The sequence below is a fragment of the Zea mays genome, chromosome 8, assembly GCF_902167145.1.
Source record: "Zea mays cultivar B73 chromosome 8, Zm-B73-REFERENCE-NAM-5.0, whole genome shotgun sequence".
Classification (NCBI taxonomy): Eukaryota; Viridiplantae; Streptophyta; class Magnoliopsida; order Poales; family Poaceae; genus Zea; species Zea mays.
Window position 1 is genome coordinate 149,406,283 of NC_050103.1, and position 144,179 is coordinate 149,550,461.

General features: G+C 44.7%; 7 protein-coding genes and 2 pseudogenes across 8 annotated transcripts in view; 8 read left to right on the forward strand and 1 right to left on the reverse strand.

Moving 5' to 3' along the window:
- LOC100217161 (putative cytochrome P450 superfamily protein) overlaps positions 1–6,938 on the forward strand; it is a 7,216-nt gene extending 278 nt beyond the window's left edge. Inside the window, exons 1-5 of the mRNA NM_001143526.1 lie at positions 1–122; positions 237–457; positions 5,595–5,842; positions 5,979–6,366; positions 6,433–6,938. The exon at positions 1–122 is cut by the window's left edge and continues 278 nt beyond it. Of these exons, the coding sequence (NP_001136998.1) occupies positions 1–122; positions 237–457; positions 5,595–5,842; positions 5,979–6,366; positions 6,433–6,858 (1,405 nt within the window). The 3' untranslated portion in view covers positions 6,859–6,938. The remainder of the gene's footprint in view (positions 123–236; positions 458–5,594; positions 5,843–5,978; positions 6,367–6,432) is intronic.
- A 6,742-nt stretch (positions 6,939–13,680) lies between these two features.
- On the reverse strand, positions 13,681–20,768 carry LOC100384816 (putative cytochrome P450 superfamily protein). Its single transcript, NM_001177258.1, has 5 exons — positions 20,379–20,768; positions 16,377–16,597; positions 16,031–16,275; positions 15,087–15,465; positions 13,681–14,360 (listed from the first exon to the last, which is right to left on the reverse strand). The coding sequence occupies exons 1-5, from the start codon at positions 20,692–20,694 to the stop codon at positions 13,935–13,937; spliced, it is 1,587 nt and encodes a 528-aa protein (NP_001170729.1). The 5' UTR covers positions 20,695–20,768; the 3' UTR covers positions 13,681–13,934.
- A 42,232-nt stretch (positions 20,769–63,000) lies between these two features.
- LOC103636103 (cytochrome P450 72A15) lies at positions 63,001–65,182 on the forward strand. The gene is made up of 4 exons (XM_008658466.4): positions 63,001–63,594; positions 63,699–63,949; positions 64,101–64,467; positions 64,611–65,182. The coding sequence occupies exons 1-4, from the start codon at positions 63,052–63,054 to the stop codon at positions 65,034–65,036; spliced, it is 1,587 nt and encodes a 528-aa protein (XP_008656688.1). The 5' UTR covers positions 63,001–63,051; the 3' UTR covers positions 65,037–65,182.
- Positions 65,183–66,229: 1,047 nt separating this feature from the next.
- On the forward strand, positions 66,230–66,761 carry LOC103637375 (calcium-dependent protein kinase 3-like; annotated as a pseudogene).
- A 1,367-nt stretch (positions 66,762–68,128) lies between these two features.
- Positions 68,129–72,545, forward strand: LOC103637376 (luminal-binding protein 3-like). Its single transcript, XM_020543175.1, has 13 exons — positions 68,129–68,261; positions 68,555–68,636; positions 69,094–69,127; positions 69,677–69,760; positions 69,980–70,078; positions 70,153–70,221; positions 70,347–70,430; positions 70,516–70,624; positions 70,706–70,768; positions 70,858–71,100; positions 71,450–71,929; positions 72,021–72,175; positions 72,441–72,545. Exons 1-13 carry the CDS (start codon positions 68,129–68,131, stop codon positions 72,543–72,545), a joined length of 1,740 nt encoding a protein of 579 aa, XP_020398764.1.
- Positions 72,546–77,188: 4,643 nt separating this feature from the next.
- Positions 77,189–79,488, forward strand: LOC103636104 (cytochrome P450 72A14). Its single transcript, XM_008658467.3, has 4 exons — positions 77,189–77,844; positions 77,926–78,176; positions 78,310–78,727; positions 78,817–79,488. Exons 1-4 carry the CDS (start codon positions 77,302–77,304, stop codon positions 79,243–79,245), a joined length of 1,641 nt encoding a protein of 546 aa, XP_008656689.1. The 5' UTR covers positions 77,189–77,301; the 3' UTR covers positions 79,246–79,488.
- Positions 79,489–109,130: 29,642 nt separating this feature from the next.
- On the forward strand, positions 109,131–109,662 carry LOC103637374 (uncharacterized). Its single transcript, XM_008659585.2, has one exon. The coding sequence runs from the start codon at positions 109,131–109,133 to the stop codon at positions 109,497–109,499; it is 369 nt and encodes a 122-aa protein (XP_008657807.1). The 3' UTR covers positions 109,500–109,662.
- Positions 109,663–114,239: 4,577 nt separating this feature from the next.
- LOC103637373 (uncharacterized) lies at positions 114,240–115,594 on the forward strand. The gene is made up of 5 exons (XM_020543176.1): positions 114,240–114,467; positions 114,576–114,671; positions 114,795–114,847; positions 115,129–115,225; positions 115,412–115,594. Exons 1-5 carry the CDS (start codon positions 114,240–114,242, stop codon positions 115,592–115,594), a joined length of 657 nt encoding a protein of 218 aa, XP_020398765.1.
- Positions 115,595–115,875: 281 nt separating this feature from the next.
- On the forward strand, positions 115,876–116,676 carry LOC103636102 (pyrophosphate--fructose 6-phosphate 1-phosphotransferase subunit alpha pseudogene; annotated as a pseudogene). Its single transcript, XR_002264171.2, has 3 exons — positions 115,876–116,270; positions 116,360–116,416; positions 116,504–116,676. The product of XR_002264171.2 is annotated as a pyrophosphate--fructose 6-phosphate 1-phosphotransferase subunit alpha pseudogene (transcript).
- Positions 116,677–144,179: the final 27,503 nt, after the last annotated feature.

Genomic DNA, 144,179 nt, shown 5'->3' on the forward strand with positions numbered 1-144,179 from the left:
CGACCTCATCGAGGAGCAGCGTCTCCGCGCGGCGGCCCTGGCAAGGCCCGTCCCCGTGGATCGGCCACACGACTTCCTCCCTCGCGTCGCGCCTTTCCTTCACCGCGTCCTCCAAGAGCACGGTAGGTACGACGAGCCTGCCTGGATGTATACAAACCAAGAAGAGCACGGTACTGAGACTTTTGCTCCCGGGTGTGTGCCTCTCTGTTTCGTCAATTTCCGCCATGAAAATGCAGGCAAGCTCTCGTTTACATGGTTTGGGCCGACCCCAAGAGTTCTAATCACCGATCCCGAGCTTGCCCGGGAAGTGCTGTCGAATAAGTGTGGCGACTTCGTGAAGTCGCTGCTCTCTCCCCTGTCAACGCTGCTGGTTGCTGGGCTCGTCGTCCTTGACGGTGAAAAGTGGGTCAAACATCGAAGGATTCTGAATCCGGCATTCCACGCGGAGAAGCTGAAGGTACTTTATTATACTACTGTTTAGACAAGTATATTAGCCTCGATTCAAGTTAATTATGTGATGCGTAACATAATTGCATTCAGTTTTCGGATGCAAAGTCAAATGCGAGTCATGAATATTGTTCATTTCCCATTTCTTACCACTTGTGTCCTTTCTCAGTTCCAAAATAAGAGTTGTGTTAATTAAAATTATTTTAAGTTCAATTAAATTTATAGAAAGGACACAGGTATTATTTATAAGATCATATAAGTGTCACGAGATCAGTATGAAATGTATTTTCACAACCTCCAAGCACTGGTTTCATATATGAGAATACTAGAAATTGAGAGAGTAGATATTTTATTTTATAGATCATGTGTCTGCGTCATTGGACGCCTGCACCTGCCCATCCGGCCTCTCCGTATGCGTTGACCATGCGGCAGCTGCTGTTTAGTTACCTGCTTACACGACGCCAAGACTGCACCTACAGCTGCAGCTCAAGCCAAAAACATCTCTCCTGATTGCATGCGTAGATATGTAAGGAACGTTTCGTTTCCAGCGGACTAGGCTCGCATGAGCCAGGCCACACTTACACACCGAACCAATCAGACGGTATGTGTGAATTAAGGTGCTGGGATAGCCAACAATGATGGGCAATGAATGTTACAATGGCCTATAAGGTTTGTTAGAATTTGATTTTGATTACTATTTTGAAATTTAGAAATATTAGGTGTAGGCATTGGACTTTATGGACTGATTATATAAAGTATATATCACAAACATCTTACATAGGCAAATAATATTGTACTATTTCTATTTAATCTAACACCCCCTAGTCACGGTGAGAGCATCGTAGACGGTGAGACTAGAGATGGAGTTCACAAGCTAAAGTCCTTCAGAGTCATAATTGGTTATGTGTCTCGTATGTTGTGGCCGGAGAAAAGGCTGACTATCCTCACGCAAGGCAGTAGCCCTTTGTCCGATGTCAAGATATCCAAGCGTGAGGGTGGAGGAGTCGTGGTCGAGCATGCCATGTTGGAGATAGCCATGGTCAATATAGCAGTCGAGATATTCGCACATGAAGCCACGTGCACAAAGAAGCACCATTGTGATTATGAAGACATGTTGAGGCAGTTGTCATGGAAGGGGCGATGCTAAGGTCAACATAATCAGGGTTGTCGATGGCATAGACAGAAGGCGACGATGCAATTGAGATAGATGGGGTGGGGATGCCAAAGTTTGCTTGAACCAAGATGTGGACTAAGTTTGCTAGACCCAACAACATGTCAAGGATGAAACGACATGTTAGTGTTGCTAATACTAGGTGTACAAGATAGAGGGACCCAACCATCATGTGAGATACTAGCAAAGAACGAAGTTCTTAATGATGGTTATGGTACATAAACGATAGAGTAGAATGTGTCGACACGGCCCATGGTTATTGGAGTAGACGAAGAAGGTGGAGAAGAAACAACAGCGTTTAAGATGTGGTTGTGCTGGATGATGAAGAAGCTATGTGGAGGTGGAAATGTCTAACTCGAAGGTGAGAAGTCTACACATAAATATCTGCCCAACGACACGACACACGAGTTTAGAAGCAAGGTATGATGACGACAGTAGTGCTTGATGTCAACAATATAGATCTCTAATAGTTTGATAATGACCTTATGTAGATGGATAGCGCAATAAAGATTGTGCAACACAATCATCAATGCATAGAGCACAACAATGTCAATACAACGTCAAAGTGGATACATATGTGGCGGTGTTTGCGATCTGACAAGGTGGCACAACAATAGCCATGTTGCTTGGATAATATGCACATAATACTTGGTGATGTACATCAAAAGGCGACGAGAAGATCACACATAGATAGTTGTACGGGCTAAGTATGCATGAGGTGGAGTGACAACGAAAGGAGTTTGTAGAGGCATCCTGATCATTGATGGGGATGATGAACCGACAATGCAGATGTATAGACAGGGTAACCGATAAGTAACATGGGAAGGCGATCCCTCGGCATCACATATCCGACCTGGTCGCACAATCAAAGACATAGATTTTGGTTTAGTTGATGCTGAAGTAGGTATGCTCGAGGTCTATGGGTGGTGGGTGACTCAATCCTAACCAATGATCTAGCAAACCAAAGGAAGATACAAGCAACAACAGACTATAACCAGTTATAGTGAAGGTCAATGGGATAGCCTAACGAGAGGTGTCCTTTGGTGTTGCACGCGAATCCATGCATAAATTAGATGAATATCAATGGTGCAGGAGGAAGAGGTGGTGCATAGATGACGTGTGTCGAAAATGGGATAGATTAGTGGCAAAGGAGGAATGTATATGGACATGGTTGGGGTGTGACCTAGTCCAACTGCGACGACATCGGCGTAGGGATAATTCACAGCCAGGCCCAGCTGCCACCACGATAACACGAGGATGAGGCACAATTCAACAGTGGAGATGTGGACAAATGCTACTAGAGGATAGGAGGTAGGCGCTTTTGCTAGGACCCATGCTAGAGCAATGGTGAGGGCAATAGATTAAAAGGATGCAATGCCTAAACAGTGGTGCTGCTCCCTGTAGAGATTGATCTCACCCTAAAGGAACAAGTTGTGGAAGCTACAATGGCAAGGGTTAGAAACTAGGCCTACACTCATGATAGCATGTAGGAGAACATAATTGGTGGAATATTGGTTATATTGCATTGGACCTCATGTGCTCATTATATAGTGTACATAGGATTAATGTATCACACGAGAAGACAATATGGTACTATTCCTGTTTACCCTGGCACTAGGTAGGTAAAACATGAAATATAAAAGTCAATTTCAAGGTAATAGCTCTTATCCACTGGATGGTTGGATATGAGGCAACGAATGGCAGCAATGTTGGTGGCCTTAGAGTGGCAGGGGCGGTTACCCTTTTAAATTTCTAGGAGTAAGTTATTAAAAACCGTTGGAGAAATGTGTCATCTCATAATGACATTAGGGTATTGTAGGTACCCGAGAGAGAGAGAGAGAGAGAGAGAGAGTTGAACAATAAAGCAAGGGGTGTAGGTTGGAGGAACATTGATCCTAGGTGTTGTCTAGTTACCGTCGTGCAAGAGATTGATGATGCATATTAGCCTATGTCATCTTTATATATGGTGGATTGATGATAACAGAAGTAAAGAACATTACAAGCTCAAATATCAATTGAGCCACATGACCACAAAGCATTCCCTTTAGTTTTTTGTTTTGGTGAAAGTTCTAGACTAACTGGTTCCTAGATCACATTTTTTTATTTCCTACATCAAAAGTGAATGATTGATTCATGTCAAATCTACTAAATTCAACTCATCTCTACGTACTATGCTACTCTACCCTTAGTTTTATAGCTCAAGGGAGGAGAGAGTGATATATGCCTGCTAGATATTGGACCTTGCCTAGTAGAGGCTCAACTACTCCTATCTTATCCCAAACGTGGAGTCGTACGTGATGGTTGAGCCATTGTGTTGAGCTTGTCATGTGGTAGTGGTTGATATATGTCGTCATTGTGGCAGTTACTAAAGCCCACACTATCTAGCACCGCATAGTTGGTAAATGGTACAAGTTCTTGTACTTTTTAATGCTTGTTGGTGTATGTTTAGACGTGGCAATATGGATAGTGGCACGAACTATATAGTGTATCAGGTATGCTTGTTGCCCATTGTTGTGGCTACAGGCATGGTGACACGCATTACATAGTGACTATTAGTAAGCGTGATATCCGACATGGTTATGTACATCTACTTGATCGCAATACCATCCATCACATTTAATATGATTGACTAAAGCCTTATATTGATTACCCAGTACTAGGTGGTGATTCTATGTAGGGGCATACATGGTACCAAGGATGTCCTACCCTTGGGGCTTCTACTTTTAGGGTTGTTTTGCACTAGGGACATTTCGAAGCATGCCCAAGGGTCTAGTTATAGATAGGTCTTTTGTGGGTGGGTGGGTGGGGGGGATAACCTTGGGCAAGCAGAAAGGTTTGTTGTTGAACTATAGGGACAGGGTGACATGCATTGCATAGTGGTCTCTGATGGCCATACTACACCTCCTTGACCTCAATATTGTCCATCACAACTGATATGATAGATGAAATTGCTTATCATGTCTGCCTAGTATCAAGTGATCGTACTATGTAGAAGCATACATGGTACAAGGGCCATACCATCTGGGGTTGTCCTGCTCTAGGAGGCATAACCACCAGGCGTCGTCCTGCCTTGAGGGCGTATACTTTCGAGGCTGCTTTGCCCCAGAGATATTTTGAAGGATGCCTGAGAAGTCTACTTATAGACATATCTTGTTGTGAGGGGTCTAGATTTGAACGAGCATGTAGGTTAGCTCCTGACATGTAGGGATCCGAGTGACTTGAAGAGCCTTGTACTCTGAGAGGGCTCTAGGATCTAGTTTTCCGATGTAGAGGGTACCGAAGGCGGAAGAGCTCCGGAGACCGAGAGGGCCCTTGGCCCTAGTCCCTCGGTGTGGGGTCCTTTGATTGAGTTGGAGCCAAGCATGGCCCTCAAGACAGGACATGTGGCTACCATGAGTCAGATGTTCTTAATTTTTTGTGTGTTGATGGATTCTTCGAAAGGTGTATTGTTAGTATTTCGCGGTATAGCGTCTCTCGGACGCTCAGACAATGGGCCTGTTTAGTTCAGTTTTTTTTTCTGAGGAGCTTTTCTGAGAATTTGATGGTGGGAAGAATTTGGCTATGGAGAGAATCTGATTATCATATAGATTACATGTAGAGGAAGATAAAAGAGTCCATAGAGTTTAAGATGTAAAAAATGATGGTTTCCTTCTATCGCAACAACTCGGCCGATTCTATATTAATGTTGATTTTGGATGGTTTTGACTAAAGTGATACTCGTAGAAGCGGACTAAAAAGCTGGGCGTATGACAGTCTGCAACAGCTTCTGGTGGCCAGAAGCTGAAAAAAGCTGAAACAAAAGGAGTCAATATGCAACATATAAGCTCTTTTTTTCTACTTCAAAGATTTGTTAATTTGCCGAGTCTTCTTTTTAGATATAACCGTTGGATATATTCTTAGCTCGTAAAAGCAGGACAATACAAGATAACGCTGAAACAAGCTTGAATGCTAACCCTTCACTTGGAAATGGCTGTAGGGAATGCTGCCGGCGTTCTTAGCATGTTGCAACGAACTGGTTGACAGATGGGAGAAACAGATCTCTGCTTCCGCTGAACCAACTGAGCTGGATGTCTGGCCAGAGTTCCAAAACTTATCGGGAGATGTGATTTCAAGAGCTGCGTTCGGTGTTAGCTATGAAGAAGGCAGAAGAATTTTCCTACTTCAGGCGGAGCAAGCTGAACGCCTTGTTCAATCTTTCAAGACAAATTACATCCCTGGCTTCTCGTACGGTTCCAGCCCTCCTACAATTTATCTGCTGTCCAATTCTGTACCATTGTTTTATAAAGTTTCTTGTTTCACAAAAGAAAACCATGTCTATTCTTAAGTTAGCTCATGGTTTTTACTACATACTGCTCTTCAGTCTCCTGCCAACAGAAAACAACAGAAGGATGAATGAAATCGACAGGGAGGTGAAGACGATCCTGAGGGGCATAATAGAGAAGAGACAGAAGGCAGCCAAGAACGGTGAAGCAACCAAGGACGACGACCTGCTGGGCTTGCTACTGGAGTCGAACATGAATTACAGCGACTCGGACGGCAAATCCAGCAAGGGGATTACGGTGGAGGAGGTGATCGGCGAGTGCAAGGTGTTCTACTTCGCAGGGATGGAGACCACCGCCGTGCTGCTCACTTGGACAGTGGCCGTGCTAAGCATGCACCCGGAGTGGCAGGACCGTGCCAGGGAGGAGGTCCTGCAGGTCTTTGGTGAAAACAAGCCGGACTTCAATGGTGTGGCACGCCTAAAAGTGGTAAGTCGACCTCGCCGCACAATCGCTTGATAGCATGATTGATAGCCATTCTGGGTAACATAACAGGTCACCATGGTGCTCTACGAGGTGCTGCGCCTGTACCCTCCGGTGGCGGCCATCAACCGCCGGACACGCCAGCCGACAAAGCTCGGAGGCGTCACGTACCCGGCGGGGGTCATGCTTACGACGCCCGTCATGTTCATCCACCGGGACCCTGCCCTGTGGGGGTCCGACGCCGACGAGTTCAACCCGGGGAGGTTCGCCGACGGCGTGTCCAAGGCGTGCAGGGACCCCGGCGCCTTCGCCCCCTTCAGCTGGGGCCCGCGCGTCTGCATCGGCCAGAACTTCGCTCTCCTGGAGGCCAAGCTGGCCGTCAGCATGATCCTGCAGCGCTTCGCGTTCGAGGTGTCGCCGGCGTACGTCCACGCGCCCTACACCGTGCTGACGCTGCACCCGCAGCACGGCGCTCCGGTCAGGCTGCGCAGGCTATGAATACACGATCGGTGCTTCCGTTAAGCAATCTCTCTCCAATACCCGAAGACTCTGTTTATTCATTTCAAAGTTACGACTACAAAACATAATGCAAAATCTCAAACCTATATATACCAGAGCATGTAAAAGCTAGCAAAAGCTATATTGTGATAACGAACCAACAATATATTACTCCTATATATAACAACAAGTCAAATCTTGCTTTCAAACACAATAACTTTAAGAATTATATTATATATAAAGAAAGTCAAGGATCAAACGACTGAACTTGAGCATATAAATATAGAGCAAATGTTTGTTGATCTGTTCATCGCAAGTCTTTTACCCAACGTGTTCAGACAACATGTAGCCAACATATGTTTAATGGAATATTTATGATTATGCATTAAGGGGTCATCAATGGAACCATCTCTCTCAAGAGTAAGTTCTCTAACTTTGAAATATAAAGGTGTGTTATAGTTAGAGTTAAGTAGGGCTTGACTAGCCTTGGTCTTGGTGCACTAGTCTATTAAGGAGTGGGAATTATAAGTTAAAATTAAGGAGATGTGAAATTAATTTCAAGCATAAGCAAGTAAGTATTAGACTAAGGAGGAGAATATTGGTTGATCTCATCCGACTCAGTCTAAGGACCGAGTCGGACACCTCCTGCATCCTGATCAGGAGCACAACAACATTATAGTTGTAGCCACTTTCAATCTGCCTCAGTTGACCCTCGGTTGACCGATGTCCTCTCATCTCCTTTTCAAAAAAAATTGACAACAATATTGAAATGTTTGCGGAGTTGGAGTGATAAGAAAATTGGGGATGTTAGAATTCAGCTTGAAATGGCAAGAGAACTTTTACAGCATTTGGGAGATGGCTCAAGATAATCGTGTTTTATCTCCTGCTAAAGTTTGGCTCGGGAATTCTCTCAAGAAACATTCCATAGCCTTATATTCTCTCTCAGGGACTACAGACCGGTTGAGATCAAGAATTGCATGGCTAAAAGACGGAGATGTTAATACTTCCTTATTTCATGCCTAAGAAAGATTCAGAAAGAGAAAAAATTATATCAGCTATCAATGATAGGGAGGGACGTCTCTTGACTACTCATGAGGATAAGGCTGCTGCTTTTTTCGAATTTTTATTAGGGGTAGCTTGGTTTTGATGAAGGCGGAGAGGCTATGATGGACCTTAATGCACTTGGGGTTCCTACTCATGATTTGAATGCTTTGTACGTCTCCTTTTTCAGATGAAGAAGTGTTAGAAACAATCAAAACCCTCTCATCTGACAAATCCCCGAGTCCTGATGGATTCACTGACAGGTTCTATAAAGCTTGTTGGCCCATCATCAAGACAAACCTTTTGGCAGCTTTATCTTGTGTTTGTGCCCAAAAGTTTAGGAACATGGGGTTTGCTTAATTCAGTCTATATTACTCTGCAACCTAAAGTGGAGAATGCTTCCCATATCAAGGATTTTCGTCCAATCAGTCTTGTGCATAGTTTTGCTAATATTGTGATCAAGTTGTTAGCTAATAGGCTAGCAAGCTAGTTACAATTTATGGTCTCCCCAAAACTAGACCGCTTTCATTAAAAATGGTTCATACTTGATAATTTCATGCTAGTTCTGCAGACGACTAGATTCCTGCACCAACAGCTAGAGGATAGTATCCTATTCAAAATAGACATTTCTAAGGTGTTCGACTCTATGTCTTAGGCCTTCCTTCTCAAAGTTTTGAGGAAATTGGGAATTGGTCAGACATGGTATGTCATAATTAGTGGGTTGTTAAAAACATCTTTAACAAAATTGCTCATAAACGGGCTACCAGGTTAGGGTTTTAGACTTCAAAGGGCCGTGAGGCAAGGCGACCTCGTATCCCCTATACTCTTTATTCTAGTCATGGATGTGCTGAACTAGCTAATTCAGAGAGCTTCGTTGGAAGGGCTACTGCAACCCCTATCATTACGATCTCTCCAGCACATGATTTTCTTATATGTTGATGACATCGTTATGTTCCTAAGGTTTATTGATTTTGATATTAATTTGGTCCTTGATATCATCATGTTGTTTGGTAATGCCTTAGGCTTAAAGACAAATGTCCAAAAAGTAGTGTTATCCTATTCGTTTTGGTGATGAGGACTCGAATTGTGTGCCAAATTTGCTCCCTTGCCCCATCTTGGTATTTCCATGTAAGTATTTTGGACTACCACTATCTATGAGAAAGCTATCAAGGGTACATTTTCAAGTTATAGTGGACCAGGTGGCTAGTCTTCTGCCAAGTTGGATGGTAGAGTTGATGGCAAGGGATGGTAGAGCAATATATGTGCAGTTTGTGATGACAACAAAAATGATTTATGCCTCTTTTGCGTTAGATCTCCTAGCTTGGACCATTAAGGAGTTTGACAATTTGCGAAAAGGGTTCCTTTAGAGAGGAAGGAAGGAGGCCAAGGGAGGTCTTTGTCTTCTAGCTTAGGTTACTAGGCCCAAAGATCTAGGTGGTCTTGGGATTAGTGACCTCTAGAACCTTAGCTAGGCTCTGCAAGCACAGTGGCCATGGTTACAAAAAACTGATAATAGCAAACCATGGTCTTATTTCCCATTCATGGGTGCCTATAAGTGAAATCTCTTGTGGGAGTAGCAGTTGTGACACAGCTTGGGGATGACTCTAACACTCTTTTTTTGGAAAGATCGTTGGTTGAACGACAATTGTATCCAAGACATTGCACCTACGTTGTTGGGGTTGGTTCCTAGATGTCTGATTGATTCCTTGAAGGTCCAAGATGCTATGATAGGGTTTTAGTGGATTGCAAGCTTGAGAGGTGCTCTTTTAGTAAGAGTTGGTACTGAGTTTCTTGACCTTTGTGAAGCTTTAGAATGTAGGGTGCTACAGACGGGGGTACAAGACCAACATATCTAGAAGTTTGTTTCTTTAGGTTCCTTTTCTACAGGTTTGGCATATAGGGCTCTCTTCCAAGAATCTATGGAGTTTGGACTGACTGAAAGGGTATGGAAGTCCTAGGCTCCTAGAAAGTGCAAATTTTCCATCTGGTTAGTTGAGTATCATAAATGTTGGATAGTTGATAGACTTGCCTAGCAAGGTCTTGACCATCCAGAGAGGTGCTTGTTGTGTGATCAGGTTGCAGAATCAATCAATCATTTTCTAGTCAGTTGCATCTTTGCCAAACAATTTTGGTTTGATCCCTTGAAGATTAGATGCTGGCAAGGCCTTTGTCCCAAATAGGATGACCTTTTCTTCGAGTCATGGTGGATGAGTTTGCAGTTCTAGAGTGATTGAGGCAGCAATGAAACACTTCAACTCTTTGGTTATTTTAGGAGCTTGGACTATCCGAAAGCATAGGGACAAGTGTGTGTTTGATGGCTATAGCCCGAGTCAGGTTGCAACCCTTTAGGTAGCTAGGGAGGAAGCTATCCTTTGGTCTCTAACAACGATCAAGCTTTGTATTTCCTTCAGATCGATGAGCTTCGAGTCTAACTATGTGGTAGAGTTTTAGGCCTAGCTAGTGATGAGTTGTTTGTAGAGTTCTTCTTTGATGCGCGTGTTTGTGTTTCTATATTCAAAATTGTGGTCTACATGAGGAGGTTTCTTTGTACTTTGTCCATTTTGGACCTATTTTATCTCCTTATTAATATTATTGATGTGAAGCTCTCCCATGTATTCCAAAAAAAAGTTGTAGCCCCTTTCACACTGTGTACAAAAATAGGAAATGGATCAACACGCTAAGGATGGATCCACATACTTACTTGGATGTTAAATTTTTTATCTTCTTTCTTCGATTGTGAACAAATAACATATAGAATTTTCTATGTAAATTTATATTCTTGTTTTTAGCATTGAGCCTATTAATATTCCTAAAACGTAAACCTCAAATTCGTTGTAAATCTTTTGAAATAATTAATATAAAATTCAGATACACACACAAATTCAGATGTTTTTTCACCTTGTTGTAGGGAGAAAATAATGCACACACAAAATTATACAAATTTTTGTTCTTGTACTTAATAATATTCTTAATAACATGACTAAAAATTAGCATCAAATTCTATGCATATCTATGTTAAAATATTAGCTTTGTCATATATTTGGATGTTTTAGGAACATCCCTACAACACGCAAACCAATGTTTGGAGTTACCCCTATTCCAAACACAAAATCGAGGGTTCTGGTATATCCCTACACGGTTAGTGGAGGAAGGGCCATCTATCACGCCATTTTCATGTCGACTATCATCACCCTAATGGCGTCGCTAGCAAACAACTTAGGTATAAGCCCCAATCTAAACACATCTAGTGGTTAGGGTTCGTGAACAAAGTCCTATTAGACCTAACACTACTCACATATTGGGTGGGCAACAGACTCCTATTAACTCACTTACAATTTCGTCCTTTTGTTTCATGTAAAAGAGTTATCATGAGGTTGGTGACATTGATTCTAGAAGTATTATGGATTTGATTGGTTGCCTATATACTAGCTTATATCTACATTTGTGCAGTGTGGTAGTCTCCATAGGCTCTAATCCATGTGTTGGCTTCGATTTAGGGCCAAACACTAGGGGTGTACCACCTAGCGATGCCCTTTGCGAGAGCGCGGACGGTACACGACTCTAGGCTGGACAGTCCTCGATGTGAAACCAAGTGTTTTGCAAAACCAAGTGTTTTTTACTTAGAAGTTAGAAAAATGGCTTTGATTGTAAAATCCAAAACAAGTGGTGCCTAAGTGATCCAAATATGTCAAATCATTCAAACACTTGTTAAGGTTGAGGTTGAACTTCGATTTGTCGCTTTTGACTCATATTGGTTTAAGTTAGTCTTTCTTGAGTTGCTTTAGGTGTGTTGGCATGAATCGCCAAAAAAAGGGGAGATTGAAAGGGAAATGTGCTATATATCCATTTTTACCTATTTTGGTGATTAAGTGTACAACACACCACATTGAACTAACTTTCTTGATGTGAGTATGAGCACAAGTTCAAATGAAGGCAAGTTGATGTCACTAAGTTCAAATGAGCAAATCTGGAGGCCAAAAGTGCAACTTTTGATAAAACAACATAAACATGAGGTTTAAGTCTTTGAATAAGTTGCACATACCATATACTATGTTTCTAGCACTTCTATTTGGCTACTAACTCATTTTGCAAGAAAAATGCATTTTGGACTTGATTTTGGGCATATTACAAATCCTAGAGAAACTATGAGAAAGAGGTAAGTTTCCCACACTTAGTTAATAGGATTATGTGCTAATTATGTTTGTTTAAGTCATAGGTAAGCTACCAAAGACAATCGAAAATGATTGAAGGACTTAGTCTCAAAAGGGCCTAAGTTGTATTGGTTTGGGTCTCACTGGACCGGTCTAGTGGTGCGCTGGACCGAGTCCATGGGGGCCTAGACTTAGGCGCCAGGCAGGCTGGCGCACCAGACCGGTCTAGGGTGCACCAAACCGCCTACGTATGTGAACAGTGCACTCTCGAGAATTTAATTATAAAATTCACTGGACCACTACTGTTCACGGTCCGGTGCGCTGTCGGACCGTCTCCAACGGTCGGGCACCGGCGGGCGCCAGCGCGCAACGACTAGCTGACGTGGCCCCCGGCCCAAAGGCGCACCGGACCGGTCCGATGCCACACAACTAAGTAGACTAACCAATCAGATCCCAGACTGGGGCCCCGTGGACCTGGTCCGGTGGTGCAATAGACTGGTCTAGTGCCCCACAGTGAGCAGATTTTTGGTAGTTTTTATAAGAAAGGAGGCAACGACTCTTGGACCATTTCGGGCTATAAATGGAGCCCTATGGCGCTTCCATTCAGTATACAAGCTTCTCAAGGGACTCTCTACGTTCCGACACTCGGCCATAACTCATCCGTGTGATTCTAGCTAGATCAAAGTGTCGTCTTAGTGTTGATCTTCACATTTGGTGTATTGTGCGCTTGTGTTTCTCTCTTTTGTGTTGAGTTGCTGGTTTTGATCTCTTGTGCTTGTACTCTCTCCCTCCCTTACTCTGATTTGTGACTCTAATCTTGTGTAAGGCTGCAAGCGACTCCAACTTGTGGAGATTCCTTGTGAACGGGAACAATTTTGATAAAAGGAAGAAATGTGGTACTCAAGTTCGATCTTTGGATCACTTGAGAGGGGTTGAGTGCAACCTTTGTCCACTGGGACACCACAACGTGGAGTAGACATTAGACAAGCATTTTAGACTTGACCGAACCACAGGAAAAATTACCATGTCTTGTGCGATTATTTGCTTGTGATTTTCTCCCTTTCTAGGTCTCTCGTATTCACTTGTAATATTGCTCTCAATCCATTCTATACATTGAAAGAGCAATCAAGTGAAGAGGACTCACTTTCTTTTTCTTTCTCCTCAAACTTAGTTTTAGTTTGCACTGACTTCATTTTTAGACCAAGTTTGTATTAATTCCGCAGGATCATCTATTCACCCCATCTAAGTGCTTTCACTATCAAGAGGATCAAATTTGTTTTGTATTTGGGTCATCTACAGGTCACCCATCCCTATCTCCATATTCAAACTCCACTCTGAAAATAATGTAGTCTATAGTGTAAAGCATTGTTTTGGGTGACCATATGAGTGAACTGCTAGACACAATCTAATATCATTTGTGAGTTCTAACAAATGCATTACTAACGGAGCCTAAACATGTTAATACAATATATCGATTCGCCAACCTCTCCATTCTAAAGATGTAGATGATATGTATATTATCCGTTCGTATTTGAATTCGATCCGTGGTTGAGATCAGATCCACATTCGACTCCAAATATTCATTATCCAATCCAAATCTAATTTATATCTATATATGATACTCAAAGTTGGATATTTAAGATATCAATATCTATTCAAATCTTATCCGACACAACTTGATGTTATCTGAATCCAAACAGAAAATATGAAACAAATATGGTACAAGCAATATCCGTTCGTATCCGATCCGATTACACCCCTACTCCATTCATACACACTTGGTTCTCATTATTCATATCAAAGCTAAATTTAAACCTGCATACATGAACAATCACAATATGTTACTAGGAGTGCATGTTTTGGCATTCAGTATGACCATCATGGTCAAAGCTTCTTCAACCTGATTTGAGCACCATGCTGAGGATGCAAAGTTATCACGGTGTATGGCGCATGAGTGTAGGATGATGAGAGCTCAAAGGAGAAGCGTTGGAGGATGGTACTCAGTGCCATCTTTGCTTCCAGCAACGCGAAGTTCTGGCCTATGCAGATCCTGGGACCCCATCCAAATGGAAAGAAGGCGGCCTGATGCTTGGTCGCATTGGAAATGCCATCCTCGAACCTCTGTGGATTGAACTCGCTTGCGTCTTTTCCCCAGATGTTGGGATCATGGTGAATGAAGATGATGGGCAGTAGAAGGCTCACGCCTGAAGGATATTTGATGCCACCGAGCTCCATTTCCTTGTAGGTTCTTCTGGATAGGAAAACTACTGGTGGGTACAACCTAAGGACCTCATATAAAATCATGGTTACCTGCAGAACCAAAACAAGGGGGCCAAGATCATTAATCCTGATACACAATAGAAAAAAATAGATATCCTGGTTTTTCCTCAGAAAAGTTTTTGTTTCACAGTCATTGGGGTGTTTCTCACACATAAACAGTCAAACTTCCTGGGGCAGTCTAAAACTGCAATTACCAAAAAGAATGCCGGGGGCTGTCTTACCCCCCGCAGGTCGAGTTTTTTTTAAAACTGCAATTACCAAAAAGAATGCAAGATGTAAATATTTAGGTCCCCTCAACACTAAGTTTAGCTCATCTCCAGCATGCTTCTACAAGATATTAATGTTAACAACGACAAAATGTAAGGCACCACAGTTCTAGAAGCAAACCAGCAGCTTCTCCACCAGAATGACATGCAGACAACTATCAGCAGAACTCAGTTGTCTGGAAATTAAAATCCTCAAAAGTAGCAATTTTTGATGAATTGTTTAGTATTTTGTTAATCTAATTCTGACAAAGTGATGAAAACTTAATATGGGCATTTGTAATTTTTTCACTGGTTTTATTGTTATTATTATTTATTGCAGGAATGCCAACAAAATGACAGTGTTAGTAGTATTTATGCAATTTCCTGCTGGCAAGCTTGCAACAGCGTTCAAAGTGGTGGCAAAGTTACAATTGATCCCAATTAATAATGTCTTCAATATCTAGTAATTTCTGCATTTGATTGAACAAAAGAACAACGATTTCAGACTTACAATCTTCAGGCGGTTCAAGTTATCAAAGTCTGGTGTACCCATTCCAAAGTGGTTTAAAACTTCTTCTCTTGCCTGCTCTTGCCATTCAGGGTGCATGCTTAGCAGAATTAACGTCCATGTAAGCAGGACTGATGTTGTCTCCATACCTGCAAAGTAAAATAACTTGCATTCCTCGATTATATCTTCGGTAGTCATTCCGAGTTTTGCATTCCCATTTGATTCCCTCATGTTTGACTCAACCAATAAGCCTAACAAGTCATCATTAGTTCCTTCACTATCTATAAAAGCCCTCTCTCTTTTCCTGATTATTCCATGCAGAATTTTACGGATCTCCCGATCAATTTCTTTCATCCTTCTGTTATTTTTGGTGGGCAAGAGCCTGCATATGTTCAACAGTGTTATAACAAAACAGATTCTTGATTCCTGCCGCAGAACTTCCCTAGTCTTTATCCCCCGACTCAGCTTCGACAACTGAAGTAGAAGTAAAATGTAGATGGTGTTCAAAATTTTATTGGATGTGGAGAAGTCTTTTTGTATCTCATCCTTTACTAGAAATGATAAAAAAAACTCGGCCGGGGAGGGAAAGACCATTCTCCCTGTATTATATTAAGAAGAGACCGAAACATGGTCCCAGCCGAGAAAATCTTCGAACCCTGGCCCCCATCACTAGCGGGCCGTCACCGGAGGGTGGCGCGCAGGACGTAACCCGGGAGCGGGTGGGGCACAACGAGATGATTTTTTTAACCAAGCCAGAAATTCGCCCCTTTGAGAGATCGAACCTAGGTGCTGGAGGTGTTATTCGAAAGCCTTAACCATTACGTTAGAGACCCTTTCGCCTTTACTAAAAATGATATCAAGTCATTATTAAAACATGGATACGTAAATATTCCTACGCAACGAGTCTCATGAACAAATTGCTACTATTTATAAGGAAAAGAACAAACCAGTAGCCTGGGATAAATATTGTTTGAAAAGATTGTATAAGGCGTTCAGCCTGCTCTCCTTGTAGCTGGAAGATGTTCCTGCCCTCCTGATAGTTGCTACCAAAAGCAGTTCTTGAGATAACATCTCCAGTAAGATTTTGGAACTCAGGCCAGACGTCCATCTCAGAAGGTTCCTTGGAAGACATTGAATTTTCCCATCTGTTAATCATATCGGCACAACAGGTAGCAAATACAGGCAGCATCCGCTGTGAATGAAAAAACAATGTTAGTTCAGTTAGGCTGTTTCAATATGTAAAATTCGAACCAATAAAAATAGTCCATGGGAACAAATTTAGTAAACAATGACCTTTATTTTCTCATGGTGGAATGCAGGGTTGAGAATTCTCCTGTGTTTTGCCCATTTCTCGCCTTCATGATTAGCGAGCCCATTGGCTAGTAACTTGCCAACACGGCTAAACAGTGGTTTGCCAAAGTGGCCAAACTTGTTAGACAAAACCTCTCTCATTAATTCCGGGTCTGGAATTATCACCCTCGGAATCGGGCCAAACCAAGTGAATGAATTTGTCCCTGCATTTGAGATTAGAATCCTGTAAGTAGACTGCAGGAGGACTAGAAGACTGCAACCAAACTGTTCTGTGCGGATTTTGGCAGTCACAAAACATGATTCAGAACTGGGAAAATAAACTGACTGTCATGGGATATCTAGCTCACAATAAGGAATATAATTGTAAAAATCAGCTTATTAACATATCAATCCCAGTTGTCAACATATTGAAGAACCCATGTATAGCTCATATGCCAACTTAACCATACACCATGAAAATGGCACCTAGCAAGCAAGATATTGAGCAATCAAAATGTATGGTAAGAATGTAAGATAAATACGGAATCACAAGTAGACACCAACATTTACATGGAAACCCCTTGCAGGGAAAAACCATAAGCAGCGATGAGCAAGAATCCAGTATAAAGATGAAGATATATGGTGGGAGCCAACAAATAGAGGAGAGGCTCTAAATCCCCTCAAAATCTGCGCTAGGGCACTCTCTATTTAGCGGATCTAGATGGGAAAATACAGTTCTCTCACTCGCTCAACTGCTCCCTAAACCTAGCTCTCGAGGTGGAAGAACAAACCCCTTATTTGGGGAAGAAACTCCTATTTTCCAGTAGAAGCCAGGCTGCTGGTTTAGATGGCCACAACACCCCCTGAATCACATGTGGGATGTACAAAATGCTACTCAGTAACTGAGTAGTTACAAAAATAGTTTTTGGATGTACCATGAAACATAGAATGGGATGTGAGTTGATCAAGATGAATCTGTCCCTCCTACATAACTGGAGAGATACCTCTGACCCATCGATGTGATCGAATTAAAAAAAATGTGCATGTCCATGCAGATGTGATTAAGAGTTAACTATGATGTGACTAAAGAGTTAATCACAAGTTGTAATCCACTACAAGATCAAGTGAAGTGTCGAGCTGTTACACGGGTGGCATAAATCTCACCATGAGTTCAACACATATATGTGACAAAAGAATCAAGACATGTATATGAATGTTTGGCTGACATATTCTTTATGTCTATGGTACAAGATTCAATATGTGTTCTAGGCGTCTCTATTGACTAATGGCTCGAAAATGGTTTTAAAAATGACCGTCTGCACAAGAACCTAACTGGTCACACACTTAAGGGGTTGGAACAGCTGCATACGTGATTAACTTTAATGCATGTGGGAGAATATTGCATGTATGCCCAAGAGGCAATCATGATCTATGAGAACACAAAGGGACCTTTAGAGTAAAAGCCCATTAGCAAGGGTCTATATATACGAAGGGGCTGGCGTGCTAGGACAGGGAGACTAATTATAGCCGCCACCATCGCTCTTTATGCGGTTGCGGGTGTCAAAGATGCCAGTCGTTTCTCTCGCTGCATGTGTGATGCTAGCACATCGGTGTCGTGTCGTTTCACCCCCACACGTGTGAATACCGTAGAGATGTTGTTGCTGCTGCGGTGTTGAACTGTTGATCAATAATAGATGTGAGGAGCAATGGTCCATGTGCTGCTGGTGGTACACGAGTACGTACGACTACTTCCTACATTATCGCGTTCTTCTTTCGCTGTGCTATGCGTCTAGTGGTAACGATCCATAATTTTTTACTCGCATTTTATCTTTGTTGAACATGGTAGATATACTATTGAGTAATTCCTGACCCTTCTTTTCTGTTTGGCTTTCAGCATTTCTGCCATGCAACTAGAGGTTTCATCTTAGCTTTAGATTCATAACCTCTCCATAGACAGTGATGTCAGCTCTGTCAATGCATTCAATGACGGCGTGATTGGTTGCTTTCTCGAAGCAGCCTGGCCGCTCAGAGACGGAAACGAATCACGTTTCCCGCGGGCCTGGCTCGTAGCGTTCCGCTGCATCTCTCAGGCCAAATCAGCACACCTAGCCACCAACCAAACAAATGTACTTGGATATGTAGATGCAGTAGATGCATGTGCGGACAACCAAACAACCGCAAAGTACAAAGCTGCTGCATATGGGGATACATGCGCCCGCTCAGACAGTCTACCAATCATGCCCTAAGTGAGTGGAGAAGAAACTACTGAGTTAACAATCTGTAGCCTTGATGCATGGGTCAGAAAATTAGAGGTTGCAGCAAGTTTCCTCTCTATTTTGCTCATGATGGGTCCACAATGTTCAACTATAGGCTTTGTTGTACCCAAAAAAAACCTCGATCTGAAGGGGTAAGAGGCAGTCGGGGGCCGGACCTTAGACTTGTACTTTGACGTGGGGCAAACAAGAGGATTTTTTTACCCCAATCTGAAATTTGCTCCTAAGGGGAGTCAAACTTAGGACCTAAGAAGTGCTACTCAGACTACCTAACTAACTCAGCTAGAGACCCTTTCGCTCTTTGTTGTACTATGTACTCAAGGGTAATCCAAGATATGTGAAGGGTGGAGATTAAATTTTGCAGCCAAAAACTCCTGCAAGCAGCTGGGCATTCGCCAATGAAATGTCCAAAGAAACCAAACAAGACTTTTGATTCTTAAACCAGTAGACAGAGAATGATTCCACTAAGCCTGATGGGGTGAAAAGTTCTCTTTGTAAAGCTCTCATGATTATAATAGTGTTGCCAGCATATTGTACAATAGGAAACTGATCTAGCTCATCAGTTGGAATGGGCAACTCAAAAAGGCTTTGCTGATAAGCTTTGTTGACAATGCACTGAAGCAAATCCGCAGCAAGCACAAAGAGAAGGGGAGACAGGGGGTCACCTTGTGACCTTGTCTGACTCCACGACAACAGTGGAAATGACTGCCAGGAACCCCGTTCAAAAGGATTGACGATGAACCAGTAGCAAGAATCCTCTCAATCCATACAATGCAAGTTTCAGAAAACCGCAGGCTCTTCATCATTAGCAAGATTCTAATGTGCTCAATTGAAGCGGGGGATGTAACTGGATAATTGTGTTAATTTTTTCATCCATCAGCATACAATCATACTTGTTGCATGTGATTGGACAATTGTATTGTTAAAGCTATAAAAGGTACCCAAGCTAATTTTGAACCAAACATTACGAACTTCTGTTTCAACTCCTGTATAATCTTACCCCGTGTACTTCTGAGCTAGTGCTAGGAATATAGGCCGGGCTTTTCGGGCCAGCACGAGCACGGCCCGAAAATAGGAGCCCAAAGCACGGCCCGATACGAAATAATATGGGCCGGGCTAGCACGCCCCGAAGACAGGCTTGGGTCGGGCCTCAATTTCCGACCCGTCGGGCCCCCGACACGGCCCACATACATGGACCGGGCTTGGGCCAACACGGCCCAATTAAGCCCAATCTGTTTAATTTCTTTAATTTAGTAAGATATCGACTTTATATTGTTGTTATATTTAGAGTTTATGTGGTCAAATGATGCTAAAATTATTTAATATCTTTAATTTAGTAAACTATGAACTTTATATGGTTGTAATATTTTGATTTTATGTGGTCAAATATACGGCCCGGGCTTGGGCCGGTACGGCCCAAAGAAGGCACGACGTGGTTTAGGGCCGGGCTGGGCCACTGTTTACACTTCAGTCTGGCACGGCACGGCCAAAAAATCTTTTGGGTTTTACTGGCCCGAACCCGTTTGGCACGAAGCACGATGGGCTTGGGCCGGGCTGGCCCGACCCAATTCCCAGCACTATTCTGAGCGTTCACGGAGTAAATATGATAAAAATAGCATGGAATAGGCTCATAAAATAAAAAAATATCGCAACAAATGATTTCCCTTCAATAATTTGAAACAGAAGGAATAAATTTTGGATGTTGGGAATGATCTGAACACAAAGAAATTACCATTCTCCTTCACCGCGTTGTGGAACATGGGTAGCACGCGTGGGATGATGTCGTGACTCCCAAGCGGCAGTGGCTTCGTGCGGGCTTCTCGGTTGAGCCGAGCGTTCTCCCTCACGTCGCCGGTGAGGAGGCGGTACCTGGTGCCCTTGAGGCCCTGGGCCCGTAGGGCTCTGTCTAGCCGCCGTGGCGTCCACCACGCCCACTCAAGCGTCCAGGCCGCTAGCCACACCAGCACCACGGCGGCCGTCGCCGCGCCTGCACGGGCCCACGGAGAGGCCTCCCATAGCAGGTGCAGGAGCAGAGGTAGAGTCGCCATTGGCTTTGGCTTCTTGGTGCACCTAGTGAACGTCAAGCAAAGCAAGTCTCTGCGGCAGAGCTATTGAGCTAGAGTATCCTCTTGATTTCCTTTCCATGGAAAAGTCAAAGTAAGACATCCAGCTCAGCGTGTATATAGACAACAGTATAGACTGCGATGTTTACTAAATGTAGTTTATAGAAGTGAGATAAGCGACTTATTCGGCAATGTAGTCTAGTTCATATTTGCAGCCATAGTGGTTGCCGCGGTGCTAAAAATTGAGGCCAGCTGAACAACTTAAAGAATAGAATAGAAAGACTGCCGGAGATAATCTAACTATCTAACCCTCTTAACTTTAGATAGCAATTTATTTTACCCCTTCACCTATAAAACCAATTGTTTAACCCTTCAACTCTAGAAAATCGGACAAATAACACACTGGACCGTTTCAGTGAGCAGTTTTGATGATGTGGCATTGCAACAAGGACACTAATTTTATCTATTCCAGTTATGTGATCTAGCAGTATCAAAAAATATATAATTCTGCACACAAGTTATTAATCAGGTATTTTATTTTCCCTAATTTGTTTTGGAGTTTTAAGATTAACATATTAATTACTAAAAATAAAAAACTACATGAAAAAGTTAATCTTTTTTATCTCAGATTCATTTCTTATACGCTAAACCTTTTACTATATGTAACTAATACAATTACTAAACTACTAAAATTTTGATTGATTTTATTAAGCAATTTAAGTGGCCTTTCTTTTGATTGCTAAATAAATCAATTTTACGTTTGTTTTTTAACACTTAGCAAATAGTAATAAAAACATCTCAAACTTTTACACAACCCTCGTCTTCTAAATTAACTTATACAAATACTTCTAAAATTTCTAAAGACTTTAAATATGGAGCCATAACTTACACAAATATTTCTAAGGACTTATATGATTCCACATTTAAAGTCCTCGGGAAATTCTGAAAAATATTTGTATAAGTTATTTGAGCTGAGAGGATGGTTAAGGAAAAACCAGATATTGTTTATTATTGTTTGGTAAGTGTTTTAAAAAATAAATGTAAAATTGATTTAGTTAATGATCGATAAAAGGCCATTTAAATTGCATAATAAAATCAACCAAAATTTAATAGTTTAGTAATTGTATTAGTTACCTCGTTTCGTAATTAAACTGCTACTCCTAAAATTCTATAAAAAATAGTGCATATATAATATCTAACTACCAACTTGTGTGTAAAATTATATAAACTTTGTATAATGACATTTTACGGAACTGAAATAGATAAAACTAGTGCCATAGATGTCATGTCAGCAGCCAACACACCACTAGTAGCATCTACAACCACGCCGCTTAGGGGTTATTTTCTTGGTTTTGTAAAGTTGAGTAGGGTTAAACAACTAGTTTTGAAGATAAGAGGATGAAGTAGACTATTTTCTAAAAGTGGGGGGATTATGTAGACTTTTTCTGTTTTTATAAAGATAGAAGATAAAAAAAATGGGATGCATATATCTATTTTATTTCAGTCATAGTGGGTCGATCGTCACTTGATTTTTCCCCATAGATCTAAAATAGGGACTTATGACCAAATCTCTCTCCATCTTATATTCTTTCTTCATTATTCACTCGCACGAACATATAAGTAGTGACCCCAAATCTCCAATGCACCACTCGTCCTTCAACCTCTACCTCTCCACTCGGTTTTCAACCACTCCTAGGTCTTAGATCTAGGGTTCGAAAATATGTTTGAATCTCGTAATCCTACTAGAGCTCTGCGAAGCTGCTTATAAACCTCGAGCGAGCCAAGCTAGTTTTTAAACTCGTTGGTACAGCGAACCAGCTCGAGTTAGCTCGTTTCGGCTCGTGGGCTATGCAAATTAATTAATCTTTAGAATAATGATGGATATTAAATTATTTTGTAGATATTTAGCTTGTTTCTTAGCCTTTGATAATGGATATATGATAATTCATAATTTAGATTACTTGTAATGTTGAATAATGATTCTATATTCCACATTTGCATACTATTAATTCACTATATAATGCAAAAATATGCATTAGGGTGCAGCTCACGAGTCGAGTCGAGCCTCATTCTTTAGCTTGTTGAGTGGACGAGCCAAGCCAATCTCGGACAGCCACCGAGCCGCACCGAGCTGAGCCGCGACTCTTTTCTTGCCCTACATGGATTTATTGTTATCCACTATAGTTAGGCCCTAAAGTCCATCAAATATGATTATTGCTCCTCATCGTCTTTATCTTCAACCAACTCCCACGTCGCCATAGCCTCCCATCTAGCTCTAACGATGCTATGTAATCACCATTGTTGACTCTATGGACACAGTCTAGCTATTACTGTCGTGTCCCATTCTCGTCTCATGTCGCCACTATCCATCACCACCTACAGGCTAGCCTTCTCCCTTGACAATCAATCCATCCAAATCCTCTAAGATTCATGTAAGCTCCAAAGTCCCTAGAATCCTAATCATAAAGTTACTAGAGTTAGAGATAAAGACTATGTGGTATACTTAGAATATTGTGGGGAACATATATTATGGATATCACATGACGCGGGTTAAGGATGAATAACAAACCTCTAATCACCTAGGCTCTCTCAATCCTCGACCACGAAGGGTTAGGGACTCGAGCATCTTCGTCTTGAGTTTTGGCTAACCTTTGCCTACATTCCGCCTTGCCCAACCCCTGACCATGAAGGGGTCAGGGACTCAGTCATCTCTGTCTTAAGCTCTTCCTGTCTCAACCCCGAGGGTGAGAACCCAGAGACTTCACCCGACCACCCGAGCGCGGGATTCCCATGCTCATACCGACTCAACCACTACGAACATGGGACGTGTGAGTCAACCTCTGACACGATGCAGAACTAGAATGATAGCATGGGAGTAGGCGTGTCAGAATGGATACACCACTTCTCATGACGTGGAGACTAACACCAACTCAACCACTCCCGCATAGCAAAGTCAAAAGTGACCACTGACTAGCCCAATGTGTGATGTGACAGAACATAACACTCGACGATAGGATGACTCTCGCATGGTTGCAGTGCTAGGATGGACAGAGGTAGACAACATCCATAGTGTCACTTGATCAATAGAAATCTCAACGGGTGATAAAGTATACAATGTCGCCTGGCCACTACCTGTTTCACCCAACCCTAGCCTCTTGTAACAAGGCTCGCACCCACTTTAACCTATATAAAAGGATGTGAGAGGCTCATGCTCAATTCACCAATCTTGTTATAACAATCATCACTCCCTTCCATTGCACCAAAGCCTAACCCTAGTCACCAATTCTCCTCCTGAAGTGACTGGCCATCATGCCCAACTAGGGCTCACTACTATACACCTAGCTCAAGACTAATCGAAGGTATGTGTTTGCTTTCTCAGTATGAGTCATGTTGTGTATGCGGGACTTTAGCTCTTATTGCAAACCCTCATAGAGTGCATACTGAGTAGGTTCAGGTGCACTCACTAAGCCATCCTTCTCAAGTGAGGCTATCCATGCGTTCTTATCTCCTAGCTTAGTCTGCAAACTTGGACAAGTCAAACGCATCGAACAAACTAGATCTAGATTGTAACTCATCACACTCATATAGCAGGTGTAACACCCTGAATTTCGAGTATCAAAATTCCATTCTTGATACCCATGTAAATTCAGGTGTTACCTTCTATTTTCCTTTTTCTCTTTAGTCTTTTCTTGAAATAATAGAGTTATATATATATATAAGTTGGAAAAATAAACCCTAGATGAGTTATGGTTGATGCATCAAGCTAGAGCACATATATATCTTTTTGATTGATGAGTGATTTTGTGGTGTATTCATTTAATTCGTAATTTGTGCTCGAGATTGAATTTAAATAGACAGAAAAGAGAAAGATATAAAAGACGCCTAATGGGGTGGATACTACTGCCAGTTTGCCCGTGGTTAGTAGCCTTCCTCTTCAATTCGCCTAACTCAACACGCCTGTGTTCCAAAGCTATAGCCTTATCAAGAAGTCTCTAGAAATGTGGAAAGGAGTGGGACATCAGCTGATACTAGAGTAGCCCAATAAGTCCTTCTAGAAATAACTCTTGCTTCTTCTCATTATCGATGACCAATGCAGGAGCATATCTAGATAGCTGGATGAACTTGTCTCTGTATTCGCTCACAGACATCCCTCCCTGCTTGAGGGAAAGAAACTCCTTCTTTATGTTCATCAAACCGGCAGGAATGTGGAAATTTCTGAAGCTTGCCAAGAATTCGCCCCAAGTGATGGTATCGGCAGCAGCATGTGCTGTAGAATAAGCGTCCCACCAATCAACAGCTGGGCCAGTGAGGTGACCCTATGCATAAAGGACTTTCTCCCGATTGGTGCACTATGTGATATTAAGCATCTTTTCCACCAATTTAAGCCAGTCATCAACTTGTAGTGGATTTGGGGAGCTGGAGAATGTGGGAGGCTTGTGGCTCATAAATTCTTTGTGCTTGTCTCTAGGAGGTGGCTAGTGTGGGTGATGTTGATTATTATTGAGTCGATCTTGCATATTGGCTATTCGCTGCAGTAATTGTGTCTAGGCTACGAAGAATGCTTCTGACCCAGCAGGTGGAGGGTTTGAGGTTTCATCTGTGACTCCGAGTTAATCATTGTCCTTCTTTATCGTATGCGTGCAGGTTGATCAACACCTCCTCATGTCATGGTATTCACCATCTGGGGTTAGGGCACATTGTTAAGATAGATTTGTAGGTAAAATAGTTTAGTAGGTAAAACAAATGGCTTAATAGGTGGCTTTATGCTAAATGAGATTGGGCAGAATCTGATTTTGTTGTTTTGTTTCTAGATTGGTTAGATAGATTATGTAACCTATCACATAGATCAAGTTGTTGTTCATGGCCGATAGTCTAGGGCACCAATTTTAGGGTGGAGTATATTAGGTTAGAAGGGAATCTTTTTTTGGAGTAGACTCCAATTTACCTAATTGAATCAGCTGGGGTAAGATACTCATATTAGTCTAGGTGGGATTGGATCTAATTAGTTTAGATTAGATTAGTCTATTAAGTGTCATTAGATTAGACCATATTGGATTAGATTGATTAGATGAATTTGCTAGGATAAGATAAATCCTTTAAGATAAGATTGATCTATTAGGATAAGATAAAATCTTTTAAGATGAGATGGATCTATTAAGCCAGATATATATTTTAATGGGGATAATCTAAGTTGTCTAGTTATCTTATAAACATAATTAACTTTAATAATATTTTTATGCATATATATATATATGCAGATGCAACTGCGGACACTCCATAGCTCATCACACTCAATTAAAGAACCAAATCTAACAGGTATCATAAGAACAAACATTCAAGTGCATAGTGATAGTCGCCTAGAGGGGGGGTGAATAGGGCGAAACTGAAATTTACAAATATAAACACAACTACAAGCCGGGTTAGCGTTAGAAATAAAAACGAGTCCGCGAGAGAGGGTGCAAAACAAATCTCAAGCAAATGAGGAGTGTGACACAAGGATTTGATTTATCGAGGTTCGGTTCTCGCAAACCTACTCCCCGTTGAGGTGGTCACAAAGACCGGGTCTCTTTCAACCCTTTCCCTCCCTCAAACGGTCCCACTGACCGAGTGAGCTTCTCTTCTCAAATCAAAACCGGGAACAAAACTTCCCCGCAAGGGCCACCACACAATTGGTGCCTCTCGCCTTGATTACAATGGAGTTTTGATCACAAGAACAAGTGAGAAAGAAAAGAAGCGATCCAAGCGCAAGAGCTCAAAAGAACACGACAAATCTCTCTCGCTAATCACTAAAGCCTTGTGTGGAATTGGAGAGGATTTGATCTCTTTGGTGTGTCTAGAATTGAATGCCTAGCTCTTGTAAGTGGTTGAGAAGTGGAAAACTTGGATGCAATGAATGGTGGGTGGTTGGGGGTATTTATAGCCCCAACCACCAAACTAGCCGTTTGGTGGGGCTGACTGTCGTATGGTGCACCGGACAGTCCGGTGTGCACCGGACATGTCCGGTGCGCCAGCCATGTCACCAAAGCCGTTGGGATTCGACCGTTGGAGTACTGTCTTCTGGGCCCGCCTGGATGTCCGGTGGCGCACCGGACATGTACTGTAGAGTGTCCGGTGCGCCAGCATGGGCGTGCCTGACTTCTGCGCGCGCTGGCGCGCAATAAATGCGCTGCAGGTAGCCGTTGGCGCCGAAATAGCCGTTGCCCCGCAGTTACACCGGACAGTCCGGTGTACACCGGACATGTCCGGTGAATTATAGCGGAGCAGCCGCTCTGGTTTCCCGAAGCAGGCGAGTTCCTGAGGCCGCTCTTCCTTGGAGCACCGGACAGTCCGGTGAATTATAGCGGAGCGCCTCTGGAAATTCCCGAAGGTGACGAGTTTGAGTTGGGTCCTCTGGTGCACCGGACACTGTCCGGTGTACAACGGACAGTCCGGTGCCCCAGACCAGAGGTGCCTTCGGTTGTCCCTTTGCTCCTTTGTTGAATCCAATACTTGATCTTTTTATTGGCTAAGTGTGAACCTTTTACACCTGTATAACTTATACACTAGAGCAAACTAGTTAGTCCAATTATTTGTGTTGGGCAATTCAACCACCAAAATTAATTAGGAAAATAGGTGTAAGCCTAATTCCCTTTCAATCTCCCCCTTTTTGGTGATTGATGCCAACACAAACCAAAGCAAGTATAGAAATGCAAAATTGAACTAGTTTGCATAATGTAAGTGTAAAGTTTGCTTGGAATTGAGCCAATATAAATTCTTACAAGATATGCATGGATTGTTTCTTTGTTTTAACATTTTGGACCACGCTTGCACCACATGTTTTGTTTTTGCAAACTCTTTTGTAAATCCTTTTCAAAGTTCTTTTGCAAATAGTCAAAGGTAAATGAATAAGATTTTGCAAAGCATTTTCAAGATTTGAAATTTTCTCCCCCTGTTTCAAATGCTTTTCCTTTGACTAAACAAAGCTCCCCCTAAATGAGGTCCTCTTCTTAGTGTTCAAGAGGGTTTTGATATACCATTTTTGAATTACTACTTTCTCCCCCCTTTTGAACACAATAAGATACCAATTTGAAAATACTCTTTTGAAAAACTAAATTTTTGAAATTGGTGGTGGTGCGGTCCTTTTGCTTTGGGCTCATACTTTCTCCCCCTTTGGCATGAATCGCCAAAAATGGAATCATTAGAGCCCTTGAATTACTCTCTCCTTTTGGTCATACATAAATGAGTGAAGAATATACCAAAGACGAAGTCCTTTTGCTCTCTCCCCCAAAGATGGAGAGTGGCGCGGAGCGACGGCGAAGGATGAGTTACGGAGTGGAAGCCTTTGTCTTCGCCGAAGACTCTGATTCCCTTTCAATATTCCTATGACTTGGTTTGAAATAGACTTGAAAACACATTAGTCATAGCACATGAAAGAGACATGATCAAAGGTATATAAATGAGCTATGTGTGCAAATCAACAAAAGAAGTTCCTAGAATCAAGAATATTTAGCTCATGCCTAAGTTTGTTAAAAGTTTGTTCATCTAGTGGCTTGGTAAAGATATCGGCTAATTGATCTTTAGTGTTAATGTAAGAAATCTTGATATCTCCCTTTTGTTGGTGATCCCTAAGAAAATGATACCGAATGGCTATGTGTTTAGTGTGGCTGTGCTCGACGGGATTATCCGCCATCTTGATTGCACTCTCATTATCACATAGCAAAGGGACTTTGGTTAATTTGTAACCGTAGTCCCGCAGGGTTTGCCTCATCCAAAGCAATTGCGCGCAACAATGGCCTGCGGCAATGTACTCGGCTTCGGCGGTGGAAAGAGCGACCGAATTTTGCTTCTTTGAGGCCCAAGACACCAAGGATCTTCCCAAGAACTGGCAAGTCCCCGATGTGCTCTTCCTATTGATTTTACACCCCGCCCAATCGGCATCCGAATAACCAATCAAATCAAAAGTGGATCCCCTAGGATACCAAAGCCCAAACTTAGGAGTATAAGCCAAATATCTCAAGATTTGTTTTACGGCCGTAAGGTGAGCTTCCTTAGGGTCGGCTTGGAATCTTGCACACATGCATACGGAAAGCATAATATCCGGTCGAGATGCACATAAATAGAGTAAAGAACCTATCATCGACCGGTATACCTTTTGATCCACGGACTTACCTCCCGTGTCGAGGTCGAGATGCCCATTAGTTCCCATGGGTGTCTTGATGGGCTTGGCATCCTTCATCCCAAACTTGTTTAGGATGTCTTGAGTATACTTTGTTTGGCTAATGAAGGTGCCCTCTTGGAGTTGCTTCACTTGAAATCCTAAGAAATACTTCAACTCCCCCATCATAGACATCTCGAATTTTTGTGTCATGATCCTACTAAACTCTTCACATGTAGATTCGTTAGTAGACCCAAATATAATATCATCAACATAAATTTGGCATACAAACAAATCATTCTCAAGTGTTTTGGTAAAGAGCGTAGGATCGGCCTTTCTGACTTTGAATCCATTAGTGATAAGAAAATCCCTAAGGCATTCATACCATGCTCTTGGGGCTTGCTTGAGCCCATAAAGCGCCTTAGAGAGTTTATACACATGGTTAGGGTACTCACTATCCTCAAAGCCGGGAGGTTGCTCAACATAGACCTCTTCCTTGATTGGTCCATTGAGGAAGGCACTCTTCACGTCCATTTGGTAAAGCTTGAAGCCATGGTAAGTAGCATAGGCTAATAATATTCGAATTGACTCAAGCCTAGCTACGGGTGCATAGGTTTCACCGAAATCCAAACCTTCGACTTGGGAGTATTCCTTGGCCACAAGTCGGGCTTTGTTCCTTGTCACCACACCATGCTCGTCTTGCTTGTTGCGGAAGACCCATTTGGTTCCTACAACATTTTGATTAGGACGTGGAACTAAATGTCATACCTCATTCCTTGTGAAGTTGTTGAGCTCCTCTTGCATCGCCACCACCCAATCCGAATCTTGGAGTGCTTCCTCTACCCTGTGTGGCTCAATAGAGGAAACAAAAGAGTAATGCTCACAAAAATGTGCAACACGAGATCTAGTAGTTACCCCCTTATGAATGTCGCCGAGGATGGTGTCGACGGGGTGATCTCGTTGGATTGCTTGGTGGACTCTTGGGTGTGGCGGCCTTTGTTCTTCGTCCTCCTTGTCTTGATCATTTGCATCTCCCCCTTGATCATTGTCGTTATCTTGAGGTGGCTCATTTGCTTGATCTTCTACTTCATCAACTTGAGCTTCATCCTCATTTTGAGTTGGTGGAGATGCTTGCGTGGAGGAGGACGGTTGATCTTGTGCATTTGGAGGCTCTTCGGATTCCTTAGGACACACATCCCCAATGGACATGTTCCTTAGCGCGATGCATGGAGCCTCTTCAATACCTATCTCATCAAGATCAACTTGCTCTACTTGAGAGCCGTTAGTCTCATCAAACACAACATCACAAGAAACTTCAACTTGTCCAATGGACTTGTTAAAGACTCTATATGCCCTTGTGTTTGAATCATATCCTAGTAAAAAGCCTTCTACAGTCTTAGGAGCAAATTTAGATTTTCTACCTCTTTTAACAAGAATAAAGCATTTGCTACCAAAGACTCAAAAATATGAAATATTGGGCTTTTTACCGGTAAGGAGTTCATATGATGTCTTCTTGAGGATTCGGTGTAGATACAACCGGTTGATGGCGTAGCAAGCGGTGTTGATCGCCTCGGCCCAAAACCGATCCGATGTCTTGTACTCATCAAGCATGGTTCTTGCCATGTCCAATAGAGTTCTATTCTTCCTCTCCACTACACCATTTTGTTGTGGAGTGTAGGGAGAAGAGAACTCATGCTTGATGCCCTCTTCCTCAAGGAAGCCTTCGATTTGAGAATTCTTGAACTCCGTCCCGTTGTCGCTCCTAATTTTCTTGATCCTTAAGCCGAACTCATTTTGAGCCCGTCTCAAGAATCCCTTTAAGGTCTCTTGGGTTTGAGATTTTTCCTGTAAAAAGAACACCCAAGTGAAGCGAGAATAATCATCCACTATTACAAGACAATACTTACTCCTGTCGATGCTTATGTAAGCAATCGGGCCGAATAGATCCATGTGGAGTAGCTCAAGAGGCCTGTTGGTCGTCATGATGTTTTTGTGTGGATGATGGGTACCAACTTGCTTTCCTGCTTGGCATGCGCTACAAATCCTGTCTTTCTCAAAATGAACATTTGTTAGTCCTAAAATGTGTTCTCCTTTAGAAGTTTGTGAAGATTCTTCATCCCAACATGGGCTAGTCGGCGGTGCCAGAGCCAACCCATGTTAGTCTTAGCAATTAAGCATGTGTCGAGTTCAGCTCTATCAAAATCTACTAAGTATAGCTGACCCTCTAACACACCCTTAAAGGCTATTGAATCATCACTTCTTGTAAAGACAGTCACACCTACATTAGTAAAAAGACAGTTGTAACCCATTTTGCATAATTGAGATACGGAAAGCAAATTGTAATCTAATGAATCTACAAGAAAAACATTGGAAATATAATGGTCAGGAGATATAGCAATTTTACCCAATCCTTTGACCAAACCTTAATTTCCATCCCCGAATGTGATAGCTCATTGGGGATCCTGGTTTTTCTCGTAGGAGAACATCTTTTTCTCCCCTGTCATGTGGTTTGTGCATCCGCTATCGATGATCCAACTTGAGCCACCGGATGCATAAACCTACAAAACAAGTTTAGTTCTTGACTTTAGGTACCCAAATGGTTTTGGGTCCTTTGGCATTAGATACAAGAACTTTGGGTACCCAAACACAAGTTTTTGACCCCTTGTGCTTGCCCCCAACATATTTGGCAACTATCTTGCCGGATTTGTTAGTTAACACATATGATGCATCAAAAGTTTTAAATGAAAAGCTATGTTCATTTGATGCACTAGGAGTTTTCCTTTTAGGCAACTTAGCACGGGTTGGTTGCCTAGAGCTAGATGTCTCACCCTTATACATGAAAGCATGGTTAGGGCCAGAGTGAGACTTCCTAGAATGAATTCTCCTAATTTTGTCCTCGGGATAACCGGCAGGGTATAAAATGTAACCCTCGTTATCCTGAGGTATGGGAGCCTTGCCCTTAACAAAGTTAGACAATTTTTTAGGAGGGGCACTAAGTTTGACATTGTCTCCCCTTTGGAAGCCAATGCCATCATTGATGCCAGGGCGTCTCCCACTATAGAGCATACTTCTAGCAAATTTAAATTTTTCATTTTCTAAGTTATGCTCGGCAATTTTAGCATCTAATTTTGCTATATGATCATTTTGTTGTTTAATTAAAGCCATGTGATCATGAATAGCATTAACATCAACATCTCTACATCTAGTACAAATAGAAGTGTGCTCAACGGTAGATGTAGAGGGTTTGCAAGATTTTAATTCTACAACCTTAGCATGCAATATATCATTTTTAGTTCTAAGGTCGGAAATAGTAGCATTGCAAACATCTAATTCTTTAGCCTTAGCAAGCAATTTTTCATTTTCAATCCTAAGGCTAGTAAGAGACATGTTTAATTCTTCAATCTTAGCAAGCAAATCATCATTATCATTTCTAAGATTGGGAATTGAAACATTACAAGCAATAGAATCAACCTTAGCTAATAAATTAGAATTCTCATTTCTAAGGTTGTCTATAGTCTCATGGCAAGTGCTTAGCTCACTAGATAATTTTTCACATTTTTCAACTTCTAGAGCATAAGCATTTTTAATTTTAACATGCTTTTTGTTTTCCTTGATTAGGAAGTCCTCTTGAGAGTCCAAGAGATCATCCTTCTCATGGATGGCACTAATTAATTCATTTAATTTCTCTTTTTGTTGCATGTTTAAGTTGGCAAAAAGAGTACACAAATTATCTTCCTCATCACTAGCATTATCGTCACTAGAGGACTCATATCTAGTGGAGGATTTAGATTTAACCTTCTTCTTTTTGCCGTCCTTTGCCATGAGGCACTTGTGGCCGACGTTGGGGAAGAGAAGTCCCTTGGTGACGGCGATGTTGGCGGCGTCCTCATCGTCGGAGGAGTCGCTAGAGCTTTCGTCGGAGTCCCACTCCCGACAAACATGGGCATCACCGCCCTTCTTTGTCACACCCGGATTTCGGGGCACTAAGACCCGGGCGCGAACATAATCACCAGGTGTGCTGGGACCAAGTCTCACACATATGATGAATCATGGCACAGGATCGAATGTCACATCTTTACTAAATAACAAGAGTTCTATACAAAATAAATAAATAATTACATTATAAGGAGACAACGGTCCAGCAACCCCAAAGTTGACTGGGAGACGACGGCCTAGACCTCTCACGAACACATCGCAGCATCCTCCATGCGCCTCATCCTGCGGTACCTGTTCTTGACCTGTGGGGGGGTGTGAGACAGCAAGAGTGAGCTCACATACGTTCATCGCTCAACAAGTTGTGGGGAATAATGTGAATGAACTCGCCAAAGATGGGAGCTCACGTGAAGTGTAAGGCTTACCAAAGAGGATGGTTAGAGCTGAGCATTGCTTTTAAAGTTGGTCAAAATTTTATTAGCAGTTACTAAGTACAAGTAAATACCAACCCAATTAAATAGTAGAACAAAAGTAACAACCTCACCTGTAATGCAATGCATATGACAAATTGAATTTAGTTCCATAATTTAATCATGTGAGGGTCCGAGCTGCTCATGACCATGAGCACGGCTAGTATACCAGTTTTACACTCTGCAGAGGTTGCGCATCTTTACCCACAAGTCATGTTACCCATCTGCCAAGGGATCGCGACTTCCCATACACCTCTACCGAGGAGGCGAGGCAGGGTAACACTACGAGGCCTTTACAAAGTTCCACTAGCTTCAGAAAACCCGCTACAGTTTATAGGAAGCTCCAATGCAGGAATGTGTAATGCGGGAGGTGAATTAAATAATGAGTAGGACAGAGATAGGTCAAAGGACACTTGCCTCCACCAACCGACTGCTGCTCAGGGGCTTCTCCTGCGAGTTCCTCGGGCTCTTCAACCGGGTCGTTCTCTATGCGAGCGTAAACACACATACATCCACACATTTAATACAAAAGAACAGTACACCATACAATAGAATGCAGTAAGTAAACAGACGTTCCACGCGGGCTCACAGTTACAGTTAAGAGAGAAAGAGAACAAGACAGTCGAGAAACGGTCACGTTACATGATTATAAATTAACCACTCGCTTAATGGAAGGAAATTTAATGTAGACACTATGTTTAGCGTAAAGTAAAGTCATGTTTCATGTCTAATTATTATAAGCAGGTGGAGATAAATAAAAGGATAGTCGCACGGCGAGACGCGCGACAAAGCTCTCTAAAACAAATTAAGAAGTTAACGACTCGTCGCGCGACCGAACACGCAACGAGACACTTCGCCTTAGTTATGAGGAGACGTTAAGCGTCGCGCGACGAAGCGCACGACGGCATACGTCGACTAAACTGAGTCCAAAGTGGAACGTCGCGTGAATACACACGCGGCGTTACACCTTAAACAACCTGAAACAAAAATGGATCGTCGCGCGATGAAGCGCACGACGCAACACACAGATAGAATCTGAAATTAGACAAATCCGTCGCGCGGCGAAGCGCGCGACGCAACACGCTAATTAACAAATAATCACCGCGAGCGCGGGCGAGCGGGGACACGGTCGGGCGAGGCCGGGACGGGGGAACGGGCGGCCGAGCCGGGGCCGGGGCGGTTGAACCGGCCAGGGGGGCGGTTGAACCGGCCAGGGGCGGCCGAGCTCGCCGGGAGGCGGGCGGCCGAGCCGGGGGCGGGCGCGCGCGGGCGAGCGGGGCTCGCCGCGCCGCGGGAGGGCGCCGGGCCACCACGGCCGGCCGAGCCGAGGGGCGGGGCGGGCGAGCGCCACGCGCAGGGGCCGGGGCAGGGGCGAGCGCCGCCACGGGGCCGGGACGGGGCGGGCGCCGCCGCGCGCAGGGGCCGGGGCGGGCGAGCGCCGCCGCGCGGGGAAGGGGCAGGGGGAGGGCGCTGCCGCGCCGGGGAGGGGCGGGGATGGGCGGGCGCCGCCGCGGGCCGGGGTGGGGGCGGGCGCCGCCACCGCGCGCGAGGGGGAGGGGCGGGCGCCGCCGCCGCGCGCGAGGGGAGGGAGGCCGGGGGGGCGAGCGCCGCCGGGGAGGCCGGGACGGGGCCGAGCGCCGCCGGGGAGGGAGGGGGAGGGGCCGAGCGCCGCCGCGCGGGACCGGGGAGGGGCGGGCAGGGGCGCCGCCGCGGGCCGGGGAAGAGGGAGGGCGCGCGCGGGGGGAAGAAGAGGAGGGAGAGAGAGAGAGAGGAGAAGGGGAGGGGAGGGGAGCTCACCTCGGGGTCCAAAATCCGGTGATCGCCGTCTCCAAATCCTAGGGCACCACGGGGAGAGAGAGGTGGAAGAGGGAGAGGAGAGGTTGTTGCGCGGGAGATCCAAATGAGAGAGAGAGAGGGGAGGGGGGCGCATGGGGGGGTTTGGGCGCCAGGGGCGCGCAGGCCGGGGCGGGCCGGGCCGGCTGGGCTGGGCTGGACTAGGTTGGGCTGGGCCGGGCCACTTCGCGGATCGAAAACCCACGACGAGCGCGGACCACTAAACGGAATTAAATCGCGAACCGAAATCCGGAACGGAACGAGACGAACACTCAACATCAGACAAAGAAAAGCGCTTCGGCATGATGCAACACCCATGACACTTAGGTTTTGGTTTATACATGACACGGACACCTGCCGCTATACTGGTTTGAAATTGGGGAGAAGGAGCAAACGGGGAAATAGAAAAGAGAGTAACGCCCGAATTTGGTGAGAGAAAAGAAGAAAAAATTCTACCCCCAAATTCAGGGCATTACAAACCTATCCCCCTTAAAAGAATCTCGCCCTCGAGATTCAGGGTTGGCTAGCAAAGAGCTCAGGGTATTTAGCCATCAGATCATCTTCACGCTCCTAGGTTGCTTCTTCCTCAGAGTGATGATTCCATCTGACTTTGCACATTCTGATGGTCTTCCTTCGGGTGACTCTGTCTGCAACCTCAAGAATTTGCACTGGCTTCTCAACGTAGGTCAAGTCCTCCTGGACCTCAAGACCTTCCACTGGCAACTGCTCTTCTGGCACACGCAAGCACTTCTTCAACTGAGACACATGAAAGACATCATGCACAGCAGACAAACTCTCGGGCAAACTGAGCTGATAGGCCACTTCTCCACGTCTTGCAAGAATCTGATACGGACCAATGTAGCGGGGTGCTAGCTTGCCTTTCACTCCGAATCTTCTGACTCCTCTGATCGGTGACACTTTCAGATAGACAAAGTCTCCGACTTCGAAACTCAGCTCTCTTCTTCTTGTGTCTGCATAGCTTCGCTGTCTTGATTGCGCTATCTTCAGATTCTCTCGGACCATCTTGATGTTTTCTTCAGCTTCAAGCAAAATGTCTGGCCCAAACACTTGCTTTTCTCCAGGCTGATCCCATTGCAACGGAGTTCTGCAACTCCTTCCATAGAGCGCCTGAAATGGTGACATCTTCAAACTGGCCTGATAACTGTTGTTATAGGAAAACTCTGCATAAGGCAATCTCTTATCCCATCCGGACTGATCTTGCAACGCAGAGGCTCTCAACATATCTTCAAGAATTTGATTGGTCCTTTCGGTCTGGCCATCTGTCTGCGGATGATAAGCTGAACTGAAATTCATATGCGTGCCCAAAGCTTCATGCAACTGCTGCCAGAAATGAGAGGTGAACTACGTTCCTCTGTCTGACACTATCTTCTTTGGCACACCATGAAGACAAACGATCCGAGACATATACAATTCTGCCAATACGACACTGCTATAGTTGGTCTTGACAGGTATGAAGTGGGCTGACTTGGTCAAACGGTCCACCACTACCCAAATGGAATCGTAGCCGGCTCGAGTGCGAGGCAATCCGACTATGAAATCCATACCAATTTCATCCCATTTCCACTGAGGGATCTGCAACGGTTGCAACAATCCAGCAGGTCTCTGGTGCTCTGCCTTAATTCTTCGGCAACTATCGCACATAGCCACATGCTCTGCGATTTCTCTCTTCATTCTGTACCACCAGAATTTCTTCTTCAGATCCTGATACATCTTCTCACTGCCAGGGTGAATCGAATAGGCTGTCTCATGAGCTTCCTTGAGAATCAACTCCCGAATGGACTGGACATTGGGAACACACAAGCGGTCTTTGAACCATATCACGCCTTCTGTATCTTCTCGAAATTCTTTGCCTCTGCCTTCTAGAATCAGTCACCGGATCTCACTGATTTTCTCATCATTCTTCTGCGCTTCTTTGATTTCGCGCTCTAAGGTAGGTTCCAACTCAACTGTGACTCCTCGCGAGTTGTTCAGAAATCCGAGACTCAACCTGTCGAACTCTTTGGCCAACTCATAAGGCATCGGACGAGCGACCATCAGATTGACTTGACTCTTTCTGCTCAAAGCATCTGCCACTACGTTTGCTTTGCCTGGATGGTAATGAATCTCCAATTCATAATCTTTGATCAACTCTAACCATCTTCGTTGCCTCATATTCAACTCTGACTGAGTGAATATATACTTCAGACTCTTGTGGTCTGTGTAAACATCGCATTTCTGTCCATACAGATAGTGCCTCCATGTCTTCAGTGCGAGAACCACTGCTGCCAACTCTAGATCATGGATTGGGTAATTCTTCTCATGAACCTTCAGCTGTCGGGACGAGTAAGCCACAACTCTTCCCTCTTGCATCAACACGCATCCCAAACCTGTGTAACAAGCATCACAATACACCGAGAAGGGCTTGTGCACATCAGGCAAGACTAGGACAGGCGCTGTAGTCAACTTCTCTTTCAGCGCTTCAAAGGCCTCTTGGCATTTCTGGGTCCACTTGAACTCAACCTTGTTGCCTAGCAACGCTGTCATTGGTTTCGCAATCTTCGAAAACCCTTCAATGAATCGCCGATAATATCCGGCCAGTCCAATGAAGCTTTTGATTCCTCGGGCATCTGTTGGCGCTTTCCAGTTCAGAATGTCTGCCACTTTCTTCGGATCCACAGCCAATCCTTCTTTGTTGATTATGTGACCCAAGAACAGGACTTCACTGATCCAGAACTCACACTTGCTCAACTTTGCATACAACTGGTGCTCTCGCAATCTCTGCAATACCATCCTCAAATGATCTGCGTGCTCTTCTTCGCTTTGAGAATAAACCAGAATGTCATCAATGAATACCACCACAAACTTATCAAGGTAATCCATGAATACACTGTTCATCAAGTTCATGAAGAACGCTGGCGCATTGGTCAAACCAAAAGACATCACCGTGAACTCATACAAAACCATACTTGGAAATGAATGTCGTCTTCGGAATGTCCGAAGGTCGGATCCTGAGCTTGAAAGGGAAATGTGCCTTTGGGCCATTTCTAAGTATTTTGGTGATTAAGTACCAACACAAGTGCTTAAATGTGAATCTATGCCCATGGATGAACAAAGTGCAAATCACAAGTAAAGGTATGTTTCTAAGCCTTAGTACATTGGTTTTGTGTACTAATATATTTGTCTAAGTGTTAGAAACAGAGAGAAGAAGAAAAGGAGAATGTTGGCTGTGTACAGCCAACAGGCTGTTTCGGTCTGGGGCACCGGACTGTCCGGTGGTGCACCGGACAGTGTCCGGTGCGCTAGGCTGCCTCGACCTGAAGACGCCGCTCTCGGGAATTTGCCGACGGCGTACGGCTAAAATTCACCGGACTGTCCGGTGTGCACCGGACTGTCCGGTGAGCCAACGGTCGGCCGAGCCAACGGTCGGCCGCGGAATCTGCGCGCGACACGTGTTCTGGCCAACGGTCGGAAGAAGGCACCGGACTGTCCGGTGTGCACCGGACTGTCCGGTGCGCCAGATCTGCAACGGTCAGCAACGGTCGGCTGCGCCTGTTAAGGAAAGAAATCGGGCACCGGACAGTGTCCGGTGTGCACCGGACTGTCCGGTGCGCCCGACGACAGAAGGCAAGGATGGCCTTCCAGATTTGTTTTCAACGGCTCCTAGCTGCCTTGGGGCTATAAAAGGGACCCCTAGGCGCATGGAGGAAAACACCAAGCATTCCTTGAGCACTCTTGATCACTCACACATCAATCTTGCGCACTTGTTCGACATTTTAGTGATTTGAGCTCCGTTCTAGTGTGCTAGTCTCTTGAGCTCAAGTCTGGGTCTTGTGTGTGCGTATTCGCTGTGATCTTTGTGTTGTGTGTGAGTTGCTAATCCCTCCCTTGCTCCGTGATTCTCTGTGAACATCTTTTGTAAGGGCGAGAGGCTCCAAGTTGTGGAGATTCCTCGCAAACGGGATTGAGAAAAGAAAAGCAAGAACACCGTGGTATTCAAGTTGATCATTGGATCACTTGAGAGGAGTTGAGTGCAACTCTCGTCCGTTGGGACGCCACAACGTGGAGTAGGCAAGTTTTGTACTTGGCCGAACCACGGGATAACCACCGTGTCATCTCTGTGATTGATTTCTTGTGGTTATTGTGTTTTGACTCCTCTCTAGCCACTTGGCCATAATTGTGCTAACACTTAATGAGTTCTTGTGGCTTAAGTTTTGAAGTTTTACAGGATCACCTATTCACCCCCCCCCCCTCTAGGTGCTCTCAATTGGTATCAAAGCCGTTCTCTTCAAGAAAGGGACTAACCGCCCGAAGAGATGGATCCTAAGGGGAAGGGAATCGTGATCAACGACAAGGAGAAGGAGTCCTTCGTCAACGAGCCAAAGGATGATAAGTCCAACGACTCGGTCTCGGGCCATAGACGAAAAGATGGGAAGAAGAAGAAGACAAGGCGCATCAAGGAGATTGTCTACTACGACAGCGATGAATCTTCCTCTTCCCAAAAGGACGACGACCACAACGACTACGAGCAAAGGAAACCGGTTAATTCTAACTTTTCTTTTGACTACTCTCGTATTCCGCAAAGTTCAAATCCACATTTGCTTTCCATTCCACTCGGCAAGCCCCCACACTTTGATGGGGAGGACTACGGATTTTGGAGCCACAAAATGCGTAGTCACCTATTCTCTCTCCATCCTAGTATATGGGAGATTGTAGATAGTGGAATGCACTTTAATAGTTCGGATAGTCCTATATTCATTAATGAGCAAATCCATAAGAATGCACAAGCTACTACTGTTCTTCTAGCTTCATTGTGCAGGGATGAATATAACAAAGTGAGTGGCTTGGATAACGCCAAGCAAATCTGGGATACCCTCAAGATCTCTCATGAGGGAAATGACGCTACCTTGCTCACCAAAATGGAGTTGGTGGAGGGCGAGCTTGGACGATTCGCGATGATAAGGGGCGAGGAGCCAACTCAAACATACAACCGGCTCAAGACCCTTATCAACAAAATAAGGAGCTACGGAAGCACGCGATGGACGGACCACGACGTCGTCCGACTAATGCTAAGGTCCTTTACCGTTCTTGATCCTCATTTGGTGAATAATATTCGTGAGAATCCCAGGTACACCAAAATGTCGCCCGAAGAAGTCTTAGGAAAATTCGTCAGCGGGCGAATGATGATCAAGGAGGCAAGGTACGTGGACGAAGCCTTGAATGGACCGATCAACGAACCACAACCTTTTGCTCTCAAAGCAACAAGAAGCAAGGAGGCGCTACCTAGCAAGGTGGCACAAATTGAGGCGGCCGGACTTAATGATGAAGAGATGGCTCTCATCATTAAACGCTTCAAGACGGTACTAAAGGGTCACAAGGGGCAGCCAAGCAGGACCAAGACAAAGGAGAAGCGCTCATGCTTCAAGTGCGGAAAGATTGGTCATTTTATCGCTAACTGCCCCGATAATGATAGTGACCAGGAAAAGGGAAACAAGAGGGAAAACAAGAAGCATTACAAGAAGGCAAAGGGCGAGGCGCATCTAGGCAAGGAGTGGGACTCGGATTGCTCCTCTTCCGACTCCGACAATGAAGGACTCGCCGCCACCGCCTTCAACAAATCAATCCTCTTCCCCAACGAGCGTCACACATGCCTTATGGCAAGGGAGAAGAAGGTATGTACTCGCAACTCTACCTATACTTCTTCAAGTGAGGACGAATCTAGTGATGAGGATGAAGTAGATTATTCATGTTTATTCAAGGGCTTAGATAGATCTAAGATAGACAAAATTAATGAATTAATTGATGCCTTGAATGAAAAGAATATACTTTTAGAAAAGCAAGAGGATTTGTTGTATGAAGAACATGATAAGTTTGTAGAGGCTCAAAAATCCCTTGCATTAGAAATTAAGAGGAATGAAATGCTTTCTTGTGAATTATCTTCTTGCCATGATACAATTTCTAAATTAAGGAGCATTAATGATGATTTGAATGCTAAGTTAGAGATTGCTAGTAAATCCACTTCTTGTGTAGAAAATGTTGTAGCGTGTAATAGGTGTAAAGATATTAACATTGATGCTTGTAGTGAACACCTAGCTTGCATTTCTAAATTAAATGAAGAGGTAGCTAGTCTTAATGCCCAACTTAATACTAGCAAAAGTGACTTTGAGAAACTAAAATTTGCTAGGGATGCCTACACGGTTGGTAGACACCCCTCAATTAAGGATGGGCTTGGCTTCAAGAGGGAAGCCAAGAACTTAACAAGCCATAAGGCTCCCATCTCCGCCAAGGAGAAAGGGAAGGCCCCTATGGCAAGTAGCCCTAAAAGGAATCATGCCTTTATATATCATGATAGGAGACAAACTAGAAATGCTTATAGGAGTTATAATGCTTATGATGATTTTAACTCACATGCCATGTTTGCCTCTAGTTCTTCCTTTATGCATGATAGAAATATGTCTAGGAAAAATGCTACGCCTAGAAAGAATATTATTCATGCTCCTAGGAAAGTAGTGAATGAACCTTCTACAATTTATTGTGCTTTAAATGCTTCCTTTGCTATTTGTAGAAAGGATAAGAAAATTGTTGCTAGGAAGTTAGGGGCAAAATGCAAGGGAGACAAAACTTGCATTTGGGTCCCTAAGGAAATTTGCACTAACCTTGTAGGACCCAACATGAGTTGGGTACCTAAGTCCCAAGCCTAAATTTGCCTTGCAGGTTTATGCATCCGGGGGTTCAAGCTGGATTATCGACAGCGGATGCACAAACCATATGACGGGGGAGAAGAAGATGTTCACCTCCTACGTCAAGAATAAGGATTCCCAAAATTCAATTGTATTCGGTGATGGGAATCAAGGCAAGGTAAAAGGGTTAGGTAAAATTGCAATTTCTAATGAGCACTCTATATCAAATGTGTTTTTAGTAGAGTCTCTTGGTTATAATTTGCTATCTATTAGTCAATTATGCAACATGGGGTATAACTGCCTATTTACAAATGTAGATGTGTCTGTCTTTAGAAGAAGTGATGGTTCACTAGCTTTTAAGGGAGTATTAGACGGCAAACTTTACCTAGTTGATTTTGCAAAAGAAGAGGCCGGTCTAGATGCATGCTTAATAGCTAAGACTAGCATGGGCTGGCTGTGGCATCGCCGCTTAGCACATGTGGGGATGAAGAACCTTCACAAGCTTCTAAAGGGAGAACACGTGATAGGTTTGACTAACGTACAATTCGAAAAGGATAGACCTTGTGCAGCTTGTCAAGCAGGTAAACAAGTGGGAGGAGCACATCACAGCAAGAATGTGATGACCACTTCAAGACCCCTGGAGCTGCTGCATATGGACCTCTTCGGACCCGTCGCCTATCTGAGCATAGGAGGGAGTAAGTATGGTCTAGTTATTGTAGATGATTTTTCCCGCTTCACTTGGGTGTTCTTTTTGCAGGATAAGTCTGAAACCCAAGGGACCCTCAAGCGCTTCCTCAGGAGAGCTCAAAATGAGTTTGAGCTCAAGGTGAAGAAGATAAGGAGCGACAACGGATCCGAGTTCAAGAACCTTCAAGTGGAGGAGTTCCTTGAAGAGGAAGGGATCAAGCACGAGTTCTCCGCTCCCTACACACCACAGCAAAATGGTGTGGTAGAGAGGAAGAACAGGACGCTCATCGACATGGCGAGGACGATGCTAGGAGAGTTCAAGACCCCCGAGTGCTTTTGGACGGAAGCCGTGAACACGGCTTGCCACGCCATCAACAGGGTCTACCTTCATCGCCTCCTCAAGAAGACGTCGTATGAGCTACTAACCGGTAACAAACCCAATGTATCTTACTTTCGTGTATTTGGGAGCAAGTGCTACATTCTAGTGAAGAAGGGTAGAAATTCTAAGTTTACTCCCAAAGCAGTAGAAGGGTTTTTATTAGGTTATGACTCAAATACAAAGGCGTATAGAGTCTTCAACAAATCATCGGGTTTGGTTGAAGTCTCTAGCGACGTTGTATTTGATGAGACTAATGGCTCTCCAAGAGAGCAAGTTGTTGATCTTGATGATGTAGATGAAGAAGATGTTCCAACGGCCGCTATGCGCACCATGGCGATCGGTGATGTGCGACCACAGGAATACTTGGAGCAAGATCAACCTTCTTCCTCAACTATGGTGCATCCCCCAACTCAAGACGATGAACAGGTTCATCAACAGGAGGCATGTGATCAAGGGGGAGCACAAGATGATCATGTGATGGAGGAAGAAGCGCAACCGGCACCTCCAACCCAAGTTCGAGCGATGATTCAAAGGGATCATCCCGTCGACCAAATTCTGGGTGACATTAGCAAGGGAGTAACTACTCGATCTCGATTAGTTAATTTTTGTGAACATTACTCCTTTGTCTCTTCTATTGAGCCTTTCAGGGTAGAAGAGGCCTTGCTAGATCCAGACTGGGTGTTGGCCATGCAAGAGGAGCTCAACAACTTCAAGAGGAATGAAGTTTGGACGCTGGTGCCTCGTCCGAAGCAAAATGTTGTGGGAACCAAGTGGGTGTTCCGCAACAAACAGGACGAACACGGGGTGGTGACGAGAAACAAGGCTCGACTTGTGGCAAAAGGTTATGCCCAAGTCGCAGGTTTGGATTTCGAGGAGACTTTTGCTCCTGTGGCTAGGCTAGAATCAATTCGTATCTTGCTAGCATATGTCGCTCATCACTCTTTCAGGTTGTACCAAATGGATGTGAAGAGCGCTTTCCTCAACGGGCCAATCAAGGAGGAGGTGTACGTGGAGCAACCCCCTGGCTTCGAGGATGAACGGTACCCCGACCATGTGTGTAAGCTCTCTAAGGCGCTCTATGGACTTAAGCAAGCCCCAAGAGCATGGTATGAATGCCTTAGAGACTTTCTAATTATTAATGCTTTCAAGGTTGGGAAAGCCGATCCAACTCTTTTTACAAAGACATGTGATGGTGATTTGTTTGTGTGCCAAATTTATGTCGATGACATAATATTTGGTTCTACTAACCAAAAGTCTTGTGAAGAGTTTAGCAGGGTAATGACGCAGAAATTCGAGATGTCGATGATGGGCGAGTTGAACTACTTCCTTGGGTTCCAAGTGAAGCAACTCAAGGAAGGCACCTTCATCTCCCAAACGAAGTATACGCAAGATCTGCTAAAGCGGTTTGGGATGAAGGACGCCAAGCCTGCAAAGACGTCGATGGGAACCGACGGACACACCGACCTCAACAAAGGAGGTAAGTCCGTTGATCAAAAAGCATACCGGTCAATGATAGGATCTTTGCTTTATTTATGTGCTAGTAGACCGGATATTATGCTTAGTGTATGCATGTGTGCTAGATTTCAATCCGATCCTAAGGAATGTCACTTAGTGGCGGTGAAGCGAATCCTTAGATATTTAGTTGCTACGCCTTGCTTCGGGCTCTGGTATCCAAAGGGGTCTACCTTTGACTTGGTTGGATACTCAGACTCCGACTATGCTGGATGTAAGGTCGATAGGAAGAGCACATCGGGGACGTGCCAATTCTTAGGAAGGTCCCTGGTGTCGTGGAACTCTAAGAAACAAACTTCCGTTGCCCTATCCACCGCCGAGGCCGAGTATGTTGCCGCAGGACAGTGTTGCGCGCAACTACTTTGGATGAGGCAAACCCTCAGGGACTTTGGCTACAATCTGAGCAAAGTCCCACTCCTATGTGATAATGAGAGTGCTATCCGCATGACAGAAAATCCTGTTGAACACAGCCGCACAAAGCACATAGACATCCGGCATCACTTTTTGAGAGACCACCAGCAAAAGGGGGATATCGAAGTGTTTCATGTTAGCACCGAGAACCAGCTAGCCGATATCTTTACCAAGCCTCTAGATGAGAAGACCTTTTGCAGGCTGCGTAGTGAGCTAAATGTCTTAGATTCGCGGAACTTGGATTGAATTGTAGCATACATGTGTTTATGTCTTTGATCATGTTCATTCTGTATTTTGTTGCTTATTATGGTGCTCAAGTTGTACAAACACTCCCTGGACCTCACAAGTCCGTTGCAAAGTGATGCACATGCTTAGGGGGAGATGTGTTACAACTTGACCCTTTGAGACTAACCATATGCTTGAGTTATGCTTGATTTAGTCTCGAAGGAGAATTGAAAGGGAAAAGGTGGATTTGGACCATGAAAGACTTCCGCTGCACTCCGATGAGAGGGTAACTTATTCCAAGTCCATCTCGTGAACACTTATTGTCATTTGCTCTTATTGAAGATTTTGGTGAGGCAATGGGGTTAAAGGGCCAAGATTGATCCCGTTTTGGTGCTTGATGCCAAAGGGGGAGAAAATAAAGGCCAAAGCAATAAATGGATCAGCTACCACTTGAGAGATTTGAAAATAGTAGAGTAGAGCTTTTGTTTTGTCAAAACTCTCTTATTGTCTCTTTTGTCAAAAGTTGGTTTCTTGTGGGTCTTTTGTCAAAAGTTGGTTTCTTGTGGGGAGAAGTAATGATTATGGGAAATAGGGGGAGTTTTTGAAATCTTTGATCAATCTCTTTTGGAATGACTCTCTTTATGCGTCAACATGTGTGTTTGACTTAGAGATAGAGATTTGAGTTTGATTTGCAAAAACAAACCAAGTGGTGGCAAAGGATGATCCATATATGCCAAAAATGAATCAAAATAGATTTGAGTTCTATTTGAAGTGATTTCGCACTTGTTCTAGTTGCTTTATGTTGTGTTGGCATAAATCACCAAAAAGGGGGAGATTGAAAGGGAAATGTGCCTTTGGGCCATTTCTAAGTATTTTGGTGATTAAGTACCAACACAAGTGCTTAAATGTGAATCTATGCCCATGGATGAACAAAGTGCAAATCACAAGTAAAGGTATGTTTCTAAGCCTTAGTACATTGGTTTTGTGTACTAATATATTTGTCTAAGTGTTAGAAACAGAGAGAAGAAGAAAAGGAGAATGTTGGCTGTGTACAGCCAACAGGCTGTTTCGGTCTGGGGCACCGGACTGTCCGGTGGTGCACCGGACAGTGTCCGGTGCGCCAGGCTGCCTCGACCTGAAGACGCCGCTCTCGGGAATTTGCCGACGGCGTACGGCTAAAATTCACCGGACTGTCCGGTGTGCACCGGACTGTCCGGTGAGCCAACGGTCGGCCGAGCCAACGGTCGGCCGCGGAATCTGCGCGCGACACGTGTTCTGGCCAACGGTCGGAAGAAGGCACCGGACTGTCCGGTGTGCACCGGACTGTCCGGTGCGCCAGATCTGCAACGGTCAGCAACGGTCGGCTGCGCCTGTTAAGGAAAGAAATCGGGCACCGGACAGTGTCCGGTGTGCACCGGACTGTCCGGTGCGCCCGACGATAGAAGGCAAGGATGGCCTTCCAGATTTGTTTTCAACGGCTCCTAGCTGCCTTGGGGCTATAAAAGGGACCCCTAGGCGCATGGAGGAAAACACCAAGCATTCCTTGAGCACTCTTGATCACTCACACATCAATCTTGCGCACTTGTTCGACATTTTAGTGATTTGAGCTCCGTTCTAGTGTGCTAGTCTCTTGAGCTCAAGTCTGGGTCTTGTGTGTGCGTATTCGCTGTGATCTTTGTGTTGTGTGTGAGTTGCTAATCCCTCCCTTGCTCCGTGATTCTCTGTGAACATCTTTTGTAAGGGCGAGAGGCTCCAAGTTGTGGAGATTCCTCGCAAACGGGATTGAGAAAAGAAAAGCAAGAACACCGTGGTATTCAAGTTGATCATTGGATCACTTGAGAGGAGTTGAGTGCAACTCTCGTCCGTTGGGACGCCACAACGTGGAGTAGGCAAGTTTTGTACTTGGCCGAACCACGGGATAACCACCGTGTCATCTCTGTGATTGATTTCTTGTGGTTATTGTGTTTTGACTCCTCTCTAGCCACTTGGCCATAATTGTGCTAACACTTAACGAGTTCTTGTGGCTTAAGTTTTGAAGTTTTACAGGATCACCTATTCACCCCCCCCCCTCTAGGTGCTCTCAGAGCTGATGATAACCTGATCTTAGATCAATCTTGGAGAACACACTGGCTCCTCTCAACTGGTCGAACAGATCTTCTATTCTGGGCAAGGGATACTTGTTCTTGATCGTGACCTCATTCAAAGCTCGATAATCGATACACATCCTCTTGGTGCCATCTTTCTTTTCCACGAACAAGACAGGGGCGGCCCAAGGCGAGGTGCTTGGCCGAATGTAACCTTTCTCTGACAGCTCATCAATTTGCTTCTTAAGCTCAACCAACTCTGGTCCAGATATTCTGTAAGCTCTCTTAAAGATAGGGGCGGTTCCGGGAAGAAGCTCTATGGCAAATTCAACTTTCCGCTCTGGCGGCATACCCGGTAAGTCCTTTGGAAACACATCTGGGAACTCGGACACAACCTTGATCCTCTCAATTGGGTCTGCTTCACTGCTATCAACAGCTATCTGATAACAACTTCCTTTCTTTGGCTCAGGCGGGACTAACTCGGTCACCACTTCCTCTCCTAGTGGGGACACCAACTTGATGGTCCTTTTATCACAACTGATAACTGCCTGATACTTATCTAGCCAATTCATCCCTAGGATGACATCTATTCCCTGAGTACCCATTACTATAAGGTTGGCGGGAAACGCTATCCCCCTTATTTCCACACTTATATTCAAACAAATGTTGTCGGCTCGAATTCTACCACCGGCTGAGTCAATTTGAATGGGGGTTGACATGGTAGTAATTGGAAGATTATGTGCTTCTACCCATGATGTAGTAATGAAAGAATGTGTTGCTCCAGTATCAAATAACACTTCTGCAATATGGAAGTCGACTGGGAACATACCTACTATCATGCCGGGGGTCTCCTGAACTGCTTCAGCCTCCAAGTGATTCAGTCTTCCATGATTATAGCGCGGCTGAGAGCGATTGCCTGCTCCAGGCTGAGACACATTCTGCTTTGCTGGGGCATTGGGGCCTGACTGCTGCTGGGCTGCCTTCTTCGGACATTGCATCACCCAGTGGCCTTGCTCTCCACAGTGGAAACATGCTCTGTTTCCAACCTGAGCTGGTGCTGTCTGATTGTTCTGCTGATTTGCTGGGGCAGGAAGACGAGGTGCCTGCTGATTCTGCCTCTGAAACTGACCTCCTGACTGATTGCTCTGACGGTTCTGGTACTGGTGCTGAGGATACTGCCTTTGGAACTGCTGATGCTGCTGAGGTGGACGCTGGTTCTGCCTGAACTGCTGAGGTTGATTGCCTGAGAAACGAGGACGATTGCTGCTTCCAGGCTGGGGTCCACTGATCTTGCGCTTACGATCTTCCATCTCCTTACGCTTCCTCTCTGTCATGATTGCTCTGTCAATCAGGTGCTGGAATGTCGGGAAGGTGTGATTCATCAGTTGGTACTGCAGAGGGTCAACCAAACCTCTCAGGAAATGGTATTGTCTCTTGGCGTCGGTGTTGACATCTTCAGGAGCATAGCGAGACAATTGCAGAAACCTGTCCCGGTACTCACTGACAGACAATGGCCCTTGCTTGAGGGCCAGGAACTCCTCCTTCTTCACTGTCATCAGACCTGCAGGGACATGGTACTGACGAAAGCTACTTCTGAACTCTTCCCAGGTGATGGCGTCAGGGTGGGCATGGGTGGCGAGGTAAGACTCCCACCATGACTGGGCTGCTCCTCTCAACAGACGGGGACCATACAGGACTTTCTCCCTGTCATCGCACTGAGCGGTATGCAACTCCCGCTCCACAGTGCGCAGCCAGTCTTCAGCATCCATGGGGTCAGAAGAGTGAGCGAACGTTGGTGGATGACCTCTCATGAATTCAGCACGCTTGTCTCTGGGCATCTGAGGCATCTGAGGCTGAGGTGGGGCCTGCTGCTGCTGCTGCTGAATGGCGGCCAAAGTCTGACCGATGGCTTGAACTGCCTGAGTCTGCATCAGAAACATCTGCTCGATCGACATCGGGGGCGGGGGCGGCAGGTGCTGCTGCTGGGGCACCTCATCCTGTTGAGCGGCTCGCTCCTGCTGAGCACGCCTTCCTCCTCTGCGCCTGTTCTCTGACATCTGCAGAATGCAACCACACATCAGAACTGATCTGGCAAATCTTGCAGCATAAGGAAAGAGAATAGAATTCCTCAACAGCACTGAACAGATGAGCATCTTCACTGATCTCCAACACAGACCACACAGCTTATCAGATAAAGAGGAAAGTGGAATAAAAGGTTTCCCAACTATATAACTAACTCCATTAACATAATAGGTAAACCAAAATGCAGGGGATACCCACACTCTGGTGACAGTCATTACAAAGATCCAAACCAAACATAGTTCATCATGACAAACATAAATGCACAGGATATAGCAAACTACCATGTCTAACTAAGACTAACTAAAGCGAGACTAACGCTAAGACTGTAGCTTCTATGTATATATTTCGTATTAATTACAAGATCCAACTCTAACGATCTATGGTTCTAGAGTTATCTTGGTCTTGCAGTCGGGATTGCCATAAGACTGGTGTCCACGCTGAGGTGAGCGGTACGGGTGCTGAGTCCCGACGGGAGCGGGGGAACCACCATCCAGGTGATGACGTTCCGCGCGCTCAGCCCGCAGCAGGGCGATCTCAGCACGAGCCCTACTCAGCTCGTCTAATGCATGGTCTAGCTCCGTGTTTAGCACGGCGGCTAGGTTGACTGTGCTGCTCAACCTAGGATTGCCCTCACCGACAGGTGAGACAATCACGCCTCCTGTGCTGCCAGATGGACGGCGGGGATAATACTTCAGGTCAAGACCGTCAGCTGCCCCACCGAAAACCGAGCAGTAGTGCGAAAGCGCACGCCGTGCAGCATCTTGCATGGCTGCCTCAGCTGAGTCCCGCTCAGAGATAGAATAGTGCTCTGAGCAGGCCTCTGCACCCTGGAGATTGTTCTCCGGACAGCGCACCAAGCAGGTTGCCTCCCAGCGGTCCGGGTAGACCCCGCGACTGTGCTGGTAGACCACACAGCGATACTCGATGGACCAAGTATGCCGGTTAAATGCCCGACGTAGCAGGGTGTCGAGCGCATCGTGGAAGTGACACCCGCGAGCAGCGTCGCGAGTGATGGGTCGAGCAACCCATCCTTCCGGCTCAGGGTTAGCAGAGAAGTCGGTGTCGTGGCTCGAGCTGTCGTCGCCACCTCCGTCGTCTGGGCCTCCTCCAGCAGCTACTCCGGAGGCTGGGGCGCCCAATGGTGGTGCAGGGGGCGCCTCCAGAGGAAGCACAGGGGAGCAGCTCCTCACAGACTCTATCTCCTGGTGGAGCGAGAAAGAAGAGCCCTGCTGCTCCTGTCGTCGACGTTCCTACTCCTCATGCAAGCGGTGGTGCAGTCTCTCCAAGTGGCTGGACTGTCCGGCCACGGGACGGCGAAGCGGACGCTCAGCAAGGCGGGAGGGTAAGAAGGGGATGACTGACTTTCGTGCAGTGTGTCTAAGTCGAGCCATCTACAAAAGACATCGCAAGCAAAAGGGTGAGGACAGAATTAATATGACCAACAAATGATGAATCATAAGTAAATGAAGGATTAGAATAAAACATAATTTTCAGCAAGGTATATTATATAGTAGAACATAGGTTTGGTCGGTATGACCAACTTTTGAAGGGATATCAAAGTCAAGGCCGGGACAGAGGTCTATAGTCCTTAGAACGACCATTCTACTCTAGGTTAGCGATCCTACAGTCAGCACGGCTTTGATACCACTTATGTCACACCCGGTTTTAGAAGGCAAACCGAATGCGAACCATGTACGTGCCAGGATCAGTTATTCACGTACACAGCAGTTACATAACATGGACATCATCACACAGTGCTCGAAATAGTATTAAGAAAGGAAATAGTCGATTACATCATACGTCTGAGACGTCCATATAGTCCTTACAATAAATCAAAGTGCGGAAAAGAAACGTAGATAACCGCGGCCTTCACAGGCAGCCGACTGGGGGTTGCCGCTAACCCACACCTAGAACTCGTCGTAGTCTTGGAACTCCTGGAAGTCTCCTTCCACGGCTTCATCTTCTCCTGAGCAGGGGTTGCAATGCTGACAACCTGGGGATGGGGGGGGGGTTTGGTGTGTAGAGCAAGGGTGAGTACACATCAACATACTCAGCAAGTATCCTGTTTGGCTGTAGTGGACTAGCTGTATGTGGGGATAAGTCAAGCAGTTGCTTTTAGTTGGTCAGATTATTATTTACTAATAGAAAGCCAAGTTTTAGCATTAACCCAAGTTGTTAACCCGATGTACCCTTTCCAAACGGAAAGAATACCACTTACCAGCACCATAGTCATAACCAAAACCATCGATCTCATAGCCACCTGTACCAAAGTATCTCTGATCAAGTACCACTAATCACTGGAGCTCCCTTGGCCGCTCATAACCGCGAGCACGGCTGATATATCAGTTTTCAAACACTCTGCAGAGGTTGTGCACTTTACCCACAAGCCGTGATTCCCATTCTGCCCGGAGATCATGACTCTCCATTGATCACTACCAAGGTGACCCAGCAGGGCATCACTACGTAGCCTTTACAAAGATTCCCCGGGGCTGTAGCCACCCGTTAGGTTTCCTAAATGCACTGCACTCCTCCCCAAGGGGCGAACCCAAACTTGGCAGAGCGAGCCGCATACACCGAGCCCCATTGACGGCACGACGGCTAAGTGAACTACACCCCGGATCCTCTAATTATTCAGCTAAGGGCATCCCATTCCACCCTCATGGTTGCACTGTTTTCTCGGGCGGTCATCCATAGAACAGGTCCTTACGAAGAGGCACTCGAGAAACCGCTCGAGCCCCCTTGAAGACCACAAGTATAACATCATAATAAGAGAAGGGGAAAACAGCGTATCATAGATAATCTCATCATGTTCATTGATTAGAGTTTGAGCAATAGCATAAGGCTAAACAATAATAATCCAACCCAAATAGGTAAACAAGGACATGGATAACAAAAGCTAGTCAATCCTTAGGCATAAATGTGTAATGCGGGAGGTGAATTAAATAATGAGTAGGACAGAGATAGGTCAAGGGACACTTGCCTCCACCAACCGACTGCTGCTCAGGGGCTTCTCCTGCGAGTTCCTCGGGCTCTTCAACCGGATCGTTCTCTATGCGAGCGCAAACACACATACATCCACACATTTAATACAAAAGAACAGTACACCATACAATAGAATGCAGTAAGTAAACAGACGTTCCACGCGGGCTCGCAGTTACAGTTAAGAGAGAAAGAGAACAAGACAGTCGAGAAACGGTCACGTTACATGATTATAAATTAACCACTCGCTTAATGGAAGGAAATTTAATGTAGACACTATGTTTAGCGTAAAGTAAAGTCATGTTTCATGTCTAATTATTATAAGCAGGTGGAGATAAATAAAAGGATAGTCGCACGGCGAGACGCGCGACAAAGCTCTCTAAAACAAATTAAGAAGTTAACGACTCGTCGCGCGACCGAACACGCAACGAGACACTTCGCCTTAGTTATGAGGAGACGTTAAGCGTCGCGCGACGAAGCGCACGACGGCATACGTCGACTAAACTGAGTCCAAAGTGGAACGTCGCGTGAATACACACGCGGCGTTACACCTTAAACAACCTGAAACAAAAATGAATCGTCGCGCGACGAAGCGCACGACGCAACACACAGATAGAATCTGAAATTAGACAAATCCGTCGCGCGGCGAAGCGCGCGACGCAACACGCTAATTAACAAATAATCACCGCGAGCGCGGGCGAGCGGGGACACGGTCGGGCGAGGCCGGGACGGGGGAACGGGCGGCTGAGCCGGGGCCGGGGCGGTTGAACCGGCCAGGGGCGGCCGAGCTCGCCGGGAGGCGGGCGGCCGAGCCGGGGGCGGGCGCGCGCGGGCGAGCGGGGCTCGCCGCGCCGCGGGAGGGCGCCGGGCGACCACGGCCGGCCGAGCCGAGGGGCGGGGCGGGCGAGCGCCACGCGCAGGGGCCGGGGCAGGGGCGAGCGCCGCCACGGGGCCGGGACGGGGCGGGCGCCACCGCGCGCAGGGGCCGGGGCGGGCGAGCGCCGCCGCGCGGGGAAGGGGCAGGGGGCGGGCGCTGCCGCGCCGGGGAGGGGCGGGGATGGGCGGGCGTCGCCGCGGGTCGGGGTGGGGGCGGGCGCCGCCACCGCGCGCGAGGGGGAGGGGCGGGCGCCGCCGCCGCGCGCGAGGGGAGGGAGGCCGGGCGGGGGGGGGGGCCGAGCGCCGCCGGGGAGGCCGGGACGGGGCCGAGCGCCGCCGGGGAGGGAGGGGGAGGGGCCGAGTGCCGCCGCGCGGGACCGGGGAGGGGCGGGCAGGGGCGCCGCCGCGGGCCGGGGAAGAGGGAGGGCGCGCGCGGGGGGAAGAAGAGGAGGGAGAGAGAGAGAGAGAGAGAGAGAGAGGAGAAGGGGAGGGGAGGGGAGCTCACCTCGGGGTCCAAAATCCGGTGATCGCCGTCTCCAAATCCTAGGGCACCACGGGGAGAGAGAGGTGGAAGAGGGAGAGGAGAGGTTGTTGCGCGGGAGATCCAAATGAGAGAGAGAGAGGGGAGGGGGGGCGCATGGGGGGGTTTGGGCGCCAGGGGCGCGCAGGCCGGGGCGGGCCGGGCCGGCTGGGCTGGGCTGGACTAGGTTGGGCTGGGCCGGGCCACTTCGCGGATCGAAAACCCACGACGAGCGCGGACCACTAAACGGAATTAAATCGCGAACCGAAATCCGGAACGGAACGAGACGAACACTCAACATCAGACAAAGAAAAGCGCTTCGGCATGATGCAACACCCATGACACTTAGGTTTTGGTTTATACATGACACGGACACCTGCCGCTATACTGGTTTGAAATTGGGGAGAAGGAGCAAACGGGGAAAGAGAAAAGAGAGTAACGCCCGAATTTGGTGAGAGAAAAGAAGAAAAAATTCTACCCCCAAATTCAGGGCGTTACAAATACCAACCCAATTAAATAGTAGAACAAAAGTAACAACCTCACCTGTAATGCAATGCATATGACAAATTGAATTTAGTTCCATAATTTAATCATGTGAGGGTTCGAGCTGCTCATGACCGTGAGCACGGCTAGTATACCAGTTTTACACTCTGCAGAGGTTGCGCATCTTTACCCACAAGTCATGTTACCCATCTGCCAAGGGATCGCGACTTCCCATACACCTCTACCGAGGAGGCGAGGCAGGGTAACACTACGAGGCCTTTACAAAGTTCCACTAGCTTCAGAAAACCCGCTACAGTTTATAGGAAGCTCCAATGCAGGAATCCCTTGCATGACCGCCATCGCAGCAAAATCATCCCGAGGGCCTCCCTACACTGACCACTCCCCTACTGCCCTTGCCCCTTTCGGGTAAGGTAGTCCTCCACTAGCTTTCCTAATTAATCAGCCAAGGGCGTCCCATTATACCCTTGTGGTAGCACTGTTTTCCCGGGTGGTCGCTCCATGTTCCAATTAACATAATCATCTTATCATGAACGATAAATAACAACGGATAACAAAAGTATAATCATGAGTAATGTATCTTCATACCCAAAACCACATAAAGCACTAGCAAGTACTACCCAAAAAGTTCAGTGGTAAACAAGGTATAAAGATAGACAAACTAGGGTAACCTATTGGGTCCCATCAAAATTAACCTATGCAGATCATTATGATTAATCAGAACATGAGTAGGTAAAAAGAAGTGATCAAGGGCACAACTTGCCTGGGACTTGAGATTCCAGGTACCAACTTGCTCTTCAGATGACTCGTGATCTCGCTCTAGTCGTATCAATACAAACAAACATGGTATAGGCAAAATTAACATTACATCAAACATAAGAACAAACTGTATAATAATAATCTACGCGTTGCTACGAGATCGTGGGAAGAAGAATCATTAAATTCGGAGTTACGGTTACCAAGTTATGGATTTCTGAAGTTATTTAGCACCTAGAATAGATTAATTCAAATGAACAATTTTAATTCAAGTTTTATGGCTAAACAGTGTTACTAGTTGATAGACAATATTAAAACAAAATTATAGAAACTGGAATGAATTAATTTGGAGTAGAATGAATTAAATATGATTTATACAAGTTTCTAGAATTTTTTTTGTATTAAAATTCGATTTCTAATATTAATTATCTGGTTTTCTCTGTTGTCTGGACTGGGCGCCAATAGCAGAGAAACCCAGGGGCTAACTCGCAATTTCTCCCAAGACTCAGTCAACCCTTAAGTGGACGGCGGCTTAATTTCTACTAAGTGCAGGGGCTCTTCTGCAATAATTACACGGCGAAGGGGTATCCATAAATTCTATCCGTTGGATGCAATTCTGAGGGCCACGATTAGATCCAACCCAGCCAACCCACTTGAGCCACTGGATCAATAACTGACGCGTTGGATTTTAAATTGCCTAGGTTGATCCGCAAGCGCCCAATCATGATCCGAGGGTCAAGATCCAACCGGTATACACGCTCTGATCGTGGCCGCCGATCCAAACACGTGTGGCCCAGATCTATTCCCGAACGGATATGAGTAGGAGCTAATCTTAACCGTTGATCAGCGAACCAACGGTATCGAGTTCATCACCCACCCGGATCTAATCGCGCGCGCCCAACATGGATCTAACGGCTGGCATGCCATCACCCACCTTCAGCCGAGATGGACGGAACCGGGCGGCGGCGCCATTGGCCGGTGATGAGTTTTCTGGCCGACTGAGGCCCAAACTGCACACCAGAAGCCCCTACCCGAGGAGGAGGATCAGGCAAACCCTATGGTTAGTGGCTCACCTCCCATCGGTAGCCAGGGCGAGCTGCTCACGATACGCGGCGACAGTGCGGCGGAGCACCTGCTCCGACGAAGAATTCCGGTGGCCAGGAGCACGATTCCGCCCAGGCGAAGCCGCGATGAGCATCCGTGTGCGCTGGGCTTCCTCCCAAGTCGATCTCCGAGGGCTGGACGTGGTTCCATGGCGGACCGACGAGTTTCCCCGCGAGCTTGGTTTATGGGGGGGGTTCACCCGCGATGACGATGGCTAGGGGCAAAGCGGGGCCGGATTTTTTATATCGAGGTAGAGTCCGCGTTCAAGGAGTCCATGAGAATCTAGCCGACTCCGTTGCCCGAGATCCCTGGCGGCTCTACCGGGTTCGGTTGTAACGAACCGAGCTGGGAGATGGTTCTTACGAGTCGGTCCCACACGACAGTGCCTGAGGGAAGCGCGTGCTTGAGGTGGCTGAGGGGCTGGACAGTGGGGCCGAGTCGTCAGTGCCAGAGCAACGGCGGGCTGGCGAGGTAAGGAAAGAGTGGGCCGAGAAATGGGCCAAAATGAGGTAATTGAGCCCATCCGTGTTACAACCCTTTTTCTTTTCTATTTCTAATTTGAAATACTTAAACCAAATTCAATTTCCTGTTTTGAATTTCAGATTCCAAACTTCAAAAAAAATCTCAATAAAAATAACGCCTATTGTTTATTTGTTTATAATATATTTTATTTTATTTTTAGTGTATACTATTTTCCTATTTATTTCCAAATTCAATTATTCAAACACAAATTTGCACTCCTATTTTAAATTTCAAATTTTCCAACTGTCTTATTTGAAATCCAAATGTGAATATCAACCATATTATTTTTAAATATTACTATTTTATCCTCCTCATATTTGACTCTAACCATAGTTGTCTTTATTACAAATTTCCTTTCTCATTACAATCCTAAGTTTGATTCTGAATTTCAAGCATATATTTGATGCATCAAACAGAAATCCCAGCATGACAATGCAAGTATAAATTATATATTTATTTTATTTATTCATTTATTTATTATCCTACATAAGAAAATGTTTTTGGATATGTAGCACACATATAATTATTTTAAGACAAATAGTTTCTATTATATGATTACTTATTAGAAGATGTTCTTATACATTTCCACAAAAGATAATTTATAGAAGAATCTTTTATTGAATCTTTATTATAAAATTTTTATTTTAGGAGATGTGACTTCAAAAGTTATGGAAAAAATTCTAATTCAAGATCTTTGGAAAAATTTTACCTAATTCTCAAAATGAGATTTTGAGGTGTTACATTCTTCTTGTAGTACCTCTTCTTCTCCTTTCTTCTCCCCTTCTTGTCATCACCCCTGTCACTGTCACTAGAGATAGGACATTTAGCTATAAAGTGACCGGGCTTACCACATTTATAACAAACCTTCTTGGAGCGGGGCTTGTAATCTTTCCCCCTCCTTTGTTTGAGGATTTGGCGGAAGCTCTTGATGACGAGCGCCATTTCCTCATTGTCGAGCTTGGAGGCGTCGATTGGTTGTCTACTTGATGTAGGCTCCTCCTTCTTCTCCTCCGTCGCCTTAAATGCGACCGGTTGTGCTTCGGACGTGGAGGGGCCGTCAAGCTCGTTGATCTTTCGTGAGCCCTTAATCATAAATTCAAAGCTCACAAAATTCCCGATTACTTCCTCGGGAGTCATTAGTGTATATCTTGGATTACCACAAATTAATTGAACTTGAGTAGGGTTAAGGAAAATAAGTGATCTTAAAATAACCTTAACCACCCCGTGGTCATCCCATTTCTTGCTCCCGAGGTTGCGCACTTGGTTCACCAAGGTTTTGAGCCGGTTGTACATATCTTGTGGCTCCTCCCCTTGGCGAAGACGAAAGCGGCCGAGCTCCCCCTCGATCGTTTCCCTCTTGGTGATCTTGGTGAGTTCATCACCCTTGTGCGCCGTCTTGAGCACGTCCCAAACTTCCTTGGCGCTTTTTAGTCCTTGCACCTTGTTGTACTCCTCCCTACTAAGAGAGGCGAGGAGTATTGTTGTGGCTTGGGAGTTGAAGTGCTCGATTTGGGCTACTTCGTCCTCATCATAATCCTCATCCCCTACGGATGGTACCTGTGCTCCAAACTCAACAACATTCCATATACTTTTGTGGAGTGAGGTTAGATGAAATTTCATTAAATCACTCCACCTAGCATAATCTTCACCGTCAAAAGTTGGCGGTTTGCCTAATGGAACGAAAAGTAATGGAGTATGTCTAGAAGTATGAGGATAATGTAAGGGATCTTACTAAACTTCTTACGCTCATGGTGCTTCGAAGTTATGGAGGGCGCGTCGGAGCCGGAGGTAGAAGGTGATGAAGTGTCGGTCTCGTAGTAGACCACCTTCCTCATCTTCTTAATTTTGTCGCCACTCCGATGCGACTTGTGGGAAGAAGTCTTCTTTTCCTTCTTCTTCTCCTTCCTCTTCTCCTTGTTGCGGGACTCTCCCGATAGAGCTTTCTCGTTGCTTGTAGTGGGCTTTTCGCCGGTCTCCATTTCCTTCTTGGCGTGATCTCCCGACATCACTTCGAGCGGTTAGGCTCTAATGAAGCACCGGGCTCTGATACCAATTGATAGTCGCCTAGAGGGGGGGTGAATAGGGCGAAACTGAAATTTACAAATATAAACACAACTACAAGCCGGGTTAGCGTTAGAAATAAAAACGAGTCCGCGAGAGAGGGTGCAAAACAAATCTCAAGCAAATGAGGAGTGTGACACAAGGATTTGTTTTACCGAGGTTCGGTTCTCGCAAACCTACTCCCCGTTGAGGTGGTCACAAAGACCGGGTCTCTTTCAACCCTTTCCCTCCCTCAAACGGTCCCACTGACCGAGTGAGCTTCTCTTCTCAAATCAAAACCAGGAACAAAACTTCCTCGCAAGGGCCACCACACAATTGGTGCCTCTCGCCTTGATTACAATGGAGTTTTGATCACAAGAACAAGTGAGAAAGAAAAGAAGCAATCCAAGCGCAAGAGCTCAAAAGAACACGACAAATCTCTCTCGCTATTCACTAAAGCCTTGTGTGGAATTGGAGAGGATTTGATCTCTTTGGTGTGTCTAGAATTGAATGCCTAGCTCTTGTAAGTGGTTGAGAAGTGGAAAACTTGGATGCAATGAATGGTGGGTGGTTGGGGGTATTTATAGCCCCAACCACCAAACTAGCCGTTTGGTGGGGCTGACTGTCGTATGGTGCACCGGACAGTCCGGTGTGCACCGGACATGTCCGGTGCACCAGCCACGTCACCAAAGCCGTTGGGATTCGACCGTTGGAGTACTGTCTTCTGGGCCCGCCTGGATGTCCGGTGGCGCACCGGACATATACTGTAGAGTGTCCGGTGCGCCAGCATGGGCGTGCTTGACTTCTGCGCGCGCTGGCGCGCAATAAATGCGCTGCAGGTAGCCGTTGGCACCGAAATAGTCGTTGCCCCGCAGTTACACCGGACAGTCCGGTGTACACCGGACAGTCCGGTGTACACCGGACATGTCCGGTGAATTATAGCGGAGCAGCCGCTCTGGTTTCCCGAAGCAGGCGAGTTCCTGAGGCCGCTCTTCCTTGGAGCACCGGACAGTCCGGTGAATTATAGCGGAGCGCCTCTGGAAATTCCCGAAGGTGACGAGTTTGAGTTGGGGTCCTCTGGTGCACCGGACAGTCCGGTGCCCCAGACCAGAGGTGCCTTCGGTTGTCCCTTTGCTCCTTTGTTGAATCCAATACTTGATCTTTTTATTGGCTAAGTGTGAACCTTTTACACCTGTATAACTTATACACTAGAGCAAACTAGTTAGTCCAATTATTTGTGTTGGGCAATTCAACCACCAAAATTAATTAGGAAAATAGGTGTAAGCCTAATTCCCTTTAACATAGATACCTACAAAAATAAATTTTCTCCTAGTATTAGGTGTCCTATTCATAAGGGTCACTTTAAGTACAGGATTCCAATGTGTTAAATCCTCTTTTGTCTTTAAAAGTAAAAGGTAAGAATAATCGGAGTAAAGCATCATTAGTTGAGAAAAGATTAAGAAAAGTTTAGAAACAATCAGTGTCGCATAGGAAAGTAGGTAAGAGTTTGACCAGGTCTATATAGGTTACTTCCTACAGTCAACATTGCTCTGGTGCCACTTTTGTCACACCCGGATTTAAGGACAAATATAGATGCATCTCAAATGTGTGCTAAGATCAAGTCTCGCACATATGATGGCTCAGGGTATATAAATCAATTTTGCATCTTTATTAATTAATACAATTTATGTACAAAATTACTAAAAATATTAAACCATATTACGACAACGATCCTCCACAAACATAGTTAAATGGGAGAAGACGACCTAGACTTCTCCGAACTCATCACAACATCCTTCATGCTCCTTTGGCGGTACATATTCTTGACCAGATGTGATTGTAGAAAGGGTGAGCTCCCATACGGTCATCACTCAACAAGTGTGGGAAAAAGTGTGTATGAGCTCACTTACGGTGGGGGCTCATGTGTAGTGTAAGGCTTACCAAGGATAATGGTTAAGGTTGAGCATTGCTTTTAATTTTGTTGGTAAAATTTTTATTAGCAATTACTAAGTATAAGTAGATACCAACCCAGTTAAATAAGATACCACAAAAAATAATTCCCACAATGCAATGCATGACAGGTTAAGTTTAATTTCATAAATTACTCATGTGAGGGTCCGAGCTGCTCATAACCGTGAGCACGACTGATATATCAGTTTTACTCTCTACAACATATTTACCCACAAGTCATTATCCCTTATTTGCCTTGGGTTGCGTAGACTCGTAAACACTATCAAGGTGAGTAGGCAAGGGCTCACTACGATGCATTTACAAAGTTCCACTAGCATGAGAGAAGCCGCTACGGTTTTAGGCAGAAGGGGCGATATAGGAGTCTCTCGTCCGAAAAGCTATCGCTGATAGATCGACCTAAGAATCTCCCTATACCGGTAGTTTTCCATACCCCGCTTGCCCCTTTCGGGAAAGGATTAACTCGCACTAGCTTTCCTAATTAATTGGCCAAGCGTGACTCATTCCAACCTTGTGGTAGCATTGTTTTCTCGAGTGGTTCTCTATGTTCCAATTAACAAAGTAATCTTATCATGCACAATAATTAAGCCAACAATAATGCTAAAGCATGATCATAATTCAGATATAATATTAAATCCAAAACTAGGTAGAGCAATAGCAAGACTACACAATAATTCATTTGTATGCAAGGTATAGGGTGATCAAAACTAGGTAACCTATTAGGTCCCATCAATTTAACCTAAGCAAGCCATGGTGATTATAAGAAATGTAAACATTATTAGGTCAAAGAATGTGGTCAATAACACAACTTGCATTTTATTTGTGATTCCAGGTACTACATAGAGTTGGGCTTCGGATTCCTCGTCACCTCGCCTTCCTATCACGACAATATATACAAATAGACAAGTAATAGATAAAAATAGCATTACACCAAAGATGAAAACAAACCACACAATAATATTCTACGCGTCTCTACGAGATCGTAGGTTCGAGAACCACTAAATTCGGAGTTAAAACAGAAGATATATGAATTTTCTAAGTTTATTGAATTAATTTTATACTAAAAACCATTTTCTATTCTTATTCATCATTTACTGGTATTTCTTTGGACTGTGGGTTATGTATTGTAAACTCTAGGGTCGGCTCCGTAAAATATTAGACTTATTTGCAATGATTCTTGAACTGACGTGGATGGCGAGTAAATTCACAGATTCTACGGTGGCTCTTTAGCAAATTGGCCGAGCCGAAGGGGTTGTTGGCATCGATCTGGACAGCGCCAATCACTATGTGTGTACCGCCTGGCGGCGCAGGCGTTCCGCGGCTCTGGGTCGAACGGTCCGCTACCTGGGCGCAGGAGTGACGCCTCCCGTGCGTCGCACCGGACGGTTCGCACACAGGGCCGGACGGTCCGTGATGGCGCAGAGTCGTCTTCGTTCTCGCTGGAATCTAGATCTCGCCCACTGGGGGAGAGATCTTAGAGCGGTCTAGGTCGACAGGTCACCCGGGGCGTCCACGGACGACATGGAGTCGACTAGGAATTAAGAGATAGTCGAAATAGAGTATTTTGAATGGACAACTAGATCTTGCCCCTGGGAGGGGTAAGATCTTATGGTCGTCTTGGGATCGACAGGTCATCCAAGACGGATCTAGACGACGTAGAGTCGAATAGTGGTGGAGGTGGATATGCAAAAAAACTATAATTAGATTATGCTACATCTACCCCTAGAGCAGGAATGATAAAGAAAGTAATTGATTCGATTGGAATGTGTTTGGGGTTCTCAATCGGCCGTATCCCTGCAAATATATGGGAGGATGTCTGGACCCGTTCTTAGATGATAGCTAACAAATCACACATGATTAGATGGATAAACACGTCACGAGATAAAGATAATTGTCCGAGTTAATCTGATCGCGGGGTGCAGACCATCTAGACCCTATGGTCGGACCGTCTGCCACTTTTAGTCCGGGCCGTAAGGTCGAACCGTCCGCCACTTTTGATGTTGAACAGAGGTATTGATCTCGGTCGTCGTTCGATATACACAGGCCCGGCGGTCCAGATGATGTCGGTCGTTTGATATAAACGGGCCCGACGGTCCATATTATATCAATCTTACCACGAACCGGTACACGCTGATGTCCGCCCGATCTAGATTCAATGGCTCCAAGTTTAAAATGGCTCCAAGTTTAAAATGTCGTAATCTAATGTACGCGAACCGGTAAGCTAGTTAGAGGTAGAAACGGGGATAAATTGCCCCTTGGTGACGCTCCCTACCAGGTCGGGTATGACCGTATGAGCTGCGCTCTCTGCTCTGCCCTGCTTCCAAAGTCAAAGTCTGAGCTCACAGCAACACGAGGAAGCAGCGAGGAAAGGGCCGGTGGTGCGCGCGCGGCCCGAGCGTCATTGCCTCCTCACGAATCCAATGATTTTCATATATTTGCATGGCAATAGCTTCTGCACCAAGTACCTTTGCAACAAGGCAAGATGTACCAGATCGCCATCAGACTCACTCACCTTAATTAACAAATGGGCACAAGAGACTAGTGCAGCCAAAGTGAAAGTGGCACCTCTATTTAACCTGGCGCCGTAGCCGTACCGTACCCATCTCAAGTCAACTCCACTCGCACCAGCAGACAATTGCCGTCAAAGCAATGGTAGTCCTCGAAGTGTCGTTTGCCGCTGCAGCCTCATCAGTAGTGCGATGGATCCTCATGCTCGGGGGCCTGATGGCGGCGGCGGCGCTCCTGTGGCAGGCCGGGCGTCTGCTGCGCCTGCTGTGGTGGCAGCCCCGGCGGCTGGAGCGGGCGCTGCGCGCGCAGGGCGTCCGCGGCACGTCGTACCGCTTCCCCGCCGGCGACCTCAAGGAGTACGGCCGGCTGGCGAAGGAGGCCTGGTCGAAGCCCCTGCCGCTGCGGTGCCACGACACCGCGCCGCGAGTCGCGCCGTTCCTGCACCGGCTGGTCCTGGAGCACGGGAGGACGAGCATGTCCTGGTTCGGCCCCAGCCCCAAGGTGACCATCGTCGACCCGGAGCTGGCCAAGGACGTGCTGTCCAACAAGTTCGGCCACTTCGAGAAGCTCAAGGTCCCGGCGCTGTCCAAGATGCTGGGCTCCGGCGTGGCCAGCCACGAGGGCGAGAAGTGGGTCAAGCACCGGAGGATCCTCAACCCTGCGTTCCATCTTGAGAAGCTCAAGGTACATATATGCTCTGATGTTCCACTTTCTTTCTTTTCCAGTACGTATATATTAGACCCTATATATTATTGCATACAATTATGGAATTATCTGGCAATGTGCAGCGCATGCTGCCGGCGTTTTCTGCGTGCTGCGAGGAGCTGGTGAACAGGTGGGCGGCGGAGTCCCTTGGCTCCGACGGCTCGTGCGAGCTGGACGTCTGGCCGGAGCTGCAGAACCTGACGGGAGACGTCATTTCTCGCACCGCTTTCAGCAGCAGCTACCGCGAAGGGAGAAGGATCTTCCAGCTACAGGCCGAGCAAGCTTCGCTTGTCATGACCAACATTCGGAAGATCATGATGATCCCCGGTTACATGTGAGTTAGTAGTCAGTACTACCTTGCTCACTTGCTGTGTGCTCAGTACTGATGGTTAAACAGCAGTTAACAGTGTGTTCAGTACTGATTAAACAGTATCCTACAACAAAATGTTCACGGAACGTACGGGGCCATGCCATGCCTTGATCAGGTACTTGCCTACCGCGAACAACAGGAAGATGCGCAGGAACAACAGGGAGGTGGAGTCAATCCTGCGAGAGATAATCGGGAAGAGAATCCAGGCGATGGAACGAGGCGAGGGCACCAAAGACGACATGCTGGGTCTACTGCTGGAGACAAACATGAGAGACGACATGGGGATGACGATCGAAGACGTGATCGAGGAGTGCAAGGTGTTCTACTTCGCGGGGATGGAGACCACGTCGGTGCTGCTCACGTGGACGATGGTGGTGCTCAGCATGCACCCGGAGTGGCAGGACCGCGCGAGGGAGGAGGTGACGGCTCTGTTCGGCAGGGACGACAAGCCCGAGTACGACGGCCTAAGCCGCCTCAAAGTCGTGAGTACTGCTGACTACTTCTTCCGGCCGTTCATTCAGATTACTCTTGTTCCTTTTGTGTCGTCGTCCGTGCGCGTGCGTGCAGAACGACCGATGGATGAGTGAAACGGCAACGCATGCGTACGTATATATATATGCTGCAGGTGACCATGGTGCTCTACGAGGTGCTCCGGCTGTACCCGCCGGCCACGTCCGTTGTCCGGCAAACGTACAAGGAGATGGAGGTCGGAGGCGTCACCTACCCCGCCGGCGTGATCCTGGAGCTGCCCGTGCTGCTCATCCACCACGACCCGGACATCTGGGGAGGCGACGCGCGCGAGTTCAGGCCCGACAGGTTCTCCGACGGCGTGTCCAGGGCCTCCAAGGACCCCGGCGCGTTCCTCCCATTCGGCTGGGGCCCGCGCATCTGCATCGGCCAGAACTTCGCGCTGCTAGAGGCCAAGATGGCGCTCTGCATGATCCTCCAGCGCTTCGAGTTTAGGCTCGCGCCGTCGTACACTCATGCGCCGCATACTGTGATAACCTTGCATCCTATGCACGGTGCACAGCTTAAGCTCAGAGCAATATGATCTCGACATGATGTCCCATCGTGTCGATGCCAGTGTTACGTACATGTATATGTATAACCTTACAATTCAGATAGGCATTCGGCCTTGTTAATGCCTGAAATAAATATCTTCGTGTTGGCATTTTGTGATGTGCTTTTCACGTACCATTGGTGCTTTATTGCCTTTTGTTCTTCACTCGTTCTTATATATAAACATGTGCATATATGTAACTCATACATTACACAAACAAACACAGACACACCAGAGCTAGAGCTATATATAGGGTGGAGCTGTAAATCGTGGTTCTACTTTTGTACACAAAACTGGCTCCACATGTTCTTCCAATCCCGCAGGTCAGCTTCTCCGGCTCTATTACCAACAGAGCTAGTAAGAGGAGCGCCACCAAACAAACCCTGAGGGCTGATTTGGTGGTCAGAAAAGTAAAGTGGATAGTCACAAATCAACCATCAGTGGATGTCTTATCCATAGCTAAAGTTTTTTTAAAGGAAGCGGCAAAAGACTTGCCTCTTCATTGTATTAGATTAGGAAAAAATAAGATAATCCACAGGACCGAAACACACCGGAAAAGAAAATACAAAATACAAAAAAAGGCCACCATCCACTGATCTATCTAAGATACACTAAAAGGTTCTCAACCTGATATTTCACCAGTTGTGCAACTTAGACCGTAGATCTCTGTTGTCCCTGGAAAACTTTTACCATTCTTGATGTTGTGCAGTGACTCAAACCTTACTTGTAATAAGACTTCTAGTTGTCTCATACAAGGCTTCTAAGGATCAATTAGAAGCGCTCAAGAGGTACACTACAAGAAACTGATAAATGTTCGTGAGTTTTGTTAAGAACGTGGGTACCGACGTTCTTATATCAGTTAAGTTCATGGGTTTTTTTAAGAACGTGGGTACCCACGTTCTTAAATTAAGTTCGTGGGCCCTAGCCAAAACCGTCAAACTTAATCTAATAGGAACGTGGGTACCCACGTTCTTAAATTAAGTTCGTGGGCCAACTCAAAACCGTCGAACTTAACCCAAAATACCTAGATCCCTATCCCGCGCCGCGAGTCACTTTCACCATCTCTCACTCTTATCCGCCCGTGCGCCCACCGCTGCGCGCCGCCCACCCACCGCGCCCACCCCAGCGCCCCAAATGCCGCTCCAACCCTAGCCTCCCGCCACGCCTTTGGGTCTCGGGCGGCAATGGGCAACTGCTGCCGCTCGCCAGCCGCCGTCGTGCGGGAGGACGTTAGCTCCTCGCACTTCCCCGCATCCAACGCGAAGAAGCCGCACCAAGCGTCGTGTCCCTGCAGGAGGCGTGCGAAGACGAGGGCGTCGTCCACCTCGTCATGGAGCTCTACGAGGGTGGCAAGCTCTTTGACCGCATCGTCGCGCGGGGGCACTACACCGAGCGCGCCGCCGCCAATGTCACCCGCACCATCGTCGAGGTCGTCCAGCTCTGCCAGCGGCACGGTGTCATCCACCGCGACCTCAAGCCGGAGAACTTCCTCTTCGCCAATAAGGATAACTCGCCGCTCAAGGCCATCACTTCGGTCTCTCCATCTTCTTCAAGCCTGGTGAGTCACACCAACCGAGATCGTTTCCCAATTTCGGACGATTTTCTGCGCACTTCCGTGATTTCTGGTTTTAGTGGGAGGAAACTTGACGGTAGAGCTCAGAGTAGCAAAATGTACTTCTTTTTCCTGCAATCCATAAAAAATGTGGTTATTACTAGCTCTGCAACCCGGAAACAACTTGGTGGTTCTTTCATAGGCAACTGGCTATTACTAGCTGCAAGATAGTATCTGGTAGTGATCCGGTAGATACTGTTAATCTCCTTTTTTCAGGATAATATCTAGTGGTACTGACGATAATTTTCAGGACATCGGTTCAGCCGGGCTCTTTCTTCCCTATTACAAAGCATTTTGGTTTGATGAAGAATGAAAATATATTGTGTTGGGCTTTGCCTGGTTGGTACATCAAAGTATTAGGATGTTTGTGGTGTGGTACACACTTTTGTCATGAAATACTGTTGTAGATTTATATGAAAGCTTACACTTAAATATTGATTATTTTATGAAATACTGTGTACACAACACGAGGACAGTCCACTCTGACTTAACTTACTGAGTCACTTGAGTATTCAGCTCATGGAGCAGATTTATATGTCACCGTGCAGACTTTGTTTTAAGGAAAAATGGTCTTATACTGCTGGAAACTTGTCGCTTAAGTTATATGCCGTAGAAAGAAATTGGTACACTCAAATACCATCCAAAGTCTGCTCGGTTATACTTTATTACTCACGTCAATTTAGTCCTGGATGGTGGTAATACTGATGGTTTGCCCTTCCATGCGGCCATTCTATCTTAACATGATATCTCCCTCCCCCTAATCCCTCCGACAGTTTTACTTTTTATAGTCCCTTGTTGTGGCCTATATGAGGCACTAATTATGGTAACCTTATAGCATTCAAATTTTGTTCTCAAATGCTTGACATTCTCACTTCCTAATGCACATTTTTCTTTTCCCAATACACCTTTCTCTTTGTCCAATCCATCTTTATGTCTACTCCTTAAGGTTCATTTTGGTCTTTTGGCTTCACCGTTGGTTTCTGTGCGAGATCCTAAAATGTCATCTAATACAGGACAGAAGTAGGTGTTTTCTGTTTCATGGGTCAAGAAAACTTGTATTCTAATTTCTAAAGATTCCGAGTTGGCACATTGTGCTTTCAGGGTCCGATTAAGACCTTTTGTCAGTTATTATGCATTGGTAGCTGACTAGCTGTGGATATTGGGTGCATGACTCACTTATTTAAGGGATTCAGACGGACTGCTTTAATCTTGCCAGACATGCAGTCTGCCTAACTTATATAATAGCAAGAACGATCTTCAGTAATTGGAGTTATTAAAACTCCACCCAGTTTGGGTGCCTCCCCGCAATTCATGGGCTCGGGCCACGTGCGTGTCGACGTGTGCCCGTGCTTCGGACGCGAAATTTTCTTTGATTCAATGAGACCTTCGTCATGTCCACGGTCTGCCCTTCCCTGTCCAACTCGGACCCACGACCATCACCCATCCAGATTCATGTGTCGTCCATCCCTTCATGTCGCTGCCTCCTCCTCCTGACCTCAACGCCGAGTGCTGGGTCGGGTTCGCGCTCGCCATCGCCTCCACAAGCTGTTGTGGGAGCAAAATTAAACGAATTTCAACAGCTCTTTGCTTCACTCACAGTGCAAGTCAGGGCATAGCTCCTGCAAACTATTCTATCTTTGTATCAAAACAATCTATTGTGTCCAGCACCATTTTTCTTATATACAGCTTGTGTTTAGTAACTTGTATTCTGCGGTGGTTTTTGACAATCGAGGTTTTCCCTGGTAAAAGTGCATTTCCTGTGGTTTGAGTTGAACTTATTCCTGATAATTGCTTCTTTTCTTATTAATGATTTTTTTCTTGTCAGGAACATCTCTGGTTATCTGGAGTTGGCGGTGGCCTTTTCATTCCTGGTTGCCTGCACTCATTCGGGTTGTAGCAATATCGGTCTCCAGGTGTGTGGGGGAGGAGATGGATGTTACTATTAGGGAAGAGGTGTTTAGCAGGCATGTTAATTTCAGGTATATTTTCAACAGCGACATGTTATACAATGTATAAGTTCTAGCAACTACCACTGCAAATGAAGATTTCTTTTAATTCCAGTTTGGTATGCACCATTATAGATGTGGTCACTCTAGGGGTAGTTGCAATTCTCAAATAGTTTGCTTAAAATGTGTGGCCAGGGCTAGGTCACTCTCAAATAGTATTTTACATTAACTCTAGCTGCAAGAATGGTACTTTATACATCCATTAGTTCGCCTAAAATGTGTGGGCATTATGTAGAGATGTGCCAATATATAAAATAAACTTTTAAGCTCAAATAACCCCTTTGATTGATGTGCCACTGCTGATGTAGTAGCGTTATTGTGCCTAATGGATACATGAGGATTAGGATGTTAATCCAAAGCAGGTGCACCCCATGATTAAGCTCCTATGTCCAGATATGTATATTACCTATCAACAAATCTTGGCATCCAGGTTTAAACTCCTCCCGCTGCTCGCCGATGTAAAGGTACGCACCTGTTGTCGAACTATGGCTCTAACTGATATAGCTTTTAGGCCCAACAACATCTACCACTGCTTATCATGCCATTAAATTGTTTGATGAAGTACCAATATAATATAGTAATGTGTCATATATCAGTTCAGTTTGAGTTGTAGTTGTAACTTGAGAACATATATTTTGTGTCTAATAAGTTATGAATTTTCGTTGTTGTTCTTCCCTTATGCAAAACTTCAGATCTCCTACCTCTGCGATTCTAAAAAGAAGATTCAGGTCCCATTTGCCATAGTGGATCCGTTTCCACTGTAGCTATTGTTTTTGTTTGTTCTCTAGCAAAAAAACTTAGCAAATGCTTATAGGAATAATGAGTTATCTTGGAAGATGATTACTTAGATAGGTGCATGTTTATTTCAGAGCTTATTTCAACCAATTAACTATGTGTCCAACCATTTTGGGCTGGTAACTTCTTTATTGAACCAGTATTTTGTCATTAAATTTACTCTACATCAGAAAACTGACAATGATCATTTGTCTGTTGAGGTGTATGTGTTTGAATAGGTCATTGCTGATCATTTGTCTGCTGAGGAAGTTGAGGATATAAAGGATATGTTCAAGACTATGGATACTGCCAATGATGGAATTGTATCTTATGAAGAACTGAAGACTGGAATAGCAGAACTCTGAGAACAACTTCTAGGCTGGATCAAGGAGGAGCTATGCCAAGTAGGTTCACTTGTTCCTAGGATTGAGAAGGCTTTGAATGTTAGTTGTGACTTTCACTCCCTATTTTTTTGGACAAAAACTTTCAGCCCCTAAAAAACTTCTTGTGAAACATTTTTGAACTTATAGTCGATTTGACAGGACAAGTCTTCTACCTCCAACCTAAAGATTGAAGCACTTGTATTAACAAGGCTTGTTATGGTTTCACATTCGCCATCTGTGTTTCATCCATACATCAAGGTATTGTATTCTATCAATGTTGAGTAGAATTTGGAGACTATAGGAGTGGCTACTGATTGAAATCAAATTTCCAGACACTTTCTGCACCTATATTGTCTGCTATCAGAGATAGATATTATAAAGTCACTGTTGAGGCTTTGCGGGTGTGTGGAGAACTAGTCCGTGTCCTTCGTCCAAATCTCGAGGTCATATTGTATTCCATGCCTTGCGGACATGAAGTACCCTGTTATCTTTTTTATTTTTTTATTTTTGTTATTTTGTGGTGCAGACAACCGCAGTTGATTTTAAGCCATACATTGGTCCAATCTATAATGCGATATTGGGACGTTTGGCCAATCAAGATCAGGATCAGGTTTGGCAAAGTTCTCTTTTCTCACTCCCTCTCTTGTGTGCTTGCAGTGCACTCTCATTTATCATGAAAATTTGTGTTCTCCCAGGAGGTAAAAGAATGCGCCATATCTTGCATGAGTTTGGTGGTCTCTACTTTTGGTGATGGTCTTGAAAGAGAATTACCAGCATGCCTTCCCATACTCGTTGACAGGATGGGTAATGAAATTACAAGACTTACAGTTGTCAAGGTAAGTTTTTGACTGCTTGTGTTTGATACCAATGCTTAATTGGGGGTTTTAAAGGATACTGCTGAGGCGTACCTTGGCAAGAAGATCAACGATGCTGTCGTCACTGTCCCTGGTTAGTAACTGAACCATTCTGCTGGTTACCTCTAGTAGTTGTTAAGTAAAAATGTGGTGGCTTACTTCCTTATGTTTTGTTTTTTGCAGCATACTTCAATGATGCGCAGAGGCAGGCAACCAAGGATGCTGGTGTCATTGCCGGCCTCAATGTTGCTAGGATCATCAATGAGCCAACTGCTGCTGCTATTGCCTATGGTTTGGACAAGAAGGGTGGCGAGAAGAACATCCTTGTCTTTGACCTTGGTGGTGGTACTTTTGATGTCAGTATCTTGACCATTGATAACGGTGTGTTTGAGGTGCTGGCCACCAATGGTGACACCCATCTTGGAGGTAAGAGAATTTTCCGATTAATAGCTATCCTATGCACTACGACAATAAAATACTTCTGATCACTGTACTGTTATATTATTTTCAGATGCTTGTGTTTGATATATTAAAACTCATGATGTTGCCATGTATTCATAGGATTTATTGATCTGAATCTGAATGGTTAATGTTGCTAGATATATTGATATAATTATAAAGGCTATCTGCATTCAAAGTTTATGATGCATGCATACCTTGAATCTGCACTGTGTATTTAGAAGTTACATGGACACACTTGCTTTTACTGTTGAGCACATTTCCTGTGAGCTTGCATATCTATTTCTGACTTGAACTGTATCACCTCTTCATTCAGGTGAGGATTTTGACCAGAGGATCATGGAATACTTCATCAAGTTGATCAAGAAGAAGTACAACAAGGACATCAACAAGGACAACCGTGCTCTTGGGAAGCTGAGGAGGGAAGCTGAGCGTGCCAAGAGAGCCCTGAGCAACCAGCACCAGGTCCGAGTTGAGATCGAGTCCCTCTTTGACGGGACCGATTTCTCGGAGCCGCTGACCCATGCCAGGTTTGAGGAGCTGAACAACGATCTGTTCCGCAAGACTATGGGCCCTGCCAAGAAGGCCATGGAGGACGCTGGCCTTGAGAAGAGCCAGATCCACGAGATCGTCCTGGTTGGTGGAAGCACCAGGATTCCCAAGGTCCAGCAGCTCCTGAAGGACTACTTTAATGGCAAGGAGCCCAACAAGGGTGTGAACCATGATGAGGTTGTTGCCTTTGGTGCCGCGGTGCAGGGAAGCATCTTGAGCGGCGAGGGTGGTGACGAGACAAAAGGTTCGGTGCTCTTTCACTAGTGCTATAGCTGGGGTTTTTTTCTTGTAAGTGGCCATCCTGCTTACATAAGTGTGATTTTTCCTTGATGCAGATATCCTCCTCCTTGATGTGGCTCCTCTCACCCTGGGTATTGAGACCGTTGGTGGAGTCATGACCAAGTTGATCCCGAGGAACACTGTCATCCCGACCAAGAAGTCGCAGGTGTTCACCACCTACCAGGACCAGCAGACCATTGTCTCCATCCAGGTAAGGACGCGCATCCTGCCCCTGTCTTCTCTGCATTGTCAGCTGCTTGCTTGGTAGTAATGACCTGTTTGTTTTGTCTCGTGCAATGCTTGTTTATGGCATATTTAATATTAAAGAACAAATACTGAAACACTTGATTAAGGATATCTAATATTGCATAATTTAGTCATACCAATTTCTGTCTGCTTATGCATGAGAATATGTTGTCTAATTTTTGTTTATTTCTTATTTTCTTCTGTGGTACCTAAACTATTTCACTTGACAGGCATTTTCAGTTATTGCGAATTCACCTCTACGTATTGATCTCTCGTGTGTCCTGGATCATGTTGTTTCTGAGCTCACAGCTTTCCTTCGTAAGGTACTTGCATAGTCCAGTTGATGTTTAATGTGCCTGAACTGCAGTTGCAGTCATAAAGCTCAAACAATCTTGAGCATTTGGTTTTACATTATATTCTCTGGTTTCTGTTTTTGTGATTTATGCTCTGATGATGCAAACACTTCCATGCGTAATACACTAGTATAATATAATTGCTAGAGCTGGCTGCAGTTTATATATCGACCAATGCAAAAATGAATATATATAGGTTGTAGATGATCTTCTTGGTTCAGCTGTTCTTGCACGCATAATTAATATCTTTGTGTACATGTGATTTAATGCCAGTTGTATATTTATGAGAATTTTGGTTTATTTTGTAGGATTCCAGTTCTTATCAAGTGACTCCTCCCCCTCACGATGACTTTGCGGACAGATGTCTCAATTCTAATGGTGGAGCTACGAACAACAATCTGATGTCCTGATCGAGAGCGATGGAGCTAATGTTTGAACTTGTGTGTTTGAACTTGTGAACTACAAATGTGAACTATGGATGTGAACTTGTGAACTTATGTATTTGGACTTATGTGAATTTGTGAACTTATATATTTGGACTTGTGTGAATTTGTGATATGAACATATATCAATGTGTTTGAAATCTGTATTGTATGTGATATTCTGTGTTGCATGTGATATTATGTGTGTCTAATTTTTCATTTATGTATTTTTTATTTTTTCTGGAAAAGGGTTAAGAACGTGGGTACCCATATTCTTAAGGTTAAGAACGTGGGTACCATCAAACTTATTGTGCACTCCTCGTAGACCCACGCAGGACACATAAGTTCGACGACCACGTGGCCCCGTCGAACTTAACCGTAAGAACGTGGGTGCCGTCGAACTTATGGGAAAAAATTCGACGGCCCCGTCGAACTTAAAAACACACGTTCTTAATGTTAAGTTCGACGGTACCCACGTTCTTAATGTTAAGTTCGACGGGGTCGTCGAACTTACTTCTCTAAGTTCGTCCAAAAATCACCGTCGGTTATATTCGTCGGTAAACCCACGTTCTTACGGTAAGTTCGACGGCTTATTACATTAAGTTCGACGGTTTTTCACCCAAGTTCTTTAACCAGTTTCCTGTAGTGGTAGTAGATCTATCGCACTATATTATTGTACACATAGGGCAAGGATCTTTTGATCCTAAACAATCAACTAGCATTGTGAGAGCAACAACCACTTGTTGTACTCTTTTGGGTTGTGCTAATAGAAATTATGGTCAGTGCTGCCAAATCCAAACATCTTGTTGTGGTTTCTTCAACATCGTTATTTAGGGTTTTCTACATGATCCGACTAAATCGTTCGTGATACGGTGCAAGCGTGTGTCATACTCGCAACATTCTTTCAAAGACTTGAGGATCAATGTGCATAGTTAGGGGTATTATATTGTAATATGTAGTATCAGATCCAAGGTTGGATTAATTTGATTTTGTGAGAAGGTTGACAGATCTAGAAAGCATTAAATTAAGACAATGTCGGTTGTGTGAAATCAAGTTGAAAAAATGACGGCGAAGAGAATTTTAGCATGTGGCAATGTATGGTACCAAATGTGGTTGTCGAACAAGGGTTGATTAGTTCTCTTGAGGACACCAAGCTAGACAAGACAACTTACGAAGAACAGAAGATGATGGAGTGGAAGAATGTTAACAATTTTCACTACATTTCTTTGATAAGGTAAGTACTCATGATCAAAGAAAATTCACTAAAGAAATTATGAAGAGCCTAGAAGAGTTGCATATGGTGAAGTCACTAACAAATCGATGGGTATAGAAGTGTCAACTATTTAGGTTATGCATAGAAGAAGGTACATGTTTTGTCGACCATCTAAATGTCTTTAATAAACTTATCACGCACCTAATTTGTGAGGACGAGAAATTTGAGGAGAATGATAAGGTTGCCATATTGGCTTCATCCTTAGCACCATCATGGGAGCAATTGGTGATGAATATTCTTGTCGAGAAAACTACGTTCAACTTCAATTAGGCAATTACTTACATGTTTAGTGTTTGCATGTGTGCTCGGTTTCAAGCTTCTCCTAGAGAAGCTCATTTGAAAGCCACAAAAGAATTCTAAGATATTTGAAACATACCACCAATATTAGGTTATGATATCCTAAGGGTGATCAATTTAAATTGATTGGATATTCGAATTCCGACTATGTCGGATACAAAGTTGATAGAAGGAGCACCTCCGGTTGTTGTCAAATTCTTGGGAGATCTCTAGTCTCATGGTCTTCTAAGAACCATAATCTAGTCGCTCTATCTACCACCGAGGCAGAATATATATCGGCTAGTAATTGTTGTGCTCAATTATTGTGGATGAAGCAAACTTTATTGGATTATGAGATTTCTTTTAAGAATGTGCCTCTCATGTGTGATAATGAGACTGCGGTGAAATGGACTACAAATCCAATTCACACTCAAGAACGAAGCATATTGATATAAGGCATCATTTCTAGAGGGATCACATTGGTAAAGGGGATACCTTTTTATGCTCTATTGGGACGACGATCAATTAGCGAACATATTCACAAAACCTCGGACCATCTAGCAGGGACGACGGACCTTCCGGACCTGCCTTTTCTAACAAGCTCTGATAGGTTTTCAAATGGGAAAGTAGTCATTATTGGTACGGTAGACCGTCCGGCCAGAGGGCACGGACTGTCCGTGTTTGCGCAGAAAGTGGGCAACTTGTCCGTAACGGCTAGTATTGGTTGGAGTGCTATAAATAGAAGTGGTACTCATGTGTAACAACTTTCTTGGCCATTCCTAGCACACATTAAGCACATTTGTGATCCTCCAACTCTCTCACTCACACACATTGCTTGAGATTGCATCTTAGTGGGTGATTGAGTGTTAATAATGCATTTGCATCATTTAGTGATCTTGAGGCACTATGTGGCACACTGAGCAAGCGTCGTTGGCTTGTTACTCTTGGAGGTTGCCGCACTCCTAGACAGCTTGGTGGTGTCTCCGTTGAGCTCTCCGTGAAGATTGTGGAGGAGTCGCAGTGGTGATTGTGAGGGGTTCGCGTCTACCTCGTCGGAGCGGCAAGGGCAACACTAGTGGAATCGAGGTATTGAGTGTTTCCTTGTCTGCTTGGCTCAAGATCAAGACGTGTCTTTATAAAGAAGCAAGTGAGAGCTTAGAATCCACCTCAACGTAGATTAGAAGTGATTGGCAAATCATTGAGACCACAAGAAAAAATTGGTGTCTCTCTTTATTCTCCTCTCGCTTACTTGCGATAGCTTGTGATTAGTAAACTTTTCTACGTTGCTAGTATTGCTATTGTTATTTCCTTTAAATTGCTTACTTGTAGCTAGAGAATTTATATCCCTTGTCATATGATTAAATTTCTCTAATGACTTTGATTTTAGTTAAAACTGTCTATTCATCCCCTCTAGTTAGTGTCCTAGATCCTACACATGGCTGCTTGGATCCTAGCTTGTCGCCGCCTCCAACGAAACGCGCCGCTTCGACGATACTGCTTCGAGGAACAAACTCGCCATGGAACGGGGAACTGTAGTAGCGGACACTTCACCGTGGCGAGAGGATGATCCATCACCCGGATAGCAGAGGCTCGGGAGAAGCCACATTTAGCGTGCCACGGACGAGCGCTATATTTTATTGGCTCCTTTACCAGGTGCTGCTGGACGCGTAGGGGAGGCCGCGACACCCTACGTTTAGCGTTCAGGACCATATATCTACCCTTGCTGGAGACAACCCGAGGGAGCAAGATGGGGAACCGTTCAAGGGATTGAGGGCGTATTTACACCGATATGGCGGGAGAGGGAGGGGGCATTCACTAATTCACCGATATGGCGGGAGTAAAGATGTATAGGAAGCTCGAAAGCCTGGCCCGAAGCCCGTTTTTGTGCCCCGGTTTGAGCCCGGCTCGACACGAATAAGTGGGTTAGGCCTGGACAGAAAACTGAGCCCGTCGGGCTAGCCCAACCTGGTCGTTTAGCGTTAGGCCCGTTTTTTACCAAACCGTGCTTACCAACCCGCTTTTCTCGTGCATACCGAGTTACCGGGACAGCCCGACCTGTTTAGGCCCGCTGTGGGCGAAAAATTTGCTATTTTAGCCTTTTTAACGTTAGCTAAATGCTATTATGTGACCCTCTGTCTATGACTTGTGGGACCATCTGTGTCTATGATTTGTGGACCTGGGTCTAAAATAGAGAAGTTCACAACTAAGTGTGACAAAATAGCAAATTTCCCCGCTGTGGGCTGGACCTGTACAGCGAAACAAAACCGCTGGTTTGATATGTCCGACCGGTTTACTAACTGTGTCTGACGGGTTGGACCTAAACTGGGACGGGCTTCACCGGGCCCGTCGAGCGGAACATTTGGACATCTATAGGCTAGAGGGGGCATTCATGGAACGTTGGAGCAGGCCTTAACAGTATCGCCGATAACATAAAGAAGATATACAGTTCAACTATAGCTGCGAGCATTAATTAAAACCTTATCAATCGAGGTCAACCATCATATCGATCATTTGATGTTGGAGTCTAGGCTATACCAGGGGATAGCACAAAACTATATCTGTCCGAATTAATTTCTTGTCCGCCAAGTTCGTAGCGTGTGCTGCGGCCCGCTCGACTGAACCCAAAAAAAAATGCAGAGCAAGTCTTACACTCCAAGTCTTACAATGCAACAGGTGACACCGGCGCCCTATTATTTAACCTCAGTCCGAGTGCCGTACGATATGCAGCACATCCAGTGAAAGTCCACTTGGCAAATTGTCTGCAGCAATGTTTCTGGGAGCTCTGTTCGCCGCGGTGACCACGTCGGCACCAGCAGCACGCAGCCTGCTGGTGTACGGTGTCCCTGGCCTCGTCCTGCTTTGGCAGGGCGGGCGGCTGCTGAGCAGGCTATGGCGGGAGCCTCGGCGGCTGGAGCGGGCTCTGCGCGCGCAGGGTCTCCGCGGCACCTCGTACCGCTTCCTGACGGGCGATCTGAGGGAGTTCGGCCGCCTCAACAAGGAGGCTTGGGCCAGGCCGCCGCTGCCCCTGGGGTGCCACGACATCGTGCCCCGCGTCACGCCGTTCCTCTGCGGCAACGTCCGGGAGCACGGCAAGACGTGCTTCTCTTGGTTCGGGCCGATCCCCAACGTGACCATCACCGACCCGGCGCTGGTCAGGGACGTGCTCTCCAACAAGTTCGGCCACTTCGGGAAGCCCCAGTTCCCGGCCCTGACGAAGCTGCTCTCCGACGGGCTCACCAGCCACGAGGGCGAGAAATGGGTTAGGCACAGGAGGATCCTCAACCCTGCGTTCCATCTCGAGAAGCTCAGGGTACGTGGTCTGTACAATTTGGTCTGTGGTTGATCGCTGGCTAGAGTGTGTATGTGACCTTTGCATTGCATTGCATTGCAGCTCATGCTGCCTACGTTCTCTGCATGCTGCGAAGAGCTTGTCGGCAGATGGGCGGCGCGGTGCCTGGGTCCCGACGGCGGCTCGTGCGAGCTGGACGTCTGGCCGGAGCTCCAGGCCCTCACGGGGGATGTCATCTCCCGCACCGCGTTCGGCAGCAGCTACCTCGAAGGAAGAAGGATCTTCGAGCTCCAGTCCGAGCAAGCCGAGCGCTTCGTGGGTGCCATTCAGAAGATCGTGATCCCAGGCTACATGTGAGTTGCTGCTCTGCACGCATGCTACATTGCTATGACGACCGCTCATTGCAAATCCTCTCTTCTTTGATAGGAGGGCTGGACGGCTGGTGGTCAGTGCTGACTATATATTAAATTAAATTAACGGCTGCAGGTACTTGCCGACAAAAAACAACAGAAGGATGCGGCAGATCAACAAGGAGGTGAACTCGATTCTGCGAGGGGTGGTCGGGAAGAGGATGCGGGCTATGGCTATGAGAGAAGGCGGCGAAAGCACCACCGGCGCCGACGATCTCCTGGGCCTGCTGCTGGAGTCCAACAACACGAGGCACGAAGGCGAGACCGGCCACGGCCAGCAGTCCGCCCTTGGGATGACGATCGAAGATGTCATCGAGGAGTGCAAGCTGTTCTACTTCGCAGGGATGGAGACAACGTCGGTGCTGCTGACATGGGCCATGGTCCTGCTGAGCATGCACCGCGAGTGGCAGGACCGTGCGAGGGAGGAAGTGACTGGCCTGTTCGGGAGAGACGACAACAAGCCAGAGTACGAGGGACTGAGCCGCCTCAAAACAGTGAGTTTGTTGTTCTTCTCGATCGCTAGATGTACCAGGCAGGCAGGCACCAACTGTTTTGTGCTCTATATATATCCATGTGTTTCCAGGTGAATATGATCCTCTACGAGACTCTCCGGCTATACCCGCCGGCCGTGGTGTTCAGCCGGAAGGCCTACAAGGAGATGAAGGTCGGAGGCGTGACGTTGCCGGCCGGCGCGATCATTGAGATCCCCGTCCTGTTCATCCACCACGACCCCGACACCTGGGGAGACGACGCGCACGAGTTCAAGCCGGAGAGGTTCGCCGAGGGGGTCTCCAGGGCGTGCAACGGCGCCTCGGGCGCGTTCATCCCGTTCGGCTGGGGCCCTCGCACGTGCATCGGCCAGAGCTTCGCGCTTCTCGAGGCCAAGATGGCGCTGTGCGTCATCCTTCAGCGGTTTGAGATGGAGCTCGCGCCGTCGTATACCCACGCGCCGCATACCGTCATGACGCTGCATCCGATGCACGGTGCGCAGATCAAGCTCACGGCGATCTGATCATACATACGATCGATGCGACTGCCGTATACTTGTTTATATTATTACTAAGCTATACCAGTTGTTGGCCGGGTCTTGGAAATAAATACGTACGTACCTTTGTATTGGTCAGCCATGTATCAAGTTAACCTTGATCAATGTATAGGATTATTGTTGTTGACGCGCGCCCATTTAGGTCACGCGCATACCATCAAGCGCTAGCACATTCAACCCCTTCCATCAAGGCGTTTGCATGTTCCACTACGACTGTCAGATGCCTGTCGAGCCAATATGTTAGTTTTACTATTTTCATACGTTGGAATGCGTCAAATAGAAAATTTGATAAAAGAAGGGATAATATCAGGACATATATCAAGATACATATTGAGTGACCCCTCTACACATTAAAACTCACCAGCACCTATACCACCAACCAGTGGCGGAGGACGCCAAAAATTTTAGGTGTTTCTAACGCAACGAAAAATAAAAAATTATGACACAGTTTAAAGCAACTTGTAATTACAAAATAAGTAATAGATATCGAAAAATCTATTGGATTAGGCATGTTGTTTACCTCTCTGATGACACCAGCACTGAGAAGCCTTTTCACTTCATTCCGAGCACCTTTGGCTTTATCATCAGACATTTTCACTTCATTCCGAGCACCTTCGGCTTTATCATCAAACATTTTTCGAAGTCTTTGCTTTCTTGGCCTGAAGGATGGGTCCACATTGAGTGAATGTTCAATGACATCTCTGTTGACACCGCAGAGATTATTGGCTGACCAAGCAAAGACATCTTTGTTGTTGAATAAAAATCTTATCAAAGTTTTCTCTTGCTCTTCAGATAGCTCAGACCCCAGCAGCACTTTTTACTCTACTATGTCTTCACATAGAAGCATAGGCTTCGGCTGATCCGCCGAAGCAGCCTTCTCTCTTTTGTATTTGTACTGTTCACAGACTTCAGCTCCATCTATATTGTGAATTGCTTTTGAGTCTGTCCAATTTCCTTTGGCTTTTCTGGCAGCTTCTTGACTCCCATGAACAGCAATGGGCTCTTGTTCCGAAGGTATCTTCATGCATAGATATGCTGGATGAAGTATTGCTTCAAAGGCATTCAGTGTTCCACGACCAATGATTGCATTGTAAGGATATTCCATGTCAACAATGTCAAAGACGACCTGTTCGGTTCTTGTGTTATGAACAAAGCCGAAGGTAACTGGCATTGTGATTTTACCGAGTGTTGTAATCTGTCTTCCTCCGAAGCCACATAAAGGATGTGTAGCATCATGAATCTTGTCTTCTGGCTCTTGCATTTGTCTGAAGGCCTTAGCAAATATGATATCCGTTGTGCTGCCTGTATCAACTAGAACATTATGGACTAGAAAACCCTTGATGACACAAGATATGACCATAGCATCATTGTGAGGATAATTTTTGAGCTGAAGGTCCTCCTGGGAGAAGGTAATTGGGATGTGGGACCATTTTGATTTGATAAAGGGTCCCTGCACCCCAACATGTTATACCCTTGTCTGTGCTTCCTTCTTCTGCTTCTTGTTAGCCGACTCTGAACCTGAACCGCCTGTTATCGGAAGCACCAGCAGCTTCGTAGCCGAAGATACTTCAGCTTGGTTGTTGAACGAAGCCATCAGCTCAATCAGTGGAAGTGAGTTCACCGGAGGTGGGCGCCAATGTTGGGGACTTGTTCTCAATTGCTATGAATTAAGAACAAGGCAACACAAAAATGGGTTAAAGGTTAATACCATTCGTCCTTCGAAACATTATTTCCCTGAGGATATAACTATCTTCGGACGAAGGTCATGAAGGACATACCTTCATCATCATAGTATACTTAGATGAAAGACGAAGTATATGAAACATTAGAAACAACATGAATAATTGAATGATGTTATAATATACATTTACTACTATTTAATCATGAATGAATATAAACAATATTGGATTACATTCTATACCTTTGCCTTGACAGAAGGTGAAAGTACAAGCGCGACGTAAGAATGAATACCAGTCAGCGTGAACAGTACAGGGATACTGTTCATCTATTTATAGGCATAGGACGCAGCCTGTGTGGATTTACATTCATGTCCTTTATAACTGATTACAATCATGACACAAATTATCATGGGCCAATCGGTCTTTACATCTTTAAGTCGGTGCCACCCTTCGTCTCAAGGCATGTCACTATGCCGAAACTCCCCGGATGGTAGCTTCGGCTTTGCTTCTGTGTTGATCTTCCGAAGGTGTTTCTTCTTACAGGACCTTCGGCGATGAAGTAGACCCCCAACAGTAGCCCCTTCACGGTGCCAGATCGTTTTTCGTAACGAGCTCAACCCGTGAAAATTTCTCTTAGGCTTTGGAATGCCGAAGGTCCGAAAAACACCTTCCCTGAGCTCGTTGTCGAGAAACGATTAAATATTCCGAGTGCGAGGTGGTCCCACCATACGACGGGTACGCGCGATCTGGTGATTCACCTTCTCGCGCACTGTGGTCCACCGTTCAGTGGGTGCAGGCGACTGTTCAGCAGGTGCGAGCGTCTTGACGATTCACCTTCCCACCTGCAGCACTATATAAACAGACGGGTAGGTGTGAAGTTACCACAACATTTATTACTATTGCACTGTTATGCTGCTGAAAAATTTGACCATAGCCGAAGCTTATTCATCGTATTCTCAATCAGAGCATCGTCTTGGTTTAGCTTCGTCATAAGAGGGAGTTTCAGCAAAATTGCAAAAAGTCATCAACTTCGTCAAAACCGTAAGAAATTCAGTATCAAATGGCCAGAGTGTGTTCAACTGCTAGAGTCACACGACGGAGAGGAGGCCAAAGCTGCCGAGACTGCCCCAATCTCCGAAGTAATGAAGCAATCGAGACTGGTTGTGACAAAGGGTTCTTCTGACGAAGGTGCACCTGCTATCGAAGTTGAACAGGCTGACATTGAAGAGGGTAATGCTGATGAAGAAGAGGTAGATTATAACACCGTCATACCATCCAAACCTAGCCACTTGGACTTTGGAAAGTCTAATGTCTCTGAGGCTGATATGCCCATGATGATAAAGTTAGGCTACTTCAGAGAAGCCGAGAAGAGGCTGATTCGTTTTGGTGGGGAAGAAACCACTCCGAAGCCAGAAAATGATGAGGTGGTAGTTTTCAGAAGTTTCTTCAAAGCAGGATTGATGTTTCCTTTGCATGAAATGATTGGGGATGTTTTGGAAGATTTCGAAATTTATCTTCATCAGCTGAATCCTAACGCTATCGTTAGGCTCAGCGTCTTTATCTGTGTGATACCCAGTTTGCAAAGAAGAGAAGTTGGAGTTTATTCTTTCTTGTTTTTTTTGCTTCTCGTTTGGGTAGTGCACTTTTGGAGTTTGGAATTGTTGGGTAGCATTCGCTAGTAAAACAATAGAATTTTGGTTAGACTTGTGCGCCGGGGTCGGGAGTTGACGCGTGAGCGAGTTGGGCCGTGGTTCTTGATCCGGCCCACTAACCCCCCTAACCCTAGCCGCCCCTTCCCCTAATTCCCTTCCCCTTGTGCAGCCGCCCCCCCCTCTCTAGCCTTTGGCCGCCATCCCCTCCCCCCCCCCTAATTCCCTCTCTCTTGTGCAGCAGCCCCCATCCCCTCAACCCTAGCCGCCACCCCCTCCCATCTCCTCCTCTCCAAGTGATGTCCTTCCTCGCCGGATCTTCTTCGTGTGGGTGCAAGTTCCGATTGGAGAATTGGTGGGAGGAAGGAAGGAGGAAAGGAGGAACCCAAGGTGATTTTGTGATTAACTCTTGTTTATTTGTGCTGCAATTCAATCGATTAGATGTTTACGTATGCGAATTGGTAGAGGCGCTGTCCAGAAATTTTGTGGGTGCGCGAACAGCAGTAGTTCTAGCAGATTCTGGGAATTTTTCGTGGGTAATTAGTGGGAATCAGTGGGAGAATCATGTAGAGCTTTTTCATACCTTTCCAACGAGTACTTATGCGCTCGATTCGGAGTTATATTTTAGGAGATATCGCTGTTTGAATCCGGGTATGTTGCTGTCCAAAAAAACAGATTTTGCAGGTGGGCAAACAACAGTAGTATTAGCAGTTTCTGGGGATTTTTCGTGGGAACTTAGTGATAATCAATATGAGAATCATTTAGAGCTTTGTCAAACCTTTCCAACGAGTACTTATGCACTCGATTCGGAGTTATATTTTAGGAGATATTGCTGTTTGAATCCGGGTATGTTGCTGTCCAAAAAAAAACAGATTTATGCAGGTGGGCGAACAACAGTAGTATTAGCAGTTTCTGGGAATTTTTCGTGGGAAATTGGTGATAATCAATATGAGAATCATGTAGAGCCTTGTCATACCTTTCCAACGAGTACTTATGCGTTCGATTCGGAGTTATAATTTAGGAGATATCGCTGTTTGAATCCGGTTATGTTGCTGTCCAAAAACAGATTGCAGGGTGTATCTTGTAGACGAGTTTGGGCTAATTAGATGCTGGAATTTAATTATCATTTGAATATAAAACTTGTGGGAAATTTTATGTAGATGCTTCCGTAGTTTTTGATTGATATCACTGCTGTTATAATTTTAAAGTTATGAAATTATCAAGCAGCACCGCTGCAGTTTGGTGGTGATGGGGAGAGTTGTCGCTCGCAACGGGTTGGAATTGTGCGTAGGTGCGGCGTTGTTTATTAGCGTTTGTTATGTTGATTTGTACACTAAGGTGTGTGTCAAAAACAGGTGGTGGACTTCCGGATCGTACTTAGTACCATTCCAAATTCCCGGTGAAGGCAAGTAAATACAGTGGTGGTTGCTACCGTTTGGTTTGCATCCTATGCCTTGTCATTGAGTATGCATAAGTATTAAATGTGTTAATCATTGAATTCTATGATGAAGTTTATTTGTTCGAAAGAATTAATTCTCAATTGTCTAATATTGAGGATGATCATGATTTGGGAATGATATATGTGGTTGATTCCCATCTTGGATGAAGTTGAAGTATCTTTTTGAATCATGTTGTATGAAGTGTTGTAGCCATGTCATGCACATCGCATCATCCATATTGCATTTTGAAGTTATGTCGTGATCTTATGGTCCGACCGTACCGGTACACTTTTAGCATCGTACGTTGCCCGAGGAGGGGTACGATGTGGCTTCATATCCTTAGAGGTATGAAGGCAGAAGTCATCCTTGCATTTGCAGACATTTGCACTCATGAGGTATATATGAAGTGTGACATTACTATGTTACTATTGTGGTTTCTACCTGCGAGGTGTGGTAACTAGGTGTGTTGTACGTTGTATTCGTGCTGCACCTTCGTAATAAGAAGGTTGCGAAATCAAATAGTGGTAAAACAATGTTCTTATGTGGTTAAACAGTTTGTTATTATTTTACTTGCTGAGATGTGTCATCTCACTCTTGCATTACTCAATGCAGGTACTTGATATATGTTGGGAATGAGGGGAGTAGCAGCACGTCCACTTTCACTCTCATATTAAGGCTGCCCAAGCGCATCCATGATTTAATTAGAAACTTGATGTCAAAGGATGTTTGTTTTTTTACTAGTCATGCGCACTGGTTAATTCAGTTCATGTCGTATGTTTAACTTTCCTTTGCTAGCCGTTTAATAATACTTAGTATGTTTTTTTGTCATGATACATGTTTATACACTGTTGCCCCCTCCTTTATGCTATTTTGCAAAGGAGATGCTGTCGAAATTTTATATACGGATGTCAGAAGTGTAGTTCAGTAGCATTCCGGGGTGTTTGTGGATTCCGGGATGTTACAGTTGGTATCAAAGCATAGGCTTTAGATTCTACGCAATTTGAAGATAAATTTGACACACTTGCACATATAGGAAGGGTATGAGTTCGTATATCTTTCATATTAGTATTTTATTGTATAGATGACTAGAATTCCCTTACTCCAAATCCCTTTATGGTTTGATGGGATATGTCGTTAATGACTTAATGCTTGATATGATATGTTACTTCTATTTAATATTGGTTTCTTGATGTGGTTGTTGCTGAAGTTATTATGCAAGTGAAGCTACTAATGTACTTGTTTTGTATACATATCGTCATGATGTTTTTTATGCGATGTTTTTCAAATCTCTGAGCTATTACTATCATATATTTCTATATGCTTGACTGTGGATGTTTTTTATGGATTTCTTTGGGTTCTAGTACTTGTAGGACCGATTGTTTATTGAGTTTGTGTATAGTGGGTCTAATCCGGCTTGGTGTGGTGTGAAAACACGATATAATGTAGTTTTATCATGTGGTTGAGTCTGATTGAATGTTGGGTTACAACCCAACTTATCAATGTAATATTTCCATGGATTCAATGCTTTGTGCCTCACCCCTTTGGGCTAATATGGCTACTTGCCAACTTGATCTTAGAGTACAAGAGGTTTGTCTCCATAGAGCAAAGGCAATGTTGTAATGTTTATGAAACCTTGAGACTGGTAGAACTCAAGTGAATTTGTAAGATGACGTGGATAGATAAGTTCAACCATGTTTACATGATAGGTTTTCTTATTGTGTGCAACCTTAGCAATAAATAGGGTGATTTCAAGTGGATTTTATGTCTATATTATAGTTGAAGAGGCATGCATGTTTTCCTTCCATGGTTTGTTTCTATAGCCATAAAGGTTATGCATATTTTTTTAGTTGTTGGAGGCTAGTCATGTGGACGATATGGACAACCCATTTTATATATATTTGTAATCGCCGACGATATATGGTAGTTTTATTTTTTGATCTGTTCTCTATGCATGCTTGTTGAATTATTATTTGGACCGCTTTATCTTAAACAAAGTCAATGCTTAACTAGAAGTTGCTTATGTTTGTTAGTCATCTATCCCTATAATGATGTGGTTGTTGCATCAGATGGAGATTTTTTTTATATGAATGATGGTTTGATAGATCATGTATGTCTACTACTTTGAATTCATCCTATGACATCACGAGGTAGAAATTGTTCAAGTGCAATAATAGGAGGTATTGTTGTATGTGAGGTTAATCAAGGTAGTTTGATTAGGTGGATTGTCTTATTGAAGTCCAATTACTCCTGTTGAGCATAGTATCGTGTTATTATTTTAGTGTTGAAAGTAATATTTATGAAGCTTTTGCATGAGTCTGTATCAAGAAGATCATTAGTTTTTCTTGTTGTTATCCCTCCATTGCTTTATGAGTGTTGCACATTTTATCTCTTTTGAGAGGAGAAAAAAAAGATGTTATATGTCATGAGCACCATTTGCTTCACGTCAACAAAATAGTTTTGGAGATTTCTATTAGTTGGATTCTAGTGTAATAACAACCATGTTTTATAGTGCTTGAGATGGGTATGTCAGGTGTTCCATACATTGTCGATACATGGATGTTTGACCTTAGTGGCATTAACAAACGAGGATGTTGAATTTGTTGATTGTCGTGCTTAGTGTTCTAACCTATTTGGTAGAGTTTTATTTAAAGACTTTGTGGAGTTGCATCCCAATTTGGTAGTGGAAAATCCTAGTGTTGATTGCACCTGCCAGTGCCTTGGGTTTCATTTTATATTGTTTTTTTTATTGTTGTTAATGTGTTGTTTGGTTTTGGGAGGCATTTTAAATTAGTTGGATGCTGAATCAGGCTTCACTTGTCTAGAATGTTTTGTAGTATGTTTTTTCATCTTTCCATAGGATGCTTAATCACCCGGTTTGGTCCAAACATTTGAGAGTTATGGGTTTCCTAAAACATCCTTATTGGTGTCTCTGGCAGAATGAGTCTTTAATTTTGAACGGAAGAGTAGACATTGAAGACAATATAATTTGGTCTTTGTTGGATTATGAAAGTTTTAGCAATTTTATGATCTTTCCAACGAGTATTGGTTTGTAATTCTCATTGCATATAATTGGAGTTAGGTTGCTCTGAAGTTGTTGCACCGTTGTGTCCGAACTTTAGTTGTCGTTATAACCACCAATAAATCGACCACGTTTTGATAGTTTCATAGCCCAAAGTTGGGAATTCTCTTTAAGCAAAACTTTTAGTTCTTCTCAGTACCTTTTAAATGGGCATTTACTTGTAATTGTCTGTTAAATAGATTGGGAGAGGTGGTTGTCCGATTATAAGTCGAATCTCTAATGTGCAGTATCTCAGGCTGAGTTTAGCTGTAGGTCATGCATAGTTGAGGGCTATAAAGATAAATTTGGGTGCAACTTTATTGCAAAAGTCGTGGACAATTTTCAAAACTTTTCCAACGCGTGTTCGTTGTAGTTTAAGTTGAGTATAGCAGGAGTTATAGGTTTTTGAATTTTAGTTGTCCATTGTTTCAATCCTATCAGTTTTGCAACAAAAGTGTTGCATTGTTTTATCGGTTTGGAAACCAAATTCGAGACACTCATTATAATAAAAGTTTTAGGGAATGTTATAATCTTTTCAATTAGTTTATATTTGCAAAATTTTGTTAGCTGTAGGGAGTTATGATATAGTGTATAGAATGTGCTTGGATAAATATGTGGGCAGGCATAACATGCTTAAATTGATTCTTGTTTGCATGATGTGAGATTAGGCTTAAATGATTTAAAAAGTTATCATATTGCTTCTATACTTATATTTGTCCTAAGTGTCTCGTAATGAAGAACCTAAAGTTATTAGTCTTTCGATGAACGCTTTATCTTAGAAGAGTAATGAACCTCATAAAATCTATTGCTTGTTGTTGGGACTGCATGACCAGTTTTAGTTATGCAGCTAGTTCAATGAAGTAAACCATCTTTTCTGTAGAGATGTTATATATAAAAGTTGTAGCCAACTTCTTTATCTTATTTGTGTAAAAATTTCATGACCATAGGTCTAGTAGTTTGGGAGTTATGATTTTCTCAAGTCCAGTCTTGGAATCTGTCCAGATTTTGTACAGACTTCGAAACTGACCTCGTTTGCCCAATTTAAACTTCGAATAAGTTCTTATAAATTATAAATAAGTTGTAGTACTTTTCTTAATCTTCTCAACAAATTTTGGATCACTTTTTTTGGAGATCTATAAGTTAAGTTACAGCTGTTTTAAGTGTGATCTTTGAATCTGTCCAAATTTGGACAGCAGAGCCTTTCTCATGTCTTTTGACCTTGATATGCATTGAATTAACATGATATGTTATAAATGAATTATAGATAATTCTATTAGATTTCTAAAAAGTCTAGGAGCACCTGAATTGGATGACTGAGACTCCAATTAGGGATTTTTTTGAATTGAGTAGTTGAATTCTGTCTAAGTCTGGACAGAATTTACGTTTAGCATTGTTTGACCTTTCTATGAGTCAAATCTTGTTGTGATGATAATACCAAGGGTATAGTGGACTTTATAAGATTTCCATAAAGTCCTAGTCTACTATTTTGGATGCATATTTTGTGAGTTATGAGCAAAACAATTAACCGCTGTGCTGCTGTCCAGAAATATGCAAGCATTAAGTTGCTCTCTTGAAGTTGCTCTTGTTTGGCTAAGTTTGGTTTAGGCTATAGGAACACTATATGCATTGCATTCATATATACATTTCTTGAAGTACTTGCATATGTCAATGTTGATTTGGTGTCAGGAAAGCTTTGTCCGAGGTATATAGGACTGTCTACTATCTTAGCCGAGTTGGCAGCTAGGCTTAGCACATACAATTGTCGGAATCTATAATCATAGTACACCATGTATTCCATGTCTTTATGTTGAGGAAGTATTTGAGGAATCCAGACCATCAAATCGAGCTAGAGTCGATTCCCTGTGTAGCAAGACCAGACTCTAGAGTGTCGTCTGCTGCGTATCTTAGAATACTAGGAGCTTGAGGAGCTGATGTGGCAGAAGTACCCGAACTTTTCATTATGTGTGAGTTTTGTTGATTCATTAATCTTGCTTTTGTCGTTCCGATAAAAGCGTCAGAATTCGAGGTCGAATTCTTTTTAAGGGGGGTAGAGTGTGATACCCAGTTTGCAAAGAAGAGAAGTTGGAGTTTATTCTTTCTTGTTTTTTTTGCTTCTCGTTTGGGTAGTGCACTTTTGGAGTTTGGAATTGTTGGGTAGCATTCGCTAGTAAAACAATAGAATTTTGGTTAGACTTGTGCGCCGGGGTCGGGAGTTGACACGTGAGCGAGTTGGGCCGTGGTTCTTGATCCGGCCCACTAACCCCCCTAACCCTAGCCGCCCCTTCCCCTAATTCCCTTCCCCTTGTGCAGCCGCCCCCCCTCTCTAGCCTTTGGCCGCCATCCCCTCCCCCCCCTAATTCCCTCTCTCTTGTGCAGCAGCCCCCATCCCCTCAACCCTAGCCGCCACCCCCCTCCCATCTCCTCCTCTCCAAGTGATGTCCTTCCTCGCCGGATCTTCTTCGTGTGGGTGCAAGTTCCGATTGGAGAATTGGTGGGAGGAAGGAAGGAGGAAAGGAGGAACCCAAGGTGATTTTGTGATTAACTCTTGTTTATTTGTTCTGCAATTCAATCGATTAGATGTTTACGTATGCGAATTGGTAGAGGCGCTGTCCAGAAATTTTGTGGGTGCGCGAACAGCAGTAGTTCTAGCAGATTCTGGGAATTTTTCGTGGGTAATTAGTGGGAATCAGTGGGAGAATCATGTAGAGCTTTTTCATACCTTTCCAACGAGTACTTATGCGCTCGATTCGGAGTTATATTTTAGGAGATATCGCTGTTTGAATCCGGGTATGTTGCTGTCAAAAAAACAGATTTTGCAGGTGGGCAAACAGCAGTAGTATTAGCAGTTTCTGGGGATTTTTCGTGGGAACTTAGTGATAATCAATATGAGAATCATTTAGAGCTTTGTCAAACCTTTCCAACGAGTACTTATGCACTCGATTCGGAGTTATATTTTAGGAGATATTGCTGTTTGAATCCGGGTATGTTGCTGTCCAAAAAAAACAGATTTATGCAGGTGGGCGAACAACAGTAGTATTAGCAGTTTCTGGGAATTTTTCGTGGGAAATTGGTGATAATCAATATGAGAATCATGTAGAGCCTTGTCATACCTTTCCAACGAGTACTTATGCGTTCGATTCGGAGTTATAATTTAGGAGATATCGCTGTTTGAATCCGGTTATGTTGCTGTCCAAAAACAGATTGCAGGGTGTATCTTGTAGACGAGTTTGGGCTAATTAGATGCTGGAATTTAATTATCATTTGAATATAAAACTTGTGGGAAATTTTATGTAGATGCTTCCGTAGTTTTTGATTGATATCACTGCTGTTATAATTTTAAAGTTATGAAATTATCAAGCAGCACCGCTGCAGTTTGGTGGTGATGGGGAGAGTTGTCGCTCGCAACGGGTTGGAATTGTGCGTAGGTGCGGCGTTGTTTATTAGCGTTTGTTATGTTGATTTGTACACTAAGGTGTGTGTCAAAAACAGGTGGTGGACTTCCGGATCGTACTTAGTACCATTCCAAATTCCCGGTGAAGGCAAGTAAATACAGTGGTGGTTGCTACCGTTTGGTTTGCATCCTATGCCTTGTCATTGAGTATGCATAAGTATTAAATGTGTTAATCATTGAATTCTATGATGAAGTTTATTTGTTCGAAAGAATTAATTCTCAATTGTCTAATATTGAGGATGATCATGATTTGGGAATGATATATGTGGTTGATTCCCATCTTGGATGAAGTTGAAGTATCTTTTTGAATCATGTTGTATGAAGTGTTGTAGGCATGTCATGCACATCGCATCATCCATATTGCATTTTGAAGTTATGTCGTGATCTTATGGTCCGACCGTACCGGTACACTTTTAGCATCGTACGTTGCCCGAGGAGGGGTACGATGCGGCTTCATATCCTTAGAGGTATGAAGGCAGAAGTCATCCTTGCATTTGCAGACATTTGCACTCATGAGGTATATATGAAGTGTGACATTACTATGTTACTATTGTGGTTTCTACCTGCGAGGTGTGGTAACTAGGTGTGTTGTACGTTGTATTCGTGCTGCACCTTCGTAATAAGAAGGTTGCGAAATCAAATAGTGGTAAAACAATGTTCTTATGTGGTTAAACAGTTTGTTATTATTTTACTTGCTAGATGTGTCATCTCACTCTTGCATTACTCAATGCAGGTACTTGATATATGTTGGGAATGAGGGGAGTAGCAGCACGTCCACTTTCACTCTCATATTAAGGCTGCCCAAGCGCATCCATGATTTAATTAGAAACTTGATGTCAAAGGATGTTTGTTTTTTTACTAGTCATGCGCACTGGTTAATTCAGTTCATGTCGTATGTTTAACTTTCCTTTGCTAGCCGTTTAATAATACTTAGTATGTTTTTTTGTCATGATACATGTTTATACACTGTTGCCCCCTCCTTTATGCTATTTTGCAAAGGAGATGCTGTCGAAATTTTATATACGGATGTCAGAAGTGTAGTTCAGTAGCATTCCGGGGTGTTTGTGGATTCCGGGATGTTACAATCTGGGCTCTTCGAAGCCAAGGAGTGGACCCGCTTGCCAAAACTTTCTACCGGGTGCACGAGCTTCATTATCAGACGAAGGCTAGAGAAGATGGGCTACACGAGAATTTCGGCTGTTACAACTTTGCTTACTACAAAGATATGAAGATTCCGGTGATCAACTATCGCACCGAATGGCCAACCGGTTGGAAAAAATGAGTGGTTCTATGTTAAGGTTGATGAGAAAAAGGAGAAGATAATTCAGAGCCCACTGGACCTAACCTTCGGATTAACTAGGCCCCTGTGCGACATGCTGCAAGGGTCACCATGCCGAGAAGCTGTGGGTGAATTTCGTGTTGTGTCTGAGCATATCGGTACTAGAGATTTGGTGCAGGAATACTTAGCCAATAGAGTATTTCTGACGTTAAAGGAATGGAATATGCCGAAGCTTAAAGGAGAAAAGAAAAAGAATGAACTTGTTCGACTGCCCTATCACTTCAAGTTCAAGAAACATTTCAAAGAGCCTTGCTAAGAATGGTTGGAAATGATTGAAGCTATGTGCAATGAAATTTTGGGCAACTATACTAAGAAAGAAGATCAATTGATGACCGCGGCCTTCGGCACCCGACCAAAACGAAGGCTGAACCGAGTAATGGATGCCCTAAAATTTGAATACCCTGACTATGAACAGTTAAGCAAGGGTGCCGAAGGGCCAAAGCGAAAAAGAGTTGTCAGTGTTATGAAGAGGCAAGCTGCTAGAATGATAGAAGAAGATGAGAAAGCTTTGAAAAAGAAAAAATCCAGCCCTGAGCCAAAGGTGGTTGTTCTGAAGAAAAGAAAAGTTGCGGTTGCGAAGCCAAAAACAACTGATTTAGAGGAAGAAATCACTTCAACGCCTCCTGCTATTGACGTGGAGGAAGTTTTAAAGGTATTGACCGAATCTTTACCTCTCAAGCTAAGTCCACTAGGGCCACAATTGATGAAGCTTTTACAAAAGAAGGAGGAGCCTGTGGCAATCAAGAAGCCTGCTGAAAAAAGGCGAAGGATTATTACTGTTATTGATGCTATTGAAGAAACGCCACCGTCAGCTTCAGCGTCAAAAACACCAGCTGCCGAAGCTGCTCCCACCGAAGCTACAACTGTCGAAGCTGCGGCGGCTAAAGCCACAAATCTTGAGGGCGCATTTTCTGATATTGATAAGATGATTTTGGATATGGCCATGGAAGAAACTATTGCAACTACCGAGGAAACCCTGGCCACAGTGCCTGGAAAAGGGGAGAAGGTGTTTATCAAAAAGAAGAAGATTACCGAAGATATTTCGGAGGAAGGGGACTTCAATTTTCAAAACATGATTGGTCAAGAGTTATCCAAGACTGAAAAAGAGGAGATAATAGATTATGCTATATCTTGCGGCTACCAGCCAGGAGCGTTGCTCTTCGGTGGCGTTGACGAAGAGAGCTTAGGATGCCTTCGGGACCGAACTGGAGCGAAGGTTGTCAGCACTCTATCGAAGAGTGTTGGCTTTCCGAAGCTTGACGCCGACCTCAGCAGATACCGGCGGTAACATATCGCCGGTAGCTTGTTTTATTCTAATTTAAGGTAAAGTTCTTACCTTAACTTTTATTGTTTTCGAGATGAAGGTTACTTCTGATGAAGGTTATTTTTTCAGAGTCTACTACTAAGTAAAACCTTGAGGATGCAGCAAGACCTCGAGGACAAGAAAAATGAAATCATAATTGAAGGCTTAGAGGGCAAAATTAAAGATCACGAAGCTGCTTTGGAGAAGAAGGATTTCGTGCTTCAAACAATGGAGGGTTCGCTGGCAGATGCCCAAGCCGAGATTGCTAGATTAAACAGTGAACTCTCCACGAAATCAAAAAGCTTCGAACAAGAAAAGAAGGATTTTGATGCAAAGCTTGAACCTGAAGTTGCAAAGAGTTCGAACTTGCAAAAGTCATTGAAGGAACTTCAAGATAAATGTCTGAACTTTGGCAACTGGTGCGTGCAACGACTGAAGCAGGTCTTCGACTCAGTTGGAGCCAGTTCTGAAAAATTTAAACCTTCAGCTGAAGACCTACCAGGCATCTTCGATCATATTGAAGGCAAAGTTGATGCTCTTGATGAAGTCATAGCCAAGCATGGTGACTCCTGCGCTCTGCTAGCTTCTCATGGCACAACTGTTGCTTTTATGAAGGTTGGTTGCACGCACGGGAATATTGTAAACAGGCCAAACTTCAGCTTGTCACCAGCGGACTTGAATGACATCCCCGGCCTGGCCCGAAGCATTGGGAACAGATTCGTAACTCAAATTTGGGTGAAGGGTGGACGAAACTTAGCTGGTGATGAAGCTCGAAGTCACCTCAAGCCGATAATAACCTTATGCCTGCTGCTTTACCTTCTCCTTGAAATTTGTGCTTTCCTTATACTACTTTATTATGTACAGGATGATGAAGCCGAAGATCAATGAACTGAAGCTTGTTGGGAAATGACGAAGCTACTGCAAAAAAAGTTCTAGAGAAAATTTTGAGTTAACTTTGTAGAAAATATTGTAATCTATGAATTAAACATTATTCTGTAAATTTTTCAATACCTTGTAATATATTTTACCTTCTCATCCATGAATGCATTGCTTTGATGTGGACAAAACTTGTACTTTTTGAGCTGAAGGCGAAAAACACCTTCCATTCTTTTCGTACACAACGAAGCATAAATCTGCTTCTTTTGTATTCGCCGAAGCCTTGTCATTAAAACCGAAGCAACTGTCTGTGCTCTATGATATGATGATGATGATCCTATGAATGTCTAAATGAATGTATATGAATGCAACGAATGATGTGATGTAATGTGTGTTGGGGCGAAGGCGAAGACGCCACCCTCCGCTCGAGGCCTTCGCCGTGGTCGTCGTTCCAACAGAGACAAAACAACGGGCGAAGGCACCCTTCGCCCCATACGACATCAGACGAAGACCTGCGACGAGGTCACCCCACCGTGCGGCCTCGCCCAGCACAGAGGCCCACGTGTGATCCGGCCCATTGTAACGAGCCCTGCGCGGCCGCTGCATGTTACAGGCCTAATTTGTAAAGGCATCCCTGTAATTACAGTCTGTAACCCTGCTTTATGGGAATATTCTGGGGATAACCTAGGTGTCTGAGGGCACATGCGTCCTTAACACAGGACGCTGGGCACTCAGATACCTATAAATACCCCCGCACAGTGCCCGTGAGAGGCTAGGTTAACAGAGCTATTGCCATCTCGCGCGAGAACCCTGTTTACGTCACTACTCCCCCCGTTGGATCCCCTTGCAGCAGAGAGCAAGTTCCAACATTTGGCGCCCACCGTTCGTGCTACGAAAAAACCACCCGCGATGGCACCCAAGAAAGCTAACCCGAAGGCTGACGAGGCTGCGAAGGCAGCGCTACTTGTCGCAAGAAAGGGCAAGGCCCTCGTCCTCACCCAATCCACCCACCAAGAAGCCACTGAAGACGACACTCGCCACACCTGCGAAGACGACACTCTCCGCACCTGCGGCCCTGAAGGACAATCGCAGCCACCCACAGGCTTCGCCCCAATGGAGGGCGCGGACCTCACCGAGGACGGTGAAGTCCTCGGTGTCTCAGCGGAAGAACAGCTACAGCTGCGCGCCCTGCGCCTCAAGAACCGCAATCTCCAGAGGCAGAAAGAGATACTGGAGGCCAAGCGCCAACGCGTGTCCGCACTAGCCAAGGTGCGGCAAATGATACGCGACGAAGAGCAGAAGGCCCAGGACCTCGAACGGGAGATCGCGCTGATGCAGCGCGAAGGCCATCTTGGCCTGCAGCACGGGCCACCCCTACAGCAGCGCGCACAACTGGAAGACACTCGCGAAGGCCACCTCAGCCCGCAGCAAGGGCCACCCCTGCAACAGCGCGCACGACCGGAAGACCCGCGTTTCCCCCAGCGCGACCACACCTTCCCGCACGCCGCGCCATTCCAAGGGGTCAACTACCTCGACGAGCGAAGTCCCCTGGCGCCACACCTGCAAGTGATGCCTTGGCCCGCTAACTTCCGGGCAGGGACCTATCCCAAGTACAACGGTAGCACCGACCCAGCGCAATACATAATGAGTTATCAGGTTGTCGTTGCATCTTCCGGAGGGGACGACGCCACAATGGCCAAGTCTTTCATCATCGCCCTCGAAGGCCCAGCTCTCACCTGGTTCACCAGGTTGCCTCCGCTGTCCATTGATTCCTGGAGAAGTCTCCGGGACAAGTTCCTGCTCAACTTCCAAGGGTACCGCCCAGACACCGACGCCTTGGCTGAACTCTCGCTCTGCAAGCAGCTGGAAAAAGAGACTCTGCGGGAATATTACCGCAAGTTTCTAACACTCAAGTCACAGCTGCCCTCAGTTGATGACCAGATCGCCATTCACTACGCCATCAGTGGCCTTCGCGCCGGCGTCCTTTACAGTCATTGCATCAGGGACCCGCCCAAGAACCTTCAGGAGTTATATCAACTATTTGAAAAATACGCCAAATCCGAAGAGCTCCACCAGCGCAAGGTTGAGTCCCAGAGAAAGCTCAAAGATGCTCCACAGTCCAGCCGCACGTGGACGAGGACTCCGCAGCCAGACTCTGGCCGAGAAGGCCGCAACCAGCAGCAGGTGCACAACATCGCCAACCAGCACCCCGCTGGTGATGCCCCTCGCCGCCAGGAGTATCCCCCCCAGGGCCGCGGAGGTGGAACTCGCGGTAGGGGCCGGGGACGCGCGCAGCCGCCGCGCCGATTCTACTGTCTCTTCCACGGCGAAGACTGCGCCCACCAAACCAAAGATTGCCCAGAAACGAAGGCCACCAAAGACAGGATGGCACGGGCGCAGCCAACCGACAACCCCAGAGTTGTCGCACACACTTACCAGCAACCCCCTCCACCATATATCCACGCCCCCGCCCCGCATCCACCGCACCACGCTTACCAACACCATCTGGAAGTACAAATCGTACCTCCCCCACCCCCACCACCACACCAGCAACATCAAAGCATCCCCCACGCTCCAAAGCAGGAAGACTTCGCCGATCAGCCGTATCGCGGAGTCATTCACATGATAACTGGGGGGTCCAGCACTGACTTCGACACAAAGCGGAAGAAGCGGGACCACTACCGTAGCATCAACCACGTCGGCGTCACTGGCCCAGTCGTGCAGACAAGGTGGTCCCACATACCGCTAACCTTCGACGCACGAGACGTCGACCTGCGCAGCGCCCCCCACAGCGACGCCATGGTTATCAATTGCAGCGTGGCAGGCTGGGACCTGCATAAAGTCCTAGTCGACAATGGCAGTCAGGCGGACATCATCTTCCTCCACGCCTTCGATCGCATGGGCATAAGCCACAGCCTGCTCAAGCCTTCGGACAACCCGTTGTATGGTTTCGACGGCAAGGGCACCTTTCCTATCGGCAAAATAGAGCTGTCTCTCTCCTTCGGTGTAGCACCCAATGCCCGAAGCGAGCAAGTAACATTTGATATTGTGGATATGGTATATCCATACAATGCCATCATGGGTCGGGGCTCCATCAATAAGTTCGAAGCAGCCATTCACGGACTGTACCTATGTATGAAGATACTAGGTCCGTTAGGCGTTATTACGGTCTACGGCAATCAACAGACTGCGCGCAACATAGAGCGAGACTTCGTGCCCGGTCAGAGAAACGTGCACTGCCTCATGGCCCAGCGCGAGGTCCCCGCACCCGCCAGCCCAACCGATAAATAGCACGACAAGGCACAGCTGCAGAGCAACGACGGGACCAAGACTGTCCCCCTCGACCAGGCCACGCCCAAGCAGACAGTCACTATCAGCGAAGACCTCACTTCGCATGAAGAGGAGAAGCTCCTCTGCTGCCTGTCCAAGAACAAAGATGTCTTCGCCTGGTCAGCCCTCGACCTGGTCGGGGTCAGCCGATCCATAATTGAGCACAGCTTGGGAATCGACCCTTCGGTGAGGCCGAAAAAACAGCAGCTTCGCAAGATGTCCGACGAGAAGACAGAGGCCGCTAAGGCAGAAGTGCACCGCCTCCTGGAAGCCAAATTCATCGAGCCGGTGGCTTACCCCACGTGGCTCTCCAATGTTGTGATGGTGCAGAAAAAGAGCGGGAAGTGGCGAATGTGCATCGACTTCACCAGTCTCAATAAGGCCTGCCCAAAGGATAACTTCCCGTTGCCGCGGATCGACCAAATAGCCGATAGCGCGGCCGGATGCGAAGTCATGTCACTCCTCGACTGCTTCTTCGGTTACCACCAGATATACATGAGGGAGGAAGACAAGGCTAGCACCAGCTTCATAACGCCCTTCGGCACATATTGCTTCATCAGAATGCCGGAGGGACTCAAGAACGCCGAGTCCACCTTTTCCAGGCTTACCAAGACAGTGCTCGACAGGCAGGTTGGCAGAAATATATTCACATATGTGGACGACATCGTCGTCGCCAGCAAGAGCAAAGAGGACCACCTCGCAGACCTCGCCGAGACATTCGCGAACATGCAAGACGCACGACTTCGCCTGAACCCCGAGAAGTGCGTCTTCGGTGTTCGCCAGGGGAAAATATTGGGTTATCTGGTATCACACCGCGGCATCGAGGCCAACCCAACCAAAATCCAGGCCATTATTAACATGACGCCCCCGCAGTCATCCAGAGAGGTCCAGCGTCTGACGGGCAGATTGGCCGCCCTCAACAGGTTCATTTCCAAATCCGCTGAACGAAGTCTTCCCTTCCTCAAAACACTCCGCGGCGCAAAAGACTTCGTTTGGGGACCAGAGCAGGCGGCGGCCTTCGCCTCACTAAAACAGTACCTGATGGAATTGGCCGTTCTTACGAGCCCCGACTCTTCGCTACCACTGTTGCTTTACGTCGCGGCTTCGCCGCACGCGGTCAGTGCGGCACTGGTTCAGGAGCAGACAGTAGAGGGCTTGATCAGGCAGTGCCCGGTATATTATGTCTCCGAGGTGCTCACACCGTCAAAGTGTAACATGACGGAGCTCGAAAAGATTGCATATGCAGTTGTCATGTCTTCGCGCAAATTGCGCCACTATTTTGAAGCATTCAAGGTCCGCGTCACCTCAGATAGGGGACTCGGCGAATTATTCAGAAACCCGGAGGCATCGGTGCGGATCGCCAAATGGGCGACCGAGCTCTCTGGCTACCACATCACTTTCGAGCCAAGGACAACGATCAAGTCACAAGTTCTAGCAGACTTCGTCGTCGACTAGACCGGGCCAATAACACAGCCGGAGCCGTCCGCAGAGAAGGTTTGGACAATCCACTGCGACGGCGCTTGGTGCCATGCGGGGGCAGGCGCTGCTGCGGTCATCACCTCACCCGCTGGGGTCAAGCACAGATACGCGGCACGCTTAAGCTTCGCTCTGGAATCTGACAGATGCACAAACAACATCGCAGAATACGAAGCTGTCATCCTCGGCCTCCGCAAATTAAGAGCCCTCGGCGTCACCACCTGCATAGTCCGAACAGACTCCAAGGTAGTCGCCGGCCAAGTCAAGAAAGACTATGCAGCAAAGGACCCCGCACTTATGCAGTACCTCGCGGCCATCCGAAGCCTCGAGAAACAATTCAAGGGATTCACTTTGCAGCATGTGGACCGGGCCAAGAATGAAGAAGCTGACGCATTGGCCAAGGCAGCCGCCAGGGGCAAAGGCCTACCCTCCGACGTGTTCTATCACGTCAACGGCACGCCAGCCGTCCTCAGTCCCGAAGGGCTCCAAATAACCAACGACAGAGAGGGCCAATGCATGATCAACCTTATCATGACCGAGGACTGGCGGGCGCCAATAACCCTGTACCTCCAAGGGTACTATCATCCAGTCGACAGCAACGAGGCCAAGCGCCTCCACCACCGAAGCCGAGACTTTGCATTGATCAAGGGCCAACTATACAAAAAGGGGGTCAGCCAGCCGATGCTTAAGTGCGTCACCGAGACCGAAGGCATTCAAATCCTGCGCGAAGTCCACAGGGGGACCTGCGGCTCCCACGCAGGCCCCAGGGCCCTAGCGGCAAAGGTGATACGCCAAGGTTTCTACTGGCCCGCCATTATCTGTGCCGCAAATCGGGTTGTCAGATCCTGCGAAGCCTGTCAGAAATTTTCCCCACGATCGGGACGCCCCTCGTAGTTCACGAAGCTAATCGCCTACACGTGGCCCCTTCAGCGCTGGGGCCTAGACATCGTCGGGCCCCTGCCCACGGCTCAGGGGAACCTCAAGTTCACCTTTGTAGCCGTTGAATACTTCACCAAATGGATTGAAGCGAGGGCAGTCTCCACCATTACATCAAAGACGGCCCAGAAATTTTTCTGGCAAAATATTGTTTGCCGCTTCGGAGTACCATCCGAACTCACGGTCGACAACGGCAAGCAGTTCGACAACCAAGATTTCAAAGACTTATGCTCCTCCATCGGCACTAAGCTTGCCTTCGCCTCCGTGTACCATCCCCAGTCCAACGGAGTCGTGGAGCGCGCCAACGGCAAAATTTTCACAGCTGTCAAGAAAATGCTCCTCGACGACAAAAAAGGCAAGTGGCCCGACCTGTTACCCGAAGTGGTCTGGGCACTGAATACAACTGAGTGCAGGGCGACTGGGTTTACCCCCTTCCGCCTATTATACGGATCGGAGGCCATGACTCTGCAAGAAATACAGCACGGGTCGCCTCGGACAGCCGCGTCGGCCGTCCCGGACGTAGATGAGCCAATTTCGAAGGATCTCATCGACGGAGACCGCGTCTTCGCCCTGCAGGCTCTGGACAAATACCAAGCCCAGACAAAAGCATGGCGCGACCAGGCAGTCATCCCAAGGGAATTCAACGAAGGGGACCTCGTCCTCATCCGGACAGCTCGAACGGAGTCCAGAGGCAAACTGGAGCCCATGTGGGAGGGCCCCTTCATAGTCAAGACGAAGGCTTCCCCCAGCGCTTACAGGCTCACAACGCAAAACGGCGAAGACCTGGAGCACTCCTGGAACATCGACAACCTCCGCAAATTTTTTGTTTGACTCATCGGGGCTGATTCGCCCTTGTAATGCGCAAAAACAACCTTATTCTGGTCCGCACTCTTTTCCTCCTGGGGGGTGAGGTTTTTAACGAGGCGGAGCCATGTAATATACAAGTGAAAAATCCCCCGCAAAAACATGTGTCGAAAAAAGACCGCGAACGACGGTCTTCTACATTCGACCAATACGAAGTCACCACGAGGCTCAGCGCTGGCCACCCTCGCGTGCGACAACTCCGTGCAGAAGTCGCCTAAGGGTGCAGCCGGACTAGCACAACAAGTGCGAAAAACCGAAGTCTACCGCAAAGACTTACCGCGCAAAAGTCGCCTAAGGGTGCAGCCGGACTAGCACAACAAGTGCGAAAAACCGAAGTCTACCGCAAAGACTTACCGCGCAGAAGTCGCCTAAGGGTGCAGCCGGACTAGCACAACAAGTGCGAAAAACCGAAGTCTACCGCAAAGACTTACCGCGCAGAAGTCGCCTAAGGGTGCAGCCGGACTAGCACAACAAGTGCGAAAAACCGAAGTCTACCGCGGAGACTATCCGTGCAGAAGTCGCCTAAGGGTGCAGCCGGACTAGCACAACAAGTGCGAAAAACCGAAGTCTACCGCGGAGACTATCCGTGCAAAAGTCGCCTACGGGCGCAGCCGGGCTAGCGCGATAACAATTACACATGACCAAGTGCGTAACGCCTTCGCTAGAATAGCCGAATGAGCGAGGGCACACAACTTCATCATACAAGCCATTACACATGTACAAGCGAGGGCATCACACTCTACATCGGCTCAGCCTTCGAAATAATTCCCATCTCCCTATAGTTGAATAACATTATCCTAAGCTCCTCACCCGCAAAAAGACTCCGCAATTCCCCCTCACCTGTGCTCACGGCGGCCGGCAAGGACAACAGTTCCTGCCGGCCGGCCCTACTCACACGAAGTCGACCGCCGTCCGCCCCACTCACTCTACGCTTCGCAACCGCCCTCCGCCGCCTACGCCCAGTACTCGGACCAGGCACATCTTCTGCATCCACAGCGCGCGGTGACGCCTCCGCCGCTGCCGCATCCAAGGCCGCAAAATAGTCCAAATCCTCATCCGACGACTCCTCAGTCCACTCAACCGAGCTCCCGGAGTCACCAAAATCAGAAAACTTAGATGTAGACCCATCCGATTTATTAACATCATCCACGGTCGAAGCCGCCAAAAAATTAGTAGTGGCGGTTGCGTGCGCAGGCCCAAAATCTTGAACCTGCGCAGCAACCAAGATTCAGCAACATATCCAAAATTTCCTAACTACCCACACCCATTACGCCACCTGCGAGGACCCAGCCGTTGCGGGAGCCTCCGCCGTCGCCTCCACCGCCACCATCGCAGGATCTTCAACCCTCGTCACAGCAGTTGGCGGCGGGCCCTCGCCGGCTACAGCGGCTGCGGGGGCATCAGGAACGTTTTCGGCGGTCTCCAGGGGTGGGCCTTCGTCGGCCGCAGCGGCTGCGGGGGCATCAGTAACGCCTTCGGCAGTCACCGGGGGCGGCTCCAGGGTGGCCTCGGACACGGCCTCCGCCGGGTTCGACTCCGGGTCAGGCAGCGCGCTGTTCAACGCCCCGAAATCGTCCACCCTCTCGCCACGCGCCGCCTAAGACACAGCACACAAATTCAGCAAACTCACACATAGCCCACATCCAGCAAACGTCAAACAAAAGCCATACGTTACCTGAGCCCTCGCCGTCTCCGCCCGCTCCCTGACCACCTCTCGACCGTGCGGGCCCCACATCCGGTCGTAGATGGCCCCGGCGGACTCCTTCACTATAGGGTCCTCAACCTTGTAGATATCTCGCTCAAAATCCTCATCGGCTTGGTCGAAGACCTCAAAGTGCCGGCACCCTTCGCGAGAGAGCGCGTTCATCGCCCCCTCGCAGGTAACCAGGGAGGCATACGACATAAACCCCTCCACGATAGTGGGGAGTGCCTGCAACTCCTCCTGTACCCACTCCAGGCAGCAAAGTCCGGGCTCTCGGTCCGGCACTTCGAAGTCACCGGTCCGCGCGCCCAGCTCACGGTATGAATCCATAAGCTGTTTGCGCGTCTGTTCAGCCTCCGTGCGCGCCACGGCCTCGGTCCTCTCCACACGGCTCTGCAGGGCGTTGAGCCGCTCCTCCAGCTGCGCGGCGCGCTCCCTGGCAAGACTGCCCTCCGTCCGTGCCAAATTAGCCTCCACCAGCGCAGCCTGCGCCTTGGCGAGGGCCTCATTGGCCTCCCTCCTCTCCTCCACCAATTGGCGCCGGAGGTCAGTCTTCTCCCCCTCCAGCGCGGCCACCTTGTCCTCCAGCTTGCGGCATTTACTGTCGGCGGCCAATTTTTCCCGGACGGCGTCTGCATGTTGCGTCCGAAGTCTCTCGACTTCGGCAGACACAACGGTCGTGAGGGCCCCCGACGCCGCGCGGTTTGCGAAGGCAGCCGCCTGCAAAACACACGTAAGACCGCAGCCCCAACAAAAATAATAATAATAATAATAATAATAATAATAATAATAATAAAATAATAAAATAAAATAAAAATCCCGAAGTCTAGCTCAACGTACCTAACTTAGTGCCTCCTCCATCTCCTTCAGCCGGCGGGACACAGTGCCCACCTCGTCCCTGACAGCAGCGAGTGCCGGCAGCTCGCCTCCGGCACTAAGGGCACCGCCCTTCGCCTTCGGCGCCACGGCAGCCGCCGTGGTTGCCGCGGCAGGCGCAACAATAACAAGTTGGCCCTCGTCCGACCCTGCGACGTATCAACAAATTAAAAAAAATGAGCCAACGGCTTACCACCAAGATAGTCGTCCACACTAATATCGGTGGCGAAGTCGGCAACGCGCTTGCCCGGTGGCGGTAACCCCCGAGCCGACTTCACAGCCTCCGGCACAGCCTTCGCAGTCTTGGAACCACCGGCGGCAGCCGCAGCCTTCGGTGCCCTGCTGGATGCAGGGACGACCGACTTCGCCGCCAGCGGCGGCTGACCTCCGCCGGGGGCCGTAGCCTTCGCAGCCCCCCGCTGCCTCTTCGGCCTGGCTTCATGAAGCCTGACGACCGCCTGGCGCTTCTGTGCAGCTCCCTGGCGATCCTTGTCCATCACTGCCGACACAACAGCAGCAATATTCCGCCCATAAGGAAACACTTTCCATTCACGAACCATGCGAGATGTAAAAAAGTCTTCGCCGGCCGCGCGGGGGATAGGAACATTCCTAGGCCACCAACCCCCGGTAACCCTCAGCATCCGCGCCGAAGACTCCCAGAGCTCGGGCGAAGACATCCTTCCCCCCGGGGCCGCGCATGTCCTCATCAAGTCTCTAGCAAAACCATCGGAAACCCCAAGTCCTCCCATAGCAGTACCTAGTTTCCTCTTCTTAGAGGATGGGGCGACCGCCGGTGCAGGGTCGTCTCCAGACTCTACCACCGGTTTCTTCCCGCGGCGGTCCACATCGTCTTGGCCGGGATAGCCGTTATACGGCAGTCGATTCAATTCAAAAACCCTGTTCAAACGGTCATTCGACCCGCGGATATCCCAGCTACGCTGGCCCTCTGTCCTCGGCACGTACCGACCAACGATCCGCACCGCCCCATCCTCCGCCTCACGCACAAAGGCGGCCGGATCGCGGCTTTGCAGATCCAGCGCGAAGGCAGGACTTCGCACCAGCTTCCCACCATGGGAGGGCATCTGGCGAGGGCACACTTCGCCCAACGCCCAGCCATGCGCCAAGGGCCATACCCCGTACGCCACAAATTCTTCAACCAAATCGCGCCCACTGCTCAGGCCGGCGGCGCACCGAAGGGCCCCTTCGTCCGCATCCTCCTCCGCCACTTCAAATGGCGGGTATGCTAAGTAGAAATGCGAGCACATCTCAGACACGGGTAGCCCCGGATGGTCTTCGACGGTACCCTCCGCAACGTAGAACCAGAAATCTTGCCAATTGCCCCACTTGTTGCGGGCACAGGGAACCAACTCCACTACCGCCATCGTGGTCTTGCCGGTCTTCGGCGTAAATGTACAGGACCCAAACTGGGCAACTTCATCCCCAATCATCCTCTTCTGCCAGTGCAGGCAATAGTACTTCGCGAAGACTTCGACTGATGGCTGACCGCCGTACGAAGTCGTCGCCCAGACATACTTCGACAGTGCCACCACGGCATTCGGAGTCAGCTGGTGGATCTGAACACTAAATCTGCGCAGGACTTCTCCAACAAATCGGTGCGCAGGCAGGCGGAGACCGGCGGCGAAGAACGCCTCGAACACAACCAACTCACCTTCCGGCGCGGGGACTTCCTCCGTCCCCGGGACATGAGCGACTCCGTTGCCAAAGTAACCCAGCCGCTGCATATCTTGCACGTGGACCGACGACATCCGCGACACACCAAAATCAACTGTATCGTCGGCGCGCAACTCCTCCGCCGCCTCAGTACTCAGCGTTTCCTCAGACGACGCGTCGGCCGGCGGCGTAGCGGCAACGGAAGAAGAAGAGGTCGGCATCGCTACATACCGTCGGCGGCGGCGGGCGGTTTGCTTCACTCGAGCCAGATCTCCAGCGAACAGGAGCAAGGAGGGCAGACGAGCAGCAAGACGGTGGAAAAGGCGGCTAGGGTTTTCACGGAGCGCGGAAGAATGAAATCCAAAACGAGCCGCCCCCCGCCCCCTTTTATACACAGGGCGCGGCGCTTCGGGAAACCCGCAGTCCAACAGTACGGTGTCAATCAACGGTCATGTCAAAAACCCCCGCGGAACCACTTCGAGCGAGGGCAGCGTCTCCACCATCTAGCGACGTCTTCGGCACCAGATGACTTAGTCGAACTGGTCCCTCGGAGGGCAAATGTTGGGGCAAAGGCGAAGACGCCACCCTCCGCTCGAGGCCTTCGCCGTGGTCGTCGTTCCAACAGAGACAAAACAACGGGCGAAGGCACCCTTCGCCCCATACGACATCAGACGAAGACCTGCAACGAGGTCACCCCACCGTGCGGCCTCGCCCAGCAAGAGGCCCACGTGTGATCCGGCCCATTGTAACGGGCCCTGCGCGGCCGCTGCATGTTACAGGCCTAATTTGTAAAGGCATCCCTGTAATTACAGTCTGTAACCCTGCTTTATGGGAATATTCTGGGGATAACCTAGGTGTCTGAGGGCACATGCGTCCTTAACACAGGACGTTGGGCACTCAGATACCTATACATACCCCCGCACAGTGCCCGTGAGAGGCTAGGTTAACAGAGCTATTGCCATCTCGCGCGAGAACCCTGTTTACGTCACTACTCCCCCCGTTGGATCCCCTTGCAGCAGAGAGCAAGTTCCAACAATGTGCAAGTGAATGTCCAAACACACACGTACGAAGCCACATCCAGACTCTGCATTCCCTCAGAAATGACCAAAATCTCTTTGCCATTTATTTTTCGGCTTCACCGCTTATTTTTTGGTGTAAGTTCTGCATTCCCTTAGGAACGTCTTTTGAACTTCTTCACCTTCTATTTCGGCGGTATCACCATTGACTTTTCGGTGTACGTTCTGCATCCCCTTAGAAACGACTTTTGAACTTCTTCGCCTTCTATTTCGGCGGTATTTGGCTCTGCATTCCCTTAGGAACGACTTTTGAGCAGAAAACTTAGGCTGCGCTCCCTTGGGAACGACTTTTTGTAGCTTCGTCGTGCTCTGCATCCCCTTAGGGGCGACTTTCGAGCTTCTCTCTGTTTTTTTTCTTTTTGTGCACTCGATGGTGCATGCTCAGATTTTACATTTTACATATTTTTGGGGGATTTTTCTCTCGTAGAGCTGGATAAGAAAGGAAAAATTACAAACTATGGCCCCATTAAAAACCTTTCTCCCCGTTTGGAAAGGAAAAGGGTGCCATAGGAAAAATGAAAGATTACATCAAGTTACACATAATATCGTCGAAGCTCATCCGCATTCCAAGATCTAGGAATGTCGTTGCCGTCCATATCGTTTAATCTGTAAGAACCGGGTCTTGACAAAGATACCACCAAAAAGGGTCCTTCCCACTTCAGCTGTAGCTTGCCTACTATGTCTGGATTGGCCACTCTCCGAAGTACCAGATGCCCTGGCTTAATGTTTTTCAGCCGAACTTTTCTGTCACGCCATTTTATTGTTTCGGCTTGATATTTATTGATATTCTCCACAGCCTGAAGTCTGGTCCCTTCTATAGTATCTTTTGCCACAGAATGATCAGCTTCGTCCTCTGCCGAAGCTACTGTCCTAATTGACCCTGCTTTAGCTTCTTCTGGGGTTATAGCTTCGTCACCAAACAATAACTTGAACGGTGTAAAACCTATTGACCTTGATATAGTTGTATTGTGGATCCACACCACTTTAATCAACTCATCTGGCCACTTTCCTCTGGGTTGATTGAAGATTAACTTCATTATTCCCATCATTATAATACCATTTGCTCTTTCGACCAGCCCGTTTGACTTTAGGTGTCTGACTGATGCAAAATGAATCTTTGAACTGGGTTGATCGCAGAAATCTTTGAAAGCTTCGGCATCAAACTGTGTTCCATTATCCACAGTTATAGCCTTCGGCACGCCGAAGCGACAAACGATATTTTGCGAGAAGAATTTCTGGACTGTAACCGAAGTTATTGTAGCCAAAGGCTTTGCTTCAATTCACTTAGAAAAATATTCTACAGCCACCACGACATATTTCAAATTACCTTGTGCTGGTGGAAGTGGGCCTAACAAGTCCAGGCCCCATCTTTGCAATGGCCAGGTTGGTTGTATTAACTGAGTTAACGACGAAGGTTGTTTTTGGTCTCTTGCACATTTTTGACAATTTTCGCACTTTTGGATCAGATCTGTTGCATCCGAAGTTGCCTTCGGCCAGTAAAATCCCTGTCTAAAAACCTTTCCCAGCAAAGGTCTGGACCCAATATGAGATCCACACAATCCTGCATGTATCTCCTTCATTAGTTCTATACCTTCGGTTCTGGATAAACACTTGAGAAAGGGGGAGCAAACTCCATGTTTGTATAATTCCCCTTCTATTATGATATACAGTCTTGTTCTTGCTTCCATTCTTTTATTATGAACTTCATCGTCCGAGAGGCAGTTACCCTGGAGGAAAGATATGATTTTAGTCCTCCAATCTTCACTATGTACTGGAGAAATGGCGAGCGCTGCTCTCTCCATGAGTACAACCGAAGGTGCCTTTATTGTTTCAAAAAATACTTCCGAAGGTAGAGGGAGCCCCTGAGCCGCTGATTTGGCTAACAGCTCTGCATGCTCATTTTCGCCTCTTGGAATGTTCTTGACAGAGAAACCTTCGAAAGAAGCCTCCAACCTTCGAACTGTATCCAGATATTTTTCAAGTTTCGGATCTCTTGCTTTGCTACTTTTATCTATATGGCCAGAAATGACTTGAGAATCAGTTTTCAGAATAGCCCTTCTTATTCCCATTGCCCTTAACTTCCGAAGCCCCAACAGGAGTGCTTCGTATTCGGCAATGTTATTTGTACAACTAAAGTCTAGCTTGGCTGTATAACATGTTCTGACTTTCGAAGGTGCTACTAGAACAACAGCTGCTCCTGCGCCGAAGGTTCCCCAAGAACCATCGCAGAACACTGTCCAAGCTTCGCCATCTTTATTTATCTCTTTTTCCTGAGCCCCTGGCGTCCAGTCAGCGATGAAGTCTGCTAACGCCTGGGACTGAATTGAAGATCTATGCACATAATCTATACTACTTATTAATAAGAAGGTAAGAGTAGTCTGCCTCCCTGTCGTTCTGCCGTTCTGCCATCCCTCAATCTTCACCGTCCATCCCACGTCACTGTTTTTCGTGCGTCGTCCGTCAGCCGCGTGCGTCGCCCCTTCCCGTCCGTGCGAGCAACCACCTAGCTCCCTCTCCTCCCTCCCGTTCGCAGTTCTCCGCACGTTGGCAACCGCTCCCTCCCTCCTCCTCCACCTCCGTCGTCGGTGCACCGTCCCCCTCGCTCTGGACCTCCCCAAGACGTTGGAGTCCTCCGTCCCCATGCCTCGCCAGACCCGCCATCATTGCCTCCCCGTTGGGCCACAAAACCCTAGCGGCGCTTGTAGCCCCTGGATACCGTGCCCAGCTCCCTCCGACGTCGTCTTCTCGCTGGGCCACGGGTCCCCTCCGGATCGACGGTTACGTGGGCGTCCACAGGGTGCGTCGTGCCCCCGCCCCCGCACATCACGCCACGCTCGTCCTCCGGAAATGACGTCCGCGCCGCCCGGCCCGCCTCCTCGCCTCTCCCCGCCATCTCCCCTCCCCTCTACACCGCGCTCACGGAGGCGTCCTCTTCTAACGGCAGCGACAACGAGGTGGTCTGGACTAAGAGCCTGACGGAGGACGACCTCGACTTCGGATTCCATCGTCCCCGCCCTCGACCCCAGCATCCGCTCCACCCCTACCATTCGCACTGGTCCACACTTGGCCGGACCTAGATCGGGGCGCTTAGACCCCTATCCGGATCGGATCTCACGCGACGACGGAGATGATATCGTCGTCATCGAACGCGGTAGCGGTGCTGGAGCTGCAGCAGTCCAGCTTCGGCACGGTCGCGCCAACTATGGCATGGTCGTTGGCTAGGACGACGAGCGTGGGCCGCCGTGCACGCTATCTCTCCACGGCGCACGTCCCTACGACGGGGAAGCGGGAGCAGAAGGGCCTTTTCGACACCATCTTCGGCGCGTTGTACAGGGAGGAGCAGATGCTGGAGACAAACCCCATCCTGAATAAGGTGGGGAGCAAGAGCAAGCCCCCCGTTGTCATCGCTGCTTCGGCGCCCAAGAAAGTCGCCGAAGAGAGCGGTAGTGGCGGGCTCAGCCTGGGCGGGTTCTTCTCCAGGCCCAAGAAAGGGTGAACGTTATGTAGCTCCGAGTGAGAATTTTTTTTGTGCTATTCCTGCTTTCTTGCTTTGCTTGTAATCCTCAGATAGCGCTGGTTGAGAAGAGCCACATCACAATGAGAGCAGAGCACCAGCGTAACTAATTAATTCCTTACTTTCAGTTGATCTTGCCCTGTGTTCTTACACTACAAGCTCATCCCCCATCCCCCGGGAACTCTCTTTTGGGGATTCTAAAAGTTCACCTAATATGCTAGGTTGTGGTATTATTTTAGATTACATCTGATTAATGATTTTTCAACTGATGGTGTACATTTGTTCCATACTGGATTTCTAACCCTGTTTAAAAAGGTAGCAACAGTTTGGATCTTGTAATATATGTGTTTGCCTGCTGCTATTTATGTTGGTAGACATATTTGCCTTTTAGCTCTGTTTGGATAGGAATTTAGTTTATTATTTACTGCATGTAGTTTAGTTTACTATTTACCGATCGCAACCAAAAAAAGCGAAATAAGCCACTAGGCTCTACATATCGATTGAGTGTTGCTTCGATTATTTCATTTGTACATGGCTAATGAAGAATCGCCAAATTAAAAAAACAAGGAGGAGGAGGAGGCAAGGAGGAGGTATGCATGCAAAGCCTGCAAACCATGTGCCCTTATGCAGACTTGTGATCAAATCACTAAACTTATAGTTAGAACCCCAATCCATTGCAAATTATCTTAGGATCAGTATGTTTTTCCCCTTTTCTGTAGGGGAGATGCTAACGGGGACATCAAGGGCTTCACTGCAAGAAGGTATCTGTAATCCTTCTACCAAGTTTCATAATTTACATAGTTGGATTTTGTCATTTTGATGTTGTGTGACATTCCAGTAGCTTCATGAGTCATTGTTCTCTTCTGTGAGTATGGCAAATATTTGATTTATGCTTAGTTTACTTGCGTCCACATGCTGATGTTAACAATCTTGTAAGCATGAATGATTCTTCGATGCAAATTCAACCAATTACTAAATTGTATATGTCTCTGAGATGCCTTTAGTTTATTTTTTCCCAGTGATTTAAGATTCTGGCTTTTTGTTTAGTTTAATTTTTAAGTGATTTAAGATCCTGACATTTTGCTTTTTGCTACCAGGAAACATATATGATATAATTGTTATTTACTTGTTTGCTGGACTATATGAAGCAATGGCTTATACCTAAAGATTCAAGTTACTCTCGCAGGGTTCCAAGCTAAGCAGCACGGTTTTGCTCTCTATATTAGGTAAAGGATCTAAGTTTCTTTGGTACTGATGGCCTTTCTACCTCTTCCTGTATGCATACAATTTTAGTTGGATTTATAATTTAGGTGGAATGCTTATCTTGTTTGTGAAATTTTACCAGTATAATTAGTTACCGTAAAATGGATCTTAAATGTTTATAGAATGTATTTAGGTTGTTTACTCAAGATCAAGCTCTAAAGCTCGTCATCTGTATTCTCTGGAACTCAAGACAAATGCACATCCTGTCAGAATACCGTGTATCCATTGGAGAAGGTACAAAAATGTTGTTTTATTTTTGTAGCTCTGGCAAACAGTAGCACACAAATACCAGCGTGTCAAAGATGTGTAAGAAAACAAGTTTAACAACATGACCATATAACCGCAACTGATGTTTATGTTATTCAGACATCGTTGGAAGGTGACTCAACGGGATCATGTATTGTAAGATCCATTTCTCGTAGCTGTTCAAGGAGAAGGGCAGCTACAACCACCTCATCTAGACGGCCAGACCAGGAAGAACGAGGTTGTGGAAGCCACACCGACACCACCGGTGGATGCAAGCATGACTGAACCGGAAGCAGCCCCGGAATTGGCATAGAGCGAAGATTAGCAATAACACGAAGAAAGATGAATGAAACATGGATTATCATGGTTTTAGTTTCAATACCAATATAATGTTTGATTATTTATTCTAATGAAACTCGAGGATGCATAAGACTCAACTCTGAAATTCCTACAATTTTGATAGATATATGGGCATGACAAACGCTCATTATATGCCGATGTAGCTCTTAGTTTAAACTCTGTACCACATCCAAAACCTCATGGTCATCAAGTTATAGGTTTTCTGTTAACTGGCTATTGCCTGATATTTGGATGTTGATCTCTTGTCATTTCCCAATAGCTATGTTCTCACCACTGGTTAGATAATTAATATATCCAATAGATATCTGCTTGATATAACAGAAAGAAAACAAGTTACTTAGCATCTAACCATATTAAGCAGATATCTATTGGAACTTGAAGATCTCTATGGAACATGTGATGTGGCTCTCATTTAAGTTCTACGATTTTCATTGTCGTCGTGTTCTCTAGCGTTCTCTAAACTCATATTCACACCCACCTAACCAACATAACATATATATCTTTGTATTTTTGTTCTATATTTACTTTGTGTGGTCGTTGATCTGTGTAGGCTGCGTCGTGGTTCATCCTGATGGGCTCATCAATTGGATTCGTTGTGTGGATCAAGTTAGATTTTCCCCACTGGTGGTACTTGCAGTCACAGGAAAGCAATAAGCTAGATGATCCATCATGCCTGCTCTTTCTAGGATATTCCATCTAATCATGGCTCCCATTCCTTATAGGTATCTAATTCCAATATTGTATGTCTTGGTTGAACTTGTGAAGGCGTTGCAAGCACATATCATTAACTGGGATATTCATATGTTTGATTAGGAGATCGGCAATACCACTCAGGTGCGTACATCAAACTTGAATGAGTCAATGAGGAACTTGGCCGGGTTCATACAATTTTGTCTGATAAAACCGGTACATTAACCAGAATGAAGATGGTCAAAATCTTGATGTTTTCTTTGGTTGCATCCGCATCCTGGACTATTCCTGACAGCATCTGAACCAATATGTTGTTGTGGTTTGTTGTTATTTTTTCTTATTTAGTAGGAACCCAAGCGTCCATCTAATGGGTGGCTATTAAAATGCTTGATATGTTGTAGGTCACTTTCTGAATTTAAATATCCATATCTACATGGCATTTGATCTCTACTGTTTTATTTTTTAAAGAAGGCACATTTAGTATAGATATAGAGGTGACATTGTCAGCATTGGGCTTGTTGGTAGCTTGATATATGACATGATCAATGCAGTTATTTTGATCCATTACTGTTTTCTATTTTGGGCGCAGACAGGTAGGATATGTACTGTTTTTTAAAAAAAACTTATGATTCTCTTTGGAATTATTTTTGGCTAAGCATGTACATCAAGCCATTTGCACTCAGATTTTGAATTTTTTTTATTAGCTTAAAAATGTTAAGAAGCAAATTGCACACCTGATTACTTAGTGATGGCAACATGCTTGGCCTGTTTGTTCTATCTTTTTCAATGCCACTACTTTTTTTGGCTTCAGCTTGCCTATCCTTGATTGTTCTTTGTTCCAACCAAGCAGCATCATATTTGATAGGCTGGCAAAAAATGGAAGGATGTATGAAGTTGATACAACTAGGCACCTGAATGAATGTGGTGGGGCGGGCTTGCGAACATTGGCACTATCATATAGGGTCCTTGATGAATTAGAATATTCTTCTTGGAATGATGAGTTCGCTGGATCCGAGTGATCTAGATCCAGTAACCTCCTATGACGCTTAGTTTATAGTCAAATTTGCATCTGCGAGTGTATCTCTGCTAGCTCTTACCTGTTGATTTACTAGCTAACATGTTGGTTTTGCTGATCCGCAGGCTGGTCATCAGGGCATGGAACCTAAGGACCACCACACAATTCATCCCGAGTTCCCGACCAAGGCTTTCAAGGCACACAAGGTTTATTACCTCAATGAGGTAATCATATTTCTAAGTGAAACATCGAAATTGTTCATCAAGTCCAATTAAGAAAGGATTAGGGAAAAGTTAAACTTATTATGTTAGAGTTTGCACAAGCAATTTGTGTTGAGCCATTGCACTTGGGCTATTTTTCAGTTGTGTTGGTGTTTTCCTCCCTTGAACACGCTGTGTTGAGACATTATTAGAATTTATTTTCTGAATGAACAATATTTTACCTAATGCTCACTTTGTGAATGAGAAATAAACTATTGTTGGTTCTGTCATTATATGGATTTTGCTTTTGACAACTATTCTTATAATTTAAGTCATATTTGTTCTTGTCATTATTATGTGGCAACAGTCTTGTATCTGCAACAAAACATCATTGAGGGCAACAAAATAACTTGGGTTTAAGCTCACAAATATTTCAGGTATGAGGTGTACACGATATTACTTTTCTACTAAAAGTCAGGAGTCTGTCAACTCCTGATCACCCATTCTGAAAACTGTGTGGGTACTATATTCTTGTCTTGTCCTTTTAACTGCTCTCATTTTTAAAAGTTGATTAACCCTGAACCGTGTTAAGCACACTCTTAGAACTTCAAGTTGCTAATTTCTTAGCTAATGAACAGACTTGAGAGCAGTTTTCTGCCATCCTCTCAGAAGCTTAGGCTCCATGTTTCAAATCCGCCATGTGTTTCTTTTATTTGTTTGTTGGGATTTGAGCTTCTCACAACCTCATTGTATATATACCTCTTTGTTGTTCAGTGAAGTGTACATCATTATATATACCTTCTCAATTCTCTAACTCCCGTTCCCATGCCGGCCTCCCCTGGTACCCTCTGTTTCCCTGCCGCCACAACCCATCTCGCCTAGCGCCGCGCCAGGCCGCTCCCTCGTCTCCTCTCCTTCTGCCCCTAGCTTCACCCCATCCGTCGTTCGATGCCAGCCGCCAGGAACCGCTCGGTTCTCTCGCAGGGGAGCCAGAGTTACAAGAGCGTGAAGGTGGCAGCGAAGAGGCTGGAAAAGGCAGCGCTCTCCTACAAAGGGGACGAACGGGTGCAGCTGTTGCGCCGGTGGCTCGTCGTGCTCAAGGAGACCCAGCGCGCGACCACGGTGGTTCGGGAGCCGCAACTTGGGGACAATCCGGACCAGACTGCGCCCCTGCTGGTCAGCATCCCTCCCTGGCTACTCGCTTGGTTTGCAGAATTTTTTGGATTGCATTACGTGATCCCGACTCATTAGGCGCCGAACCACTTGTGCTCGCGGGAGTTGCAGGATTTGTACATCGATTACGACAGCGGTGCGGAGCCGATGAACTTTTTCCATGTCTTCCTCTACAGTCAAGCCCTCGAGTGTGTTGTTCTCTCCTTGGTGAGTTGGATTTGTGGTTGTTCAATTTGGTGTTGCAATGGTCTCGTTGTCGTTGCCACCATGTAGCCATGTAGGTACCATTGTTTGGTAATTTCAAAATTTTGACTTGTCTTCTATGATCAGATTAGGGAAGCCCCAACTGAGGAAGAAGTTTCACTGGTCTCAGAAGTTTTTGGGCAAGTTATTCGACCATTTGATGTCTTGTTACTTTGTTCTTGAAATTTTTTGTTCATATATGATCGTGTCTGGTTCTCACATAACAAGTCTCGAGTCCAGTGTACAAAAAATGTGCCATGTATTACTGTATACATGACAAGTTCATTATCTTTTGATTGTCTTTACAGATGCCTGCCCCCTGTACTACATTTAGAACGTTAATATGAGTTATAAACCCCTTTGAATTTTTCCATGTTACCTCTATTCAAGCAACATATAATGCTATGATTCTTCATTACAGAATGTGCCTTTCGGGAGGGAAGGATGTGCACAATGCACTCTTAAGTAGTGTAAAGGACCTGGCAAGGTTATTCTCAAGTTATAGTGACGAAGTGTTGGTATGAATTTTCTTTTTTGTTTTACCAGTTCTCAGTATTAAACCATGTACTCATGTATATGAGTTATTTGATCGTTTAGCTATCTTCATAAATCATGTAAAATGTACTTTCTACCTGGTGTTATTAGATGGCAGCAAAAGCATAAAATGCATCAACTGCAATGTTGGCTTCTATGTTCTTTTCCAGGCAAAACGTGACGAGCTGCTTCAGTTTGCTCAGGGTGCGATCTCAGGGCAAAAGATAAATGCTGACATTGCAAGGTTCTGTCTTTTCTGTTGGGCAGTTGAAGGTGTTTGTAGTTCCATTTTTGTGTGTCCATGTTTACATGCTTTAAAAACTAAAGCCTCTTTTTTCTTGATTCCAGATTAGATAAAGAAATTACTCAGTTGCAACATCAGATAAGTTCAATGGATGCGCTTCATGCTACATCAATCGTCAATCAGAATAAAAAAGCTCAAACAGCCACTGAGGTAGCCCTTTTAAAGTTATTCAGCCTGTACAACTGTGGGTTATCCTTTCCTTCAATAGATGAAAGGGAGCACTGACACACAATCTATTTATAATATTGATTTGTTTCTCCTAGATGTAGGGGTGGTAATATTGTCTAAACTTTATACTTATAAAATTTAAGGATCAAATCAGATTAGGATCATGCTCTATTTCTATTCATTTTTGAAAATCCTATATAAGCATGGTGAAAGTTGAGAAGAGATATTCTCAACAGAAACACCTTTACCATGGAGGCCATGGATTTCCTATAAACAAATAGCTCCAGTGAGTAAAATTATAAATGGGTAGTCATAAGACGTGTAAACATACCTAAAGCAGAGCATATAGTTCAGGAATATTCTCCACAAGTGTCTCAAATAATCAGATCCAAGCAACCATGAGCATGACAAAATTAAGTATTAGGTATGTATTGTTTCATTTGATAATTCTAGGATGTTTGTACTTCACATCAGAGTTCAGTTGTTTCAACATCTTTGTTTCTCTAATGCAGCTACTACTACATCCTGAATCTGATGATTCAGCTCAACTTTCCTAGGTACAATAGAATACAGAAATGTAAACCATCAAATTTGTTTTAAATTGTTGCTTCTGGTTGACCTCGATTTTTTTTGTGCACTTGTGCAGATTGAGACTGAAAAGCTGCTAGCCCAGTTAGTTGAGACTGAGATGAACAAACGTTTGGTATGCTTTCTTTGGACTCTGTTGTACACAAGCAAACAATAGATCTTTATCACTGTAAGTTCATAACGTTCTCAGCCATTTTTGCAGAAGGAGGACACTTACAAAGGAAAGAAGTTTAATGCAATCTGTCACTTCTTGGGCTACCAAGCTAGGGGAGCACTGCCTTCAAAGTTTGATTGCGATTATGCCTACGCAAGTCCCTCACCAGCTCATTTAATAAAGAATATTGATTGTTGTTGGTTTAACACGTGGGTTATTGGTCTCAGGTTTTGGGGCATGTGTGCTACCACATCATAGCTGCCGGATTGAACGGATAACGGATACATGGCTATAGTGAAAAATCTTAAGAATCCAGTGAACAAGTGGCGATGTGGTGCGACTCCTATTTCGGTAAGATTTGTGTTGATATGCCTAATAGTTTAGGAAAAGTAAGAATGTAGCGTCTAACCCATGTCTATCCTGCAGTCTATGATGACTGTGAAGCGATGATCAAGTGATTGTTTTATGTCTGTTTTATATGCAAAAAATATAATCAAGTTTTACCGATGCTACCAAAAGTTTTTTCTTATGAATTTTAATTACTGAATCTAATTTCTGATTTGCCTTGTGTCTTTACTCTAAATGATAGTATTACTACTTTATTCGCTTGATGGGACGCAAGGCTTCTCATGTGGCATTGGAATGTGCTCTTCAATCACATCCAAACATGGTATGTTTTTTCCTTACTTGCATGTGACCTGTCACATTTTTTTTCTCACATGGATCTGTAAGAGCCGCGTGAGAGGAAGCTAAAGGGTTCTGGCTTAAGCTATATCAGGTCAAATTTTTCACCATTGATCCAACCTCTGTTGCGGCAATTTCCAGGTAGGCTCCGCATCCCCTCCCGGTTGTGTGATTCTAGCGGCAACGGTGAGGTGACAAACTTCAAATATAAACATCACTGTGTTAGGAGCCAAGTCAAATTGTCAAAAGGCAACAAACACTGCTTCAGTAGAAAATAGAAATTGATACAGGTTTATATTTGAAGTTTGTGTTTAGCACACAGTGATGTTTATATTTGAAGTTTGTCCTTTTCTTTGAAGCTAATATTTTGTGAGTCATTTCATGGCTCCACGCCGCCCATGCCCTGGCCGGCCGACGATGCCAGCGGCAGGTGGCGGCCTGCTAGCTGGTGGGTCGGGCAAGCGCGGGATGGGCTCCTCTGATGCTGCCTCTGATGATATGGACCATGGTTACACGATATCTCCACAAGATACTCCTCAATTTCTTCGTGCCATTTGACATTCCTTTTTTTGTGCTTCGGACCATGGCTTCGGTTCTTGTGTGTTTTGTTTCCTTTTTTAGAGTTCTTTTTCGGTGTTTTTTGGATAGATTGTGCTCTTTAACCTATGACACTCGCAACTGAACGGTTCCATATACTTTCAGCATCGGCGGTGTGCTCTTTGCAAAGCCTTGGAGCTGCCTCTCCTATAAAGTCTGAACTTGCAGAGATAGTCCCACAAGAGAAATCACCAAAAGGTAATGCTTCATTTTTCAGGTCATCATCCTTCTTGCCATTTCTCCCCCGTTCATTTTTCAATGGATGTGGCTCAGTATGCATGTGTTCCATTGTGATTTTGTTGTTCCATAGCTTCCATTCAACCAATGACACCGAGTCCAAGGTATTCTACCTCAAGATGAAGGGCGACTACCACAGGTATACTGTTATCGCTAGCGGATCTAGACCATGCAAGTTGTGGTTTGTAGAGATCAAAACTTAAGATCTGTGTATACATATTTGTCTAGATAATGGGAGTGGCAGGATGCTGGTTTTTAGTAAGGTTGGTTGCTTATCTATGAATTTGCCTGTATGATGCATGATCCTGTGCTGTCTCCTATAGTACATGGTTGAAATATAAATTTGTGTTCCATGTTTTTTACCCGCCCCCTACACGTATCTCTTGGATATCTGATTTCTACTCACGATGATTTGGCATGTACCTTGCTGAGTTCAAGTCAGGTGCATAGAGGAAGGATGTTGCGGGGAGCACCATGAATCCCTACAAAGCTGCTCAGGTTTCCTCTGACTGTTCACCATTATTGGAAGCAGGGCAGACAGAGAGCCTTGGAATCGAACTCTTGGAGATGGTGCCTAGCAGGGAAGAGGAGATTAAGTTGAAAGAATACAGGGAGGATGTTGTGTCAACTTTTGTAGTTGATGATTATGTGAGACTTCAATTTAAGGGCTCAACTTTTACCGGTTCTTGGAAGTCATTTAGTAGCCCTAAGATTTCATCAACATTCTTAGTAGTAATTGCTATAGTATCAAATGGGATTGTGGTACGAGTTGCTCGAGTACTAAGTACTAACGTTGTTGTACATTGTGAAGCTAAGTGGGTAATATCAAAAGGGATTAAGATTTATGTATGGTGCTTACTGTATTTGTTTTTATTATTTTATTGTGCTTTATACATGTACCGTCATTCCGTCATTCTTACTCTGGTGTTTTTTTAATGCAAAGTTTGACACAATATATTTTTATACGAGAGACCGAATGTTACTTCGATGTGAAGTCCACCAATACTATAGTTCAAATTAAGTCTAAGATCGGTGCTTTAGAGGGAATTGGTAAGAGCCAGCAAGCACTTTTTTTGCTGGAATTATGGTAGCAGTCAGGTTTCAGATTTCTATGAGTTCGGTGAATAAAATGAGCTTATGGGTGTTGTCAATCTTTTTAAATTTCCTGAAGTTATGATAAAAATATATAGGGTACCTATTCAAATAATATGGTTGTTAACTGCCAAATATTTTTATAACAAGTTATATTGTATTATGCAGTAGATAAAAAAGAGAATAATTTGTGTAATTGTTTTGCTAAATTCTAATAGATAGTGGTTTAGCTAAAACATAATTATCTTGATATAAAAACTACTACATTATCACTTTTATGAGAACAGTGTTTGTTCCCTTCAAATTATACAGTACGGTAGCATAGTTGTATTTTAGCAGGTGTTACTTCATAAATTGTTCAGTAGAAAAGAAGTGGCTCGTCAATCATTAGGAATGTACTGGAGCTCACCAGTTGTCTTTTTAAATAGTTGATTCACCAATTTTTCTCGTCAATGATTCATATCAACGGATGTTTGAGAGGAAGATTGGTCGTCTTAGTACATTGTTCCTGGCCATGGAGGAAGGCTTCCTCGTGCTCGTGTCAAGCCTGTGAGAGGCCCAACCGGACCTCGCAATGGCTAGGACGTGCTGCCTCGTCGGCGTCATGCACGATAGGACCCTTTTCCTCGCTAACCTCGATGACTCTTATTGCACTCTAATATTAACTTGACATTCTCTAATATTCGTGTATTGGTTTTTGGCAAAGAATTTATAAGATATTAAGATTGTTTTCATATAATCGTTGTACAATACCATTTTATCGAATAATTTATGTGCCGTTGCAACGCACAAACACTTGACTATTACCATGAAGATGCATATGGCACTGAATTATAATGGTTACCATAGATAAATCAGCTTCATTTCAATTCATCGGATCATCAATATTTCACCAAATGTTACCACTGGTAACAAGCTAAGGATATTCACAGAGTCAGTAATATTATACAAATCAAAGAATATGCAATCAGTGACCTTCCTGGCTAACTGGGATGTCAATTAGGCGTCAAATGTTCTGACACATGCAAATTGAGGGATACTTCTAAATCTCTCCAGATCTAAAGTTCAATGTTAGCAGTAAGAACATTCAAATGATCGTTACCCATATTTCACCATTCTAGCTCTCTCGAGGATGTCACTCAAGTAAAACAACAAAGCAATATTTTACCCATCTTTCGTCATTCTAGCTCTCAAGTGACATGAAAACAACAAAGCAATATTTTACTCTAATGCATGCTTTATAATAATTTTTTATGCTAGGTCCGCTCCTCTCGACGTGCGGTGGGGTCTGGCCCACCTCACCGGGCCGGTGGGCCACGGCATCGCGGGCTCCTCCGATCGAGGATAACTCTGAGGGTCGCGACGGCTTGCTCTGGTGGCACGACCTCGCGCGCTGCCACGCCGGTGAAGTCTCCATCGTCGTCGCTCAGATCAAATAAGTGCTTGAGGACCTTTTCTCATAACAATATATTACATATTTGTACATAAGTTATCGTTGTATTATATATTCCTGTTGCAACGCACGGGCATTCACCTAGTCAATGGTGAATTCATTAAGCTCTGCAGCCCATTTTCCAATCCTTCCAGTAGCCTCTCTGTTCCTCATGATGTCCTTTAGAGGTTGTGACGAAGGAACAATTATGTGGTATGCTTGAAAATAATGCCGAAGCTTTCTGGAGGCCATTAACACAGCATATAATACCTTCTCCAATTTTGTGTAATTTTTCTTTGATGGACTTAAAACTTCAGAGATGAAGTATACTGGAGCTTGCTTTTTAGCCTGGCTATCTAGCTTCTCCTGTACCAGTGTCACACTCACTGCAGAATGCGAAGCTGCCACATATAAGAGCAATGGAGCACCTGGCGCGGGTGGAGTTAATGTTGTTAAATCAATCAAATATTGTTTCAACACTTCAAAAGCTTTTTGTTGTGCCGGGCCCCATTGAAAGACTTCGGCTGACTTCAGTATTTCAAAAAATGGCAGATTTCTTTCCGCTGATCTGGATATGAATCTGTTTAATGATGCTAACCTTCCTGCCAGCCGTTGAGCCCCTTTCTTCGTGCTTGGTGGCTCCATCCGAAGGATAGATTCGATCTTGCTTGGGTTAGCTTCAATTCCTTTCATTGATACCAGACAGCCAAGGAACTTGCCTTTCTTTACTCAAAAAACACATTTTTTGGATTTAATTTTAGGCCAGCTTGCCTGAAATTGGCAAATGTTTCTTGCAAATCAGCAATGTGATTTTCTTGCTTCGTGATTTTCACTATGATATCATCAACATAGGTCATCACATTTCTGCCTATCTGGGAATGAAGGACCTTGGCTGTCATTTTGCTGAAGCTTCCTCCAGCATTCTTGAGCCCCTCAGGCATCCGAAGATAGCAATAGGTGCCACTGGGAGTTATGAAGCTAGTCTTCGGCTCATCCTCCTTTTTCATCCAGATTTGATGATAGCCTGAATAACAATCCAATAGACTCATGAGCTTTGAAGAAGCTGCTACATCTACAAGAGAGTCTATTCTTGGTAGCGGGAGTTCGTCTTTTGGGCATGCCTTGTTAAGATCTGTGAAGTCAATGCACATTCTCCATTTGCCATTGGCCTTCTTCACCATGACAGTATTGGCTAACCACTCTGGGTATTTTACCTCTCTAATGACACCAGCACTGAGAAGCCTTTTCACTTCATTCCGAGCACCTTCGGCTTTATCATCAAACATTTTCCGAAGCCTTTGCTTTCTTGGCCTGAAGGATGGGTCCACATTGAGTGAATGTTCAATGACATCTCTGTTGACACCGCAGAGATCACTGGCTGACCAAGCAAAGACATCTTTGTTGTTGAATAAAAATCTTATCAAAGTTTTCTCTTGCTCTTTAGATAGCTGAGACCCCAGCAGTACTTTTTGCTCTACTATGTCTTCACATAGAAGCATAGGCTTCGGCTGATCCGCCAAAGCAGCCTTCTCTCTTTTGTATTTGTACTGTTCACAGACTTCGGCTCCATCTATATTGTGAATTGCTTTTGAGTCTGTCCAATTTCCTTTGGCTTTTCTGGCAGCTTCTTGACTCCCATGAACAACAATGGGCCCTTGTTCCGAAGGTATCTTCATGCATAGATATGCTGGATGAAGTATTGCTTCAAAGGCATTCAGTGTTCCACGACCAATGATTGCATTGTAAGGATATTCCATGTCAACAATGTCAAAGACGACATGTTCGGTTCTTGTGTTATGAACAAAGCTGAAGGTAACTGGCATTGTGATTTTACCGAGTGTTGTAATCTGTCTTCCTCCGAAGCCACATAAAGGATGTGTAGCATCATGAATCTTGTCTTCTGGCTCTTGCATTTGTATGAAGGCCTTAGCAAATATGTGCGCTGCCTATATCAACTAGAACATTATGGACTAGAAAACCCTTGATGACACAAGATATGACCATAGCATTATTGTGAGGATAATCTTTGAGCTGAAGGTCCTCCTAGGAGAAGGTAATTGGGATGTGGGACCATTTTGATTTGATGAAGGGTCCCTGCACCCCAACATGTTGTACCCTTCTCTGTGCTTCCTTCTTCTGCTTCTTGTTAGCCGGCTCTGAACCTGAACCGCCTGTTATCGGAAGCACCAACAGCTTCATAGCCGAAGATACTTCAGCTTGGTTGTTGAACGAAGCCATCAACTCAATCAGTGGAAGTGAGTTCACCGAAGGTGGGCGCCAATATTGGGGAATTATTCTTGAGAGCACCTAGAGGGGGGGGTGAATAGGTGATCCTGTAAAAATCAACAACTAATAGCCACAAACTTTGGTTATAAAGATGTTAGTGCAATAGAACCAAGTGGCTATAGAGCGAGCTCTTGCGAATCACAATAATCACAAAGAAAGACAGCACAAGAGACACAGTGGTTTATCTCGTGGTTCGGCCACGTATAACACTTGCCTACCTTCACGTTGTGGCGTCCCAATGGACGAGGGTTGCACTCAACCCCTTTCAAGTGATCCAATGATCAACTTGAATACCACGGTATTCTTCCTTATATCTTTTCCCGTTTGCGAGGAATCTCCACAAGTTGGAGCCTCTCGCCCTTACAAGATTGATCACAATGAAGACACGGAGTAAGGTTGGGGAGCAACACACACAAATCTGCAGCACACGCACGCACACAAGCCAAGACTTGAGCTCAAAATGAAACACAGAGAGTTCACAACTAGAACGGAGCTCAAATCACTAACACGATCCATCAAGTGCGCGGAGACGGAGTGTGGGAGTATTAGATTGCTTAGTGAATGCTTGAGTGACCCCTCCATGCGCCTAGGGGTCCCTTTTATAGCCCCAAGGCAGCTAGGAGCCGTTGGAGACAATCTTGGAAGGCTAATCTTGCCTTCTGTCGGGTGGCGCACCGGATAGTCCGGTGCACCACCGGACAGTCACTGTAGCTTGTCCGGTGCGGATCTCCTTCCTAACTTGGTGCAGCCGACCATTGCAACTCCGGGCTGGTTGGCGCACCGGACACAGTCCGGTGCACACCGGACAGTCGGTGCCCCCAGCCGAACGTTGGCGCGGGCCACGCGTCGCCCGCGGATTGCGCGACCGACCGTTGCGCTGGCGGCCGTTGTCTCACCGGACAGTCCGGTGAATTATAGTCGTACGTCGCCAAAATCTCCCGAGAGCGGCCAGTTCGCCGGAAGCCAGCCTGGCGCACCGGACCCTGTCCGGTGCACCACCGGACAGTCCGGTGTGCCAGACTGAGCTGAGTGTTGGCTGCTTAGAGCCAAGTCCTTTTCTTCTTCTCTTTTCTCTGTTTCTAGCACTTAGACAAAACATGTTAGTACTCAAACCAATGTACTAAGTTTAGAAACGTACCTTGTTACATGATTTGCACTTTTCTCTTCATTTGGCACATAATAACTTACTCACTATGTGTTGGATACTTAATCACCAAAATATAATAGAAATGGCCCAAGGGCACATTTCCCTTTCAATCTCCCCCTTTTTGGTGATTTATGCCAACACATCAAAAAGCAATGCAAAACATGCAACATCGATTCAAATTGAAGACCAAATTGTTTTTAACTCAAATTTGGCATATTTGGATCATTTTTTGCCACCACTTGGTTTGTTTTTGCAAATCAAAATCATTTTCCTATCTTTAAGTCAAACACACATGTTTAGGCACAAAGAGAGATATTCTAATTGAAAAATTGATCGAGTGCCAAAAACTCCCCCTTTTTCCCATAATCATATATTCTCCCCATAAGAGACCAAATTTTGCAATAAGAGTATTTTGGACAAATAAAAAATTCTACCTCTACTATTTTCAAAATTCTCAAGTGGTAGCTGATCCATTTGCTTTGGCCTTAATTTCTCCCCCTTTGGCATTAAGCACCAAAACGGGATCATTATTGGCCCTTTAACCCCATTGTCTCACCAAAAATGTCAATTAAGAGCAAAAAGGCAATAGAAGCTTAAGAATGAACTTGGAGGTTGGTACACTAATACTGGAGTGCAGTGGAAGTCTTTGCATGGTCTAAGTTCACCTTTCCCTTTCAATTCACCTTTGAGACTACATCAAGTAAACTCAAGCACAAATGTTAGTCTCAAATGGTCAAGTTGTAGCACTTCTCCCCCTAAATATGTGCATCATTCACACATGGACTTGTGAGGTCCGGGGATCCCTTGCACAACTTGAGCACCATAAATAAACAATAAATCTCATAAATGCATAAAATAACTTGATCAAGGGCATAAAACACATGTATGCTATAAATCAATCCAAGTTACGTGAATCTAAGACATTTAGCTCACTACGCAGCCTGCAAAAGGTTTTCTCATCTAAAGGCTTGGTAAAGATATCGGCTAGCTAGTTCTCGGTGCTAATATAGAACACTTCGATATCTCACTTTTGCTGGTGGTCTCTCAAAAAGTGATGCCGGATGTCTATGTGCTTAGTGTAGCTGTGTTCAACAGGATTATCCACCATGCAGATTGCACTCTCATTGTCACATAGGAGTGAGACTTTGCTCAGATTGTAGCCAAAGTCCCGGAGGGTTTGCCTCATCCAAAGTAGTTGCGCGCAACACTGTCCTGCGGCAACATACTCGGCCTCAGTGGTGGATAGAGCAACAGAGGTTTGTTTCTTTGAGCTCCACGACTGTAGGATCTAGGACACCGGCTAGAGGGGGGGTGAATAGACGGTTTTGACTAAAAACAACAATACTAAGTAAATTTAATCAATACAACAAGAGGAATAAATTTACTAGTGTCAATAAGTAAACAATGTATGAAAGACAACTACGGAGATTGAATACTTGAAGAACAATAAGCAAAACACTAATCAATTGCAAGGCAATAAGTAATGCTAGAAGGAATAGACACCGAAATTTATCCCGTGGTATCGGTGATTTGCCGATCACCCCTAATCCACGTTGAGGTGGACTTCAAGCTCTCACTTGCTCCTCTATCAAGACACGACTTGATCTTTAAGCCAAGTGGACAAGAAATCACTCAATACCTCGATTCCACTAATGTCACCTTTGCCGCTCCGGCGAGGTAGGCGCGAACCCCTCACAATCAACACCGCGGCTTCTCCACAATCTTCTTGGAGAGCTCGACGGAGACAATCACCCGAGCCGTCTAGGAGGCGGCAACCTCCAAGAGTAACAAGCCAACGACGCTTGCTCGGTGTACCACCTAGTGCCTCAAGAATCACCAAATGATGCAAATGCACTAGGAACCCTCAATCTCTCACTAGAATGCAATCTCAAGCAAAGAGTGTGAGAGAGTGAGTTGGAGGATCACAAATGAGCTCAATGTGTGCAAGGAATGGCCAAGAGAGTTCTCACACACGAGCAACCCTTCTATTTATAGTCCCCCATCTAAAACCAACCGTTATGTGCAAAAGGGGATAGTTCTGCGCACACGCGGACCGTCCGCGCCCTAGGGCCGGACGGTCCGCCGTACACCATAACGGCTATAATGACCGTTGAAACATGTCAGAGCAGACTCAAAAAGGTGGGTCCGGACAGTCCGCCCTTCAAGGCCGGACCGTCCGCGACCTGGCAATTTCAAACGCCCGAGCCTCGGATCAAACGGAGTTAACACACGCGGACCGTCCGGCTATAAATCCCGGACCGTCCGCGACCTGAGACAGTACTGTCCGGACTGGTCCCCCGGACCGTCCGTAGTACAAATCTATAAAAACACACAGTCCCTGTCCAAAAACGAGTTAGACACATGCGGACCGTCCGCGCCTCACAGGCGGACCGTCCGGCTATAATTCAGGGACTGACCCGAAGCCACCTTCCTCTGGTCAGGACTGCGGACGGTCCGGCCCTAAGGCCCGGACGGTCCGCAGTGCAAAAGAGCATAGAGTCAATACAAATGGTCAAACCTCGGACCCTCTGGAGGATCGCGGACGGTCCGCCCCCAAGGGCCGGACAGTCCGCGCGACCAAGACTACTCAAGTTTCAAACAGGCTTTTGAAAGAACTTTTAACTTACGAAATGAGAAGCGCTGTTAGTCCTCATGCAAATGCAACTACTTGATGCTCTATGAGGCACTAAGTTTTACACAGATCTAAGTCATTGACCCCTCTTAATAGTACGGCTATCTAGCCTACTAATCCGGTCAGGTATCTTCTCTAAATTCCTCAAGACCGGCAAAAGTAAAACCTATATTATACCTTTGCCTTCATCTGATCCACAACCAATGCGTATGACTCTTCAACATTTCATTTCTATGTGGTCCAACCCTGCATTCTTATTTCTCCAAGAATCGTTAGTCCACAAGTAGTTGTCATTAATTACCAAAACATTATCAAAGGGGCCTAGATGATTCACAATCTCCCCCTTTTTGGTAATTGATGACAACACCACATAGTCTATTAAAGAGAAGTTTAGTTTTTCCAAATCTCTCTCATACCAAAGGTATATGATAGATTTTGGAGATGAGTTTCATAGGACTTATCTTGATTTGAAGTTCTGTCCAAAAGATAGATAAATCCCAATAAAAACTCAGTATGCAAGGAAGACTCCCCCTAAGTGTGTGCAGGATTATTCGAAGTTGAAGATATAACACACATAATATATTTGAGCTTTATGGAGACTTTCCTACAATCATGGTTATCGAGGCATACAAGAGATGATTCGTAGAATGAGCGCAGTAATTATAATCACATCTCGATAAACCACACACAGAGTAATTTGAACTAAAACATAGTTCATCCCACAGAATATTACAGATAATAGTCCACAGACATACGACATAGAGTTAATAGATCAAACCAAGTTCCAAATGCATAAGACATAAACTAAAGCGGCATGAAAAAATAAAATGCATGTGCATGATCTTAATGTCCACATAGAACCACCAACTCCCCCTGAAGGAGACGCCTGACAACTTCTCATCACTTCTTCTCTCCCCCTTTGGCATCAATTGCCACAAAGGAGAGGCCTTACTGATCAGTCGGCGGAGGATGCATGTTGTAATAATGAGTGCTGAAGGTGTCAAACAAGGAGGAGAACTGGCCAAAGTCCTGCTGGAGCTGCTGCTGCCTCTGACTTATATCATGCAGGTTGTCAGTTGTAGAAAGATTGTCAAACTGACTGGAGAGAGCACCCATGTTATCTTGAAAACTTTGTTGCATATTGTTCAGCCTTGACATGATGGGATCAGTGACATTAGTGTGAATTTGATCACGAAAGTCAGAAAATTCAGAGTTCAGCGCATCCCAGTTGCTGTCAAAGCGAGACTGCATGTCATCAAGGCGGTGATCCACATGTGACATCAGGCCATCAAAGCGAGCATCAATATGAGTCTCCAGCCCTTGCTGCATATTGTGAAAATAAGGATCAAAATATCCTGGAGCAGGCTCCCAATAGTGCTGAGGCTGAGGAGGAGGTGGAGGAGGAGGCATCTGCTGTTCCTCAACATTAGGAGCTGCTCCACCCGCATAGCCAGGGTCTTCCTCATCATCTGGGAATGGAGTGAGTGGCCTGGTGAGGAACCCTATCTCATTCTTAAAAGGCCTGAATGGAGTGTGAACAATCTCACATGGGCCCTCAAATCTTGTCTTGGATTTTATGAGAGCCATAATGTAGGGAGCATAAGCCAAGTTTTGATTCTTGTCCATCTTTAAATCATTAAGCTGCCTCATCATGAAAAGAACAATGTTCATGACTTCACCATTCATGATGTGCTGAATTATGTTCCAGAACTTATCTCGAATTTTGCTCTTATCACCACTCTTGGGAAGAATGGTGACTCTGGCAATCTTGTTGATGACAGCAGGATGATGTCTGAGTCCTGCTGTTTCTCCAAACCTCCTGGGTATACCGAGCCTGGCTGGCTCATAAAACTGCACAAAATCCTCAAAATTATCTTCAGTATAAAGATCCACCCCAGCAGAAATGGTGCCATAGTTCAGACTGTTGGCAGCGGCAAAGTCAGCAAAAGAAGCAGAATACCGCTTGAAGCCAGTCATCCATGTGATAGATTCTTCTGCAATATCAATTTCTGAGGTAGCCAAGAATTGCTTAACTGCCATTTCATTGAAATCAGTGCGCTGCCCCATAAACTGATATAACCCACATGTTTCAAATTTGGGAATGAGACCCTCCATGACTGATTGACTGAGCAAGAAGGACCAATCAATCACCTGATGCTTATGAAAGTTGGTATCCACCAGGGTGCCCCAAAAGACATCAAACTGCAGCTAAGTGTGGAAAAACTGAATATTTGTATCTGATGGCAGAGCATACTGGTTCACAGTCCGTCTAGAGCAGTACTCAGCCATAGAAAATCTCCGCTTGGGTTAAGTCCATCCTTGGATATCAATGGGATAATCAGGGTGAACATGAAGAAAATCTTCAGCATCCATGGATTCAGTGCCCCCAGCTGAGGATTGGGCCTCTGAATCAGTGGTCGGCGTATAGTCATCATCATTGCCACGAGGGCGCTTGGATTTAAAGCGACCTGCAAGTTTCTTGCGGAGACCACAAAAACCACTGCAACAAGGTGACAGACATCCATAGATAAATAATTGCTACCAAACACCACTGATAAAAAGGAATGGAATGGTAATTCTCTGCCAGGGTCCGGACGGTCCGCGCTAGGGGGCCGGACTGTCCGCGCCAGAGGCCCGGACGGTCCGCGTCCACCGGGCGGACGGTCCGCGACCGACCAGGGGCGACTCCAAGAACCCTAGCCGCCACAAGAGTTCAATTTGATGTTTTCGCAGATAATACCCAGCAAAACAAGTTCAAAATTTTGCATAGCATTGATATTGGGGAGAACTATCAATCCCACCAATCAGATTTTGAAATCCACTGCTCAATTTCAGATCAGAGAAGAAACCCAAATAATCTCAAAGTTGATGAAATTTGATTAAATCCACAAGATTTGAAGATACCGTGATGAAGACATGTTGAGGGAATGTTGCTGCAAGCTGTCGGACTGTCCGCACGCAACTTCACTTCACGGTCCGCGCACACTCGACACAAGAGAGGATATAGCGAGTGGAGAGCAAGAGAGAACAACCGAATAGGCACAACTGGCAAGTCTGCGGGCTCTGTTCCTTTTTCTGCCCTGTCGCGGACGGTCCGCGCGGGGGCGGCGGACGGTCCGCGCCCTGATGACCTCAGACAGTCTGCGAGGCAGCTCGGACTGTCCATTGCCTGATGCTGCGGACGGTCCGCGGTCCATGGGCGGACGGTCCGCGGCCTGATACTCATTTTGCCAATCTCTGCCCACTTTCTGATTTTGAATTCCGAATCTGAATTGGTGCTCATATATGGACATTTTGACCAATCCAAGAGTTGGTATGCATGCATATACATATGATGTAATGGAGTAATGCACGATTTTTGAATTAAGCTATCTAGAGCAATTAGAAATGAAAAATGCACAAATAATACCAAATAAATAGCATAAAGAGCATACTTAGACCCGAGATGCAAGACGACACATGTGCGATCAACTTCAAGTCACATTAGAGATATCGATCACATTCATTTCACTTCTTAGAGAACAAAATCTTGTTTCATCCAATGGTTTTGTAAAAATGTCTGCTAATTGATCATCGGTGCCAATGGAATAAATAGAGATATCTCCCTTGCCAACATGATCTCTTAAGAAGTGATGCCGTATATCAATATGCTTGGTTCTTGAGTGTTGGACCGGATTGGTAGCCAATTTTACCGCACTCTCATTATCACACATGAGAGGCACGTTCTTGAAAATAATTCCATAGTCCAATAAGGTTTGTTTCATCCATAATAGTTGAGCACAACAATTTCCGGCCGATATATATTCCGCCTCGGCGGTAGATAGAGCAACCGAATTTTGTTTCTTAGAAGACCATGAAACAAGAGATCTACCAAGAAATTGACAACAACCGGAGGTGCTTTTTCTATCAACTTTGCACCCCGCATAGTCCGAATCCGAATATCCAATTAATTCAAATTGAGCACCTTTGGGATACCATAGACCAATATTGGGAGTATACTTCAAATATCTTAGAATTCTTTTAGCGGCCTTCAAGTGAATCTCTCTAGGAGAAGCTTGAAATCGAGCACACATGCATACACTAAACATAACATCGGGCCTAGATGCGGTAATATAAAGCAAACTACCAATTATTGAACGATAAAGTTTTTGATCAACTATAGTACCTCCTTCATCTAAGTCTAGATGACCATTTGTTGCCATTGGAGTCTTGATAGGCTTAGCATTTTCTAAACCAAACTTCTTGAGCATGTCCTTCAAATATTTTGATTGACTTATAAAGATTCCATCTTTCAATTGTTTGATTTGAAGGCCAAGAAAGAAGCTCAGTTCTCCTATCATAGACATTTCAAATTCCTTTGACATCATTTTTCCGAACTCCTCACAAAATAATTCATTAGTAGATCCAAAAATAATATCATCAACATAGATTTGACAAACAAATAAATCTTTGCCAATTCTTTTAGTGAATAGAGTAGTGTCAACCTTCCCAATTTTGAAGTCTTTGGAAAGCAAGAAATCCCTAAGCCTTTCATACCAAGCGCGAGGAGCTTGCTTAAGCCCATAGAGAGCTTTAGAAAGCTTGAACACATGGTTAGGTCTTTTGGGGTCCTCAAAACCGGGAGGTTGTTCAACATACACTAGTTCACTAATCTTACCATTTAGGAAGGCGCTCTTTACATCCATTTGGTAGAGCTTGATATTGTGTGCACAAGCATAAGCAAGTAGAATCCGGATTGCTTCTAATCTTGCTACGGGAGCAAATGTCTCCCCAAAATCCAATCCTTCAATTTGAGTATATCCTTGTGCAACTAATCTTGCCTTGTTTCTTACTACCACACCATCTTCATTGTGCTTGTTGCGAAATACCCATTTTGTACCAATAACATTGTGGTTCTTTGGTCTCTCAACAAGCTCCCAAACTTCATTTCGAGCGAAGTTATTTAATTCTTCATGCATTGCATTCACCCAATCAACATCAAGTAGAGCTTCATCTACACGGTTAGGTTCCACACAAGATACAAAAGAGAAATGTTCACAAAACGAAGCTATGCGAGAGCGAGTTTGAACACCCTTACTAATATCACCCACAATTTGATCAACCGGGTGATCCTTCACAATGGAATGATGAATTCTTGATACCGTTTGATAATTGCTTGTTGAAGCATTAGGAGGAATTGGAGGTCTTGAAGTACCTTGATCATGAGTATCAATGGTTTCATTGAATTGTTGGCTTTGGTGATCTTCCTCATTTATAGTTGAAGATGAGGGAATGACAACCACACTATTTTCATCATCATCTTCTTTTGGTTTTATTTCACCAATGGCCATTGTTTTCATTGCATTTATCAATTGAGTTCCCCCAACATCATCGAGATTTTCACTCTCATCTTGAGACCCATTTGTTTCATCGAATTCAACATCATATGCTTCCTCAATAATACCATGAGTTTTGTTGAAGACCCTATAAGCCTTACTATTTGATGAATATCCAAGAAGAAAACCCTCATCACATTTCTTCTCAAATTTAGAAAGCCGGCTTCCCTTTCTTAAAATATAACATTTGCAACCGAATACCCTAAAATATGAGATATTTGGCTTTCTACCAATGAGCAATTCATATGGAGTTTTCTTCAAGAGCTTGTGACAATATAGTCTATTTGATGAATGACAAGCGGTATTTATTGCCTCGGCCCAATAAGAATCCGATATATTATATTCCGCTAACATAGACCTTGCCATATCAATAAGAGTTCTATTCTTTCTTTCAACAATACCATTTTGTTCTGGGGTATATTTGGAAGAGAATTCATGTTTGATACCCTTGTCATCACAATATTGATCAATTCTTGCATTTTTGAATTCCGACCCATTATCACTTCTAACCTTTTTGATGTCGAAATCAAATTGATTTTGAGCCAATATAGCAAATGACTTGAATGTTTCAAACACATTGGATTTGTCTCGTAGAAAATAAACCCAAGTAAATCTTGAATAGTCATCCACAATCACAAGACAATAAGAATTACCACCAATACTTACAAAAGATGTGGGCCCAAATAAATCCATGTGAAGTAATTCCAAAGGTCGATGAGTGGACATTTGACTTTTATTTGGATGAGTATTTGCCACTTGCTTACCGGCTTGACAAGAGCTACACAATTTGTTCTTTTCAAACTTCACATCTTTTAAGCCTCGAACTAAGTCATGCTTGGTTAACCGATTGAGTTGCTTCATCCCAACATGACCAAGTCTTCTATGCCATAACCAACCTAGTGAAGCTTTTGAAAATAAGCAAGTTGTGAGCTTTGCCTCATTAGATGAGAAATCAACAAGATAAAGATTTTCATGTCTAAAACCTTTAAATTTAAGATTGCTACCATCAACACTAGAGATAATAACATCTTCAACCGTGAAATTGCAACAAAATCCTAAATCACATAATTGAGCTACGGAAAGTAAATTAAAATTCAAAGACTCAACCAATAGCACATTTGATATAGAATGATCATTTGAAATAGCAATTTTACCCAAACCTTTAACCTTTCCTTTACGATTATCTCCAAATGTGATACTATCATAATTTGAGCAATCTTCATCACTCATTTGGGTAAACATCTTCATATCCCCGGTCATGTGTTGAGTACATCCACTATCCAACACCCAATGATTTCCTCCCGCCTTGTAGTTTACCTACAAAAGGAAATCAATCTCTTTTAGGTACCCAAACTTGCTTGGGTCCTTGGATGTTAGTGACCAAGGTCTTTGGCACCCAAATAGCTTTCTTTTTGTTTCCAACAATTGAAGTACCAACAAATTTAGCATGAACACCTTTTGCATTATGAGAAAGAACATAACAATGCTCAAAACAAGTGGAGGATACATGTTTGAACTTGGGACAATTTTTCTTAACATGTCCCTTTTTGTGACACTTGTGACACACTTTGTCACATTCTTTCACAAACAATGTCTTTTGCTTTACAAAAGCATTCTTTCCTTTCTTGGGAACATATCCAAGACCTTCACGGTTAAGAGAGCATCGTTGACTTCCCAATATGAAATCCAAATTCTTCTTACCACCATATGCCTTTTCTAGGTCATGAGTTAGAGTACTTATTCTATCCACTAACACTTCATTCTCAACAATAATTTTTGATTCATCAAGAGCAATATTATCATTGAGAGAAATTTTGCATTTATCACAAATAGAGTTAGTAGGTAGTGGTTCACTTGTAAGACTATCAAGTAAGTCACAAGTGACTCCAACATCCTTAGTGACCACCTCAACTTCATGCACAATAGATGATTTTTGAGCATCCGCAAGCTTCTCACAATTCTCTTTGAGGTCATTGTGAGAGGTCTTGAGCTCCTCAAAAGACACTTGGAGGTTTTTATACAATTCCTTCAAGGCCTTTGTCACACCCGGTTCCAGGGGGTAGAACCGGGCGCATAGCATATGTGTGCCAGGATCTATTTCCACACATATGTTGACGTCACAAGTGTAATATATCAAAAGAACAATGCATAAAAGCGCAAATAACGATTATATTAACATATTACACTTCGAACAGACATAATGTCTTAACCTTTATTCATCAAAGTACAGCGAAACATGGACATCCATCCACAGGAAGATGATCGGGGGTATCACTAGACTAGTATCCATGGAGTTCAGCATCATATCTTCATCTGCAACTTCTGATCAAAATTAAGCAAGGGTGAGCTCACTTATGGTCGGGGCTCAGCAAGTGGGGGAAAAACTAATGCAGGTTTAACAAGGTGAGGCTAAGGTTGAGCAGTAAGCATTTTAGTTGGTCAGCATTTTATTAACAACACCTGTCTTACTAATAAGTGTGAATCCCAAGTATTCCCATTAAGCAAAGGTGTAAGAGTATATCAAAAACATTTAAGTGAAACCACTTAAGCAAAACCATTGGCAGATCATCGGTTCTCGATTTATTTCCATCTTTAAGTTCAATTATCATGTGAGGAGTCCAGGCTGCTCATAACCGTGAGCACGGCTGATATATCAGTTTTACACTCTGCAGAGGTGGTACAACTTTACCCACAAGCCGTGTATCCCCTCTAGCCTGGGTCGGCCAAAACCCGTAAACACTTCCGAGGTGAGTGGCTAGGGATCCACTATGAGGCTTTCACAAAATACACTTAGTACGAAGCAACCCGCTAAGGTTTCTAAAGACGATGGTGGAGGCCCCCTGGGTGAGGTACCTTAGCCAAGAATACGTCCCCATGTTAACGTGGGCTGCCAACACCTACCGCTCCCCCTCTTGCCCATATTTCAGGTAAGGTTGCCAGGCACTAAGCATATAAAGCTAATTACCAAAGCCAGAGCCATGATAGCACTCGTGGTTGCACTGTTTTCCCGGGTGGTCACTCCATGTTCCAATTAATATGCAATAATCTTGTTTAACCATCGGGTTAACAACAATAATGTAACTTACCATTTTGGAACATTAATATCATAAGCGGGAGTGACTGCATAAAGTTAAGTTGTAGCAATAGCATAGCCACGAAGGTAAAGTATAATTCCCAGGTTTGATCAAGGAATAAGGTTGGAAAGGTTATCTAAATAGGTAACCCGTCAAATTATGCATATATATCCAAAAGAGTAAACTTTATTAAATGTATTGTTTGGGATCAAACAGAGTATGCAGAGGGAGAAGTCCACTTGCCTTGCTTATTGAAAACTTGAGGTTCTTCCGCGGATCTGAATAGATCTTGATTCTTAACTACTAGATCAACCACTGAATATCACACAAACCAACAAGAAGAACAAACACCACTCAATAACATATCACATTCACCATACGTAAAGCTAAAAGAAAGCCTAACGAAAAGAGCGCGTTCGCTTTTCAAAAACGTCGCAAGTCATAGTTATAATAAGAGGATATTCTAAAAAATGTGTGATATATACTTTATAAAACAAGGCATGAGCTTAAAATGTCTTAATTAAACTATACAAATATTAGGTTCACTAATTTAATCTTTTATAAAACGTCATATGTGATATGTCTAAGATTAAGGTGATAAAACACGTTATAACAATATTAAACCTTTTTAACTTTTTAGAGAAGATATATGTTATATATCTAAGGTTAATGGGCTACTAAACACGTTATTAATTTATTTAAAACCATTATGGAATACCTTATAAATCATTGTTAAACATATCACTTATGATAAATTAAGATACAAGTCTAAATAGATTTTATGTGAAAATGTCATTATTATTATTAAGCACCTATTTATGGAAAGTTATGATATATGCTTTAATGAACTTTTATGAAAAAGACAATGAACAAACAATTATATTTTATTTTTATTAGAAAGTACATGTCCTATATTTTATTACGAAAGCTATATACAAAACAATATACAAACTAACATTATTATTAAAGAACATGAACACTAATTTCCTTAGTTTATTCTTTAGGAAAAACCAAGTGACACATACATAAATAATATGAACTAATTTTGATTAAATGATTAATTAAGCCTATATAACCAGTTGTAAACAAATATAAATCTAATTAACTAGGTTATGAGAGGACATAATTACTCTATTATTTATCTTTATCTTTAGTTTAGAAACATATGACCTAGATATTTAAAATGAATATTATATTCATTGGTATGTTATCAACTATTGTTTTAGTTATGACGATGAGAACACTTAATTAAGCCATTATATAATTATTAGAAAAGTTATATGACATATTACTTTTAAGTTTCTATTTAATACGGCTATACTTAAACATATATGACAAACCTTATTAAATCAAAAACATGACATCTATTAAAAAGGTAATTTTAAATTTAGAAACAAATTATCTAATTCTTTAGTAAGAAACCTATGTTTACCAATATAACTATCAACTTCTTTATTAGAAAAGTATGAGTGCCTAGTTAAGTCATTTTAACATTATTTTATATTCTACTCTTTCCTTTCTTTTCTAAATAGAATTTATACTCCTTTTTTAAATAGAATTTATACGTATAACTAAAAATTGTTTATTTAATTCTTCTAACATTAATATACTAAGAATTAATTGTAAATTACTAAATGAGACTTTTAATAACATATTCATGGTTATTATGACATAGATAAATATCTTATTAATTCTAGGTACTTAAGTGCTATACTTATGAATATATTTGTTATAAATAGTAAAATCTATATTTTCATTTGACCGGAAATACGTGGCTATTTCTTCTATATTTCATGCAAATAAGTTTACACCTAAAATACTACTAACAATTATCGTTCTACACAATAAAGCGAAATAAACATTTCTAATATGAAAATCACTGAGTTAATAAATGGTGACCGTACTCATTTTAAAATCATACACATATTAAAGCGTTGTCGTGGGGTTCGATTTCGGTTACACGTATATATCGAATCTCTAAAATCATATAGGTGAATCGCCAAATCGCATCATCTCAATATTACAACAATAATTCACAATAAATTCAAAACATGATTTAGAAAATAAATATTTCAGGGTTGTCTTCAACCTTGGGTGAACGGACGACGGCGAACGGCGTGGGTACGGTCGCCGGGGTGCTGCGTGGTCGCGTCGACGGCGAACGACGTAGTTCCGGCGATGCGTTCGGACTGTGGGGCGCGAACTTCGGCGAGGCTCCACGGATGACGAACGACGGGCAAGCACGGGCTCCGGCGAGGGGCGTGGCTCGGCGACGCAAGTGATGAGCAAAGCAGGTGCCGGGAGTGACTAAGCAGAGGCAACGCACCGGTATGGAGGGAGGTCAAAGACACTGCTAGCGCATGCAACACGCGGCGTCGCAGCTGTCCACGGAAACGACTCCAACGAGGTGGATCGAACGGGTAGCTGGCGCGATGGTGAGTGGCGAACAGCGTCAAAGACGGCAACTCCGGCAAGCTGCGTCGGCATCCGCGGCGAACATAGAGCAGCAGCGTGGCGCGCAGCAGCGAGCAGCAAGCGTGCAGGTGAGCGGAGGTGAGTGAGGCACGAAGGTTGTTTGAGCAACAGGGCGCGATGGTAAGCGAGAGCACAGCTGACGACAGCACGACGACAGGGGACCGAGGGCACCAGCGAAGGAGGCGAGCTCCGTGGGATTTTATAGGCTGGCGAGGGAGACCGAGGGGCGTCGATATAATGGCTATTGAACGGAAGAAGAAACTGTTGTAGCGGAGAAGGGGAGGGAAACAGACAGCGGCAACATCCAAAGAGTGCGAGGAGGCGAGGGGACGAGAGGAATTAGGACCAAATTAACACGGATTTGATGATCAATTAAGCGCTGCATTCACCCATGCGAGAAATGACAGCTCTAATCTCCATTAATGGTGGCTAAGAAACGGTAGCTGCATGGACGCGGGCGTCGGGCGCGCATGGCGCGGTGTCGCGGGCGGGCAGGGGCAGGTGCGCTTGGCGCGGCGCGCGGTCGGCGGCTGGAGCGGGTTCCTAGCGCGCTGAGCGAGAGAGGAGAGGAGGAGAGAGAAGGTGTGGGTGGAGAGTTAGGCGGGCCGAAATTAGGGGAGTGGGAGAAACTGTCGTTGCAGTGCGACAGTGGAGGAGAGGAAGGGTCGGGTCGAGCCTTCCATGAGTGGCCGCGGGGAGCCGTGGTGCCAAGCGCGGCGTGCGGCAAGCATATGGTGCTGGGCACAAGCAAACAACAGAGAGACTATCGGCTGGAGGTAGGAGATAAAGTATCCCTGTTATTGTGGTCCCACACGTCATAGGCTAAGCGAGAGGAGAGAGGTGGGAACACGGGATGGTAAAGGCATGAATGGGTCGTTAGCTTTCTTTTTTTTATTTCCAAATCCCTTTTTATTACTTACTCGGAATATATATATAAATAGATAAGTATATATAATCTCCAAGATAATGATAATTCCAAGAAATTAAAACACATGATTTTAAGATGGTGATTATTTAGCATCTCAAATATTTTTATAAAAGTTCCATGCCAAGAAATAAATCCAAATTAATGTATAAATATATACATTTCAAAAACCGGAATAACTTCAAGAATGTAATTTACTCAATAAGATTCTTATTCTAGTGCAAGCGTAGTTTTAGGAATAAAAATCTATTAATTAACTAAAAGATATTCACCAAAAAAAGAATAATATAAATAGAATGTTGCAAACACTACCGAACGACTGACATTTCAAAATACATATTTTCCAATATTTTAGCAAATCATTATTACTTTATGAAATGAGTTTTTTTTTCACACCAACCTAAATCTGAAAATTAGATACATCAAACAAAATTTATGTCTCGACATGAATACATCAAACATTTGACAATATTTTATCTAATCAAGAAATTGTTCGATTTATATATATTACCATTATATTATTAGAAATCATAAGTATTTTTCCTTTCTACTGAAATTTAATAATTCAAATAGGTTTGTTTGCATTTGCTAGATTTAGGGTGTTACAAAATCTACACCCTTAAAAAGAATCTCGTCCTCGAGATTAGGGAAGGCTAGCAAGAAAACAATGGTGATATATGGTTACTCGTAGGTTCTTGGTTCACACTTTAACTCTTCTAAACTTAAGGAACTTCTTCATTTCTTTGCTCCGCAATGACTACAAATCAAGCGATCTTCATCATCGTACTTATAACTGGTTGATCTTCTGGATTATTGTTTGGGTCTTGCTTGGCAGCTTTCTTTTCTAGTTGGTCTAGATGCTTTTTGAGGCATTCGCGAATAATATGTTCTTCATTCTTGCAGTAGAAACAAGCACCTCCTACTTTGAGTTCTTTGCGAGTCAACTTTGCTTGACCAACCGGTGATGAGGGATGACTGGGTGTCTGTATCTCATATAGCTGAGTCTGGCTTGATTCTTCTGTTTGGGTATCCATGTGTTTCAGAGCTTTTGCTTGTGGTTGAGGTGGACTACTCATATATCCAAACATTTTTCTATTCCTTTTATTGTTCTTCACGATGTTGATAGAAGTTTCTGTGCATTTTGGTTCATATCCCATGTTTGGAGACTGAGATAGCTTTATCTCGGAGGTATCCGGTAGTGAACTCTTCTCAGGACAGTTACGGAAGTAATGACCTTCGCGTCCACATTGATAGCAAGCTTTTCTTGCAGTTATTTCTTGACTTTTTCCATGTTTCTCTTTTCGTCTCTTGGACCTGATGTAGCGACGGGGCTGAAACTGTGTGCAGGTGATAGTCCATCCATCAATGTAACACTCATTTGCTTCTTTTTGTAGCTGGGCATCCTTGTGATGTTTCCTTTTTGGAATACCTGACAATTCATCGTCTGACAGTGCATCTGCTACTAGTTGTTCTTGGGAAGACCATTGACTTTTTATACCCGAAAATAAAATACGGTTCTTCTGTTTTGTAGTTTCAGTTTCGTTTGTACTGATCTGGCGACAAGGAATTCCATAGTACTCACAACAACAACATGTTCCAAGATCATTTGTCTGTTGGTGTGCATCCTTTTGTTCATCAGTTGTTTCATTTCTAGTGACGTTTCGACTTGCCAACACTTGTTGGTATGAGGAGGTGAGTTGAGATGCTTTCTGTATTATCAGAGCTTGTGCCTGTAACAGCTTTTCTAAGTCAACTATCGAGGGTGATGTTGATGTCATATGGTTACCGGTAGTCTGCTCAAGTGCTATAAATTCTGCTAAATCAACTTGTTGGAGTCTAGCTACCACTTGAGATGTTGCTTGCAGAAAGTGTGCATGTGCCTTCTTGAACTGTTCCATCTGAGACTTAGCTGGAGGAGTTGCTAACACAATGTATTCTTTGCACTTAGTGACATCACTTGTAGTTGGCATTCCAAGGTCTGACATCTATATGGATATAGTAAGGAAAGAAGGGACGAAAAGATTGAGCTAAGACAGATTATAAAGAGTAGAGAGAACCCAACTATCTAAGGTTTAACCTAGCTAACTGTTGTCATTGTGGACAAAAGTCACACAATACAACAACAATCATTACAAAGAAGCAAATCAAACATAGTCACAAAGATAACTAACATGAACTCAAACATATCAGCACAACATAACTCGATGTTATTCATTCATTCAAAAGGCAATCTTGCCTAGGGAAAACAATTTCTTATAGTTTTTTGAAAGGCGAGACAAGGTTAGGAATAAGAAAGAGATTATAAAATATAGAAATTAGATCAGAAATAACAAGGAGATAGACAAGATCCAAACATTATTGTTAATGACCAAGGGTGAAATAAGATAACCACTAATTGATGAAGCGAGGATAAATAGTACAACCAAGGATATGAGAATATTTTTAAGGATAAAAAAATACAAGGGCATTATCAAGGAGAGAAGTAGAGAGACAAAGGGTTCAATTTATCAAGGTAGATATTGTCCAAGGATGACAATACAATGGCAAGAAAACAAGAGTAGAAGAAATCAAGGGTTATATAGCAATATTATGAGTTAGAAAACAACCACAATATAACGTCGTCTTTACCGATCTAGTCGAAAACTTAACACTACAGAACTATCCTATCAACCTAGCCAAGAAGTCAAATAATAGATCCAGGGGATCCATAACAAAACTTCTTGTGGAGTGGGGATAAGACAGAGAATAGGGCATCATCGATAGCTTCGAAAAGGTTTCTTTTGGCAAACTTCGCTTCAAGTTCCACAATCCTAGCTTGATCATCTTGCAATGCTTCTCATTAGAACCTTCTGATAGACGAAGAATCAGGCAAGAGGAGTTGAAAATAAAAGAGACAAGGTTTAATATAAAGTAAGTTTTTATGAAGATAATTAAATCTAGTTTTGAACGACTGACTGGGCTTTCCATTTCTAACTATTCTAGCGACCTACGGTCACATTGCTTTGATACCACTTCTGTCACACCCGGTTCCAGGGGGTAGAACCGGGCGCATAGCATATGTGTGCCAGGATCTATTTCCACACATATGTTGACGTCACAAGTGTAATATATCAAAAGAACAATGCATAAAAGCGTAAATAACGATTATATTAACATATTACACTTCGAACAGACATAATGTCTTAACCTTTATTCATCAAAGTACAGCGAAACATGGACATCCATCCACAGGAAGATGATCGGGGGTATCACTAGACTAGCATCCATGGAGTTCAGCATCATATCTTCATCTGCAACTTCTGATCAAAATTAAGCAAGGGTGAGCTCACTTATGGTCGGGGCTCAGCAAGTGGGGGAAAAACTAATGCAGGTTTAACAAGGTGAGGCTAAGGTTGAGCAGTAAGCATTTTAGTTGGTCAACATTTTATTAACAACACCTGTCTTACTAATAAGTGTGAATCCCAAGTATTCCCATTAAGCAAAGGTGTAAGAGTATATCAAAAACATTTAAGTGAAACCACTTAAGCAAAACCATTGGCAGATCATCGGTTCTCGATTTATTTCCATCTTTAAGTTCAATTATCATGTGAGGAGTCCAGGCTGCTCATAACCGTGAGCACGGCTGATATATCAGTTTTACACTCTGCAGAGGTGGTACAACTTTACCCACAAGCCGTGTATCCCCTCTAGCCTGGGTCGGCCAAAACCCGTAAACACTTCCGAGGTGAGTGGCTAGGGATCCACTATGAGGCTTTCACAAAATACACTTAGTACGAAGCAACCCGCTAAGGTTTCTAAAGACGATGGTGGAGGCCCCCTGGGTGAGGTACCTTAGCCAAGAATACGTCCCCATGTTAACGTGGGCTGCCAACACCTACCGCTCCCCCTCTTGCCCATATTTCAGGTAAGGTTGCCAGGCACTAAGCATATAAAGCTAATTACCAAAGCCAGAGCCATGATAGCACTCGTGGTTGCACTGTTTTCCCGGGTGGTCACTCCATGTTCCAATTAATATGCAATAATCTTGTTTAACCATCGGGTTAACAACAATAATGTAACTTACCATTTTGGAACATTAATATCATAAGCGGGAGTGACTGCATAAAGTTAAGTTGTAGCAATAGCATAGCCACGAAGGTAAAGTATAATTCCCAGGTTTGATCAAGGAATAAGGTTGGAAAGGTTATCTAAATAGGTAACCCGTCAAATTATGCATATATATCCAAAAGAGTAAACTTTATTAAATGTATTGTTTGGGATCAAACAGAGTATGCAGAGGGAGAAGTCCACTTGCCTTGCTTATTGAAAACTTGAGGTTCTTCCGCGGATCTGAATAGATCTTGATTCTTAACTACTAGATCAACCACTGAATATCACACAAACCAACAAGAAGAACAAACACCACTCAATAACATATCACATTCACCATACGTAAAGCTAAAAGAAAGCCTAACGAAAAGAGCGCGTTCGCTTTTCAAAAACGTCGCAAGTCATAGTTATAATAAGAGGATATTCTAAAAAATGTGTGATATATACTTTATAAAACAAGGCATGAGCTTAAAATGTCTTAATTAAACTATACAAATATTAGGTTCACTAATTTAATCTTTTATAAAACGTCATATGTGATATGTCTAAGATTAAGGTGATAAAACACGTTATAACAATATTAAACCTTTTTAACTTTTTAGAGAAGATATATGTTATATATCTAAGGTTAATGGGCTACTAAACACGTTATTAATTTATTTAAAACCATTATGGAATACCTTATAAATCATTGTTAAACATATCACTTATGATAAATTAAGATACAAGTCTAAATAGATTTTATGTGAAAATGTCATTATTATTATTAAGCACCTATTTATGGAAAGTTATGATATATGCTTTAATGAACTTTTATGAAAAAGACAATGAACAAACAATTATATTTTATTTTTATTAGAAAGTACATGTCCTATATTTTATTACGAAAGCTATATACAAAACAATATACAAACTAACATTATTATTAAAGAACATGAACACTAATTTCCTTAGTTTATTCTTTAGGAAAAACCAAGTGACACATACATAAATAATATGAACTAATTTTGATTAAATGATTAATTAAGCCTATATAACCAGTTGTAAACAAATATAAATCTAATTAACTAGGTTATGAGAGGACATAATTACTCTATTATTTATCTTTATCTTTAGTTTAGAAACATATGACCTAGATATTTAAAATGAATATTATATTCATTGGTATGTTATCAACTATTGTTTTAGTTATGACGATGAGAACACTTAATTAAGCCATTATATAATTATTAGAAAAGTTATATGACATATTACTTTTAAGTTTCTATTTAATACGGCTATACTTAAACATATATGACAAACCTTATTAAATCAAAAACATGACATCTATTAAAAAGGTAATTTTAAATTTAGAAACAAATTATCTAATTCTTTAGTAAGAAACCTATGTTTACCAATATAACTATCAACTTCTTTATTAGAAAAGTATGAGTGCCTAGTTAAGTCATTTTAACATTATTTTATATTCTACTCTTTCCTTTCTTTTCTAAATAGAATTTATACTCCTTTTTTAAATAGAATTTATACGTATAACTAAAAATTGTTTATTTAATTCTTCTAACATTAATATACTAAGAATTAATTGTAAATTACTAAATGAGACTTTTAATAACATATTCATGGTTATTATGACATAGATAAATATCTTATTAATTCTAGGTACTTAAGTGCTATACTTA

Excerpts from the sequence above, each read along its gene's own strand:
- LOC103636103 (XM_008658466.4), top strand. The coding sequence starts at position 63,052 with ATGGTAGTCCTCGAAGTGTCGTTTGCCGCTGCAGCCTCATCAGTAGTG. Across the intron at positions 63,950-64,100 it reads ATGATGATCCCCGGTTACAT|GTACTTGCCTACCGCGAACA; the intron begins GTGAGTTAGTAG and ends TGCCTTGATCAG. Across the intron at positions 64,468-64,610 it reads GCCTAAGCCGCCTCAAAGTC|GTGACCATGGTGCTCTACGA; the intron begins GTGAGTACTGCT and ends TATATGCTGCAG.
- LOC103636104 (XM_008658467.3), top strand. The coding sequence starts at position 77,302 with ATGTTTCTGGGAGCTCTGTTCGCCGCGGTGACCACGTCGGCACCAGCA. Across the intron at positions 77,845-77,925 it reads TCCATCTCGAGAAGCTCAGG|CTCATGCTGCCTACGTTCTC; the intron begins GTACGTGGTCTG and ends ATTGCATTGCAG. Across the intron at positions 78,728-78,816 it reads GACTGAGCCGCCTCAAAACA|GTGAATATGATCCTCTACGA; the intron begins GTGAGTTTGTTG and ends ATGTGTTTCCAG.
- LOC103637374 (XM_008659585.2), top strand. The coding sequence starts at position 109,131 with ATGATATCGTCGTCATCGAACGCGGTAGCGGTGCTGGAGCTGCAGCAG.
- LOC103637376 (XM_020543175.1), top strand. The coding sequence starts at position 68,129 with ATGTCGCTGCCTCCTCCTCCTGACCTCAACGCCGAGTGCTGGGTCGGG. Across the intron at positions 68,262-68,554 it reads TTGCTTCACTCACAGTGCAA|CAATATCGGTCTCCAGGTGT; the intron begins GTCAGGGCATAG and ends TTCGGGTTGTAG. Across the intron at positions 72,176-72,440 it reads AGACCATTGTCTCCATCCAG|GCATTTTCAGTTATTGCGAA; the intron begins GTAAGGACGCGC and ends TTCACTTGACAG.
- LOC100384816 (NM_001177258.1), bottom strand. The coding sequence starts at position 20,694 with ATGGCGACTCTACCTCTGCTCCTGCACCTGCTATGGGAGGCCTCTCCG. Across the intron at positions 15,466-16,030 it reads ATATTTATCCCAGGCTACTG|GCTCTTGCCCACCAAAAATA; the intron begins GTTTGTTCTTTT and ends GAACATATGCAG. Across the intron at positions 14,361-15,086 it reads ACTTGAACCGCCTGAAGATT|GTAACCATGATTTTATATGA; the intron begins GTAAGTCTGAAA and ends TTGGTTCTGCAG.
- LOC103637373 (XM_020543176.1), top strand. The coding sequence starts at position 114,240 with ATGCCAGCCGCCAGGAACCGCTCGGTTCTCTCGCAGGGGAGCCAGAGT. Across the intron at positions 114,468-114,575 it reads ACCAGACTGCGCCCCTGCTG|GATTTGTACATCGATTACGA; the intron begins GTCAGCATCCCT and ends CGGGAGTTGCAG. Across the intron at positions 115,226-115,411 it reads GTTATAGTGACGAAGTGTTG|GCAAAACGTGACGAGCTGCT; the intron begins GTATGAATTTTC and ends GTTCTTTTCCAG.